The sequence below is a fragment of the Dermacentor silvarum genome, chromosome 7, assembly GCF_013339745.2.
Source record: "Dermacentor silvarum isolate Dsil-2018 chromosome 7, BIME_Dsil_1.4, whole genome shotgun sequence".
Classification (NCBI taxonomy): Eukaryota; Metazoa; Arthropoda; class Arachnida; order Ixodida; family Ixodidae; genus Dermacentor; species Dermacentor silvarum.
The window spans coordinates 93,609,156-93,753,334 of NC_051160.1; the positions used below are offsets into that span (position 1 = coordinate 93,609,156).

The window sequence follows — 144,179 nt, forward strand, 5'->3', positions numbered from 1 at the left end:
TGCGGCCGTCCGGGAGGTAGTTACGACGGTACAAGAGCCCGTCACGAATGGAGAAGTGGTGTGCTTGGCGACGTATTGCGCGATTGGTAGTGGGCGGCGATGGGGTGGATAAGAAACTCAGCATGGACACAATCCATGGGTCTTTCTGCTGCTCCAGAAGAATGTCTGTGGCAGCAAGGGAAGACTCGTACAATGATGCCTTCGGAGAGCTAACCTCATCTGTTAGTGGCGAACGAGACAAGGCATCCGCATCCGAGTGTTTTCGGCCAGAACGGTACAGCACTCGAATGTCATACTCCTGCAGTCGAAGCGCCCATCGAGCCAGACGACCGGATGGTTCTTTTAAGGACGACAGCCAGCACAGCGAATGGTGATCAGTTATCACGTCAAATGGGCGGCCATAGAGATACGGACGGAATTTGGTTATGGCCCAAATTATAGCGAGGCATTCTTTTTCTGTTACAGAATAGTTCGATTCTGCTTTAGTGAGTGCACGACTGGCGAAGGCGACGACGTACTCATCGAAGCCAGCCTTTCTCTGAGCGAGAACGGCACCAAGGCCGACGCCACTGGCATCCGTGTGGATTTCAGTAGGAGCGCTTGGGTCGAAATGGCGCAGGATTGGAGGAGACGTCAAGAGACGACGCAGCTTTGTGAATGCGGCATCGCAATCCGGTGACCAGGTCGAAAGGTTGTGGCCACCACGAAGAAGCTGCGTTAAAGGTGCTATGATGCTGGCGAAATTGTGGATGAAACGGCGGAAGTATGACGCTAACCCAATGAAGCTGCGCAGTTCTTTCAAGGTCTGTGGTCGTGGAAACTGGGCAACAGCTTGTAGTTTGGCCGGATCAGGGAGTACACCTTCTTTCGACACGACATGGCCGAGGATTACCAGCTGCCGGGCGGCGAAGCGACACTTCTTCAGGTTAAGCTGGAGGCCAGCATCGGCGATGCATTTGAGGACGCGTTCAAGTCGAAGTAAGTGGGAAGGAAAGTCCGGTGAAAAGATAACGATGTCGTCCAGATAACACAGGCATATCTGCCATTTGAGGCCGCGCAATATGTTGTCCATCATTCTTTCAAATGTGGCAGGCGCGTTACACAGGCCAAATGGCATCACGGTGAATTCAAATAAACCATCAGGTGTGATGAAGGCCGTCTTTGGACGGTCTGACTCAGCCACTGGTACTTGCCAGTACCCGATCGTAAGTCTAAAGATGAGAAGAATTCGGCGCCTTGTAGGCAGTCTAGTGCGTCGTCAATACGGGGTAGTGGATAAACGTCCTTGCGGGTGATCTTATTGAGGCGCCGGTAGTCCACGCAAAAGCGAATTGTGCCATCTTTCTTTTTGACCAGCACTACAGGAGAAGCCCAGGGACCGTGCGAAGGTTGTATGACACCGCGCTGGAGCATGTCTCCAACATGCTCAGCGATGACGCTACGCTCAGTGGCGGATACACGATACGGCCTGTGGCGTAAGGGCGCATGGTAGCCGGTGTCGATGTGATGGACAACAGTGGAAGCACGGCCTAAGCGAGATTGTTGTAGGTCGAATGACGTGCGAAAGCGGTCAAGGAGATTGACGATCTGAGCGTGCTGACCGGGAGTGAGGTTGGGATCAATACACCTGGAAAATGTAGGGTCACACGGCGGCACCGAAGGAGAAACTTGAAGGGCCATAGCGTCAACCTGAGGAGAAGCCGGGTCGTCAGGCACATCATAAAGGAAGCTTGGTTCGATTTCGTCAGCATAACCAAGACACTCATCGTGGAGCAGGCTAGCAGGGCAAGGAAACAGGTTTGAGACATAAAGTGCGCTGGAACCTTGTCGAATGGCAAGAAGGGCAAAAGGAAGCAAGAAGGGATGACGGCGAGCAACAAGCTTAGACGGCGTGAAGAGAACTGTGGAGTCGGGAAACCCGACGCAGGAAACGGGTACAAGTGCGGCAGAGTATGGAGGAATCTCGGTGTCGGCGGTGACGAACACACGACCGGAAGCGTCGTCAGTATCTTCAAAAGCGTGGTTGCCGAATGGCGACAGAGCGAGTTCCGCACGGGCACAATCAATAACGGCATGATGAGATGACAGAAAGTCCCATCCTAAAATCATGGCATGGGAGCAGCGAGGCAGAATAACGAACTCAACACGGTATAAAGTTCCACTTATAAGAACACGCACGGTACACATCCCTAAGGGTTCAATCGGCGCAGCGCTTGCGGTGCGTAATGAAACGGCAGAATATGGCGTCGCGACTTTTCTTAGTTGAATACGGAGCTGGTTCGAAATCACTGATATTGCTGCTCCCGTGTCGACAAGCGCATGAACGGCAATGTCTTCTGCATAAACTTCAAGGACGTTCGCAGGAAATAAATTAGGGCTTGTGGAGTTCGTTGAGATCGCTGTTCTTGCCTCCGGAACCGCGTTCCTTAGTTTTCCTCTCGGATAGCTTCAGGGCGACGGACAAGCGGCGACAGAGAACGCCGACGGGGTGACGGAGACCGACGGGTATGGAAGGTGCGGGAGGAAGGAGGTGAGTCTTCGAAGTGCTGAGTGGCAGGAGCGGAACGGAACGGAGAGTCGAAGCCGCTGCTTTGCGCCCTCGGAGAATCCGATGGATACCATCCGCGCCGGCGGCAGAACCGTGCTACATGCCCAGGCAGGCCGCACGAATAACAGATAGGGCGGTTGTCGTGGGTGCGCCAGGGATTGACAGCAGTGGGCTGAGACTGGTGGAGATATTGGCGAGGTGCGCGCACAGGCTGCTGTGGCGGCCAGTAGCTGCTTGTAGGGGCATATGTTGCAGCGAAATGCGGAGGTGAGGGAAAGGCGCTGGTAGGTCGCGATTGAATAGCTGCAGACGGGGGCCTTGGATTCGCGACAACGGCAGCGTACGTAAGTGGAACAGGTGTAGGAGGCGGTTGATGAGCAAGTGGGACGGCGTTAGCGACTTGTTCCTGTATCACCTGACAGAGATCGGGAGACAAGGGCGACTCTGACGCCTGACTGGCTGGCAGAAGAGAGAGTTGGCGTGCCACTTCTTCGCGTACAAATTGCTTGATTTGGTCGAAGATCTCTGAACTGCAAGTAGCACTGACACCGTCACTCAGAGCTGAAAGCGCAACCTCCGGAGCGAGAGCTGGGCGGGTAGAAAGCCGTTGTTTACGTAGCTCTTCATAGCTCTGGCAAAGCGTCAGGAGGTCGTTGACCGTCTGAGGATTCTTCGCCAAGAGCATTTGGAAGGCGTCATCTTCTATGCCTTTCAAGATGTTCTTGATCCTGTCATTTTCGGTCATATCTGGGTTGATACGCCGGCAAATATCAACTACATCTTCAATGTAGCTGGTAAAGGTTTCGCCCTTTCGTTGGGCACGACAGCGAAGCTGTTGTTCAGCTCGAAGTTTGCGCACAGCAGGGCGACCAAAGACCTCTTGAAGTGTCGTTCGGAAAGCTGTCCAGGTGGTAAAGTCAGCCTCATGGTTCCGGAACCAAAGATGGGCGACGCCGGAAAGGTAGAATGGGGCGTAACTTAGCTTGTCAGCTTCAGTCCATTTGTTGTGGGCACTCACTCGGTTGTACAGTGACAGCCAGTCCTCTACATCATGATCGTCAGTGCCATTGAATATGGGAGGATCCCGTTGGCGTGGCGCGCCAGGACAGATGACCGGAGGCGGTGCCTGGGGTGGATTGGGAGGACTAGTCTCCTCAGACATGGGCGCTGTGACAGGGATCGTCCGGCTTCGGAGTTCCAGTTTTGCAAAAGGCCCAGCACCTTCCACCAAATGTCGCGAAGCACTTTGGAAGTAAGCGTTCGCGACTAGCACGATAGAGAAGCGAGAGGTAACACAGCCGATCGAGCACCGAATCAAGGTTTATCTTCCTCGTCGTCGTTCTCCCTCTTATAGGCCCAGCCCCACTGCTCCTTATTTTACAGTACAATATATATAATTCCTCGTGGCTACTCCACTGTACTGGAAACAATACGCACTAGGTTGGCTTCAAGTAACGCTGTTCCGCTTTTTTTAAAATCGTGCTGCGTGACAGCTGGGACACCCTATTTCAAAAAGCAGCGTCTTCCAGTAACTTCCAGTGTGAAACCAGCGCGTTTTTTGACACTGGATGGCACTGGGGACGCTGGCGCACGCTGGGATTCACTGGGAGTCACTGCGACACTGGTGATATCGCTGGAAAAGAGCTGGGTCACACTGGACGAGACGCTGGTTTCACTGCTATGACACTGGGGCGCACTGGTGTGCGCTGTACACGCGCTGGTTGACGCTGGAGTTCGCTGGCTCGCACTGGACGCTGCGCTGGTTTCGTTTGTGCCGCACTGCCGGAGTATAGGCGCTGTTGAATATAAATGCTCGATAAACTTTATGGGCATGTCCTGTCAATAAAGCAGACACCTGTCCTAAATAGCTCTATAACTTGGGGTAATAAATGTCGGTTTGGTTTCGGCGGTGTTGCAGCTTGGAATAAAGGTGTGTCACCTGCCCATGCATACATGCGACACTGAAAATCACTTCCGCTTTGTGCATTTCCCTTTTGACTTTGCGGATAGCATGTATTCGTGAACGAAATTACGCAAACGCAGATAACGCCTCGTTTTCCAGTAGTTTGTACCCAAGCGATGACCGCCAGTTGTCGCAGTGTTGTGCAGTCGACACAAAACCCAGTAGCCGTTCAGACGCGTTCGAACGGACCTCAGGAAGCGTGCCGATTATTGATATTATCGCACCCACAACAAAGCTGAGGCAATTCGTGCGCTTACACTTTCTATAGTGTACTAAATATAATAGTTAAAAGGTTCTGATGATCAAATACAAACATTTTCGCATTCATCAGGTAACCGCTTCGAGATCGTTCACTTCCACCGATGGTTAGGCGTACCGTACCCGCTGAGTCCGTCTACACTCTATCGGCCCGTCTGGGCTGAGGAATCAACAAGTCTAACGAGGTTACATCACTCTGTAGTTCAGATTATCCATCGGTGTTTTTGAACAGACCATTCTTTCGTGTCTACAGTGTCAGCACAACAAGCGATGAGCGCCGATATGACGCGTTATAAACTTACCTGTATGTGCTGTCGCCGAAGGCTGCCAGCCGCATTAACCGACCGCTTCTCTGACGGAGATATGTGACTACACATGCGGGTTGATCGAAATGCATTGTCGAGCTATGGAAATGTTGCATTACCCTTGCGCGAAGAGCAAGAAACGGCTGTCAAAATCGGCAGTAACTGCCCGTACAGCCTCCTGGGTTGGCGGTTCATTTAAGGCATTTTTCGGAGTTAATATAGCAATCGCATAATCAAACAAGTGTTGCAGCAATTCCAGGCATACTATGCAATACGGACAACTTTTTCATTCGGATAGAGGCGTAAGTTTTAGCTGCCGGACGATAGCGCATCTACCTTGTCTGTGCAAGAAGTCTGTGCAGAATTCGGAGGCAACGGAATTCGGAGGCAACGGAAGCAGATTGGCTTGTCGTCCGGAGTTCTCCACTCTGTAGGGTTGCAGTATCTGGGCGGGGATACATATAGCTGCGAGGCGCAGCTGTCGGCACCGGTCTGACGTCAGGTCGGGAGACAGGGCAGCAGGAAAACCGAGGTTTGCAAATTCTTGCCGCACAACTGCCTGAATGAGGGACATCGCTGGGGCTGGTTGGTCAACAGTGGAGTCAAGTAAGCGTAGATCTAACTGGGCTGGACTTGCAGACTCGAACTCGCGGTGAACAATAGGTGTGACGGTCTCATTGGAGGGGGGTGAAGCGGTAAGGGCGACGGAGACTCACGTCGCAGCCGTGTTAGGGAGCCGGGAGAACTGTGGAATGAAGCGGGGGCTTTTGGAAAGCTCAAAGCGGCGGCATTCCTTCACAATGACGTCGATGATGGACACATTGTTGAAGATCAACAAGCTGAACGCGTCGTCCGCGATCCCTTTGAGAACGTGGCCTACTTTGTCAACCCCGGCCATGTTCTCGTCGACTTTCCGGCAAAGAGTGAGCACGTCTTGTATTTACGAGACATACGATTCAGCGGAAGACTGTACGCGGGTAGCAAGCTCTTTTCTAGCAGCCAGCTGCCCACCGGTCGTGTTTCCACAGCGGTTGCGAAGCTTCTCCTTGAAAGCATCCTAGCTAGAGATCTCTTGCTCGTGTGTCCGGAACCAGACACGAGGTGTTCCGCCCAAGTAGAATAGCACATTCGCTAGCATTATGGTATGGTACGTCCCAGTAGTTGTTTGGCTAACACGCTCATACATGCCGAGCCACTCCTCAACGTCGACATTGTCTTGGCCGGAAAATATTCCAGGACAGTGGAGAGTGGCAACGGTGACGTATGTTGTTGTTGGCGTCGCAGGAGTAGAAGCAGGCGAGGTGGCGAGGTGTCGTCACCGGGGGCCATGGTGGAAAGCTTTACGGCGAGGCCGCTGCGCAGCTCCGTGGCGAGGACGGGGAACGGCACTCTCCAACAAAATGTTACGCGAACGAAGGATTAAGCACTGGAGACTATTTGCAATGTATGTTCACAAAAGGCAACTTCAGCGCTGACCAGTTGTTGTTGTTGTAGCCTATCACGCATGTGGCTCCTACCCACGGTGGGGGATTGGAGAAGAAATGGGTGGAATATTCCAAATTAATACGGAGGATAAATTTCCAAATATCTGTGGAATTAGTATTGAACAGCGTAGAATTATGTGGTAAAGTAAATCAGCAAAGTCATATCGAATGAGAGTTTTAAAATACAAAAAAAGGTAGAATTGAGCAGGGTATTCGTTTGGATTCTGTAAGAAACGTTTGGACAGCGAAGCAAGCATCCCTGTGGCTGAATCCCAAAGCGGATGCCCCGAATGAAAGAATATTAGGTTGTGTTAAGTCCAGGCCAAGCCTTCGAAAAGGTATTTCCAACAATCGTTTTCTAGCTGCAGTAAAGCGGCGACAAGATAGAAGAAAGAGATGTATCGTCTCTTCCTCGTTACAAAACGAGCAGAGGGGGGAGGGAACCAAACCCGACCTGTGTAAGTAGAAATTTAGGGAGGGAATACGGTAACGTAATTTGGTGAGAGCATCTCACCATGGTGAGAGCATCCCCATGACCTCAAGCATCTTTGTGTTACAGGATTCGCTACGCCAGGGAAATGTCAGGTGCTTATAATCTGGAGGAGCAGTCAGAGCTGGGTTTGATAAGGATTTTCTAATTGATCACATCCGAAATCTAGCCGCCGTGATGTGTGCTCTCACTGGTAGAATAGGAAGAACAGGGCCGGAAAGTGAGGTCTTTGCCAGTGAATCGGCAGTTTCATTAAAAAACAAACCTTTATGACCAGGTACCCAAATCAAATGAACACATTGCACATGAGCAGGAAATAGCAAGTGAAAGAGTTTTAGCATGGGTGAATCATTAGTGGCGGTATGTGAAGAGCACACAGAAAGCGAGTCAGTAAGAATAGCAGCTGTTGTAGTCATTTGGTCTAATTTCCGTAAAGCTAGGATTACTGCTAAAAACTCGGCCAGAAAAATAGGCACAAAGTCGGGCAATCTTAAAGAAAAATGCCAGTCGAGTGCAGGACAAAATATCCCAATGCCAGTCTTTTCCTCGCTCTGTAATGCATTTGTTGCAATGATAATATTTGTTCCTAGGGGCATTAGGTGTTTTGTAACATGGCGTTTAAGATGCCGTAAGGTAGTAGTTTCGCGTGGTTTGGGAAAATGTCATTGAACCTGATCTCCAGGTGATTTGAATGCGTATTGTTAGGAAGCACATCGCGAATTTGCACATTTAGTGGTTCAAGTAATTTTTGCACAAATATAATCTGTGGTGTATGAAACCTGGGCCACTGAACGGGAAAAACAATTGTGGATCGGAAATGAAAATTATTTGAGGACAGCTTAATGGTGATTCAAATAGTCCTAAGAAAGTCTGAGCGGTCAGAAGGTGAAATCGGCATAAAATGCGTGAGATTCTCGTTTCCAGATATAATACGGCATTTGCAACGTAGGCCGAAGCACAGACGTAGCGCCTCTCGCTCTAATAAAACTAGCTGTCGAAGCTTGTATGATGGAACACCTGAGAATAAAATACAGCGAAATTCTATAACAGGACGAACGTACATTTTATATACCTTCGCATACCGGTTCTTCGATTGCTCAACTTGCGCAAAATGCCCATTGTACGAGCTCCTTTTGTTGCAAGATATTCAATATGCGGCCACCAGTTACGATTTCCGTTATAAATTACACCAAGGTACTTCTGTGACTGTACTTGTGGGATATCTTCAAGATGATAGTTAAGCGATATGTATACTGGGTATTTCACTGGAAAAACAAGGATAGCACACTTATTAGCATTCAGGTTTAAGTGTAAGCTATTCAGCTAGCCTTCCAGTTTTCTTAGGCATGACTGCAAAATTTCGTAAAGGGAGTACATGTCACTAGCCATACCAAAAAAAAAAAAAATCAATGTCGTCAGCATAAACGTTGGTACTGACACCTGGGTGAATGGGGATTCTGCTCAGTAAAATATTAAATAATATTGTTGAATGTACCGATCCCTAAGGCAGACCTCTTGTTTGCTTGTGTTTACCAGATGAATTGCCGCTCCGAAAACAAAAGAATTCTCTGTCTTTCAAAAATTCATGCACTCATTCTACAATATATCCTGGAAAGCCATGGCCCTTAACCCAATTTGTTAAAATTGTATGTTCAATGCTGTCACAGGCTTTACATATATCTTAGGTAACTAAAGCCGCATATTGTTGTTTTTTTCTGTCTGGCGATGTTAATGCGACTTTCAAGGTCTACATGTGCGTCTCATATTGAATCGCCAGATCTAAATGCAATTTGACAATGACTCAATAATTGATTTTTGTCAATAAACTTTATATGCCCATGAAGCATTCTTTCAATGATTTTTGCCATGTTTGATGTCAACGCAATTGGTCGGATGTTGTCGATAGTATACCCTGCCCCTTGCTTTTTAAGTAATGGAATAATTTTGGCGATCTTCCATTCATGTGGAATCCCTGCATTGCTAATAGAGTAGTTTAGCAACTTCAGAAGCTCACGTGGGGCTTCTTGGAAGAACATTTTTAACATTGCATTTGTTATTCCGTCCGGGCCTGGCGCTGTAGTTGGTAACCGTAACATGACATGTACTACTTCCGAATAGGATATCTCTTTGTAGTCCGAGAATGTAGGAGTGAAAACAGAAGTTTGAAGGCGCGTTGTGAATCGGCTCTCCAATCCTTTAGTCAATTGGTCTAAGGACTCCTACATTTACTGTGCGGTATAGACGATTGAGTCTACATTAACGCTCAGTGGGAGTCTGTTTCTAGAACGAAGCAAATAAAGTAAAGCACGTTTGTTTTTGGATTCAGATACATAATCAAGATGTTTTTTTTTTTCGTACTCATCTCTTGCGTGTTTCACACTACGTTTGAAGGTTGCCGAAATAAATCGATAATCTTTCCAATTTTGTGGGCTCTGATTATGTTGAAGTTTTCTTTTCCAAGCAGCTTTTCTTGTGCGATAAACTCGTGTGCACTCATTGCTCCACCAGGGACTAGATGATGTACGCTTAGCGGTCTGAATTACAAATTCAGACCTTTGTCGGAACATCTGTAACGCTGAAAAAATTTTCAAGCCAATTTCTTCGCCATTAGTATTAGTTAATGACGCAATGGAAGGGTGCAAGCAGTCTTTAATTTTTTTTGCAATTCACAAATATTCTGTCATGTCGTTCAATTGATGTTAATGGGCATGAAGTATACCGGGAGATTATGACTGTTTGTACAGAAATCAATCGTAGTCCAAGATGTCACGGTAATACTTGTGATAGAAAACGTCAAATCTAACACTGAGCGAGATTGGCCAAGGACAAATGTGGGTGGTCTCATATTCAGGCTTGAAAGATTTTTATCTATGGTCCAGTCGCATAGACGCGTCCCACATGCATCTGTTCTGTAACGCCATGATACGTGATGCGAGTTTAAGTCACCAGTAAGGATGGCTTGATTTTTGCAGCTAGTAAGCGCACTATCCAATTGGTATGTACTATGTACGTCCGTAGGGAAATAAGTATTTATAATCGAAAAAGTACGGTAGCCTGGTATACCAAGGTACACTGCCCAAATTTCACACTCCGGAGACAATATAACTTGAAAGCTATTTTCGCCTTATGGCAGAATTTAGATGACAACAAAATCATTAAACCACCTAGTGAAAGGCGATCTAATCAAAAAGATCAAAAATCAGGAATTTTTCTCAGGATTAAGCCAGGTTTCTTGTAAAATTATGACGTCAGGGTTAAGATGTGTTGTTAAGCAATTTAAGCCTGTTGAAGCAGAAATCAAGGAAAGACAGTTCCACTGTAGCACTTTTAAAGAAGCTATGGTGAGGATCTAATTGCTATAATGATTTAGCGACTACCGTCGCAATGTACTTTCGTGTATGCCAGAATGAGAAATAGGATTACCCTTTGTGTTTTTGGTGTATGGACAAGACGCTGTTACTGGAGAACCAGTTCGCTTATGCGGCCTGATATCATGACCTGTTTCCATGTCATCCTGTGAGTCTGACTGACGCGAAGAACAAGGATCGGATCGAACAAACGTTGGGTCCGATCTGGTATTCGGCGCTAGGACTGAACTGGCTACCTGTTCTGCAGCACAAGCAAGCGATTTGGTATTTGGTGTTGCGGCTGTTTGCAACAGCTCTGTCATCTGAGCAGTAAACACTTGGGAAATCCATTCTGTAACAGTTTTAACAATAGGTTGCATAGCCTTTGTCATTGGTTTTTCTGCTGCTGACCCAATGAGTTTAGACAAGTTGTCTTAATTTAAAGTCGATTGCCTCGCAGTGACACCAGCGTATCCATAGGCTCTTTGATTGACGACTGCAATAGCCTCTTGCCACGAACATCGTCGCCTTTAATTATTTCGAGTACCTGTATTTCATTAGCTTTGGCCGAGCAGTTTCCATAGTCAGCCGCATGGTTTACTCCACACAGGCCGCACGTTTCGGTTACAGCTGTGCACACATTAGGGGAATGATCCTCACCACAGACGCGACAGCGTGCATTTGATTTGCAGCCTCTTGCACTATGGCCAAAACACCAACCGTTCCGACACTCAAGTGGACGGGACGCGAGGGGTTCCACTCTAAAAATAAGTGGCCACACTTTTAGTTCAGATGGGCAGGACATGCCAGCAAACGTAGCAATAACCGATTCAGCTTTTCAGCAGAGAGAACTTTTTCCCCGTTTACGAGTAGGTTGCATCGGTGTACGGCTATGACACCCGTATCAGACAGTTTCTCTAAAGTCTCAGTTGGGCTCAATCGAGAGTCTACGCCCTGTACAATGCCTTTAGTGCATGCTAGATGGGGTGGAATAAATGCACTCATTGGGCCAGATGCAAAAATCTTACACTTTAGGAGGTCTGCCACACAGGTCGGATCTGATGACCTACAAACTATCCCACCTCTTCGAAATTGTCGGACATCGCTTATCATTTGGAAATGACGCGTCATGGCTTGGAGTTCGGCCTGGACAGCCTGTGGGTTGCTCAGCCGCATGAATCCACCGCTCGAGGGCACCAGCGCGACAGGGATGCTGCTAACACCGATGCGGAAGAAAGATTCCAAGGGCAAATCATCCGGAGGAAAGGAGGCTGACCAAGGGCTGGGCCCTTGCCCAGGAGAGTTATTAGACATCAGCGCTGCTTCCGTCACTATATAAGTCCTGTAAAATGAAGATGAATAAGATAAGTAGGTCAAATCCACCCAAAACTCAGCCAAACCACCGCGCAGCTAGCTTGCCAGGAGACAGGAGCGTTGCGTTATTAATTATGTCACACTGCCAGCGTGGGAAGGTTCGGCCAGTTCAGCCGACAGCTCGAGAGCAAGTTGCAGTTCATCTTCTTCGTCGGGGCGCCCGCACGCGTCGTCCACAAGAAACACGCAATATGCACGTATCACTATTAAATGCCTTCGCAAATTTTGCAGATACAAAGCATTACACTTTTAGCGTGACAGAGCTGGGGTACTCGCCAAGGAATAGCTACGTAATAATAATAAACTGGAAATTGAACGCGCATCCACACATGCTTACTAGTACCCTCTAGTACCTAACGCTCGGTACATAAGTGACATTCTGCTTAAGTCCTATAACAAGCAGAACATCGCGGTGAGTACAATCATTCCACATGCGTATTTGAGCACAACTCGGGCGCGTCGCAAGCTAGTGGTAAAAACCCAACCCTGTGACACGCAGCGATGTGCCAATGAGTATTTAAGGCGCAAATTTAAGATCGAGACACGTGTAATGTAGTACATCATGTCATCATCAACATCGTCATTATCCGCCTATATTTATGTCCACTGCAGGACGAAGGCCTCTCCCTGCGATCTCCAATTGCCCCTGTCTTGCGCTAGCGTATTCCAACTTGCGCCTGCGAATTTCCTAACCTCATCATCCCACCTGACTTTCTGCCGTCCTCGACTGCGCTTCCCTTCTCTTGGTATCCATTCTCTAACCCTAATGGCCCACCGGTTATCCATCCTACGCATTACATGGCCTGCCCAGCTCCATTTATTCCGCTTAATGTCAACTAGAATATCGTCTACCCCCGTTTGTTCTCTGATCCACACCGCTCTCTTCCTGCCTCTTAACGTTACTCCTAAGATTTTTCGTTCCATCGCTCTTTCTGCGGTCCTTAACTTGTTCTCGAACTTCTTTGTTAACCTCCAAGTTTCTGCCCCATATGTTAGCACCGGTAGAATGCAATGACTGTACACTTTTCTTTTCAACGACAGTGGTAAGCTCCCAGTCAGGATTTGGCAATGCCTGCCGTATGCACTCCAACCCAATTTTATTCTTCTGTAAATTTCTTTCTCATGATCAGGGTCCCCTGTGAGTAATTGACCTAGATAAACATATTCTTTTACAGACTCTAGAGGCTGACTGGCGATCCTGAAATCTTGTTCCCTTGCCAGGCTATTGAACATTATCTTTGTCTTCTGCATATTCATATTCAACCCAATTCTTGCACTTTCTCGATGAAGGTCCTGAATCATTTGTTGTAATTCCTCTCCATTGTTGCTCAATAGGACAATGTCATCTGCAAACCGAAGGTTGCTGAGATATTCGCCGTCGATCCTCACTCCTAATCCTTCCCAGTCTAAGAGCTTGAATACTTCTTCTAAGCACGCAGTGAATAGCATTGGAGAGATTGTGTCTCCTTGCCTGACCCCTTTCTTGATAGGTATCTTTCTACTTTTCTTGTGGAGAACCAAGGTAGCTGTGGAATCCTTGTAGATATTTGCCAAGATATTCACGTATGCCTCCTCTACTCTTTGATTACGCAATGCCTCTATGACTGCTGGTATCTCTACTGAATCGAATGCTTTTTCATAATCTATGAAAGCCATATAGAGAGGTTGATTGTACTCCGCAGATTTCTCGATTACCTGATTGATGGCATGGATATGGTCCATCGTAGAATCATGTACACACATGATCAAGTAATCATGTAATCAAGTGTGTACACATCATGTACACACTTGCAATTTAACAATATCACGCGAGCGTCGACCGCACAGCGTGCCACTGGTCTTGTAGCGGTGCGCGGCACTCCTGAAGTGAGCAGCGCAGCAGAATACATTCGAACTAGAATTCGCCTTGTAAGAGCGCACATAAAGTTGCCAGTCCTGCCGTCCCTAGCCGCTACAAGGCCGCTGACACATCGTGTGGTGTACGCTCGCGTGATATCGCTAAAAAATTCCAGTGGTTTAGGTGCACCTTCCTAGTGGGTCCCAACTGCAGAAAATGCACACTATAAAGGCGGCGTATTTACAGGTGAAATGTTATGCCCGGCACCTTCTTAAGCCGATTTGTAGGGTCAAAAGCAACGCACGATTTCACTATCCCATACTGAGTGGCCGCGATGTTGGAGAAGAACATGCCACAACCATTAAATACCATTACAACAGTAGCGCGGCAGCACACGCCGTGCTCTGCTACGACGACCAACCACGGCGGTGACCGGCTTCGCTTTCGGTGAGCCACCTCGACTCCAGAAGTTTTAGTATATAACTTACCTCCTTGTTTAGCCATCTCTCCTACTCTACCACCGTGGTTATAACGTCACGCGCGTCAGAGGTACCGGCGCGGTGGCACTTGTGTCGGCGTAGTTTGGTGTCGCATGAAAACAATTATGTATGGTTACATAATGTACGCACCACATGTATGCAGCCTAAACAGCTTCTGGTATTGAGTCCCCATTGGAATGTTGCGGCCATACATCTTTTTAATACTTACCGTATATGCCATATTGCTCGTCTATACTTGCACAGCCACCTGACGAGGTGGCCAAAATTATGGCACTGCTGCATTATTTAGCTGTATACAAATTATCGGTGCACTTCTGAAGAACGCTCAATGCTACTATCGTGTACAAGCTACGAAACCAGTCTCCATGACGATTGGTATAACCAGCAGTGGGCCACGTTTGGCAGTGACATAGTTACCAAACTCAGTTCAATTCAGAGTAGTGGTAGCGCTGTCACGATATCTCAATGTCGGGCTGATGTGCATGTCAGTTTTTTTTTCCACATCGCATTGTGTTTGGACCAACGCTCGCAAGATACTGTATACGAGGTGAGCACAAAACTACCGCTGCAACACCGGTCTGTGCACCGTAAGAACGGCAGCCTTAATGTAGGCTTCACCACGGCATACAGACAGACAGACAGACAGACAGACAGACAGACAGACAGACAGACAGACAGACAGACAGACAGACAGACAGACAGACAGACAGACAGACAGACAGACAGACAGACAGACAGACAGACAGACAGACAGACAGACAGACAGACAGACAGACAGACACAGAACTTTAATGAAGGTCCTGAGAAGCTCCATTGCCCCCTCTTAGGGAGGCGACGAACTTGCGGGCCGCACCCACGTCGGGACGGGGAGACCAAGCTCCAGCGCCGCATCGTGGGCTCTCTGGACAGCCCAAAATTGGCGTCACTGGTCGGAGCTCCGAAGAGCAGAGATCCACTCCTCTGCAGTGCATCGATGCGGGCCCCTCTGTAACGAGGTGCAACCCCAGAGCATGTGGTCTAAAGTATTACGTTGTCCGAAGCTAGGGCAGTCTGGACTAAAGCAGTCTGGGTTGATGTAGTGAAATAAATTCAGGTTGAGATATGATCCCGTCTGAAGCATGCGCAGTGTGACAGCTTGAGGTCTGGTTAGTGTGCCGTGTGGGGGAGGGTATAATCTACTACCAAGGTAGTAGTGTTTGGCAACTTCGTTGAAGGTGGAGAGAGTCACGGGACTCGAGGAGCCTAGTATCGACGGAGCCTCGACTAACAGTGGCGTCAGCGCGGAGGGTTAGTTCGCGCGCTTGGGCGTGTGCGATGTCATTGAGGTTGGGGAGGGAGTCGAGTTGGGGTTCGAGATGTGCCGGGAACCACGTGATTGTATGTGGCTGGATGACTTTGCCTTTGAGAATTCGATGAGCTTCCTCGGCGATGGTACCAGTGGCAAATGCCCGAACCGCCACCCTCGAGTCAGTAAATATTTCAGCTCTCTCATCGCCGAGCACATGTTCAGGATGAATATGCAGTCTCCCCAGAACAGCTTGGGGCGCGGTGGAAAGCCGCGCTGATCAGCTCAGATCTGCAAGTTCAACTATGGGCCATCCAGCGAGCTCGAGAGGCGGCCGGGAGACAGGGTCTCTCTACCGCCACTGGCGCGGCCTAGGCCCAGGCCTCAATCCGCTGGTCTAAATAAAGTTGTTTCACTCACTCTCATCGTCGAGAAGTGCCAGAGCGAACGCAGCCTGCTCTGCCCTAGCCGGGGTGCTGTCTCTGGTGGAGGCCGCACAAGTGACGTGTCCGTCGTGATTAACTACCGTTGCGACGAAGTCCGATGTGTGCTCGTACTCGGCCCCGTCAACGAAAGTGACCGTGTGAGGCAAGGCTTTTATCCTCCGGAGCAAGGCCACAGCCCTAGCTTTGCGCCTGCTCGCATTGTGGTGTGGATGCACGTTTTTGGGAAAAGGAGCAACCATAATGTTGTCCCGTAGGTAATCTGACATTTCACATGTACGTTCCATCGCTACAGTGGAGCCGATTCCTAAGACCGCGAAAATATTCCTCCCCGCAGTGTTGCTACAGAGTCGTGATACTTGAGCCGTTTCCTGAGCCTCGATGATTTCGTTGAGTGGATTATGTACACGTAGTTGAAGAAGGCTGTCCGTTCTGGCGTTTATTGGTACTCCTATCACTTTTTTTGATGCTTTTACGGATGAGCGTGTCCAGCTTGTGCCTTTCAGAAGCGTACCACTTGTGCATTGCAGCCACGTAAATTATGTGACTCATTAAGAATGCGTGGAATAGCCATAGGAGATTGTCCTCCTTTAGACCGCTCACCAGGGCATCGGACATTTCTTTCACATTAAACGAACGACTGTTGCGTTGTAACTTAGGTCTCGCTTTGACCGATTTCTTTAACTGCATACCACTGACCGCACTCCGCCACATTGGAATATAAAAATCAGATTGCATTATTTTGTTATTCCATGTATCGCGCTCTTATTTGGTGCGCTGTGTGCAAAGGCTATTGTGCCACATCTCCATGCGTCTCTGGTTACTATGCCGATCTCTCTATGGACGCTGCTTTTCAAAAGCGATTTGTTCAGCTACATGTGTAGTGAATAAGACACTAATGAAAGCACTGAAATATCCCTAGATTTAGGTGTGATTAGATGGTCCAGTATGATATGATCATAGGGAGTGAAAACCCGTGGCAATAACGGAGGTAGATCGCTGCAAGAACTACAATGTCGACTGGTAAGGACGTGTTCTTGGGCTAGTTGGGCTAGCGCCTTGTGTCTGTCTCGTTACTCGTCGTTTGGTCCTGTGTTATTCTGGCGCTGTCTATTACTTGATGATACTTGATGATACAATGTCGAATTTATTTCATAATTTGTTAAGCACTGCATATGAGAAGCTGCCAGGCGTGGTTCATTGTACTTTTTTGTTGTTATGACTAATTTTTTGATATCGCCATGTGTTATAATCCTTAATTGATCAAACAATTTATTGCTGGTCGAGAAGCTGGCAATACAGTCCCTTCGAACATTTCTAACTTCATCCATTTAAAGCGTATGAACCCTGCAATGTATTTCACACGATAACTTGCAACGCCCACTGCTTTCTCTAGATCATGGTCACATTCTCGTCACCCTCTGTACGAAATAGCCTAATGTAAAATAACCATATTCCTTAAGATTCAGGACAAAGTTTGTCGAGCTTACGCATGTGACACTGCACAAGTTTACACTTTATTAAAATTACTGAAATAAAACTTAGCTACACCAGAAAAAGAACGAACCAACTTGTGCCATGGAAGAAGTCTTGAGTACGCCTCTCGTAATGACCATCAGCAACGTGTACCGTGTCCTGGAAAAAGGTCAAGCGCTTCGGAAGACGTCACAATTTGTGAAGTCTTTCACACGTCTAATATTTCCTGAGATTTCTTTATTATGACCCTTCATTCATTGCTCCACCATTGCCATTTTGCAGTGAATAGAGGACAAATAATCCTCCCATACTATTTCGTATTGAACTTCTGGTATACTCTGGCCCTCTCTGAAAAACAGGGTATGACACTTTGTGACAGTTATGAAAGTCATTACCTGTGACACATGCCCATTTCTAGAACTGAAGGACAAATGCAGGCTAAGAAAATGTGAAGCATTCTACACTTTATTGCATCAATGTGCAAATATGTATCGAAACAACCTAATGGAACAAATGAATGATTGTCTGTTGACATTTCTTTAGTTCAATATATCCCGCAGCCGAACTGGAGTTACATCGGAATGCTCTAGAATCGTCTGACATTCCGGTTTATACAGTTGATCCGACTTCGGAGCAACACTCTTGAAGTAATTTTGACAGCCTTTGTCGGGCCCGATGTCAACAGAGGAATTTACCACGCGCAGGTCAAACCAGAAGGCTGCAACAAAAAGAAAATAAACGGTCTAAGAAGGGGTGCAGACGATAGTTCTTACTGTGTGCAAGCATAAGTTAGAAAGAAACAAATCACGGACTAAGTATTTTCATCGGCTGTCGCAAATGTTTCTTTTTCTAGATACGGTTAGATATTGTTACCTAGTATTTTACCCCAAGTATTATTGTGCTCATCTTGGAGGTATAATACAAAACAGACGCGACACTTACAATGGTCTCTTAAATGTGCTCCAACTTTGGCAGCCACATTGCTGTCTATATAATTATACGGCAATGTAGCGGGCGTCGTACAATTTGTAGAAACTCCTCTAGAAATTCTTCAGTCGTCTATTGGTATATAAAACAACCACTGCTGTCAGAGCGTTTCTCCCAAAATTAACCAGACAGACGAGTGCATGTGCGGTTCACCATCACATGGCAATCCATGGTTATTACTATTCAAAATTTGTGCATTCATGTCAACAGTGACGTAGTGCGCTACGTACAGCCAGTAGCTGTACCAAGCTAAGAAAGCTGCAGGCGCGCGGTCACGCGTGATTCAGATGAATCATGAACGTGGTAGTGCTTCTAAGGCGAATATTAGTTCATCCCTACTTTAGACGTTGTAGCATATATATACAGGGTGTTTTTTTTTAGCTGCACCAAATTTTTAAAATTAGAAAAATATATATCTTGTTCACGTTATCTTTACCATTCTAGTGCACCGATTGGCGGCCTCTAGATACAGAGCAATTTCCGCACTTACGTGCGTAATTAGCAAAGTTACGCTAATTAACTTTCTAATTATCAACAATAGGTGACTACAGCAAATGAGTACTTTGGAGCCCGTCCTCGACGCTACCTATCCTAACGATCAAATTTTCAATAGCGGAGTTCATGTGAGAGCTAAGCGACCAATTAATTCCCCCTGGCAGGCTCCTTGAAACCGAAACTGGCCGCAAAAAGAGCGTCGTTGTCGTCGATATCGCCACCCCTCTGACTTTCGTCACGTCTCCGAGGTAGGCGCCGGTCCGGCCCGCGAGCAGCTTGCGTTATCGCCTTGCTATCTGCGGAGTTCGCCGTCGACGCTACAGACTGATATGACGTAATATGACGCCGTGCCTGTAGTATCTAAAAGCCCAAGAAGCGGGGTTCGCGCTACAGCGCAACGTGGCGCCCGACGGAATGACGAAGTAAATTTGGCGGCCCGCTGGCATTGAAACGCCGCAAACAGCAAGGAGATAACGCAAGCTGCTCGTTGAGCCGGACCAGCGGTGACGTCGGAGACGTGACGAAAGGCTGAGGGGCGGCGACATCGACGACACAGACGCTCTTTTTGCGGCCAGTTTCAGTTTCAAGCTGCCTGCCAAGGGGAACTAATTGTTTGCGTAGCTCCCACATGAACTCCGCTATTCAAAATTTGATCGTTGGGCTAGGTAGTGTCGAGGACGAGCCCCAAAGTACTCATTTGCTATAACCATCTATTGTTGATAATTATAAAGTTAATTAGCGTAACTTTGCTAATTACGCACGTATGTGCGGAAATTGCTCTGTATCTAGAGGCCGCCGATACGTACACTCGAATGGTAAACATAATGTGACCAAAATCTACATTTCTCTAAGTTTAAAAATTTGGTGCAGCTAAAAAAAACACCCTGTATATATGAATATATATATATATATATATATATATATATATATATATATATATATATATATATATATATATATATATTCATAATATAAGAAGCCAACAAACAATGACACCAAGGACAACATAGAGGAAATTACTTGTACTTACTGATTGAAATAAAAAATTATAAATAAATGCAAATGAAAATGGATGAAAAAACAACTGGCCGCAGGTGGGGAACGAACCCACGTCTTCGCATTACACGTGAGAGGCTCTCACCATTGAGCTCCCGCGGAGCCGTTTTCCCATCCACTTTCTGGGGTATTTATCTTTTACAACTAGAACTAACCCTGGGAGTGTTAGCCAGTGCCACCACTCACAAACCATAGGACGGATGTGGAACATGCATTTTGCCGGAGGTGTCACGAGCACGTGATCTTTTTGGGTGATGGCAACTGGTCAATAAACCCACATATGCTACCTGAAGGCATCAATGTTGCCGGATTCGAGCCCTCGTTATGTAATGAACGAGAAGAAAGGGAACCGAGGGGCCCAATTTTTATTAATCATATTATAAGAAGCCAACAAACAATGACACCAAGGACAACATAGGGGAAATTACTTGTACTTACTAATCGAAATAAAGAAATGATAAATTAATGGAAATGAAAATAAAAAAATTATGGGGGGGAAGTAATTTCCCGATTAAAACAATCAGAACCATGATTATAAATTATGCGTAGGTGCTTGATTCCTAATCAGTTAAGCCGAGCCAGTGTGACATGGGTGTGGGGCTCGACTACATGAGTAAGTTTCAGAGTGCCAACTGCCACAACAATTATTTAGTCTTCACTGGCACAAATGTGGAAAACTCGAAGAGGTCATCACCCTTTCAGCAGCGTGTCGAGCAGGTAAAAGTAAGCAACCAGAACCCCGGACAATGTTTCTGACGAGCGCGATATGTATGTCGGCCGGTGATGTATACACGACTCCTATGTTGTAGCGTAATCGCTGTAATGAACATGTGTTCTAGAATGTACAGCACTGTTTGCGTGGTGCATGTAATCTAATTAGACAAGGCTTTCTCGCTCTAGAATTGGTGATTGTATTAGAGAGAGATACGTTAAATAAAGGAGCCTCTTACGTCAAGCAATAAAAAACTTTGGAACAGTTGTTGGCCGGTGAAAAAAAACCTCCCTGATGACACCTACAATTAACCCATGGCCATCAGTCCCCAGCGGCTGCAGAGCACCTGACCAAGGCGGCGGTCAGACCTCTTTACAGTTCCATTTATGGAACTTTTCAGTTCCATATATCACTGGCCCTGTCAATAGACGCACGCGGAGCAGCCGTAGGGGCGAGGGAGAGAGTGAGCATCAGCAGCTGAGGCGGAGGGACGCACAGAGGCAGCGCTGCCGGCCTAGCCTCCCTAGCCTCCCAGCAGGACCCAACTCTCGTCTGGCGCTGCTTCCAGCAGGCTTGCTGCGCTAGACTTGCAGCCGGACCCAAGTCTCCTCAGGGGGGAACGCGGCATAAAAGAAGGTCGACTGACGCAAGAGAGATAGCGGGGACTCAACCGGCCGAGAGAGAGAAGGGGCCGTGTGCTCAAAAAGACGCCGACGCTTGAGCCAATGGTGATGAGGATAGTTTTTTTCTTCACACTGACACGATCCTCGGGGACGCCGTCTTTAACAGCTTCGCTCTAAAAAAATAAGGGCAGCTTCACTCTAAGTGGTGCGCAGACTGGGCAAACAGCGAAGACGGTGGCCCTTCCCTGGCTGTGACTTTGCATTCTTTGCTTAACTTGGTTTGACTTGGAAGGTTCTTAGCTTTGTCTTAGCTTTCCGTTGCTTAACTTAGTTTGGCTTGGCTGGTTCTTAGCCAAACTTAGCCGTATGGGAGTATCGGGACGTTACTCGGGGTCGGCGCGCAGTCTTCTAAAGGCCACTTTATAGACCGACGTAGCGTTGACGCGCGAGCGCGCTCGGCACGGAGACGCCACGCCAGCAAAAGATCAGCACTCGATAGGCGTGGCCGACGTACCCGGCTGCAGCCGGCGTCGAGATGCGACATGCTGTGTTTCGCGCCGGCCTCGTCATCCAGAATGGACCGCATCCGCGTCTGATGCGAGGCGTTGCTAAGCAACGCGCGGTGGCGTCATCGCCAGGCGCAGTTATTTGTTCGCATTACGCGGCCTAACCAAAAGCTTAAACAGCTCCGCGTTTAAAAAAAGAAGAGAAAGAAAGAAAGTGTGTGTTAGAGGTTAAAGACAACGATTTACGCCAATAGCGATTGAATCAAGTGTGTAGGAAAGGCTTTCTGTAAAGAGTGTGCGATTTTAGTTTACGAGGCTAACAGTTACGCTAAAGGGACAGACGCAGCACAAGAAGCAGTTCCAGCTGAAATCGTAAACAGGGTCAGTATACGCGGTGTCGTTTCTTGTCTGCTAGCACGGACAGCCTCTCGCCGCAGTACCCGTGAGGAAGGTAAGCCGGCTCCAGTTGATGCCGTGGCGCAGTACTTGATGCCGTGGTGTGGTACCTAGTGAGCTTTGTTATTGTAGCCAGGAGAAAGGGTGGGGAAGGAACGGGGATAACGTGTCGAATAGGTGAAGTCATTGTTCAAAGCACCCGCGCGAGCACACTGCAAGAACGGATTCTTCCAACTAGCCTTCCCGTGGAAAAGAATATCAGATAAATAAACAAATAAATAAACAAATAAATAAATAGAAATGAAGCAGGAATAAAAATAGAGAAAGAAAGTAGAAGCGAAAAAGAAAAAAAATTGTCAGCGAAATAAAATCAATAACAACATTTAAAGAACTAGGTAAGTAGTAAGTCTGCATAGTAAGATCACCGTAAGCATTTATTTGTCTTTGCATGCTGGCCGGATGCACTGTGCTCAGTGAAAGCTGCATGCAGAGCGTGGCGTGAATGCACAAACAAATTATAGCTGCAAAAGTTGTATGGTACGGTAGTTGGTCGTTGAAAAAAAAGATAAGTCATAAGAGGGAGCTGCATTCGCCTTCTAATGATCTTAATGCATTAATGATTAATGCTTAATGCCGGGGCGTTCATATATCCCAGTGCCATTTGGTTAATTTTTTGGATGAATTAAAATTCGCGTTGTTCTTGTTCTCTCGTAGTGCGAAAACAGCTTTCCAGTAATGTAACTTTTATACTATCAAAGCCGTGACATTTTGGTGCAGTATGCAAGGTAGCGAAGGTTCCATAGAAGCCCATACGTCTTGCAATGGCGGCTTGTGGAGGCACGGCTACGCCATCTACATATCGCGGGGCCCACTTCTCGCCGAACAAAAGATCTACATTTTCCATTGGAGGCTTGTTCCGCCTAGTAGTCTACTGCGCCAGCTCACATCACATCTCTATAACATTGCGTGTACTGAGCACACAACAATACATATAAAGCGTAGTAAATGAACATTCGCCAAAACATCGCATCGCAATCTAACATGAATACACCCATCTCTATTTACAGACCTCATTCTATAACGGCACGCTTTACTCTGGTGAGCCGTGAGTGTTTTGCATGAATTCAGAGCAATGGGTTCACACAGATTTTGAACGAAGTAGCACATTCGTGTATCCTTAGTACCAACACATACCTGTTATTTCGGTGTCAAGATAAAGTAAAGATTACAATGAAATGATTCACAAAAACCACACTATAATCTTCACTAACACAGTACGCGTGCCACCAGTAGATTTTCTATGGTTCTGAGGTCATAGCTGAGACACAATATTTAGTGAGAAGGCAGTTCAAAAATAAGTTTAGTGAACAAATATTACAAGGATAACACTATATATATATAGCCTTACTTTTTTTGGCTACCCATTAGAGACTTTTGACGAGATTGTAGTGTTAAATACGGTAATACAATCTCGACATATCTCAGCACGCATCGCCACGAGCAAACTTCAGAAAACCTGCGCAGTTTCGTATTCATAATTCTTCGTGAATGGAGAAAACAGCCTACGACTTCACATTTTCCTATTCTAATGGAATTGTCTGTACTTTTTCAAACGTTTTGGAGACGTATTGGACGCATAATTTTCAACAACTAGTGTTTTGCCCCACGAGATGTAGTCGCACTTCAATCGCGCGACCATAATTGATGTCGCTGCTCTTTGGCTTGGAACCGTATTTCAGCCTCGCCTTCCCGACCATGTTAATTGACCTTGTAGTTAGCTTAGAAAGGGCAACGCCGAGAAATAACTGCTTATGTGCACGATAACTGCTGAGCCGAATCCTTAATGGGGCGTCCGTCTGTTCTTCGCCTTTGACGTTGCATGATACACATTCCAAGAGATAGACGACACTCGATGAATAACAGCTGAGTTCACCTTTAATGAGGTGGTTGAACTTGGAACAGCTTGCTCTCTGCCGAAGATTTCTGCATGTGTTTCCACGCCTTCCATCTCCTTTTCCCGCAAGGACGACATCCGATGCGCGGTGTTCTTTGTGTTTTTGCGTGCATGATGTTCTGTCATGCTTTTGGTCGCCTATACACCACGCGTGGAGAAGTGACAATTGTCGACCGTCGCTCACTTCGTTCAATTACATTAAAATGGCTTTTTAGTATTTTCCTAACTTTTGGAATGTTGCTTGGGAAAGTTATTACCATGTTTTTCTTCCTCTTCTGATTGAAGCATTTGTGTTCTTGTAACAGTTGGTGACGGTTGAGATGTGCCTCTTGCGTGACTGTGTCATGAATGATAGAAGACGGCTAGTGCTCCCTTACAGGTACGTCACTCATGCGCGTAGTGCTTTTGCGGAAGTCGTCCGCGCGGGAGCAGATTCTTTTGAACCTGTGTGCTTGTGAACAAGGAACACTGATTTTACAGTGACGCAAGGTTGACATTTCCGCGGGATTCGTGTATACGCTAGTAACCAGCTTGCCGTCCTTTATTCGAATGTGCACATTGAGGAATTTTGTTTCCGCATGAGCATATGGGTGCGTTAATAGAATGTTCAGATGTGCTTGGTGGAAAGCATCCATGAGTTTGCTAACGTCGTTTTCGGACCCTGTACAAATAATGAAGATGTCATGTAGGTACTGCTTCTAGAGAAATGGTCTGATATCATCTTGGGATACAAAACTGGACGCGATATGGTGCGTGCAAGTGTTAGCGTAGTTTGGTTTCATTCTTGTGGCCATTGCGATGTCTCTTAATTGAAAGAATTGCCGACAGTTACACCCAAACCTCTTTAATTCTAGAACAAGCCTTGTTAAAATTTCGATTACTTTTCGGGTTGGATATTATGTATGGTTATGGATGTGCCATGATTCTACAAGGGCGCATATGCCATGATCATTTGTGATCTACGTGTAAATTGAACTAACATCCAATGTGATGAAAAATGCCCCATCTGGGAGCTTTATGTTAGCGGTTTCCAAAAGAAAGTGATTTCTGTCGTGCAAGTAGGATTGGTGTGTAAGCGGTATGTTTCCTATTGGCGAGTCAACGTAACTGGATATTAGTTCGATAAGTGTTCCCGTGTGAAATATGATAGGCCGGCCAGTGTTGTGCTCCTCGCGTATTTTGGGAATCATGTAGAAACATACCGGCATCGGTTGAACTGCAGCGAGCAAGCTACGGACCTTAAGGTAAATCACGCGCTCCTGAGTGAATTCTTGCAAGGCCGCCATGATTATTTCTTTCTGTTGTGTGGTAAGGTTCGAATAAAGGCACTTGTAAAATTTTTTAGTTTTTTAGTTGTCGGTACCCTTACTCAATGTAGTTCAATTTGCTTAAAACTGGACCATCCTATCTACAACCTCCAACCATGGGCAGTGCTGGGCATTGACGAAGATGCCAATGTACCCCTAATCGCAAATGGAGATAGTAATCTAGTAGACGACGCTAGGAGAGCTTCCCTGAGGAAAAGGATCCTTCACTTTTCACGCTTTCCTGCCAACGCATACGCCATGAGTACCTTATCGTTTTTTTTTTTTTGAAAACGTTTCTCACACTTTCTAAAAACAGTGGCTACAGATTTGTCCGCACCTCATATATCCAAACATACGGATAGACGTAGCAGGAACGCAGCAAAACTATTACATTTTCTAGACCCTCCCATATCCTCGCCCTCAATGCATCCGTTTTCATAAAGATAAATATGCTTCCAGCTATCACTGCGAGAAAAAGCGAGTGTCCATACCGTGAAGTTTTGCAGGCGCAATTCCACGTTTATGTAATTGGATGCAGTAAATGGATAACGAGTCTACGCAAGATCGCCACATGATAAACAGTTTTGTAACCTGTTTTACGAATTTGTACGAGTAGTACCTTGTGCGTGAGTAGCACCTCTGAAATTTCTTTCTATCCTTTACGGATATATTTCTTTCTCGATCATGGTTAACAAACCCTCGCCACACGGTCTGAACAGCAAAGCATTCCCGTCTTCAAAGCATACGTGGCATACATACTTGGAAGGCCCAGTGTTAGTGTCACATTCATCACGGCGCAGGTGTAGTTGTCGTTGGCGTAGATTATGAGCTCATAACCCTCTTTAAGGCCGCCTGTGTATGGGAAAGGACGCAAACAGAAACAATCAAATTTTATATAAGAATACAGCTGAAAATGCCCTAGCAATGCTTCCCGGTTTTATCCCCGTTTTGACAAGCATGACTAATTATGTACCGAGCAGCCACAGTGCCATATCTATCTCAGCAACATCCAAATGCTCTAGAAAACAATATTAGTATCACGTCACCGTAATTATGCACTGTGCGCTTGTCAAGTAAACCAATCAACAGTGAATGTTCCTTGACCATTAGCCAGAATATACTGGCGAGAAACCTGTTGCTCAGAAATCACCGAGAAATCTTTAATTCCCATTCCCCATCCCTATACAGAGTTATACAGAGCTAGCCAGCGGTTATGTGCGCGCCGGCAAAAAACTAAACTTTTTTAATAAAGAGCCTATCTCTCTCGCAGAGAACATATCCTATTGCGCAGTCACCGCTTCAGACAAAAGCCAGCAGCTCGCTCGCTGGAGTCTAGAAAAACTTTCGACTGTGCGGTGTAGAACTTCTTTCTGTGGAACTTGCATCTGCTATATAAAGTGGCCAAAATGAACATACGGAACCAAGTGCTAACCCCCGTATGCTATGTTAAAGTAAATAACCTATGGTAACACAGTGCATAATTCAGTATATAGATATGCATCCTTATCATCTACTATTGCAGATACTTACCACTTGCGAATTTTCGCATCGCTGTTTTGTTCAACTGTCACACTGTTTTTCTGAACGTTGGCGGAACTAATTGCGCACACTAGATTCGATTGAACAGTACGCTTGAACCAAAATGTCTTATTCAGCAAAGGAGTACGCTGAATTCCGAAACAGCGTCTAACCCAATAAGATATTGCGCTAAAAAGAAATGCAGGTAGCACATACTTTTTAAAGCACCCTTGTTGATAGGTGGGAATTTTCGCACACATTTGCGACGCAAGTGCAGAGTTATTTTGTCAATACGTGTATAAAACAACAGCTTTGTCAGCTAAAAATTCACCAATATTTCCAATTACAGAGAGCTTTCAACATAAAAAATTAGGAGAGATATTTGATACTGTACCTGCACAAAACCGAAAGAAAAGCAGCACAAAAAAAACGTACAAGCCTAACGTCGTATTATACCGCGTGTTTCAGCGAACACTTTCAAACTAAAAAAATTGCCTGTGGCAGATAGCACAACTCTAGTCAATGAGTTAGTCTCGAAGAGGCGCTCATTACTTGCACAAAAATTGAAATGTGTAATTGACTAATTGAACAACACTAATTATGTTTCTAACCAATTATATCATGGCAAAGACTGCGGCTACAATATCATACTTATCCTGCGTCACTGACATGAGTGAAATAACTGGAGTGAGTTCACTGAACTCACGCCAGTGGACAACACTCGCGCCGATGACCGAATTGCGTGAGGTAGCGAGTATAAGGGACGATATGCTTATGGTACAAACCACAAAATAACTTTATCGTTCTCATCATCATCATCATCATCTTCATCAGCCATCCTATATCATCCCACCTAGATTGATGCCGCCCTCGACGGCGCTTCCCTTCTCTTGGTATCCATTATGTAATTCTAATGGTCCACCGGTGATCCATCCTACGCATTACATGGCCTGCCCAGCTCCATGTTTTCCGCTCAATGTCAATTATAATATCGGCTATCCCCGTTTGTTCTCTGATCCACACCGCTATCTTCCTGTCTCTTAATGTTAGGCGTAACATTTTTCGTTCCATCGCTCTTTGTGCGGTCCTTCAATTCTTTTCGAGCTTCTTTGTTAACCTTCAAGTATCTTCCCCTTATGTTAGCACCGTTACAATGCAATGATTGTACACTTTTCTTTTCAGTGAAAGTGGTAATCTCCCAGTTAGGATTTGGCAATGCCTGCCGTATGCACTCCAACCGAATTTTATTCTTCTGGAAATTTCTTTCTCATGATCAGGGTCTCCCCTGAGTAATTGACCTAGATAAACGTATTCCTTTACAGACTCTAGAGGCTGACTGGTGATCCTAGATTCTTGTTATCTTGCCAGGCTATTTAACGTTATCTTTGTGTTCTGCAGGGAAATCTTCAACTCCACTATTACACTTTCTCAGTTAAGGTCCTGAATCAATTGCTGTAATTCGTCCACATTGTTGCTGAATAGGATACTGTCATCTGCAAACGGAACGTTGCTGAGATATTCGCCGTTGATCCTCACTCCTAAGCCTTCCCAGTCTAAGAGCTTGAATACATCTTCTAAGCATGCAGTGAATAGCATTGGAGAGATTGTGTCTCCTTGCCTTACTCCTTTCTTGATAGGTAACTTCCTACTTTCCTTGTGGAGAACCAAGGTTGCTGTGGAATCCTTGTAGATATTTGCCAAGGTATTCACATATGTCTCCTGTACTCCTTGATTACGCAATACCTCTATGACTGCTGGTATCTCTACTGAATGAAATGCTTTTTCATAATCTATGAAAGCCATATAGGGATGTTGATTGTACTCCGCAGATTTCCCTATTACCTGATTGATGACATGGATATGATCCATCGTAGAATATCCCTTCCTGAAGCCAGCGTGTTCTCTTGGTTGGCTGAAGTCAACTGTTGCCCTGATTCTATTCAAAAGTGTCTTCGTGAATATTTATACAATGCTGATACCAAGCTAATGGTCTACATACTTCAATTCTTTAACGACTCCCTTCTTATCGATGAGTCTAATGTTGGCGTCCTTCCAGCTTTCTGGTAGTCGTGAGGGATTGCGTATAAAGGGCCGCAAGCTTTTGGAGCAAGAGATATTCTCCATATTTTATTAAATCGACAGTTATTACATCTTCTCCAGCATCTTTTCACCTGGTCATGTATTTCAAAGCCTTTCTAACTTAATCGCTAGTTATAGAAAGAGCATCTGTATCCTCTTCGTCACTATACTTCGAATGAAAGTAGCTTGGCTGCTCTGGGGACTGTACAGGTCAGTATCGAATTCTTGCGCTGCTTTTACTATGTCATCGAAAATGCTGATGATATTACCCTGCTTACCTTTCAGTGCATACATTTTGCCTTGTCCTATGCCAAGTTTTCTTCTCACTGATTTCATGCTGCGTCCATAATTTACTGCTTCCTCAATCTTTTCCACGTTATAATTTCGGATATCCCTTACTTTCTTCTTGTTGATCAGTTTCGACAGTTCAGTGAATTCTGTCTTATCTCTCGAGTTTGACACTTTCATGTGTTGCCGTTTCTTTATTAGGTGCTTGGTTACTTGCGAGAGCTTACCTACTGGTTGCCTTGGTGCCTCACCTCCCACTTCAATTGCTGCTTCTGAGATCAGCCTAGTTACCGTTTCATTTATTACTTCTATGTTGTTTTCATCTTCCGGTTCTAAAGCTGCATATTTATTTACGAGCCCCAGCCTGAATTGGTCTGCTTTTACCCTTACTGCGTCGAGGTTGGCCTGTTTCTTCTTGACTAATTTTATTCTTTCTGTCTTCAATTTGGGAAAAATCCTAGACTTCACTAACCTATGGTCACTGCACTTTACCCTACGTAACACATAATGAAATTAGAGTGTATTTATGTTACTCTTCTAATCTTATTTCCCTGTGGCAGCCCTATTGCCATCTCCTCTAAGATAACGCAAAGCAAGGCTCACGCTGAAGAAATAGACGCGCCCAGGAAGACGTGGCAGAAGCCGTTGAACTGTCTATCCTGGGAGCCCATACTAGAGCACTGCACGGGCTCGGGCTTACCCGAAAGCCCGGGCCGGGTAGGGCAGTTTTGTCATGGGCTCCGGTCGGGCTCGGGCACGGCATGTGCTTTTTGACCCAAGCCCGGGCCGGGCTTGGGTATTTTGACGCGGACCCGGGCTGGGCTCGGACTTTCTGGTGGTGTGCATGTAACGTGCAGCGAGTTACCCTCGCGCGTCTCGACCCTGAAAAACCTGTTGCCCCGGCGCAGCTGGAAGCTAGCTGTGCTACTCCTGTGTACTTCCTTTTTCTTCTTCCTTCGTATTTTGCGCTGTTTGAACAAAATTTAAAATTCCAAAAAGACCGAAGTCTCCTCAAACCAAAAATTACCACTGTATTCCTTACCTAAATCAATGCAAATAATGCTTTCAGCGCGGTGCAAGCGCGTTCACGACTTGCTTATTCTTCAAAGGCGAATTGGTAAAACGATGACTGGTAAGATAAGATAATTCGTCACGCGGCTGAAATATGTCACTGCGTCCATCCATGATTGCACGCAAGTTCTCAACCGGCCGCCTAGAGGCTAGCAGCAGCGCATTACGCTGCACCATGGAGGAACCGGAAGCTTTCTTTCTCCATTTACTACATCCATGCGCTGCGCTCACGACCGGTCGTGGCTGCGCGTCGGCTATTGACCCTTTTCGCGGAGCAGGTTGTTTTAGAAAAACGAGATGGCGGTCACGGTGGCGCGCCATACGCCTCCTCAGCGACCGCGCACTAATACGAAACCATTACCGCTTCTACCTTGCTTCTGTGCGATCAGCTGTCGGACATGCAACTGAGTTTTCGCTAACGCACTATGCTACGCTCATGCTAGATTGAATCATGTGGATTGAAGACGTGTGCAGTAGTCGGTTTCAAAAATAGTGACTGGCATGTTAAGGAATGGAATGAATCTGTGTGGCCAAGTTCGCGAACCGCTCCTGCAACTTTCCTAACGCGTTACCGGCACTTCCGAGATGTACGGCTTTCCCCGAGGGTACAGAAATTTGCTCATCCGCCAGCCATGTATCGCTAACGTACAAAGAAAGGGCTTCATCCCCAGAACGTCGGCAAGAGTGAGTACCACTAGTTAAACAATGACAAAGGGAGTAGCACCGCTTCCTGTCGCAGTATGTTTCGCGCACGTTATCTGTACACATCTGTCCCAAATGGTAAGAAAACTTACGCCCACTCTATCGCCGACGTATCAAGAATAAGTGAATGGGCGCACAGTTGAATATAAGCGCACTGTATACGCACAATAAATTATGGACTACAGCGATAGCGCACAAATTAATGGTCGAAGCTGAATGTTTCGTGACGCTCCACAAGAGTAAGCGAGTTTCTAGCTGTAATATATATATTTTATACAAGGTATTACACTGTACAAAAGAGCTACGTTTCAAGCCTTGTGCGCAGGAAGAAGAAATCTATCGGAACTGAGCCCACCCGTGAGCGATTAGGCAGAAAATAGTCAGATAGTGGCCGCACCAAGGAACTTCACTGAGTCAGAACTCACAAGCCACTGCTTCAAAATATTTGCCGAATAAAGAACAAATAGCAAAGCACACTAATCCTGACTGATTTCATGAGCGGAATGTTTGGATAGCTTAGAATACATATTTAGCCGCGCTTTTAGAACAAGCACCATATACGCTGCTTGCGCCGTTTGGACATAGCTTAATCAGCTCTGAAAGCGCTTTTGCATGTTCCCTGATGCTGTGATCAAAGCTTCGTGTCGTCCACCGAGTCACCGTCTACGATATCTCCGAAAACAAAGGTTTTATAAGTCGCGCCGGCGTCATACACTTCAATTGTAAACAAGGAGGCAACGGAGGCAGCTGGGGGAAGCAATGGACGCGTCACCACGTGATCAAACATGGCAGCGCCCACGGGATAGCCGCGAAAAGGGTCAATAGTGTACTAGAATACTGTTGAGTGGGACGAACGGCTGGGGCGGCGCATGCTTTGCAGTGAGGCGCCCGACGTGGAAAAATACTTGGTGGCGCTGCGAAAGAAGTGGATTGGCCGCATCAAGGTCGCGCCGTTGGAAACTGCTGGCGATACTGCTCGGCAGGGTCATTCGTACTACTTCACGCGCTGGTATTTGCGTTCAGACCACTGGAATGGTGTCCATAATTGTATATGACATGTGTTTATGCCTTAAGAATAAATTCCTTTCATTCTCTTCTTTATTTTATTTTTTTGATGCCGCTCGGTGATCTTTATCGGTCTCCGGCAGGGTTCGGGCCGGTTTCGAGCCGGGCTCGGGCCGGGCTCGGGCCTAAGGTAAAGGGGTGGCGGGCCGGGCGGGTAACGTAGATTATTTCCGGGCCCCGGGCCGACCCGGGTCTCCTCATAAATTTTTTGGTCGGGCTCGGGCGGGCCGCCCAACGTAAAAACGGGCCCGGGCCAGGCCCGGGCTGAAAAAATCGGCCCGTGCAGTGCTCTAGCCTATACCCAGCTACAGAACATTGTAACAGGGACGCACCCTGCGACGATCACTTTCGGTGATAATATGACCTCAGCCACCAGCCGCACGCTCATAGGCTCATTGATCCAACGTGGTTGAGCTGATTGGCTGGTTGAACATACGTCATGCGAAGGCGATAGTATCGCCGAAAGCGATCGTCCTATAATACGTCTCCTGCTCGTCTGCCCAATGGCAACCTCACCCGTCGGCAGCGTGGGGCTCCTGCCTGACGACCCTTTGCTGTGCTGCATGCTCAAACTACCGCTGTTTTCAGAGTTCTGACCGATACGTCCGACAACCTAGTCTTTAAAGCCGGAGGCAGGATTTTACCTCAGTGGCACTACGTCGTACTAAAATCGGTAACACCACCGTAGCTGATAATTCCTCCTGATAAGTTCTGTGATGTTCTGTGTCCTGGTATCAATACTTATGACAAGTTCCTAGCCTTCTTGCCAGCCCTGCTTGTACTGACAATGCCACTTCCCAAGCTCGCTGACCTGAAGCTAAGACGCTACGCAATCTCTCGCCCCCTCCCCCCCCCTCTCCTAAAAATAGAATCGCTCAAGCTTGGCCACTCCGGGAAAACACTACTACAGCATCTCCACGACAGTTTTCGGCACATGCTTAATCAAAAGTCACTCCTGACTTCACGTGTCCTACAGGTGGAGCTGTAATCCGCTTTCCTTCGTAGCTGCTTTCGATGTGTAATCATGGCCTGTGTTGAAGTCAGAACAGCGGCTACTGCCAGTTCTATATAAAACACGATGACATTGCAGGCGCGCAGAACATTTCCAACAGTGTCCTTGGTCTCTCATAGCCTGCCACTCCATGCGACATTTCTCGTACCTTAATCCATGTACATCTAATTTCGCTTGTGTTAAGAACATTCTTTCCCTACACAGCGTCTCCACTCCGTGAAACGAAGACATCCTAAGCTAAACATTGCCTGTTCTGTAATAGGCTACTTGCTGTGTTTATCTAAATCGAGAAGGGGGCTAACAGATGTAGTAGCTCATCATAATCATCATCATCATGTATAAAAGTTTCAAACAGGGATAAGGGGCCTCAGAAAGGCTGGCATCCTTTCTGAGTGAGGCACCATATCCATGTTTAAAGCTCTTTACATCTCTCGTTATAGGCACTCTTGATAGCTCAGCAATTGACGCGCCACTTTTTAACACGAAAGTGTTTTATGCCGGGGTCCACCAAGACTTCACTGACGTATTTCCGTCACGGAAATACGTCAGTGAAGTGAAGAAACATTTTCCGTCACGGAAAATGTTTCTATGACGTATTTCCGTCACGGAAATACGTCATAGAACATAATACAAAGAAAGAAACCAGAAGAAAAAGTTCCACAAACATGCAAAATTTGGAAATCGAACCCACGACCTCTCGGTCCGCGACGATAGATCGCCGAGCGTTTAACCCATTGCGCCACAAACGCATTTGCAGAGAGCTACACAGACGCGCCTTATATATCTAACACTCCTCCGTGTACCCGCGCTCTTGCTCGGGGCGGTGCCGCCGCCTACGAGCAGAAAAGAGAAGTACTGCATTATGACACTAACGCGCACCGACAGTGAACGCTTCGGTGGTCTCAGCACTAAGACGCCTCGATGCCAGCATTCGAAGGGACGCTGGCATCAAGAATAAGCTCCCTGTATCAAGAAGCACTACCAACGCCACCTAGGTGGCGTTCACCGTACTCAGCACAGCGGAGCGTGGCCTCCGAAATTAGCTCTGAAAATGTTTCTGAAGTTGATCGCGGAGGCTGCAATTACGACGCGCTGTACTTTTTTTTAACGGCGAGTCTGTTTAAGCTATCCGTAAAACCGTGCTGATCGACCGAAAAAACATCACTGAGTGATGAGTCACCTGGGTTGCCTAGCAACAACCTCGCGGAGCGGCGTGTGCTTCGCCTCCTTTCCGTGCCGTGCACATGTTGCCTTGACATGGGACGTTAAGGAGAGGGAAGGAGAGCATGCGCGCGGTACGCGCTATGCTCGGGGAAGAGAAAGAGAAAATGAGAGCGAGAGAGAGAGAAAAAAAAACCGCCCTAGCACTTTGTACAGATGGTTAACCAGCGAAGCTGAAACGGGCGACCCCGGTGTTTAGCAGTTGATTAATCTAGAGCACTGCACGGGCCGATTTCTGCGGCCCGGGCCAGGCCCGGGCCCGTTTTTACATTGGGCGGCCCGCCCGAGCCCGATCAAAACTTTTATGGCAAGACCCGGGCCCGGCCCGGGCCCGGAAATAATCTACGGTACCCGCCCGGCCCGGCCCGCCACCCCTTTACCTTAAGCCCGAGCTCGGCCCGAGCCCGACTCGAAACCGGCCCCAACCCGCCCCGAGATCGAAAAATACATGTTTTTCAGAGTTGATAAGCCCGAGAATAACTCGCAGAAAGCCCGAGCCCGGCCCGGGCCCGCGTCAAAAAAACCCGAGCCGGGCCCGGGTCAAAAAGCACACGCCGTGCCCGAGCCCGGCCCGAGCCCGTGAAAAAACTCCTCTACCCGGCCCGGCCCGGCCCACGGGCCGGGCCGGGCCCGGGCTTTCGGGTAAGCCCGAGCCCGTGCAGTGCTCTAGATTAATCCCGACGCTGTATTGAAGCGTTTCGCAATTATTGCTTACATGTTTGAGTTTCTAGTGGAACGCAAGCGCCAATGGCGGGCGGATGCTGCTAATCACGACGCCGAGCTAACTCGAGATATCGAACGCATGCGACAACGGCGAGCCGAGGAGGTGGCGTTGCGGGCAGAGCAGCGTCAATGTGGCAATGGCGGGAACGCGTTCGCCGGGGCCAACGCCGGCTTTCGGCGGGAGTTTCTCGAGCGGCACTTTGGCTTCGGCTGCGACGAAACGTCCACCTTGAAATCGCGAAGCGGAACGCAAGCGCCAATGGCGGGCGAATGCTGATAACCTTGACGTCGGGCTAACTCGAGATACCGAACACATGCGACCACGGCGAGTCGAGAAGGAGGCGTTGAGGGCAAAGCAGCGTCAACGTGGCAAGGGCGGGAACGCGTTCGCTAACAACGTCACTAACGGTGCTTGGGTACGACGTAGAGAACGATGTAACTGACGGCGCAGCCAATGGAGACGTTTAGCGATACATAGGACGAACTATTTTTCGTTTTGCCTAGCCATTCACAGCGTTCTCTGTAATTGGCCGCATATCTGCTTGCTTCGCTTCCCACCCCTCATGCTCTTCCCCTCCCCTCTGACTCCTCCCATGATGGATGCATAGACAGACAGACAAAGAACTTTATTAAATAGGTCCTGAGAAACCCTGCCCTAGGGCAGAGCTGCGGGCCACTCCCACGTGGGGACGCATAGGCCGAGCATAACCGCCGCATCGTGGGCTCTCTGGACAGCCCAAGTTTGTCGTGACAGTTCTGAGCTCTGAATGGCAGAGCTCCATTCTTCTTCCGTGATGCGATTGGGCCCCTGTAATGAGGGGCATCGCCAGAGCATGTGTTCTAGATTGCTAAAAGCCGCACAGTCGGGGAAAGTAGAGCTAAAAGCCTCTGGAGTGATCGAATGAAAAAGGGCCAGGTTGGGATAGGACTTAGTCTGAAGCATGCGTAAAGTAGACGACAGAGGTCTAGCCAGTTTTCTATGAGGTGGAGGATAAGTCCTCCTACCCAGGTGATAGTGCTTAGTGATTTCGTTGAAAGTAATAAGAGTGTCCCGAAACTCGAGAACCCCGGCCTCTGAGCTCGCCCCTGCTCCCGCGCGGTGGGTTAGTGCGCGCGCTTGGGAGTGGGCGAGGTCATTGAGATTGGGCAAGGAGTCAAGCTGGGGGCTGCGGTGCGCCGGAAACCACGTGATGGTGTGCGTAGAGATTATCTTGTTCTTGAGAATCTTGTGAGCCTCCTCAGCAATGGACCCTGAAGCGAAAGCCCTGACTGCCGATCTCGAATCAGTGAAGATTTGTGTTTTGCTGCTGTCTAGGAGTGCCATAGCAATTGCGACCTGCTCCGCTCTGGATGGAGTTGAGCACGTCAGGGAAGCTGCATTCACTATCTGTCCGTTTTGACCAACGATGGCAGTGGCGAAATTAGACGACTGTCCCTATTGGGCTGCGTCTACAAAACATGCCGAGTGGGGATCGTCTTTGATACTCTTGAGGAGAGCGAGGGCTCTTGCCCTGCGTCTGCCTACGTTGTGTTGAGGATCAACATTACGGGGAAACGGTGCGACTCGTATATTATTCGTTTGATCTTCTGAGATTTGATATTTCCGTTCTTCAATGAGTATAGGGTTGATCCCAAGAACCACCAGGATCTTCTTTCCAGCCGGGGTGCAGGATAGACGGGCCAGTTGGGCCGACTCCTGGGCCTCAATTATCTCGTCTAAAGTGTTATGCACTCCTAGTTGCATAACGAGGTCCGTGCTCGCCCGTAACGGAATGCCTAGTACTCCTTTGATACTCTTTCTGATGAGCGTGTAAGTTTTTTTCTTTTCGGAGTTATACCAATTGTGCATGGCTGCCACATAAACTATGTGGCAGCCACTCATGAGGAAGGCGTGGAATATTCTGAGGAGGTTTTCTTCATGAAGGCATCCACGCCTATTCGACACTCTGTTGATGAGCCTGATCATGTTCTCGGTTTTGGCTGTGAGCTTGTTGAGCGTCGTATTGTTACTGCCATTGGATTCGATGAACATGCCCAGGACCCGAATGGTGTCTACTCTGGGGATGGTACAGCCGCTTTTAGAGTAGAGTTTTATGTCTATTTCAGACAACGGTTTCCAGCCTCCACGTTTGGGACCTCTCCTGACTGGCCTGTAGAGGAGGAGCTCAGACTTGCTCGGGAACCATCTAAGCCCCGTACTTTCCAGGTACATCTCTGTTTTATCTACAGCCTCCTGTAAGCCTAATTAAACATCTCCTTCGCTTCCTCCGGTGCACCAGATTGTTATGTCATCGGCGTAGAGCGTGTGATTGATCCCTTCTATGTTGGACAATAAGGTTAGGAAATTCGCAGGCGCAAGTTGGAATACGCTAGCGCAAGACAGGGGTAATTGGAGATCGCAGGGAGAGGCCTTCGTCCTTCAGTGGACATAAATATAGGCTGCTGCTGCTGCTGCTGATGATGATGATGATGATGATGATGTTGGACAGCCTTTCCGATAGTTTCTTCATGGCAATGTTAAAAAGTAGCGGTGAGACTACCGCTCCTTCTGGCGTGCCTCTGGGGCCCAAACTGAAATTGTCAGACTGGAGGTCACCAATTTTGAGCGTGGCCTTGCGATCCCTGAGGAATGAGCTTATGTATCTGTGGAAGGCTTCTCCCAAATTGAGCTTTGAGATGGAGTTCAGAATGTGCGTATGGGAGACATTGTCAAACGCCTTCTCCAGGTCTAGGCCTAAGATGCCTCATATCTCTTGTGGTATTGTCAATGATTTGACACTTGATAAGCTTCATCACGTCCTGCGGTGAAAAAGCCGGACGAAAGCCGATCATGTTGTAGGGAAACAATCCTTGTTGCTCGATGTGCTTGGAGATGCGGTTGTTTATGACATGTTCCGCCACCTTTTCCCCGCAGGACGTAAGCGAAATGGGCCTGAGGTTTGTGAGACTCGGGGGTCTTCCAGGCTTTGGGATGAGGATGACCGAGGCCATTTTCCAGGACTGCGGGACAACCCCTCGTTCCCATGTTCCATTTATCTCTTCTGTCAACCGTTCTATGGAACCGTCGTCCAGGTTTCTGAGTGTCCGGTTGGGGCTATGTATAGATGGATGCATAGAGGTTCTGCTGAATTCAATTCAAATTTCCCGCGCTTGCCTTGCTCTCGCGCCATCTGTTGGGACAGCTTATTACTATTGGCTTCAAACCGGCTACAGAGCCGCGGCTTGAGTCTCTTGGACACCATTTCTAACGCATTGATGTTTCATTTACTCACTTAAAAAGCAATCCAATATGTACTCTTAATTAAATGAACGCTGCGGAACACGGTTATGTACAGGGTCGTGAACTCTTAGTACGAACACAGCGCCGCGTGGCCGCGCTCCGCGGAGCGCCAGCGCACATGGCGCGGCCGCGCATCGAAGCTAAGCGGCGCAGTCACACAGGGGCTTGGAGGCGGGGCTTCTTGTCGTCTGTTAAGCGCGCGAGCGAGCCGTGTTTGAGCCGCCTGTTGTCTGCTAAAGCACCGCGCGCTCGCGCACTTTAGCAGTGGGGCTTCGTGTCGTCTGTTAAAGCGCGCGAGCGAGCCGTGTTTGAGCCGCCTGTTGTCTGCTAAAGCACCGCGCGCTCGCGCACTTTAGCAGACGACACGAAGCCCCACCTCCAAGCCCCTGCTCGCCTGCTCCGCTTAGCTTCGATGCGCGGCCGCGCCGTGTGCGCTGGCGCTCCGCGGAGCGTGGCCACGCGGCGCCGTGTACGTACTAAGAGTGGACGACCCTGTATATATATTTTGCCTCAAATAGGCCTGAGGTTTCCTTTGCGCGATATAATGTTGACGTGTATGATTCCTTGCCACCAGTGCTAGTAGCTTGGTTGGTTTCGGCCGAGCGGTTGAATCGATTTTGGCCGGATGGTTGAATCGAGTGACAAACCGACAGACTAAGTTTTTCGCGTTCAGGTAGCCCAAGAAAGACTATCGTGTTTAGAAATTGTAGCAGCAACAGCGAGGCAACGCGCAGAGGTGCTGCCGACGCCATCCGCGTTTGCCCGTTTCCCCGCATTAGCGCCGAAACGCGCGTGGTGTCCGTGACTGCAGCAGGCGCCTGTGGCAGCGGCTTAGCAGGTTTCGGCCAGCCACACCCCGGCAAGTGTGGGGATGCAGTTTGTCCGTGACGTCACCGGGGAGAATAAGCTCGGAGCCGCCGCGACGGCGGCAGCGCTCTCGTTGACTCTGTGGCGAGTACATGTACCCTTAGAATGGAACGACCAAAGATCCGGACACCCGAAGAAGAAGCCGCTCATGTTGAAGCGCGTCGCGCGGCCAAGCAATAGTCTGCGCGTCGGCGGCGAGCCGATTCGGAATACTGTGCCTAGCAGCACTTAGAATTTCATAGCAACACTTAGCCAAGCCTAGTAAAACTTGGAAGAAAAGCTAGGTCGATCACCAGCTCCGCTGTTTACTCCAGCCTTGAACACTAGTGCAAGCTGCCCACGTTTTCCTTTTTTTTTTTCTGCAGTTACCTTCCGTGCTCACTCTCTCTGTTATTGTGACGTTGCTTGCAGATGGGCATGTTTGTCCCCAGTGGCGGAGTTACTTGGAACCCCTATTCTCATCAGCTCTAAAACAATGTAGCGTGATGCCCACGCTGTAGAAATAGGCCTTCTAGAAAATGAGAGGCTGCAACACTTGCAATGTATTCTGCTTGTTCTCAAAGGTCGTGCCTCACAGCTGAAACTTCGAATAAATGAAAGCGATACAACCGATCTGGCCATCTAAACCATAACCACCCTTAATCTATCAATTTTCACCGTGGTAAATGCCTTCAAAATGCAAGCATACATATTCCTTTATTTACTCGCCACCGCAGACACAAGAGAATTAAAAAAAGAGTGGTTTAATAATAAGTGAAATAAATATAGTATATCAGACATGAAAAGATATGTGGTTAAAACGCAGTTTATACGTATTTACAAACTCTGAACAGCCTGCATTGCACTTCTAAGGTCATGTAGTAATGCTCTTGCGTTAGTTCCAAAAAAGAATTTTTAACGTCTGTTTACTATTTTAAAACTATTTGGCTATTTTTGATTCACGGTCACTATTTATAATTCACGGTCACGGTAAATAGCCGATTCAAATCGCGTAGCATAAATATTGTGCCCACGTCATCAAAGCCTTTTCAATATAGCCATTCGTCGTTTATGAAGGCGGAAAGCCTTATATGCGTCATCGTTCAGTCGACCTTCCAAGCCCTTGAGCGAAAACCGTGTCGTCGAAGTGAAATTGTACACGATGACGACTAGGTGTAGTAATTCACTTAAATAATACACCAACCCCACATCGTGTCTTTCTTATATACGAACGCTCATGCACCAATTTTGATGGTGTGCGGGTCACCGTCGCCATCGTGTTTAATTACGATACAGTTATTCAGGGACTCCAACCCACGACATCCCGTGAGAGTCGTACCCTCGAGCGTATGTGGGTGTGAAACCCACCACATTTGGCATTAAGGCAGGGTTTATTGAAGCACAGTTAAATAATATAGAGTCATTTAAGCATTACAACCCACGACCTTTGGGGGTGTTGAACCCACCACCTTTCGCGTTAATTAGGGCGAGGTTAGTTAAGCCACAGTTAACTAAGGTAGCGTCAATAAGGGCACTCGTACCCGCGAACTTTGGTCGGTACAAACAAGTAATAAAAAGTAACACTGCATTCGAATGACAATGTCAAATAATTTAAAGTTATTTGAATGAATGAATGAATGTATCTTGAGCGCCCAGGATTTCGCCTTCACCCTCTTTGGCGTGACTGTCAATTTTTTAGAGTACGCTTTGCGTTTTCCCTGAACCTTTTCTGTTTATTTACGCCGTGGGCTGAGCGATGGTGTTGGATAGCTTATCACGTATAGCTTTGGTGTTGCTGCCGCCGTCTTGACCAAATGTTGCTTACCTCATCACAAGGAAAGTATAATCCCCAATTTCCACAGCTTCCATTCGATATGATTTCAGATCAACAAAATACTGGATAATACTTATTTTTTTGTCAGCCAAGGTGGCTGAGTGTTTAGCTAGCAGACTTTATCACCGTTACACTCAGCAAAAGTTGTCATTTCTAATTACTTATGCGTGCATATGAGCTTACTAGAAGAGCGAACTGCTTCCGAAGAAACGCTGAATGGATTTATGCAATGTTCTAGGCACAGAAATGTGAATAGAAGCAGAGTGCCCACCTGGTGCGCCGAATAAAATTGCATAGGGCTCCGATGCTTCTTCAGAAAAAAATGTGCCTTCCACCGGATATCCTGACCTATGGAGAAAGTAACAGTAAGTGATTTCGTTTCCAAGTATATTGTTGGTTGCATCTTACTTGTTTCCATGAAAATACATTGTTCTATTGAAGTTGATCGCTTCTTCTGTCATATTGACCATACGATCCACTTTGCAGGTAATATTAGCATGGATTGTAGAATTGTAGGTCCAAATTGGTTCTTCCGTGCCAAGAAACTGCAAAAGAAAAAAAATATCAGGATGCGCTCTTTAAATTTTGTGGTTATACGTCCCAAAACCACGATATCAATATGAGGCACGACGTAGTGAGGGACTGCGGATTAATTTTGACCACACAGCGTTCTTTAACACGCACCTAATGTACGCTACACCGGCTTTTTTTTTTTGTATTTCACCCCTATCGAAATATGGCAGCCGCACCCGGGATTTTATTCCGCGCCCTCTGGCTTAGTAGTGCAAGGCCGTAACCACTACGCAACCATGGCAGGTGAGGTGCGACGCTCTGAAAACCATAAGAATAGTCCATATTATCGACAAGGAAATAACACATATTCTGTCTCGGAATATAGGTTTACAAATAAATATTCGCACGTGAGTGGATGAAGTGTGATAGGAGTTAAGGCAGAAGACAACGACGTTTTGCCGCCGCGTGAGGCTTGTCTTGAATTATAAGAATTAGAACCCGTAACTTTCATCTGGTAACAGTTTTGGTAGCAGTCCCAGGTGCGGGGTAATTCAGATTACATGGACCCGGAGCAACTCTATGCTTCGCCGCAGTCGGTCCCTCGCCGGATTAGCACTTTCGTTTGCTGTCATCTCCGACGAAGGAGACGCTCAGGGACCGATTCCAGATGGTACGTGGCGATACTACAGAGAACCTTGTGTTTTCGGTGGCAAAGCAGGTGAACATGTGGACGAGTGGCTTCAGCATTACCAACGAGTAAGCAAGTCCAACGACTGAGGCACTGCCCGCCAACTCTCAAACGTCTTCACGCTCACTGACACCGCACTGACATGGTTTAAGTATCACGAAATAATATTAACGCCATGGGAACGTTTTGTCCATAAGTTAAAGAAATGCTTTAGTGATTCATTCACGAAAACGAAACGCGCAGTGCTCACCTCGTCTCAGAGCGCCATTTGAAGTCTTTCCGTTATCACGAAAATACTTCAAATTGTCACTTAATGTGATAGTGATAGGCACTGGATTCCAGCTGCTTAACCAATGACACGAGTGGAACTATCAGAAGGTACAACGGTAGAAAGAGAGGAAAGAACTTTTATTCAATGAGAAAAATAGAATGGAGGAGCTCTAGTCGAGAACCCCACTGGCCTTAGCCGCCCGTCCCACTTGGTCGATCAGCAATTGCTGGTCGGCCAGCTCAGAGCTGGACAGTCGCGCCTCCCACTGCTCCAACGTATGTTGTGATGCCAAATGTGTGTCTTTCTGGTGTAGGGGGTGTGTTTTCACCAGACCCAGGTAATGTGAAAAACGAAAGAGACATAATTTAGTGAGCATCTACCGTTACATGACTTCCGCCACACTAGGGAAGTCATGTAACGGTATATTCTCAATAAAATATGCCTCTTTCGTTTTTCCATGAATTATTTAAACATCCTCACACTCCATCAGACCGAAAAAAGAATGGAATGAAACCTCTAAGTGATGACTACGATATACATTCATTGCTTAGGCTCGCTTCCTGCTTTAATCACTGCGCTTTAGGCGTCATCGTGAAGTAATTTCGGAAACTCCGTGTGTTTCGCAACGCTGCCGCAACACTGTTTTGGAATTGTTATAGTTGGCGTGCTTAGATGTAGCTTTTTCCGCATAAATTGCGTTAAGGCAAAGAAAAGGCATACTCTGATCGGTATGTCCACATCTCAATTTGGCCGCCAGGCATGATACGTTTTTAAAAGTGATGTCACACACAATGATTGCGATAAACGATCACAAAACTCACCAAATACTACCATGACTTGATCCATAGAACTTCTGAGGTACAAGGTAAATCATACTGGAAATCATGCTGGAATCCAACAGGAACCCGAACCGCACCCGAACAGCGAATATTTTTTTAGCAGCGTGAGGTACTAACGCCCCTTTACCACAATATAACAATAAGTTTACAACATCAAAAGGAAACCGTTTCAGGAGCGCGGAGTTAAGAAATCAGCGTAGACATTTGGGCTTGTTGGTGCAACATGCTTGCAGATTGTCTTCTTATAGCGCAAACAAAAAACACACGGACGTAAAAGAAGAACGGACACACACACGCGCGGTAACTTCCAACAGTTAGCACCTGTGTTGTTGGAAGTTAGCGCCTGTGTTTGTCTCCGTTCTTCTATGTCCGTGCGTTTTTGTGTTTTTGCGCTATAAGAAGACAATCTGCAAGCATGTTAAGAAATCTTTTAGGCTAAGCAAAGCGACTCTCCTCCCTCAGGATGAGAAATCCCAGTAGCACCCTGTTGCGACTCGCAAGACTATTTGCTCTGATGGAGAAAAGTGCTGCGAGTGTGCTGAAAACTAAAGACACCAAACCCGAGGATTTTGCTGTTCTGCTCTCTGTTATGGTACGTGAGCTTTTTAGGCACCGAGGGACCTCAATAGCATCGGTGTTTTTGTTGCAACTTCGTTTGGTGAAACTGATGAAACTGAAAAATTTACCGTAAAAGAAGGAAATAGTAGGTCTTCTTATGCCAATTACAAAAAAGATACTTGAGGTAGGCTGTCTGTTGGACTCTGCCGCAATGGGGTCGTTCGCTTTCTGCAACATCTTTTGCGTGCTGCTGAGGGAGCGGGACACTTTATGAAAGGGCATTTGATTCAGTAGAGATACAGGCAGTCATAGAGGCATTGCGTAATCGATGAGTACAGGAGCGTGAATATCTTGGCTAATATCTACAAGGATTGCACAGCAACCTCGGTTCTCCACAAGAAAAGTAGAAAGATAGCTATCAAGAAAGGGGTCAGTCAAGGAGACACAATCTATCCAATGCTATTCACTGCATGCTTAGAAGTATTCAAGTTCTTAGAATGGGAAGGCTTAGGGGTGAAGGTCAACAGCGAATATCTGAGCAACCTTCGGTTTGCAGATGACATTGTCCTATTCAGCAACAACGGGGTCGAATTACAGCAAATGATTGAGGACCTTAACCGAGAAATTGTAGGAGTGTGGTTGAAGATAAATATGCCCAAGACAAAGATGATGTTAAAAACCCTGGCAAGGGAACAAGAATTCAGGATCGCCAGTCAGCCTCTAGAGTCTGTAAAGGAGTACGTTTATCTAGGTCAATTACTCACACGGGATCCTGATCATGAGAAAGAAATTTACAGAAGAATAAATTTGGGTTGGAGTGCATACGGCAGTCATTGCCAAATCCTGACTGGGGGCTTACCACTGCCGTTAAAAAGAACAGTGTACAATTATTGCACTCTACCGGTGCTAACATATGGGGCAGAAACTTCGAGGTTAACAAAGAAGCTCTTGAACAAGTTAAAGACCGCACAAAGAGCGATAGAACGAAAAATGTTAGGCCTAACGTTAAGAGACAGGAAGAGAGCGGTGTGGATCAGAGAGCAAACGGGGATAGCCGATATTCTAGTTGACATTAAGCGGAAAAAATGAAGCTGCGTAAGGGCCATCTAATGCTTAGGATGAATAACCGGTGGAGCATTAGAGCTGCAGAATGGATACCAAGAGAAGGGAAGTGCAGTCCGGGACGGAAAAAATCTAGGTGGGGTGATGAAGTTAGGAAATTTGCAGGTGTGAGTTGGAATCACCTAGCACGAGAAAGGGGTAATTGGAGATCGCAAGGAGAGTCCTTCGTCCTGCAGTGGACATAAATATAGGGTGATGATGATGAGGGAGCGTGGCACTACAGTACAGAAATGACCTCATCAAACACACAAGTAACCTTTATTCACAGGTTACAAAGCTTACATTCCTAACCTATATATATATATATATATATATATATATATATATATATAATGAGCTAGTGGGGATCCTACAATTCAGTCTTGCAATCGAGCTCGCTCCCTATTCAGTCATCGTCATCATTATCATCAACCAAAATCATCCCCTATCATCATTATTATCCTCAAACTTGAGGTTGGGAGGCCTATGCATTTCCTTCGTTCTTATCTCGTGCACCATCCAGGTGCGACACCTGAAACGTCGCTCGCGGCGCTGCTGCTCATGCGAGCGTTGTGAAACGCCTGTTAAACTGCCAAGACGTTGTTCCTGCTTCGAATAAGCGGTCGCCTCGCATGCTGCGTCGAGCTAATATGTCACCCACGCGTATTATAACATCGTTGGAGGCGCTCGAGCGCTACGCAAAAAACTTTCTGTTGGTTTTGTGCTGCGCCCATGTGTCAAAACCACCAATTTTGGAACGAATAGCAATATTCGTATGTCTTTTTTCTGTTTTCACGCTGGTCGGTGGTTAGCAGTAGCCGAATTTTACCGCCAATGCAACAAAGCTAATGAAAATGGCGCGTGGTCTGCTGCAACAATTTGCGGGACGCCTTCGTGACCGAACACGCGTGCTATCACGGGAGAGCCTTCGGTCGTCCGAAGGTGTACATGCAGTGATGGAGCGCCCCGGAAGAACAGCGCTCCTCTTGTCCCGCCAAACTCTCCCTCTGTGGCGGATGTGGGAGAGGGCTTCTGTAGCACGAGCAAAGGACAGCGGTCACCTTGCACGCCGGCGCTCGCTCCTCTGAAAACTACAGTTCATATAACGAATCGACATATATGAATATAATTATAAAATTCCCCTACCGGTACACGGGCGGCACGCGAGGCTTGTCGTACTCTAGAAATTGGGTGTCGCCTTCCCTGGTCTCGGGGTTCGCTGCCCTTCGTTAAGACGGGCTTTTAACGTGGGATCCGCTGCCTGCCGCTGTAACCGAGTCTGGGTTTGGGCTGCCTTGAACGCAGGATGCGCACGGCGAGCGCGAGCCTGCTCCTGGCGACGCTGACCGCGTTTCTCGTCGAAAGCAGCCTGTTCCGCCGCCGACCCAACAACGCGAAGCCTTCCCATCAGTTTGCCGAGCGTGCACTGAAAAAGAGACCCGACTCAAACCACGCGATGCTATTTCCTTCCCTGCCCTTCCTCCGCCGCGCACCTGATTGGGTGCGCTCATCACGTGTTACGGGTGTGCGCGTCACGTGTTTCACCAACGGTCTATTCTTGGCCTTTCCCGCCGTTTTCCTTCACTTGCGCGAGACGGGTTTTTCGGGGTCACACCTACAACGGCACCGACAATTGTGAGGCAATACAAGCTTCACTTGAAAACTGCGCCAAGGATGCAGACAGGGAAAAGAAACAACAGGACGTGCGCTGACTCCAAAATGCAGTGTATTTGAGAAAGGCGGAACACAAACCTTTGAGAAACGCCACCTGGCGGATAGATCACATAAACGGTACATCAAAACAAATTCACTGAATTTCCCCGATGAACTGCTCAATTATTACTAAGCGCGCGAAATGCATTCCGGTCTTTCCAGAAACATGCACTTACTTGTAGTAGAAGCGCTGAGTATCGCACCACTTCTGAAATACCCTCATTTAGAGTGAGTGAGTTTACTTTAGCGTTCCGCTGGGATTTGTAGCGCCTTAATGAAGGAGTGCTTTTGAGGGAAAAATCAAATATATTGCGGCTGTAAATTCTGCCTTTATTGGGGTACGTACAGATCCTGACGCTGGTATAGATCAGATAGTGTCTAATTTAATGCGATATTACACTCATCGGCTTAAATGCCGCAAGTGTGGTTTGTGTGCGGATTTTAACAATGAAGACCCTTTTTTTAGTTTATTTGTTAAACTGCGCAAATAGAAAGCACTTACTAATGCGCTTTATCTGGCAGTTAGTCAGCAACCATTAACATTTCGATTCAAAATCATGATAGTTGGTGAGTGGAGATAATTGTATCTGTAACAATCACTGTATTCAGCAGGATAGTATTGGGCACGAAGGTGACTACTAGAAACAATGGAGCAGCGGTCGTTTTTGCGTCCGAAGTAGAATGACTGAATCACGAGAGACCGTTTCGGCCTAACAGCGCTTGCATGGCTCACGGTGAGCCATCTTTTCGCACAATTTACCAGGAATAACCTTATATTTGTTTCCCAGAAATTTGTCCCTTTTCGTCGGTTATCACTGAAGCATCGACAACAAAAAAGTTGCATCTGGAGGCTCAACCCACAGGTGAGGTATGGATTGATCCCGAGACTCTATCTTGTTTAGGGAAGTGTTTCTGCACTTGGCGTAGAAAGGCATGGTGCTGTGGTGATTATAGCTGGCAGAAGATTTTAACTGTCATCCTGAACGTGTAAAGCTACAGATCCGTAGTCGTGGTGTTGTACGTTAACATTTTGTGCAATATCTCCATTCCCTACGCGTGGGCTATTGTGTATTGGCTGGAGTTTGCTGATTTGAAAAGGTAGACATGTTGCCATGTTCTCTTTAACGGCACGTCGAATAAGGAATGCTTACGGTGGCATAGTACCAGTACCACATCAAATTAGCGCGTTTCTGTGTGTAGCGCACAAATATGACCACTATGAACTCGTAATAGCTTCGTGCTTTATTGTTTCATTTCCTGACGTTCGCTGTAATAAAAGCAATATAAACATCACGTTTTGTCCTCTGTATCATTCAATGCTGAGACACACCACTATCCACTAGTTATCTTCAAGAAACGGATGAGACACTCTTGCTGAAGGACACCTGAACATTGCACGGTGTCGGTATGATCAAACATTTTACGAATATATTTTAGGACAAATCACGTTGCGGCTTAGGGAGAAATAGAAAGGTGGTAGATGTTTGCATCCCAGAGCTAAGCAGGTATGAAGCAGCGTATGAAATAATAAATAATAAATATGATGCCTTGACTGGACCGACGGAGTAGCAGATGTGTGCTGATGTGGTCATTGATACACCATACCAGCAAAGATCTCTTAAGCATCGTGGGAAGGTTTACCTTAAGTGTTTCAGACAGCTAAGCGCTGAACATTTAACCAAAGCGTTGTGATACCGAGCACACTACTTGCCACGCATGACATTTGCGTGAGTCATTGCCGTAGAGCAGAAAGCTAGACAAGGTGCATTAGATGGGTTGAATACTAGTTAGCGTGAAAAATGATGGCAACACGGAAAGAACGACACAGGATGAGCGCTGTACTCGTAGTACCACAGCCCGCGTGTTTTGACATTTTCATGTTTCCGTTGCTTTGCATAATGATTTTAACTATATATTCTGCATATCGCGCATTTTAATGCATTTCTGTCAAAGGGCATGTCCTGTGATTTTGGCACACATATGTTTGCTGTAAAGCTAAGCCACCGGGTTTAACGAGTGCTACGGTTTCGGTAAAGCTCGCGCGTCTGTCCATTTCCGCACAGCATAGTTGCCTTCCAGGCACCATAAACATCAATGTTGTACAAAATAGCCTCAACTACAGCTGATGTTTGCTGATGTCGTGATACCCACTCACCTAAGTTGGCGATAAAGAGATTCATTGAATAGCGGTACAAACTCAGTGTCCCCAGAGTCACGTAGCCAGCGGCACATACCGAGTGGTACATAACCAGTGGTCTTGCGCCACTTATCTTAGACTACAAGATGTTCGGGAGCTGCCAAAGAAAATGGTCGTACACACGACAGACTGGGTTGACTCAGAAAAGAAGGTAAAGTAACCGCTCTAAGCGACTTAAATTGTGTGCCACACGATGAAAAACGTAGCGCGCCCGGTGCCGCAGAAGCAGACACTTTGCAAGTGATCCAACTTAACTGGTCACTCGAGTGCTGGCGGGATACAGCACCCATTGTATAACCCTCACACTCAATAACAACACGTTGGCCCTGTGGTGTTGAGAAATGTGCAAACAACTCGCAGGTTGACCAGCTTCTATTTCTTACCTTTTTAATGTTGTAGGGAACGTCAGGCTTCCTTACGACAATATCAGAAATCGCAGCATCGAGCAGCCCAGTTAAAAGCAGAACTACCGGAAAGGCAAGATGCGCCATAGTGTTCTTTTAAAACTCTACTCAATGAATGCGAGTAATTTCGGTCCTAAATTTAATGTTCCTGAAAACCGAACGCTAATGCGAGCCTTTTATACACCTCGTTATGAATCAGCATGGCTGGCGTGCGCAGTGGAGTTTTGTTTCTTTTTTTCTTCCCTGACATTTACTTCTAGTGACGCAGTTAATCCGTGCTTTCTTATTTCTTAACCATACAAAAAATTAATTCTTAACCATACAAAAAAAATGTGGCTAGAGTGAACGTCGTCATTCGAATGACGTGGCCGCCTCTCGGCGGGAACATTTTTTGCCCCGTATACTTATATATCCTGTAATAGCTGTATTTTGCTCACTACTTTTGGGTACTTTAGGATTACTGAATTTGCGCATACATATTACGCAGATCACGAAGACACCAATGCACCAATATAATGGAATACAGGGCCAGAATTCACGAAACATTCTTACGCTTGAATTGTTCGTAAGAAAGAATTTCAGCCAATTTGGCTGCAAGACATATTATTATTTATTGCTGCCGGCCAATCTCAAAAAACACTTACGAAAGAAAAGCTTTCTGAATGTGCCGCATCTTTGTTGCGGATGATCGCGCATCTTTGTTTTCCTCCCAATGCTCTACAAAAGCTATATTTGCTTTCTCTTGAAAATTCACAATCTGGCAAGAGCGCAACTTTGTTTAGGAATATTTAGTTCAACACAGAAGGTACGTCAAGAAGAAGAAACTCTTTATTTCGGCATACGACAGTATAATGTGGTTGACGGTATCACTGACGACGGCTCTTTGGATTGGTGCTGTCCTCAAGTTTCTCGTTTGTGGCCTAAAATGGAGGTGTTTCGCCGAAGCCGAAAGGGCCCTTGCGGCCAATTTGATTAGCCTCGAGAATTTCAACAAGAAACCGTGGAAATAGTTCCTCTGTGCGTGCAAACGTCCGGCCTGCCTAGTGAGCCTTATCCGCCTTCTTGGAAAGAGCCTATCAAGTGAGCCGGAGGTGAAAAAATGGAAGTGCTTGCTAACGCAATTGATGCTAACCAAAATGCTGTTTTATACATCGAAGCACAAAAGTAACTGTAACGGCCATGTATATTTATTTTTTGACAGATTCCTTTCCTTTCTTTTAGTGACGCCAATACATGTCTCGAGAGGGGCGCAAGAGTCCAGCGGCTTAATGGAACATATAGTATAGTGGAAGCGAGCACATGCTTGTTCATCAAAATTATTTAATCCATCACGTTTTAATACCTGTATATTCTTTACAAGCCTCGCGTAGTTGTTGCAAGCGATTTGCCATGGTAGGCAAAAACTTGGGAAGGCAGCTAAAGAAGCAGTTGCAAAATTACCCAGTCGCATCATTCGAATGTCACCACGCATGACTAGGTCGGTTCATCCGGAGCTGCTTATGGGGGACAGTCAAATTGCTTATTTAGCCTTTTCCAAGAATGCTCATGACTCCATCGTTTTGATGGGAAACAAATGTGTTGCTTTAACTCATCTAAAGGGTATTGTAGACACATATATTCTATTGAGGTGCAATCACTTTGTTAGGTGGCAGAAAATGGTAGTGCTAGCTTACGATAGGAAACAATGCAGCTGTCTCGTCTCATTTCTGCGACAGCCCAAAATGATGTCTACTGACCTTCATCTCCACGCTTATGTGCTAACGTCATTTTCAATTATTCACGCCGAGGCGCTTTGGTTTGTTGAATCTTACTCTTTCATGTATTGCCAATTGAAAACACGTGTGTTTTTTGTGTAAAGGTCCAGCACGAGCAGAGAATTTTTCTAGCCTTCGTTTTTTACGCGAGGTCAGCAGTGCGTCGCGAGAGCCTTCCGTGCACCTTAAGCACAAGGTGTGCAGAGCGCATGTTTGTTCCTTGTAATAAAAGAATCCCCGCCCAAGCACTTTGTACAGATCAACCAGCGAAGCTGAAACGCGCGGCCCCGGTGTTTATCGCTGGAATAATCCCAACAGTACATTCAAGTGTTTCTCAATAATTGGCTACGTCATTGTGTTGCTTAATGAGGTTACAGAAATGTTGGGCTGCGACGGAGAAAACGACGTCACTGACGCTATGCCCGCAGTCCGCCGTTGTCGCATTGCCGATTCCGATTCTTCAAAATTAAACTGCTTCAAAATTAAATTGGTCCTTCACATAAGACAATGAATGGCTCATACGCCCTAAAGCAGTGGCTCTTACCCCGGTAAATGCGGCCTCCCCATTACGACGACAGAAGAGAAGTGAAATTCTACGCTGGAATGATGAGCGCCGCGGCGTCACTGTGGAAGAATACGACGACGACGACAAACGCGGGAGCAGTGGCACGAACGCCACTGCTCCCGCGTTCACAACGAACGAGACGTGGAACAAGACGACGGCGCTCGAGCCATTGCTGATGATGACAGTCTCTGCGTACATGTGACGGCCTAACCAATCGGCAAACCATATACAACTTCAGTGTACAAATGAACCACCACATATTACCTGTGTAAGTAGTCTGCCCTTAAGTACTTCAACACACAGACATGTTCACTTAAAACAGCAGGATCATAACCGGTTTTATAGTCGAGGCGTTACACTTAGCTTCTTGCAAAAACATTGGTGTTAAACATAACGCGTTCATTATTGTGCAAAAAAGATATTCAAATCAGCGAAAGGCTTTCGCGCCTACAAATAAAAATCACGCCTTTCTGCGCCCGCGTGCCGCGATGGTGGTGTTTTCGAACAAGCTGTTTGACAAACCGTTCGCTGTACCTCTACCGCACAACCCTGTACATTGCACAAATCCTCGCTTTGCGGTCTTGGTAGAGTGGCTGTCGTGCGGCAGGGACTAATGATACAAATATGACAAACATGCTAGAGCGTGCATGCCTTTCCCTGGAAAAGCGATAGAATGCACGCAGAAGCGTAAAATTTAGCTCAAGGATTTTTATTATTTTCACAACCAACGTGTGACTTACCAGCTCTTAAGAAACTAGCATACAATAAAGGAAAAGAAGAAAATATGCAGAGGGCAAAGCGTTAAAGAGTAAGATTCAACGAATCAACGTTCTTCGGCGTGAATAATTTAAATTGACGTTAGCGCGTGAGCGTGGTGATGGTAAAGGTCAGGAGACGTCAGCTGGGCCTTCCGCATAAATGAGACGAGACAGCTGCGCTTGATGCGAAAGAAATCAAGATTGTTATTCTTTTTTTCCTTTTGTGCACTCCCATGAGTTTCGATAGCTCCCACCCCGCGAAAAGATTTCTTCGCATCAGTGGAAGCAACTTTCAAGTGTGCAAAGATGTTCTACAGGTTTCCGAACGATTTGTCTATGGTTTGAAAAACAGGAGCGCCTCTTTCCGTCAATTACAGAATAAACTTACATGAGCTTAGCCAGGTTCCAGAAGGATCTAGGAGCGCGTGCACCGAGAAAAACGAAATCTCCTCGGTTGACTGTCGTTTCTTGTTTCTTGCGTTTTATTGATCTCTCAATTCTTTCAGATAATCTCTGTTTCATCTTTCCCACCAAAAGTACGTTATGCTTTGTTCACTTCTCCGCATTTTTTCTATGCTCACTTTATTTTCACCTACGGTACTGTCTTTCAGCCTACGCTTTGCACGTATTAGCCGGTGCAATAGGCCGAGGCTCATTCAGTTAGCTGTATACATAGGTGAACGGCCTATTTTTAACGAATGCTTCAACTGAAGTTGTTGCTGTTTCGTCATTGCTGATTTTATGCTTCGTACAATTTTACAAAAGCTTGCCCACCAAGGCGCTTGTTCTTTGATGTACTTCCATTTGATTTCATCTCCATAGCTTGCTTTTTTGGAGACTTCTTCCTTTACATCTTTAACCATACGATTAATGTCTTTATTGGCCTTCTTGAACGTCCTTGCTATGCCACTTTATATGATGCAACGTAGGCCTCATCCCGCTGTAAATCTTCGAAATGCAAGTAAGAATGCGTCTGTTGGCTTCTTAACAATATTGAGATATACAGCTCATGTGGTAGCACATAGAAATATTGCAGCACACTGTTTTGTAGTGTCTTTCATTGCGTCTTTTATAAGCATCGGGCCCGCGAAACCTCCTCCAATCACTTCTAATGGTTGTCGCTCGTTGACTTCGTCAGCAGGAAGTGCGGCAGTTTCTTGGCCAAAGGGTCTGGCGTCAACTCAATGGCATTTTGGACATCCATGAATTACTGTGTTCGTGAGATGCCTTCGTTGTATTATCCAGTACTTATTTTGAAGCAGTGATAATATGAATCTAATTCCTCCATGCTTTGTGAGTTGATGAACATGGCGTACCAGCATCTTTGTACCAGCCGTCCACTTTGGCAGCACAATAGGATGTCTTTCGTTGTATGGTAATCCGCTTTGAAGTAGGCGACCTTTGTTTTTTGTCAGACCTGGCCCGTCTTCAAATGCTTCCGTGCAACGAAGAAACGTCCTTGTTGTCTTCATGGGAATTATCTGGCTCTGTACGATATCTTCTGGTATGTGTCGTTGTTCTAGATTTATTGGTGTCTCTGCATTCTTGAGTTCCTCAACACTTAGGTATCCGACTCTTTTTACGTATATTTCGGATATACTTGTGAACCCATACTTTGATTCTCATTAATCGTATCTACGTGCCATACTTTTCTGCGCCAATCACTGCCGCAATTGACGTGCATGTTTTAGTCGCATAACATTCACTATTCCCGCTTTATTCTGCTTCGGCTTGCTCTGTAGTTGTTGTTTTTTTATAACAAACCGTTTTGGACCGTGTCACGGTTCTGAGTTTATCAAATGCTCGGCGCTTACAACGGTAGTCATCAAATCAGGTGGGTTTTCTTCACTTTCAACGTATTTAGACTCTGACCGTTCAGCCTTTCTGTTATTTCTTTCGCTCTATTTTCGACAAAGATGTCTTTCTATTTCTTTCTACGTAACCGACTTATAACAATGGTAGAGTCTGTCAAATGTCGTGTGTCGTTTAGTTTCCTCACAAATCCACTTCTGATATATTCAGAGAGGCGTGCAGGTAGCATTGCAGCAGTTAGCTCGAGTCTTCGGAACAACATTTCTTTAATTGGAGCTATTCGTCCTTTTGCGATGGTTATTTCAGCCTATTCTTGGTTTTCGTAGGCATTTATCAAGTAGGCTGTCGTGCCATAAGTACACGGGCTTGCATCGGAAAACAAATGAAGATCCATATGATGAGGCTGGCTTCAATGAATAATATCAAGCCATCTAGGTACGCTGAAGTCTAATTAGTCGTAGCTCTTGAGCCCAGTTCCTCCACGATGGCGTTTCAACTTCTGGCAGTGAGTCGTCCGAAGATGTTCGCTTCCTCCGCATGTGTTGTATTTCTCGCTTAGCTGTCACTGTGAATAGTGTGAAGACGCCCAGCCGATCGGATGTTCTTCCTGCTAGCTGTAACATTTGCCTCTTCGTAATTGGACATCTCGTATCGATGTAATAATTTTTACGTCAAAAGGTGGGAAGTAGAATCTATCTTCCTTCAAATTGCATCTGATTTCAAGAACCCTTATCTGCGTTTAGGTTTTCATGCCTGTGCTTTTCTCTTGTATGCTTATAGTTCCCTGTAATCGAGGCTCATTTGTCTTGAACTCTCCCAGTGTCATTGACGCCTCTTGAAAAATGTCTTGTGAAGTTTTTCGGCTTCTTCTGGTGAATGGGCTTGCGATATCACGTAGACAACGTAAATGGTATTCTTAAGCTGTTTAATCGCTTCCAGAAAGCTATCTTCCGACTTAATTAGGTGGTTTTGCACTGTTGCTGCGCCTAAAGAATGTACCCAGAGCTGTGTCAAATGTTACCGCTGACATTCTCAGGCAAGGTCTTCTATATTCTATATCGCATGTGTTTCTACGAAATATAAGCTACAACGTAAGCATTCGCCTTGCAGCCTTTTTGGCGGCACCCACCGTGGTGGCTTAGTAGCTCTGGCATTGCGCTACGAATAAATACGTTGCTGGATGAAGACGCCGCTGCTGCTGGCGCATTTTGATGAGGGTGACATCCAAATACTCCCGTGTAGCGTGTGCTGGGAGTACAGGAGGAGGAATAAACTTTATTTAGAGAAATGAGCAGATGCTGAAATCGTCCGAGGTAGTAAAAAAAACAAGTGCTCAAATTTGATCTGGAGTCCCGCAGCATGTTATGCCTCGGGATCAGATTATGGCTTTGGCCCATAAAAGCCCAAAATGAAATTATATACTTATTTATTTTTTCCCAGATTCCTTCTTTCAGTGAGGCCAATTCATGGCTCGAGTTTGGCGCTCGAATGGACTAGCTTATTGGAACACACGGTATAGCGGAAGTGAGCACATGGTCGTTCATCGAATTACAATATTATGTCACGTTATAATACCTATATGTGCATTAGCTGCTTCACGTAGTTGTTGCAAGTGTCTTAGCATGGTAGGCAGAACGTGGCGTGGCAGCTAAAAGAGCCACTTGCAAAATTACCGAGTTAGAACAGTCTTCCGATTCGAATGTAACCACGCATGACTAGGTCGCCTTTTCTGCAGGTGCTTATTTAGGGGTAGTTAAATTGCATATTTTGCCTTTTTATGAATGTCCGTGACTCCGTCGCTTTGGTGGACACCAATTGTGCTGCTTGAATTCATATAAATGGTCTTGTAGAATCGGAGACCATTGCCACCCTTCCCGACAGGTTGATTCTAGTGAGGTGCAATCAGCTTTGCTAGCTGGCAGAAAACGGTAGTGCTAGCGTATGACAGAAAGCAATTGAATAGTCTGTCTGCCACTTAAAACCACGAGTTTGTTTCGACCAGGTTGACCACACGCAAGGTATTTTTCTAGGCTTAATTCTTTACGCGAGCCCGGCAGTGCATCGCGAGAGCCGCTCAAATAAACGGCCTTGATGAAACACGAGGTCTATGGTAATCAGCGCATGTTTGCTCCTTGTAATAAAAAAATATAAACCACAATCATATTAACTGTGTAAATACAGTCTGCCACTAAATACCTCAGTGCACAGACTTGTTAACTTTAGACAGGGTGATAATAAACGGTTTTATAGTTGACGCGTTACACTTAGGTTCTTGCAAAGACATTGGTTTTAAACATAACGCTTTTGTTCAATTCGCAAAAGAGGTATTCAAATGAGCGAAATGTTTTCGCACGTGAAAATAAACAGGACGCCTCTCTGCGCCTGCGTGCTGCAATGGTGGCGCTTTCAGACGAGCTCATTGAGAAACTGTTCGCTGTACCTCTACTGCACCGCCGTGCGCAGCTCGTCGTATTTGCGGTCTTGATGCAGCGGCTGTCGTGCGGCAGTGACTAATGGTAGAAATATGACTCGCATGCATGCGCGTGCGTACATGGCCCCCGAAAAGCGGTAGAATCCACGTAGTAGCATAACATTTAACTCAAGGGTTTCATTGCTTTCACAGCCAACTTTCGACTTGCCAGCTCTTAAAAAAGAAGAAAACAATAAAGGAAAAGAAGATGTAGAGGGCAATGCCTTAGCGAGTAAGATTCAATGAACCAATGCACGTCGGTGTGATTCATTGAAAAGGACGTTAGCGCTTACGCGTCATAAAGGTCAGTAGACGTCTTCTGGGACCTCATTGCTATGTCATACTAGCGCAGTTATGATGATACACATCACACACCCATTTTCGAAGAGAAATCACGGCGAAATTCGTGACATGCAGAGCTCATGGCATTCCTCGCTCGACTCAAACTAGAGAAAAACATAAATATTTTGCGGTGGCTGTTGATAGGCGTTGTAACGCTGCGCACTCCTGTATACGATATGCATGTCTCGTACACATACGACATTCTCGACTGTTCTCACGCTTCGCTTCATCTGTTGTCGTTTTGTACGTGTAGAGCCTGCACATAATGACGAACGTCGAAAATATGTGCTGTCTTCATATATACGATGTGCACGCGATATGCGATCCGATATGACATGTGCAAGAGCACTCGACCGTCGCACATTAGTCACCTGGCGTAGTTTCTGCAGGCGTCTTTGTCTGTCCACGCAAACTTGGGTAGGGCAGACAAAGAACCGACTAATTAGAGCAGTTTCCCAACGCTAGCTCCGGCACAGTAAATTCACAATATTTATACCGCTGCTTGTACAGGACAGCCTAAGAAATCGTCAGTTATATTAGTTTTCGCGATCGCGTTGATTTGGTGCAAAACAGTGAAACCATGTAACCTTTTCAAGAGCATTATTGCAAAATAGGACATTTTTCCTTTGGACTCATGGCGTTCAATGAGATGTGCCTACCTCTCCACGCTGACATAGAATCAGGTGGTGCAACAAGATGACAGACAATATTAACACACCAATTCAACCATGTCCGTTTGTTTTCTACTCGTCTCAGCCTAGCCTTTTACCAGCTTCCTTCTTCACGCGAGGAAAGCACCTGTCCTGCCCACTTTCAGTCCACAAAATTTACATTGCTCAGTAAAAAATAAAAAAATTATACAACGCTCGTGCCGCAAGTATGATTCCAAGGAACCTCATTATATGGCGCGCTACATTTTACTCAAGTTTCCACTCACCTAAACACAGTTTTGTGAATGAATGTATGCTCTTCGTAATCACGTAATAATTTATTCTCGCAACAAGACATGAAGGAACGCAGGTCCAACGCCGATTTTCGAAGCTTGTGAAGCAAATCTCTCGTAAAGCCGTTGATGAAATGCTTTAAATTTGCCCGTTTTATTCGTGCTTGATTGGCATAAGGGGAACGGGCGCGCGCTCTTGTAATATCACGCACCCGTGCTGCCCAATGAAAAAATGGTGATATTGGCCTGTATTCCCTAACGTCATTCAATTTCTTTGAAGTATACCACCTTCTCCTAGGCCAATCCCTAGTTGTGCCTATGTACCTCAGGGTTTAAATCATCATCATCAATAGCACGCATTGGTGATCTCAAAGAGCTAATTTGTGTTGTCACCATAGAAGTGTACCTGCGATCGAGGCCTAATAATTAGAACGTCAGGGGCATGTGCTGGGGATTGGGGACGTAACTTTGTTTAAGTATGAAATATGCAGTAAGAGAGCAGTAGTATTGAACCAGCGCCCATGGTCAGCACAGCCAAGGAGGATTCGCAAAGGAACTTGATTAGATTCTTCTCGGGTATTTTTGAAGCACAGATGGCTGTTAATATAAGACGACATGGTATTGACACGTATACATGTTTATCTTTCGCCGATGGCCGCTTTCCACCGGCTAACAAATGTTAAACGTTATCGCTCGGCGCAGGACGCGCCTGTATCGGAAGTTTCTAGAACGTTATCGATGCTTCTTTCCGTTGCCTGTTTTCACCGACGCTTCTGTTATCTGATTGTATGAGCGACGCGAATTGTCTAGAACTTTCTGGAAGACACGCGCGTACCAGGGATTATTCTGGAACCTTCGATGACTGAGGTATAAAAGCCGACGCATTTTGCCGCTGATCAGATTTCGACGACCGCCGACTGTGTTCGCCGCTTTCGTTGTGCTTCGAGTGTAGCTTGCTTTTGTGGGCACAGGTTCGCCCAATAAACAACCAGTTTCGTCATACACAGTTTTACTATTGTTTACTTCAGCGTCACTACTACGTGGCAATAGCGTCATTACAACGATGTAATAATACTCAAGTAGAAGTGGGCATACTGCAGGTTATCAAAAAAGTTGACAGTCACTTTAGCATACGCTACAAAAGCAGGCCATATTGCTGGCAACTTGGGTCACGGGGTAGTCCATGGTGTAATGGGTAGAGGGAGAATCAGTTGCTGTTCTGAGGAAATCCACTTCCAAAGAAACCTCCGCACCAACATTAGTTACAACATATGTGACACTGGTATTTGTGCTGCTCTTCAGTCAACCTCTTTCGTACCATCTTCAGTGAGTGTGAGTGAAACAACTTTATTTAGACCAGCGGATTGAAGCCTGGGCCTAGGCCGCCCCAGGGGCGGTAGAGAGACCCTGTCTCCCGGCCGCCTCTAGAGCTCGCTGGATGGCCCATAGTTGATCTTGCAGATCTTAGCTCATCAGCGCGGCTTTCCACCGTGCCCCAAGCTGTCCTGGGGAGACTGCATATTCATCCTGAACATGTGCGCAAACCCATAGAATGTGTTCTAGGGTGGCGTGTTCTGTCCTACATAATTTGCAAAAGTCATCTGGGTATAGTTCGGGGTAGATGTGATGTATAGGTGCACCGGGTTGGGGAAGGTTCTAGTTTGAAGTCGCCTCCAGTCAACCGCTTGAAATCTGTCTAATTTGGAGCTAGGAGGTGGGAATATGCACCTAGACTTTTAGTGGAAGCGGGTGACGTCGCAGAATCTGAACATTATGTCCTTCTCCTTCCAGGTCTCCCTTCCCGTTCCTTCGGAGGAAGCTTCTTCGCGAGCGCGGTAAATGAGACCTCGCGCGACGCGGTGGGCTTTCGCGTTAAGGTGGGGAGCGAGGGACTCACAGGAGGTGTGGACTGGGAACCAAATGATGTATCTGTCTTCGAATTCCTCTGATGATATGAACTGTGTTTTCCCGTGGAGTATGCTAGCGGCCTCAGGCGATATTCTTCCTCGCGCATAGTTTCTGATGGCTGACTGCGAGTCGCTGATGACGTATCTATATTTGGGGGAAATTAAGGCCTGAGCGATAGCTACTTCTTCTGCAATTTCACCATCTTGTGTCAATATCTTTTTCACTCTTGATATATGTGCAGTTCTTCAATTAACCTATTTGGTGCCAGTTTCGGTAACAGGGTATGTACCACTGGGTATGTGTAGCCCTTCAATGAGCTACTTTGACGCGAACTTGATTTCCTGGGATTGTGCCGCACTTCAACGACAAAGGAAATCCTTTAAAATTACGACGTTGTTTGACGGAAACAATGCCGTGCCCTACGCATTCAAACAATCTTGTCTGAACGCGTGCTTCGCAGAGGCATGGCTAATGACCCATGGTGTCACAGCGAAGCGCAAGAGAGGAACCCGGCATCATACATGAGTAATACGTGACTTGTTTCAGTGGTGGCGATATGGCCTGTAGCTATATTCCTTCAATGCTGATCGCATAAACTTGGAAATTCATCGTGGGATAGGTTTCGCCGCAATTTTCGCAGACAATGCACAGTTGATGCTGCTGAGGTCTTGAACGACGTGCGTACGACGTGCGTACTCCTACAAGGCTTCATGCATTTTGGTTGCTTTGGCTATCGGCGTATCTCTACAAAAAGAAAATAGAGGGGCGTCCGGTCCGGTAATTTAGCTTGCCATGACATGGGGCAATGGCATGCCTTTCAATTCACTGCTGCACGGAAAGTAAGTTTATCCAGGCACCAGCTTGTCTACCGCAGTAAGATGGCGCGCGCTTGTGATGAAACCAAAGTTTCCACATATGGTGAAAGGTGAGAGAGAAAAAGAAGTTTATGAAAAAATACATATGTACATTTATTAAAAGGCCACCCCACTGGTGAAATGAGAGATCACCTTAAAAATTATGCAGTGATTTCCTCGGTACGCAGAGAAACAGTGTTCTGTGCAAGACTGCAACACCCATACGGCCGCATTTATCTGTGCCACTTTCGGTGGCAGAAATATATTCTCCATTCGAAGCGTCAATTGAGTAGAATTGCGGGACATGTACTTCACGAAGTATTCTCTTTACGCCCAGAGGGTGCCACTCCCCATGAACGTCGGCATTTTGAAGTCAGAGAAGCGCCGAGCAATATTACTTTTGAAGACAGCCTCAAGAACCTAAATCAAAATATATGGGTCACTTAAGTGCATAAATATATGTAGCATAAAAGCACGGAGAAGGCATCAAAGAAAAGGTCAAGAAAGTTAGCAACCGAGTCCTGGGCACGAAAAACTGTAACTTGACAAACAGGAGTCATCAGAAAGAAAGTAAAATTAAAAGACACGTTAAATTGGATGCAAAGAAAGAACGAAAAAAGGCCATCGAGATTCACACATTGCAAGAAAGGAGCAAGGAGGGAAAATCTGTAGTATCAAATGTCACATGATACACGGTCACAACGATAGTTTAGACCTGACTTTTTGCCTAGGACCAAAACACACCGCAGGAGATTTTCGCAACAGGATAAGGCATTTGTATGCTGAAGCAAACATCCGGAGCTGGCTCAGCAGATCTTACAGGAAAACCAAAAAAAGGGGCCAAAGCTTGCCACCGTCAAAACGACTTATGAGGCGTGTACTGCAGCGCGGATTGCTCTTTGACGCTTCCCTAAGAATCAATGCCATTAAGCGCTGCCACCGTGAAGTATGTGCGTGGCTTCCGAAATGCGCGTGGTGCGCCGATGCCTACGAACGCTGATAAACGCGTCATGTGGTAACCAGGTTCCTCTCTCGCGCTTCTTTTGGAGACGCGCTGCACCATCCAGCGACAGAGCCGAGATTTCCGCGCGTGCCCTCCTAGACAGGATGCGTATCCCGTGCCTCCCCCGCCCACCGCAAACTCAGTGTCACATATTCACTAACGGAAGTTGCCGAGAGGTTCACTGATGAGCGGCACATACCCATTTCATTCATGGCGCGTCTCGCTAAAGCTTAGGCGTGAAAGGCGTTCATTGAAAGCAGCACATACACAGTGTATTTGTGGCACTGCATGGTAATTCGTCGGGTTGCTTTCTTTGAAGAACCCTTGGACAATGGTTCAATTACGATCAGCATCGCATAAATTTGAGGAAACTCTTTAGTCAGTGTAGAACGGCAAATTCTCAGTGACACATACCTAGCTACTCCAGTTGGCGTCAAAGACATTCAATGAAGAGCGGGACACACCAACTGGCACATACCCAGTGATCCAAGTTGGCATGATAGAGATTCATTGAATATATGGGGATGCATGACTCTCACGCGTTCCCTGATGTTTTACCCGTGGGCTCTGTTATCCTGAAATCCACCTTCTCCACGTTACTTTGCGCCGGCGTATGTCATTCGCTGTAGATGCAGAGTGGTATGAGAGATGGCGCGAGGGTTGCGCTGCTAACGTCACCTAACAGCGGGGTTGGGCGTAAAAGGGAGCAGGCTGTTCATCTTCGGTGTGGGGTCAGCGAGCAGCGCGGATCTCTCGTGCTTGCGCCGATACGCTTCACGGAACAGTCCCGAGAAGGCTTTGGAGCGGGGCACCGTGATGGACGAACACGATCGTTCGAACGTGCCACCGTTCGCGTGACCGTGCACGCGAACGACTAGTGGTTGATGTTCACAATGGGGGCGAATATATTCGCTCGCTATCTGGTCGCGGTGAGTCAGACTTACTCGATTTGTCGAGCACCCATCGGAATGCCCTATGGGTAGTAATTCGGCTCGCAGGCATAAGCGTATTATAGGCGCAATAAATGCACTACTGATTGTCTACACTTCTGTCTTGTCGTTTCTTTGTCCCAACAGCACGGGGGTGAGCCCACATTTGGCTGCCCAGCGTGGACCACTTGGGGCACTGGACGATAATTTTGACAGCTCGAGCCCACATCTGACGGCCCAACGTGGAACTCTAGGGGAACTGTACGATAATTTTGACAGTTTTACTCGGTTCGAGACAACCTTTGTTTGAACCGAAGTGTAGGCCTAGCGTGGATTGTGATCGCTAGCGTCGGCGCCATGCATTCTTCAGCATGCCGAAGGTTGCTGTAGCGTGTTTGAACTTATCAACATGCTAAGCCTTATCGCAAGTGTTCTAGAAGAACATTCGTTCCTACGAGAACCTGGTGTGCATCCTGGAAGAGCGAGGCCTAGCGCCTAATGGGTGGTCCGAATTTCTTATGTAAATAGCTTCTATCTCTTTGACTCTGGAAGTCGCCGCTCTGAGAGACGGATGGCCGCGAGCCCCGAGAGCCGCTACGGGCTGTCTGGTATTGCGGCCACGCACCGGGCGCTCCCACACCGTCTGCGACCGTGGGTACCATCAACTCGGATGCTGTGTGCACTGAGCGGGGTAGGACCACCTCACACAGCTGACGTGTCTTCGCGGCGGCCTGTTTTGCGCCCAATATGGGTGTTTATATTACATGCCGGTTGTTGCCAGCGTAGCAACTAATTAGGCCTTAGGCGTTTCGGAGTTGCCTGTCGCACGTGGAAGGACCAAAATTGGTGGACCATGGCGTTGAGGTGGATTCCTTTGTCAATCTTTCATGTTGCCTTCTACTAACGCTGAATAAACACTCCATACTGTATTCATGGAGTTTTATACAAGCGGTCTCTTTTTTCCATGTTGTGTAATTTTTTGTACATGACAAGATTATGTAATACTGTAATACACGCTTCCTTTATCTTTTATGTAATGACATCTGGGCCCTTAAGGACGAATAAATTAATTGAGTATATAACAGACAATATACAGATAGACAGACAGACAACGAACTTTATTTGATCCGGTGCCCTAGTGCCAGGACCCGCTAACGGATGGTCGTTGTAACCGCTGGCCGCGCCCACGTAGAGGAAAGAACGCCGTGACGCTCCGTGCTTTCCTGGGCCCTCTGGATAGCCTGGGCTTGGCTTTCTGAGTAGCGTGCTTCTGATGGCCTCCTCCCATTCGGCTTCGCTGTAGAGTAGGATCGTTTTTGTTTCATTTAAAAGTTTGCATCACAGCAGAGATATGCAAACTTCTAGAATGCGTTGATGCAAATAATACCTGAATATCTCAAGCATACAAGGTATTCCCTATTTGTCGCCACGCCCTTTAGAAGGGTATGCCAATGAATATTTATCATCGCATGAACTTCCTACGACATATACGCCAGAATGTAAACATACACCTTGCAGCCTTTTTGCCGACATCCACGGTGGTGGCTTAGTTGCTCTGGCGTAGCGCTGCTAATAACAAGGTCTCGGGTTCAAATGCCGGTACTGGCGGCTCAGGATATATAGGAAATCAGCGCCCAGTTTGTGCATTGTAATAAAAACAAAATAAAGCACAGACATATTACCGTGTAAATACAGTCTGCCAGTAAGTACCTCAACGTACAGACTTGTTAACTTAGACAGGGTGATAATAAACGGTTTAATATTTAAGACGTCACACTTAGGTTTTTGCAAGGACATTGGTTTTAAACATAGCGCTTTTGTTAAATTCGCAAAAGAGGTATTCAAATGAGCAAAATATTTTCGCGCATAAAAATATAAACAGGACACCTCTCTGCGCCCGCGTGCTGCGATGGTGGCGCTTTCAGACGAGCTCATTGAGAAACTGTTTGCTGTACCTCGACCGCACCGCCCTGCGCAGCTCGTTGGATTTGCGGTCTTGATGAAGCGGCTGTCGTGCGGCAGTGACTAATGATAGAAATATGACTCGCATGCACGCGCGTGCGTACATGGCCCCCGAAGAGCGGTAGAATCCACGCAGAAGCATAACATTTAACTCACGGGTTTTATTGCTTTCACAGCCAACTATCGACTTGCCAGCTCTTAAGAAAGAAGCACACATTAAAGGGAAAGAAGCTGTAGAGGGCAATGCCTTAAAGTGTAAGATTCAATGAACCAATGCTCGTCGGCGCGATTAATTGAAAATGACGTTAGCGCTTAAGCGTCGTAAACGTCTTGAACGTCTCTTGGGACCTTTGCAATGCCATACTAGCGCAGCTGTAGTGACACACAGCACACAGTCATATTCGAAGATAAATCAAGGCAAAATTCGTGACATGAAGAGCTCATGACATTCATTGCTCGACTCAAACTAGAGAAAAGCATAAATATGCTGCGTGTCTGTACATAGACGTTGTGATGTTGCGCACTCCTTTATACGATACGCATGTCTCGTACACATACGACATTCTCGGACTGGTCTCACTCTTCGCTTCATCTGTTGTATTTTGTACATGTAGGGTGTACACACAATGACGAACGTCGCAAATATGTGCTGTCTTTTTATGCGATGTACCAGCGATATGCGATCCGATACGACATGTGAAAGAGCACTCGGCCGTCGCACATTAGTCACCTGCCGTAGTTTCTGCAGGCCGTCTATCTCTGTCCTGGCAAACTTGGGTAGGGCAGCCAAAGTACCGAATACTTGGAAATGTTACCCGACGCTAGTTCCGGCACAGGAATATCAGAATATTTATACCGCTGCTCGTACAGGGCAGCCTAACAAATTGTCACCATTTAATTAATTTTTGGTCCCGTTGATTTTGTTCAAAACAGTGAAACCGTGTAACCTTGTCAAGAGCATTATTGCAAAATAGAACCTGTTTTCCTTTGGACTCATGGCGTTCAATGAGATGTGACTACCGCTTCTCGCTGACATAGAATCAGGTGGTGCAACAACATGACAGGTAATAGTAACACACCAATTCAACCATGTCCGTTTGTTTTTACTCGTTTCAGCCTAGCCTTTTACCAGCTTCCTTCTTCACGCGAGCAAAGTACCTGTCCTGCCCACTTTCAGACCACGAAATTTACATTGCTCAGTAAAAAATAAAACATTATACAACCCTCGCGCCGAAAGTATGATTCTAAGGAACCTCATTATATGGCGCGCTACATTTTACTCAAGTTTCCACTCATACTACACACAGTTTCTGTGAATGAATTTATGCTCATGGTAATCACGTAATAATTTATTCTCGGAACAATACATGAAGGAACGCAGGTCCAACACAGATTTTGGAATCTTGTGAAGCAAAGCTCTCGTAAAGCGGTTGATGAAATGTTTTAGATTTGCGCATTTTATTCATGCTTGATTGGCGTAAAGGGAACTGGCGCCCGCGCATGTGATACCACGCAACAAAGAATTAGGCCTAAGGCGTTTCGGAGCTGCCTGTCGCACGTGGAAGGACAAAACTTGTTGGAACGTGGCGTTGAGGTGCACTGCCTTTGTCAGTCTTTTATGTTGCCTTCTTCTCATGCTGAATAAACACTCTATACTGTATTTATGGAGTTTTATACAAGCGGTCTTCTTTTTTCATGTTGTGGAATTTTTTGTATATGACAAGATTGTGTAATACACGCATCGACTATCTTTTATGTAATGACATCTGGGCCCTTAAGGACGAATAAATTAAATGAGTATATAACAGACAATATACACAACGAACAACGACAATATACACAACGACAACGAACTTTATTTGATTCGGAGCGCTACTGCCAGGACCCCGTAACGGATGGTCGTTGTAGCCGCTGGCCGCGCCCACGTAGAGGACAGAACGCCGTGACGCTCCGCCCTTTCCTAGGCCCTCTGGATAGCCTGGGCTTGCTTTCGGAGTAGCGTGCTTCTGATGGCCTCCTCCGATTCAGCTTCGCTGCAGAGTAGATCGTTTTTGCTTCTTTTAAAAAGATTGCATCAAGCAGAGACATGCAAACTTCTAGAATGCGGTTGATGAAAATAATACCTGAATATCTCAAGCATACAAGGTATTCCCTATTTTTCGCCACCTCCTTTAGAAGGGTATGCCAACGAATATTTGTCATCGCATGGACTTCTACGAAATATACGCCCAAATGTAAACATACACCTCGCAGCCTTTTTGCCGACACCCACGGTTGTGGCTTAGTTGCTCTGGCTTAGTTGCTCTGCTAAAAGTTAAGTCTCGGGTTCCAATCCAGATTACGGTGGCTCACGTTATATGGAAATCAGCTCCAGTTTGTTCTTTGTAATAAAAACAAAATAAAGCACACACATATTACCTTTGTAAATAAAATCTGCCAGTAAGTACCTCAACGTACAGACTTGTTAACTTAAGACAGGGTGATAATAAATGGTTGTATAATTGACGCGTTACACTTAGGTTCTTGCAAATACATTGGTTTTAAACATAACGCTTTTGTTAAATTCAACAGGTATTTGAAGGTATTCAAATGAGCAAAATATTTTCGCACGTGAAAATAAACAGGACGCCTCTCTGCGCCTGCGTGCTGCAATGGTGGCGCTTTCAGACGAGCTCATTGAGAAACTGTTCGCTGTACCTCTGCCGCGCCGGCGTGCGCAGCTTGTTGCATTTGCGGTGTTGATGAAGTGGCTGTCGTGCGGCAGTGACTAATGATAGAAATATGACTCACATGCATGCGCGTGCGTACATGGCCCCTGAAGAGCGGTAGAATCCACGCAGAAGCATAACATTTAACTCAAGGGTTTTAGTACATTCAGAGCCAACTATCGACTTGCCAGCTCTCAAGAAAGACGCACACATTAAAGGGAAAGAAGATGTAGAGGGCAATGCCTTAAAGAGTGACATTCAATGAATCAATGCACGCCGGCGCGATTCATTGAAAATCACGTTAGCGCTTAAACGTCGTAAACGTCTTAAACGTGTCTAGGGACCTCATTGCAATGCCATAGTTGCACAGTTATGGTGATATACAGCACACAGCCATATTCGAATAGAAATCACGGCGATATTCGTGACATGAAGAGCTCATGGCATTCATCGGTCGACTCAAAGTAGAGAAAGGCATAAAAATGTTGTCGCAGTTTCACCTGAAAGGCGAAGCATCAATTGCGATAGCAAACTTGAAGAGAGCTATACGGAGTAATGATAGCAGCTTTATCAGCTGTATAAACTTGGACATGCAGCAGCACCGGCAACACGCAGAACTGTTGTCGACGCCGTCGGCGTTTTGCCCGCGTTCGCTGAAAATGCGTGCGGCGTTCGCGACTGTTGCCGGAGCCTCTGATATAAATAGCACTTGGTGCCGCAGCTAAACGTCGCCTCCCTCCCCCCCCCCTCCCCCACGGCCTGTCGCGCGTCGGAAGAAGGCACGTTTGCTCTACATATATGGTGATTGTAGAGGAGGAAAGAGACGCCTACTTCTGCAGCCCTTAAGGGAGCACAGCGCAGAACGCGCGTTTGTTCTCCGCCGTGCGTTCACTCCCCGTGAAAGCGCGCGTCCCTCGCGCCCTTTCACTCGCACATACAGCGTTCGGGCTCAAGGCTGCGAAGATAGCGCCAACCTTTCCCTCTCAGACCTATCGCGACGATTTCATCTCCATTGAAGTCATACGGAACCTCACGGCGACGGCGACGGCGACGCCGACGGCAGAAATCTGCTTTTGAGTGTCCATATAATTGCTATCGCAATGATATGTTGCGGTGGCTGTACATAGGCGTTGTAATGTTGCGCACTCCTTTATACGATATGCATGTCTCGTACACATACGACATGCTCGACTGGTCTCACGCTTCGCTTCATCTGTTCTCGTTTTGTACGTGTAGGGCCTGCACATAATGACGAATGTCACAAATATGTGCTATCTTCATATGCGATGTGCAAGCGATATGCGATCCGATATGACATGTGCAAGAGCACTCGACCGTCGCACATTAGTCACCTGCCGTAGTTTCTGCAGGCGTCTTTGCCTGTCCTGGCCACTGACTCCGCCCGCGGAGCCACTATTATGCTGGCGGCACCTGGCAGCCGAGAAATGAATCTGCACCGACAATAACAGTTGCTGTTTGACTTAAAGGCCGACAAAAACAACGTTACGGCGTGCACACTGAAGCGGACGTCGAACGCCCGCGGCGTCTGCTTGGCGTCTGCTTCGAGCGGGAGGCATGGGCGTCGCCGAAGAGAACGCGCACGAGCAGCCCGCCGTGCTTCTGCTCTTTTTATTGCGATAGCAATTATATGGATTCTCAAACCGGATTTCTGCCATCGGCGTCGCCATCGCCGTCGCCGTGATGTTCCGTATGATGTCAACGGCGATGAAATCGTCGCCGCACGCCGGACGCTGTATGTGCGAGTGAAAGGTGGCGAGGGACGCGCGCTGTCACGGGGAGCGAACGCACGGCGAAAAGCAAACGCGCGTTCTCCGTCATTCTCCCTGAAGGAATGCAGAATCAAGCGTCTCTTTCCTTCTTTACAATTACCATATGTATATATATATATATATATATATATATATGTATATATATAGAGAGAGAGCAAGCAAACGTGACTTATTCCGTCGCGCGAAAGGCCGTGGGGGGACGGGAGGAAGGCGATGTTTAGCTTTGGCACCAAATGCGTATTTATATAAAACGTTGCGAGGCGAGAGGGCGGTAAAGACTTCCGACGATGCTCGACGAGTTTCCCGTTCTGATCTCGTCGAAAACCTCCGAGCCGCCCCCAGAGGCCCTGGCAACAATCACTAACGCCACGCGGGTTCGGTGCGAACGCGGCCAAAACGGCGACGGCATTGACACCAGTTCTGCGCGTTGCTGGTGCTGCTGCATGTCCAAGCCTAACAGCGTCAAAACAAAACAACCGATCTCAATAATAACGACAAGAGAGCGCCGATACTTAGTCTTCAGCTAGCGATGAGGTGAAGCGATGACTGATTGTACTATTTATTTTTTGCTGTCACAGCAGAGAGCAAGTTGCAAGAGCGAATTCAGATCGAAGCGGGCAGATTGATTGCTGCCATGATGTTGTGCAATCGCTGTCCCCAGCGGATGTCGTCGCGCTGACTTCCGGGCGACAAGCGATATTTTCTGGCTGGCCAGAAACTGGCGACACGACCAGCGACAGCGACGGATAGCCCTCCGCGACGGCAAAACCTGTCGCTCGTCGCCGTCGCCTGTCGCTGTCGCTCGAAAATCGCGTGCATGCGGTTGGGCCTTCAAGGTTTGGGGGATGGTGGGGTTGCGGGACTCTCATGCATCCACTGATGTTGTTTTCCCCGCAATGTCTTCTGTCTCCTGCAATCCAGCTTCTCCGCATGGCTTTACACCGGCCTCGTCGTCGGTGTGGTTGCATAGTCGTACGAGAGATTGCGCGAATGTTGTGATGCTAACGCCACCTATCGGTGCGGTTGGGCGTGAAAAGGAGCAGGCTGTTCCACTTTGGTGTGGAGTCGGCAAGCAGCGCGAATCTCTCGCACGTTTGATCGGCTTCGCGCGACCTTCCAGAAGGCTTTGGAGTGGGACACCGGGATGGACGAACACGATCATTCAAATGCGCCACCACTCGCGTGACCGTACGCGCGACGACTTGTTCGTGTCCAGCATGGGGGGCGAACATATTCGCTCGCTACCCGGTCGCGGTGAGTCGGACTTACTCGATTTGTCGTGCGCCCATCGGAACCCATTCGACCATGGACTACCCAGTGACCTAGGTAACCGGGAAAACTGTTCAATACGTGCATACATGCATACATAACCCCCAGAAAGTGCGTTAAGTGGGAATGTTAACGAGTGCTCTTAAGAATGCAAATGCATTAAAGGTATACGCCAAGTAAGGTCCGCTGGAAGCGTCCACTCTCCATACTCCATACTCTCCATACTCATGAAAAGTGGTCAACAGTCAAAATAAGCAATAGTCGCAGATAGTTAAGATTTAGTGGTGGTGGTTTCAAGATCTTTATATTGAAAATCAAGGCAGGGTCTCATGGTGGCCCCTGTCGGGGGCTTCTCCCTCGGCCCAATCAACGATTTTCAGTTCCTCGAGCTCGTCGGCAGCCCTAAGTAAGGCCTCCCAGGTAAGTTTGGAGGGGGCTGGCAAGAACATTTTTGTGGAAGGAGAACCCCTGCATCCCCAGAGGATGTGGTCTTGTGTTGCCAATTCGTTCAGTTGCAATTTTTAAGGATTGTACAGCAACCTTGGTTGTCCACAAGAAAAGTTGAAAGATACCTATTAAGAAAGGGGTCAGGCAAGGAGACACAATTTCTCCAATGCTATTCACTGCATGCTTAGAAGTATTCAAGCTTTTAGACTGGGAAGGCTTAGGAGTGAGAATCAACGGCGAATATCTCAGCAACCTTCCGTTTGCAGATGACATCATATGCGCCGACTACGGGGAGTCTCCGGGGCTCGAGCCTTCTCCGGAGTTTCCCGGGGGGGCAGACCCCCCTGCTCCTAAAATGGAATTTACCAGAGTCCTCCTACCCTAACCGTTTATGGTTCCTTTTGAGTTGCCTCTACATATTCCCTTAAAATGTTATTGTGGCTATAAAGCTAACTGCGTCAGTGTTGACGCAGACGTGCACGGCTTTTATTCATAAGTTTGCTTTATTTCTGAAAATCCTGGCAATAGGAAAACAAGAGCATTATAAGCACCAACGGCGGCTCCCTCATCCGTATTTTTTCACCCTTCACCATGTTATTTTAATTTCCAGTGTGAACACCATGCACAGACACAGTATATTTCAATGTGTACATAGCACAAAATTTATGATAGTTTAAAAGAGAAAGAGGTAGCCAACTAACAATAATTTCTAATGATATGGATATCCATATCATTGGAAAAAATTGTTGGATTATAAGTAATTGCTAGACATATAGGCCTATATGTCTAGAGAATCAAGATGTTGCTTTATGTTCAACTCGCTACAAATTGCTTTGGGCACTTTTTTGACACTGAAAAAGACCTGCAGACTTCAGTGAGCCCTTCGGCAGAGTCTTTTATCAACGGTGTGTGAAATGCACGTGAATCATATGTGTCTCAGCGTTGCTTCTCTTTCCAGTAGGTAACGCTAGCGACTCATAAAAAAACTTATAATAATTTACAACATTTATTGAGGATGGAAACATCGCAAGGTGCATGCAGAGGCACTAAATATATACTTAAACCAAAGTGAGGCCAAGCTGGATTTACTCGAAATAAAAATCAATAGCAGTCATGCACACCAGAGCCTCTACTAGGACTAGAGAAAAAAAAAGAGGCAGCAGCTTTGCCGGAAAGGCGAAGCAGTATTAATGATACAGAAGCATAAGAGAATTACACGAAAAAGATTCTTCCCGTATAAATCCGTGTGAGTGCCGCACCCCCAACTTGAAAGCAAATATGTTTTTAAAAATCCAACCTAGAAGCAATCGAGTTCAGGGCGATTGCGATCGCGCTCTACTGCGAATTTGCCCGTGCAGCGTATTTTCGTGCGTCACTACTATAAAAAAAAGTCGGTTATAACTTAAGAAGACAGGAGAAGCGCCCCGCCCTGACCACTGAAGCGCAGCAGCCGATTTCCACCGCGACTAAAGAAATAGTCCAGCTGACGCGACTCGTCCCAGCTCGAAGCGCGGGCTGTTATGTCCTCCGTCGGCGGGGTCACCGGCCGTCTGGCTCATGACGTCAGTCTAGAGCGCACGCCCATTGGTGGATGCTCGTGTGCATCCGCCTTTGAGGAACACATGCCGCTGCCTTAAAAAGTTGTACACGGCTATAGATGGCGAGAGGAGGCGATCGCGGATGTTTACGGCGGATTTCATACTCGTAGTGGGCCCGGTCCCTTGTAAGGCTCGTCAAAATTGCGGCAAAAAGTGTGGCCCTCACACGATTCTGTACGTTGGGTATAATAATTGTACCATTTACTCACTAATTATAATAATAAAGATCGTGCAATGCACGGACCATGTAAACCTGTGAATATCCCGCTGGATGACCGCGAGCAGTCGCTATCACAACGCTGGCATTATGACGAACGCCGGCAGCGGGGGCGAATGGTTCGTACAGCCATGCGATTCACCGCGACTCCGAAAATTAGATTCATCATCTTCTGCATATTTTTATGTACACAAAAGGACGGCTTCTGTCAGCGATCTCCAGTTACCCCTGTCTCCTAACTTGGGCTATGCGACCTGCAACATTTGGGGCGCGGAAAAATATCCCAAGAAGGAAGACAACGCGCATGAAGTTAGCAGTTATCCCTGCTCGCCCTTGATCATTGCACCCCCTCCCCCCCCGCTCCCCTCCCCCCCCCCCCAATGATTACCAACAATTCGATACGGCACGCGGGTCGCGTAAGCGTCAACCCCACATAGTCCAATTTGCAGCTGCGGCAGGGCTAGATGAGAAGACGTGTGGTCTCCTCTCCATTCGCGCATTTGATCACGTGACCTCCAACTAACCCGAATATTGAGCGCGTGGGAAGATAATATCTATCAAATGTTACGGCTCAGCGTGACGGGCTTTTTCTCGCACCCGTAGTGTATGGATCTCTCACTCATATGACTTTTGGATTTTATACGGAATAACACTAGGCGCGCGGGGAGACAGTGCACGCGAAGGGACCAGCCAACTCGGATGGCCCAAGCTTGGACTCGGCGCAGATTAACTCCAAAATGAAGCGCATTACCTACATATGTATAGCAGGGGCAGGAAAAGTAGGAGTTGAGGACCCGTGTGTTCTAGCCGCTAGGTGAAAGAAGACTCCACGCCGTAATCAAGAAGGTTCCTCAGCTCACGTGTTTCCATACACTAGAACACATCACTTACCAATGCCCGCAGCGTCCGGCAGACGGTGTCTTGCCGCTACTTGACGATACACTTAGCAATTGGTCGTGGGAGGCGCGACTCTCCGAACTGGACTTGGGAAGCCAATTGGCGACCCTCGACCAGGCCCGGCGCGCCACAATAGCCAGTGGGGCCCTGGATGATGGGCTCAACCCACAGTGACCAAGCACGATCTTAATTTAAATAAAGTTGTTTCTCTCTCTCTCTCTCTCCATGAGCGAGTGACATGTACCGCGAGAGGTTCTATGAAGTACTTGACACAGTAATGTCTTCGTTAAACAACAAGTATCCACCTCATATATGGCAGCATAAGTCCCACATTGAGCAGCTTGCCATTGGGAAGGAAGACGAAGCATATATAACATACTTCATACGGTGATGACCTTGAACCAGGACGCCTGATTTTGCACAAAGATATGCTGATTCACATTTTAAGCCAGCAAAGGTCGGCATCCTTGCAGACATTTGGGGACGTCGTGCACATGTTTACGGGGGGGACAAGGGCTAGCACCTGCGAAAACTTTTTCTGGAAATGGCCAAGCTAAAAAATTGAGTTGGCCATACCGGTCTCGTCGACCACATCCGAGAGATCCTTCTCTTGCCTTCGGCGACTTAAAATGTACTTGCGGTCGACTACTGGACAAGCCCGTTTGAACCATCTGGAAATTTTGCACGCGAACAAAGAACTCTCCCGTACAATCAATTTGAACAAAATTGCCGACGACTTCATTTCCAGATCAAATGCCCAAACGAATACTTTTTCAATGATGGTGAAATCGTCGCATCAGACAATGAACTGATGTCTTTAATTGGAGAGAGAAAAGCACCAACTTACAAGTCAAAGCAAACCACCTGGCATAGAAAACAACGCAAAATGTTATAGAAAGGAACGAAAATGGGGTCCATAACCACGCAAGCAGAGTGAGGCCATTTGGGTAACAAAAGACGCGTAGTTTCGCTATTTGTAAAACTCCCTAGTCTATCTGTGCATTTTCCTTATTATTTTTATTCGTCGTATGCTGCATTTGCCTCTCAATAACACAATCCACGTTGTTCCTAAATTTGCTATCGAGTCCTCTCGTGCTTCTGAGATATCGCTGTCTTATTTATTTATTTGTTAAAATGTTTATTTATTTGGGCACCCCATAGTTTTTACTCTATAATCCTTTGTTCTGCCTCCGGAAAATAAACGAAACCAGTGGCATAAGGCATGCTTTGACATGTAATGAAACTATGGCGTTAATCACATTATACTTATGCGAATACTGCTAGTCACGAGTTGTGTTCAGAAATTGTTATATATCGTTTATAGTTTATATATGTTATGTCTTATCTTCTCAATACCTGACCTTTCGTCAGGAAAGGATTTCTAGATTGTATATTTTGTATTAATTTTTTTACAAGGCGTTACATTGCTTTTTCATAGATGTGTACTTGAGCGACTTAATACGCACAAAACACATGTATGTCCCTAACGTGTTTAATTGAATCCGCTTGTCGCATGGCCCAACCAAAAGACGCTAGTCGCTTCGTTGAGCTCGTCGTTCAAGCTCTTCACTTCAGTTACCAATCTTTCGAGGCCACACGAAGTTTCCAGTGTAATTGTTAGTATATATATATATATATATATATATATATATATATATTGTACTGGAGGTTATATGTGCCGCCACAGTGAAGTGTGAAAGAGAGGAAGTCGACGAACTAGTACTGCGCGCTCGATCGGTTTCCAGCTGAGACTGCTGCGTCTTCCTGTACTTCGGCCAAACGCCCTGTGGACTTACAGGAACAGCCCGCATTTGTTGGAGGTGCTGGGTTCCCGCCTTCCCCGAACTGGAGCTCCGAAGCCGTACGTTGTCATCTGCAGCCACAATGACCGACGATGCCGGCCCCTCGCAATCCGCTCCCCCCCCCCCCCCCCCCGACTGTCATGTGTTCTGGTGCGGTACGTCAGCGCGACCCTGCCATCTTCAGCGGCACCGATGATCACGACGCGGAGAACTGGCTTGCAGAGTGTGAAAGCGTTAGCGCGCATAACAAGTGGGATGACCACAGCAAGCTGACCAGCGTCATTTTTTATCGGACTGAGGCGGCAAACCTGTGGTTCAGAAACCATGAAGCCGAGTTTACAACCTGGTCAGCTTTCGCCGTGACCCTCACTTCGTTCTTCGACCGTCCCGCTGTGCGCAGACTCCGTGCTGAACACCGTTTGCGTGGTTGAGCTCAACAAAGCGGTGAAACCTTCACGAGCTACATTGAGGACGTCATCGACCTCTGCAAGCGCGTGAATGTGTCCATGACCGAAGCCGATAAGATAAGGCATATTATGAAGGGCATAGACAACGATGCCTTCCATATGCTCGTGGAGAAGAACCCTACGACAGTTGCACAAGTAATTGAGCTGTGTGAAAGCTTCGACGAGCTGCGCAATAGCGCCTTTCCACCCGTCGCACCGGTGTGTTGCTGAGCCTGCTTCCACACTAGAACCTTCGCTGTCTCGTGTGATCCAGGCACATATTTCTGAGGTGCTCCCACCTCCCTCTCCACCGCAGCCTGTGACTGCACCTCTGACTTACGCTGCCGCTCTCAACCGACCTCGTCCGCGACCGATGCCTACTACCTCCAGACCCGCCGCTAGTTTCTACACGTTGCCACTTCCGGTACGCCCGGTTCACGTGCCCTTATCGCCTTCCGGACCTTCTCTTAACACTTGGCGTACTCCGGACAAACGCCCTATCTGTTTCGCATGCGGTATTCCGGGACATGTTTCGCGTTTCTGTCGCCGCCGTGGACTTTATTTTTGTCGGGACGCGCCGAACCTCGGCTACCTTCACCAAGAACCTTCGCATCTTTCTATCCGTGATCCCTCGGACTCGTATTCTCGTCGCGCCACCTTCAACTCTCGTCGGTCTCCTTCCCCTCGCCGCCGTTCCCTTTCACCCATGCTTCGCCGTTCCAGCTCTGGTCAGGAGGAAAACTGACAGCCACAGTTCCCGAGGCAAGAACTGGGCCATCGTCAAAATTTTCAAGGCCTCATCTTTCACCTCCTAACGAAATCTCAGTATTTGTCGTAAGCGTCGCGACAACAGCTCTTGTCGATACCAGGGCTGCCGCTTCTGTCCTAATTGCAGACCTCTGCTGCAAACTCAAGAAAGGGACGATTCCTGTACCCGATATTTCCCTACGCACGGCAAGCTCGATCGCAGAAAATCAAGCCTTCGGCCGCATATACCGCTCGTGTTATGATTCAGGATGAACTGTGTTTTGTAGAATTCGTCGTTCTAAGCCATGCTTCGCATGACGTTATTTTGGGTTGGGACTTTCTTTCCGAACATCATGCTGTTGTCGACTGCACTCGCGCGCAACTGGCTTTGTCGCCGTTCCGTGAACTACTGTCGACCTCCCGAACCGTTCTCTTAAAGTGGTCGTCACCGCTGACGTCACTATCTCTTCTTTTTCTGCCGCGTTGGTGCCCGTCACTTGTGACTCTGCCCCCACCACGACTGCTCTGTTAACACCATCTGAAGATTGTGCGCGTCGACGGAAACTTCTACTCCCGTTTGCAGTCGTCACACTCACCGATGGTTCCGCTGCCATTTACACGTGCAATCCATTTCCTTGCCCTGCAACCCTCTTACACGGTGAATGTGTGGGGCGTCTCGACACTCTTCACGTCATTAGTCCATTTGACCTACCTTCCGATAGGTCGCCACTACCTATGGGTGCCGTCACTTCTGCTACCGCACCAGCCTCGCGTTCCCTGACGCATCCGCTCCTATAGTGCCCGCTATTCCCCCGGAATGCTTGTTTGACTTCTGGTCCCAGCTACTTCCGCCGGCCAATCCACTATGTTTTTGTCAAACTACCATGGTCCCTACCGCGTACTGCAGCAAGCATCAGCCGTGAACTATGTCATCGAGCCGCTCGTGCCTTCTTCTAAACGCTGTTGCCGAGGGCGCGAAATAGTTCATGTAGCACGGCTTAAACCATGTTACGACCCGCCGATGCTGTCTTTTCCCTAGGTCGCCAGGATGGCTTCTTTATCTGCGAGGGGTCATTGTACTGGAGGTTATCGGTGCCGGCACGGTGAAGTGTGAAAGAGGAAGTCGACGAAAGAGTAGTGCGAGCTCGATCGGTGTCCAGCTGAGACTGCTCCGTCTTCCTGAACTTCGGTCAGACGCCCTGTGGACTTACAAGAACAGCCCGTGACATCATATATATATATATATATATATATATATATATATATATATGCATACATGGGTGGTGTTCAGAAAGCTGGCCAGGCCCCAGAAGAACGAAAACTTTCCGCCTATGGATGACAGTGTCCCATTCAGCAACAGTGGGCACAAATTACAGCTCATGATTGAGGACCTTAACCGAGAAAGTGCAAGAGTGGGGTTCAAGATTATTATGCAGAAGACAAAGATAATGTTCTGTAGCCTGGCAAGGGAAGAAGAATTCAGGATCACCAGTCAGCCTCTAGAGTCTGTAAAGGAGTACGTATATCTAGGTCGCTTACTCACCGGGGACCCTAATCACTAGAAAGAAATTTACAGAAGAATAAAATTAGATTAGAGTGCATACGGCGGGAATTGCCAAATCCTGACTGGGAGCTTACCACTGGCGTTGAAAAGAAAAGTATACAATCATCGCATTCCACCGGTGCAAACATAGGGGGCAGAAATTTGGAGATTAGAAAATAAGCTCGAGAACAAGTTGAAGACCACACAAAGGGCGATGGAAGGAAAAATGTTAGGCCTAACGTTAAGAGATAGGAAGATAGCAGTGTGGATCAGAGAACAAACGGGGATAGGCGATGTTCTAGTTGACATTAAGCGGAAAAAATTAAGCTGGGCAGGCCATGTAATGCGCAGGATGGATAACCGGTGGACCATTAGAGTTACAGAATGGATATCAAGAGAAGGGAAGCGTAGTCGAGGACTGCAAAAAACTAGGTGGGGTGATGAAGTTAGGAAATTTGCAGGCGCATGTTGGAATCAGCTAGCGCAAGACAGGGGTAATTGGAGATCACAGGAAAAGACCTTCGTCCTGCAGTGGACATAAATATTGGCTGATGGTGATGATGTTGACCTTCAACGACATGCTGGCCGAGCAGCGTAAAGATCCCTGGTTCTCTCTACTGCTGGATTTCCTGTCTCACCGCTCACCTGAATCTCCCTCACGCAACCTTCGTCGTAAAGCGCTACACCTTGCCATCCGCGACGACCTTTCGTATCGACGGAATTATGTGATCGACGGCTGTCGACGGCTCCTTGTTATTCCCCGTCATCTGCGCAGCTTTTCACGATGACCCCCAAAGCGGCCACGCTGGCGTCTTCAAAGCATACTCGCATCTTCGTCTTTGATACTACTGGCGAGCCACGTACAGATTAATTCGCTAGTACGCCCTTATTGCACTACGTCTCAACGCCGCAAGACCATTCCTCAGAGTTGCGCAGGTCCCCTGCAACCTTTACCCGGTCCTGCCAGACAATTAAGCTGTGTTGGCATTTGACTCAGTGGCTAAGGCGTTGCGCTGCTGAATACGAGATCGCGGGATCGAATCCCGGCCGCACTGGCCGCATTTCGATTAAGGCGAAAATGCAAGAACGCCCGTGTTATTGCTTTGTAGTGCACGTTAAAGACCCCAGGTGGTCATAATCAATTCGCAGCCCTCCACTATGGCGTGCCTCTTTATCACAACTGGTTTTGGCACGTAAAACCCCAGAAAGAAGAAGGTCCTTACGGCCCCCTTCCAAGCACTTCTGAAGGTAACCGGTGGATCATTGTTGCCGTAGACAACCTCACACGGTAAGACGAAACATCAGCACTGCCGGCTTCCACTTCGAAATAAGTCGCATGCTTCCTTCTTTGCCACCTAAATCTGCGACACGGTGCACCACGTGAATAACTAAGTGACCGTGGCCGCGTCTTTCTCTCCAATGCCATCGAGGCCCTGCTGAAGGAGAGTAACATCGCTCACCCCAACGCTTCCGCCTACAATCCACAAACTAACGGCATGACGGATCGTTTCAATGGTACGTTCGTCGACATGCTTGCGATGTAGTATGTGCCCTGCGATCACTCCAATTGGGATCGGGTTCTTCGTTTTGGCTTTTGCGCCTATAACTCTGCCCCGCAAACTACCACCGGCGTCTCTCGTTCCTTTCTTCTCTATAAACGAGAACCTTCCTGCTTCATGGAGACCATTCTCACCTACCGTTCTGAGGCTTCTCGAAGTGAAATCTGTTTCAGAAGCGGCTGCTTATGCTGAAGAATGATGCCAACTAGCTCGCTCGTTCACCACCCAAGATGAGTGGCGCCAAACATCTCACCATGACGCATCCGCACCTAGTGTCCGTAATTGCCCCGGAACGCTTGTTTGCCTTCGGGTCCCTCCCACTCGTCCACGCCGCTCGTCCCGGTCAATCCACTACGTTTCTGTCAAACTACCACGGTGCCTACCACATACTCCAGCCCACATCACCCGTAAACTAAGTCATCGAGCCGCTCGAGCTGTCTTCCGGTCACCGTTGCCAAGGGCGCGAAATATTGTTCATGTAGCATGGCTTAAACCATTCTACAACCCTCCGATGCTGTCTGTTCTCTAGGTCACCAGGATGTCTCCTGTCTGTGCGAGGAATGATTACACTGGATAATATCGGCGCCGGCACGGAGAAGTGTGGAAGAGGATGACGACAAACTAGCCGTGCGCGCTTGATCGCTGTCCAGCTGCGACTGCCCCGCCTTGCTGTTCTTCTGTGAGACGCCCTCCGAACTTTACTTAGATTACCATGCCATGGCATTATACTTATATATATATATAGAAGAAACCGCATTTTTGAAATAGCGCGCGAACCGACGAGGGAGCGCGCTGCGGCTGCATGAGCGCATGCAGCGGCAGGTTTAGACAACAAACTGCCATTTGTCGCGTTTCACTCTGACACCGGCAAAAAATATCGCCGAGAGCCAGAGGGGCTATACTAGTACAGGCGCAACGAAATTAGGAAGGTCCACGAAGCTTCAACAAAGTCACTCCCTCACCAGAACAGGAATTGGCCTCCCTGGTGCAGTATTCGGCCGCTACCTCCCTCATGCCTGCTATATATATATATATATATATATATATATATAATGCAACGTGATTTATTCACGTGTAGACGTCAATGAATGTGAGAAACGTCAGGCGAACGTCAAGAAGCGGCGAGGCGACCAGCAGTCCAAAATCCGGGCAAGCGCAAACTCGGGGCGCGTGGTTAGCACCAACACTGTGGCTTGCTTGCTGACTGCTTTGTCGTCGTCTTGTCTTCTTCATTACATTGGCCCCCGGGAAGTAGCGTAGCCATCCTGGCGACTTAAGGCGTTGACAGTATAGAGGGGTCATAATAGGGCTTGAGGCGACTCACGTGAACGATTTCTCGACCACGACAGCGTAAGTCTTGAGACGGTGTCAAAGGCTCAACGTCATAATTGACTGGAGATGTCCGAGCGAGGATGCGGTAGGGCCCATGATATCGGGCCAATAATTTAGACGAAAGGCCAGGCGTACTCGGAGGAATCCAAAGCCAAACCAGGGCACCGGTCGCGAAAGTAGTGAGAGATCGGTCGGTGTCGTGCCTGAGCTTCTGGTGACCTTGGTCCTCGGTTGTCAATGAACGGGCCAATTGACGACAATCTTCGGCGTACTTGGCGACATCAGAAATTGCAGTGTACTCAGATGAGTCAGGTGTGTAGGGAAGCATAGTGTCCAGCGTGCATGATGGTTCACGGCCGTACAAGAGGAAGAACGGCGAGAATCCTGTAGTCGCGTGCGTAGCTGTGTTGTACGCATATGTGATGAATGGAAGGACGGTGTCCCAATTTGTCTGGTCTGAAGCCGTGTACATCGTCAGCATATCCCCCAGAGTGCGATTAAATCGCTCAGTGAGGCCATTAGTTTGCGGATGATATGCACTGGTCATGCGATGAACGATGTTACACTGAACGAGCAAGGCTTCAATAGCATCAGACAGGAAAACACGTCCCCTGTCGCTTAAAAGCTCACGGGGAGCACCGTGGCGCAGTACGAAGTTGCGTAAGATGAAAAACGCAACGTCTCTTGCCGTGGCTGTAGGCAATACTGCAGTCTCGGCGTAACGCGTGAGGTGGTCCACGCCGACAATTATCCACCTATTCCCAGAGGTGGTCGAGGGAAGCGGGCCGTATAAGTCGATACCGACGCGGTCGAATGGACGGGCCGGGCAAGGGAGAGGCTGAAGTGTACCGGCCGGGCGCTGAGCTGGAGTCTTGCGCCGCTGACAGGCAGTGCAAGCACGTCCACCAAATGCAACGTGATTTATTCACGTGTAGACGTCAATGAATGCGAGAAACGTCAGGCGAACGTCAAGAAGCGGCGAGGCGACCAGCATTCCAAAATCCGGGCAAGCGCAAACTCGGGGCGCGTGGTTAGCACCAACACTGTGGCTTGCTTGCTGACTGCTTCGTCGTCGTCTTGTCTTCTTCATTACAATATATATATACGAGCTGGGGAACCGTGGCACCCCGCAGGGCTCGGTCCTCTCCCCGCTACTGTTCAACATAGCCATGCATAGGCTTTCCGCTCGCCTCGCCGAGATTCAGAACGTGGGACACGCCATTTACGCGGATGACATTTCGATCTGGGTGCCTGGAGGATCAATGGCCACAATTGAACACTCATTACAGAACGCGCTAGAAACCATCGAGGGATGCCTCTCCGACACGGGGCTCGATCTCTATTCTGCCTTGCTCCTGCCTTGCTGGACTATCGTCCAGCTCGTTTAGTATACGTTTAGTATACTAAACGAGGCAGGCATTCGGCCCAGGAACGACCCGGAGGATAATGTCTGTCTATCTAAAAACGTTAGTTCCATAATCAAGGTAGACCCGATTCCGCGCAACATTCACCCAGTACACAATCAGGGTAGAAGACGTGCGAGAGCTCAGGCAATCCTCAAACAGATCACTGGACAGGGACTACACGCTCTATTCGTAGACGCCGCTAGATACGACAGTGAAGACGCGTTCGCCCTATCGGTAGTGGATGCGAAAGGCAATCTGGTGAATGCGGCCTCTGTGCGCACCAATTCTGCTCACGAGGCGGAGGAGGCGGCTATCGCCCTGGCCATACACAGCGCACATTCTCCCCTCTTCGTCTTCTCGGACTCCCGTACAGCCGTTAGGTCCTTTTCGGCGGCGCGCGTATCGAAACGGGCGAATAGAATTGCGATCAACAAGCTCACTAATTTCAGTCAAATTGGTACGGACGCATATTTCCACATTTCATGGTTCCCGGCCCACCTGGGAGACTCAATCCAACCGCACGGCTGCAACCCCAACGAAAGGGCTCACCGGCTGGCGCGCGATTTCACGACCCGCGCAGCCGTCAACGGCCCTCCTCGTAACGAGGCTAGCATCCAGAAAGACCCATTGTGCACCTTTCACGAGATCGTCTCACACTACCGCTTGGAAAGAAGGTGGTTCTCTCCTCCTCACCCAAAACTAAATAAACCACAAACTAGCACGCTCAGAATGTTACAAACCCGCACGTACCCCACTCCGCGGTCGCTCAGCAGGATAGACCCGCACTTCCCGCAGACGTGGCCCAAATGCGGAGCCGACTCATGCTCTTTCGATCACATGCTCTGGCTGTGCCCAGCCATAGAAAACTCTATGCTTGCCACAAAGGAACAGTGGGACGAGTTCCTATGAAGCGACCACCACCACATCCAACTCCAGGCAGTCCAGAGGGCCCGCGACATCGCAACGGGATTTCGCCTCCCGGTGCCATCGTGGGCGGAGCCACCGACTTGACCTGAGGGAGCCTTCGGCTCCACCTGGCCAGTTTCTCAGGACCAATAAAAATTCTTGTCACTGTCATGCATGTTCTGGAAGTGATTTTGATTCATCATGTTTTTCGCGCTCGCCACAGGCACAGTCCGACAGGAGTCTGCGTTTGTGCTTTATCACTTTTGGTTAACGGTGCAGACCTGGTTCTGCGTAGTTTGGCTTTCTGAAAATTGCGCCGGTCGACATGATCGCAACGCGAGCAGCACCATAGGATCAACAATGCAGCTGCCGTACAGCTCACTATAGCAGCGTGAGCAGGCAGGTGCCGAGCAATGGCGGACATGTTCGCTGAACCAACCAGAAATTACACACATGAAAATTATGTAGTTTACTTATTAGTGCATACTGCAGCCATTTTATACGGTTACACAGGGAGTGGGGACCATATATTAGTATACAGGCAAGTTACCATGAACAATAGAAGAAAAAAAATACAAGCAGGCCACATATTCGAAAAGTACTCTTTTACGGCAACTAATACCTAATTTATTGGCGAGGATCGATTAGTTCAAGATAATGAATGGCGGTGTTGTATTGCGCATGGAAAAGAGGTACTTGAACTTGTTATGAGCAAAAAGCGGTATCTAAACATGGTAATTAAGAGTAGAATTTTCTTTGGCATGTGCAATATGATTATAGTCACAAAAGCCAGAGACAGCGTTGAATTGCACATACTTTAGAGATTCACTGTGATAGCGCAGCAGGAGTGGTCCGAGGTTCAGTGACTGCGACTCGAATTATGGCAGAGGAAACGAACAGATTTTCTTGGCATGATTCATGTAAACTTATTTCGCACTGTTTGCAGATCATGAGTGAAGGTACCAAACCACGAACTTGTATCCAAGAATGGGGCCAAATAAATTTCGCACTGTTTGTAAAGGTACCAAACCAGGGAGGTGCATCGAAGAACGGGGCCAATTAATTTGTAATGCAGGAACGTGGGACTGTTAAAAGTGCGTCGCAAGTAATCTAGTTTTTAAATAGTTTTGTTGTTTACATGTTCAATTTGGTTAAACATAGAATGACTTTTTGGCCCAATAACCCCAAATACTTACATTGAAACACTCATGTTGATTTAATGAGATTGAAAGAAAACTAAGAAATGAGTGAGTAACGTGTGTGAATAAATGACACAACTGTTTTACTGTAACTAATAATAATAGTAGAGTAGCAGAACCGGATGATGTGACCTCACATGCGAACTGCAGTGACTCCTTTTAATAAAAATACCAAATGAATCAGGCCTACCTAATAATACTAATCTTAATTTTTGTGCTGAGGTCAGGTGCTCTCAACACTCTCAAACACTCCAAAACTCAAGTATGAGCACATTTGCTTCACTAAACATGGTAAGTAACAATATAATGAGAGAAATTATTATAAATTTCCACTAAATCATAGTAGTGCTGTGCATACATGTGGTGGCTTTATGCCTGATGTTATGATGCAGAGCATGAGATTACAGTACTCGAGCTCGGTAATAGGGGCGCATTTTGACACGGGTAGAATAGAAATTGACTTCTGAATATTGTTTATGTGCAGATCAAGAACATTAAGCTTTATAATGCTTTCTCTTAGGCCAGTTATCGTTAGGGATGGTACATTTATGTCGTGTTCAAGCCGAGATCAAATTATTGCAAAATATATTGCTGAAGTTTATGGTGTAGCCAATTTTCAAGCTACAACCTTGATTGTATTTTTATTCTGCTTTTAGGCTTCATCACATTCCGTTTTGTGGACAGTAATAAGGTTGAAGCAGCCTCGTCACGAGTCCAGGTCATTTATAAGGAGATTTTTATACACCTTGATTGCATCAAATAATTTATTAATTTTCGGCATTAACAGCCATAATTTGAAAGACTATTTCTCTTGTTATTTCCAACACAGACGGTATAATAAGTTCAGAAAAATTAAACATTTGTTTAATCGGTACAAGCAAATAATATTATGTTTATCAAATGTGCAGAAGTGAAATGGTCCCAAGAGAAGGTGACATGTTGGGCCAGTAATGTCAGTGAAGTAATTTACTATTAAATTATAGCTGAAAGCCATACCCGCCTAAATATGGTGCACTGTTGCCTTGTTTTGTGAGTTGCACTTATTTTCTTTGGTAGTGCAGCTTTTTACAGCATCTTTTTTGCGCAATTAAAATTTTTTTGTGAGGAATTCAGCCAAAAATAGAGGTTGCAGTGGTATTTTAGTGTGCAAGCCTTTGATAACCTTACACACTGATTCATTCTAGAATCCATCTCGGACCTAAACTTAGGGAAATGCTTTCACGCGTACGTCAGCTATTTTATAAGGGGCCGCAAAGCCACTGATAAAATCGGTCACTTAAGATCCGAAGAGTTCAAGTTAGGGGCTAAGGGCACTCCGCAGGGCGCGGTAGTCTCACCCCTCATTTTCAACATAACAATGAAAGCCCTCTCGGAAACGCTGGCTAGGGTACGAACCACGCGCTCTATGCGGACGACATCACCGTATGGTGCGGTGGTGGGGGTCCCACGGGGCCGTGGAGCGTGCCCTACAGGACGCCCTGGATGTTACCGAAGAGTACTTAAAAGGGACGGGACTCTGTCTGTCACCGTCAAAGTCAGAACTACTGTTTTATAGAGTAGATAGCAGGGGCAAGAGACACTCTACTCCTCTCGACCATATTCCCATTAACCTACATGCGAAATCTGGTCAGATGATCCCCAAAATCGAATCGGTCAGGATTCTAGGTCTGATACAAAATGCAAAGGGAAGCAACAATCAAACTATTGCCCGCGTCAAGGCAAAGACGGAGAACATGCTCCGATTAATCACAAGAGTCTCGAACCGCAGAGGCGGCCTCAGTGAGAGTAATCTCCTTAGGCTGTATCATGCGTTCCTAATGAGCCACATAAACTACGTAGCATCGGCGCTCAACGGGTCCCGCTCGGAGGAGGCCAAAATTGATGCGCTGATGCGAAACAACATCAAACGCATACTGGGAATTTCCACTAGCACTAGCACAGAGAAGCTCCTACAATTAGGGGTTCACAGCACCCTCACGGAGGTAATCGAAGCACAAAGAACGGCGCAAAACGTCCACCTCTCATCTTCGAAGGCAGACAGAAGCATATTAAAGTGTGCAGGTCTGGCCCGCTTGACCATCGGCGAGAATGCCACCATGCTCTTTCACGCCGTTAGGGAGACCTTTCAGGTAAGCCGTTTCCCAAGGAATGTACACCCACAATATAATGTGGTTAGACGCAAGGTACGATCCCGCTCTCTCAGTGACTTTACGCATAAAAGCCTAAATTAACTACCTATGTAGATGCTGCCCAGTATGCGCACACAGATTCATTTATAGCTGTTGTATTTGATCCTCACGGCAAAATCCTTAATGCAGCTTCGGTAAGACACACCACGGTAGCGGCGGCTGAACAGGCTGTAATCGCGCTAGCTATGAAGGACCCCTCGCGGCCTTACATCTACACAGTCATACGAGCCTTTCTACCTAGCCTAATCTCGAAAGAGGCGGCGGGTATAATCAAGCAAGAACCGCCTCATGCTTTTCACACTATCGCATGATTCCCGGCACACATGGGAAACAATGTACATCCCAGCAAACCCAACCCGAATGAGCTAGTTCATGACTAAGCGCGAGGTCTAACATTCCGCGATGGTCCTGATATGCTAGACAGTCCGGATTGTGAGCATAACTCTGAACCATTACTCTCTTTTCATGAAATAGTCAAACACTATCAGCTTGGGCGCAGGCAATTCCCGATTCCACACCCACAGCTAACTAGACCTCAATGTACCACATTGAAAATGTTACAAACGGGGTCTTTCCCGTCGAGAGGAAGGTTTAGCCGCTTTGCTACGGACATCGACCCACACTGCCCTGAGTGCAATGAAGAGTATTTCTCGTTAGCACACATGCTCTGGCAATGTTCTACGTTACAAAACGCCTCTTTTAATAAACAAGAGGACTGGGAGGAAGCCCTTAAAAGCAGCAATCCCCAGGACCAGCTAAGGGCTGTTTAAAGAGCCCGCGAACGGGCGGAGGACCATGGTCTTCCGGCCCCAACGCGCGAGCGGCCCGTATAACTGCGACTTAATAGTTCCTTAGGAGCGTAATAAAGTTCGTTGACTGACTGACTGATTCCAACATACAATTTTAATAGCCACTACTATTACATTAGGTACGCAGGCGCCCTAAGTTTATCAGAATAACAGCGAAGTGTTCCTTTATAACTTACTATGCAGGCATATACCTGCTTGCAAGGAGGAAGGCGCGCGAGATTAAGGACACAGAATATGTGCCCTCTACAGATGCGGAAATAGTCAGAGGGAAACGTCGCTGCCAAAACGACCATCTAAATGAAACTCCACAACGCCAAAATTACAGGTAAGTGCTGATTCATATTAATACTGTTGTATGAAATTGCCAGCGTGCGCACATGTAACCTAAATATTAATTTCACAATGTAAAATCAGGGTATTGAATCACATAGACATTTGAAAAAAAAATTTAGCTCTGGATCTGTATGATTTAACACGGTAATAACTTATGGAATGAAATGGTGTTTTTTTTTCCAGCCAAGTAAATTCAGCGACAGCGCATGCTTGAAATTCTGTGCCGCTCAAAGCAGTTTCATTCTTTGCCAAGTATGTCACTACCAGTATGTCAAGACTCCGCATTAGGTGGTTCATTTACCTCTTGCAATTTTTTCCCTAAATTATTATCGCACACTGATGGGCAGTTATAAATCTTGAAACGTTTGTGACACCATTGTAGTTCTTTAAAATTCTATAGAAGCCTGTTTAATTGTACAAGCTTTATTAACAAGATGATGCTATTTCTTTACAAGTGCATGGAAATGTTATTGCGGGCAGGGTTCCAAACAGGCAATTTATAGGCGCGTAGCATTTTAATGTTACTGTAACTGCTTGAAATAACTTTGCTGCAAATAGTTGCGATTCCTCAAGGTTGCACACGTCTGCTGTCATTTTTAAGGCATATGCGCAAGCATTCACCATTTATGTATTAGCTATATCATGTGTGTAGTGGCTGTAGCTTTCAATTTACCATAGCAAGTAAAACTGGGGTGGTATAACAATGCTATCTCATTGCAGCTGGGCCTTTGCTGTTCTGCAATCACCTAATTGCACGAGGAATTGCAGCAGGAATTAGGTAATGCTTCCCTGCAAAGGCCGAGCTGCAGTGACATAGCATTGTTACACCACCCCAACTTTATTTGCTATGGTAAATTGAAAGTTCTAGTCACTACACAGAATACATAGCTAATTCATAAATGGTGAAGGCTTGAGCATATACCTGCAACACCAGTCCATCTATAAACATATTCACGTCTTGGCAACGTCAAGAAAGACACTTCATATTTCAGACTGAGCAAATATTTAGCGATTCCTTAAAATATGACAGCCGGCGAGTGCAATAACTTGAATGGATCCGTGCAATAACTATAATACTCGATTTATTTGATTCTCTGACAAATGTCTCATCGAAGAACCTATCAGGCATGGTTTATTGTTGTAATTTCTGCTATTAGGGCTCGTTTTCGCATATCACCTTGTGTTATAATCCCTAATTCATCAAACAATTCATTCTTTGTCTAAAATCTGGCGATACAGTAGCTTTGGATATTTCTAACTTCAACCATTTAAATCGTATCATCCCTGTAATTTATTTCAGACCAATATTTTCATCACCCTCTGTATGAAATAGACTATAGTAAGATAACCAAATTCACTATTTAGGAAGAAGACGAAGTGCCTCTCAGGCAGAACGCTGAGTCTTCGAGCTCAACTTTTTTTGTGAATTTTCTTGGACTTCACCGGTGAACTACTGTTTCCTGCTTAGTTGGGATAGAGATGGACTCTCACGCGCGTCCACCGGACTCGGTAGGGCCCGCGGCGGCTGCCTCCAGGAAGCGCTACGACACCGAGAGCGACACTGACAGCGACGACACCAGCAAGGCGTTCTGCATCCTGGCAAATTAAAGGTAAGCGCTTCGGCTGTTCAGATTCCATCACACAATTTGCGACCTCTTTCACAGCTCTTATAGTCCTGAGATTTGTCAAATATGATGGTTCTTTCATTGCTCCGCCATTGCCGTTTCGCAGCGAATAAAAGACAAATAATGTCCCATACTATTCTGTATTCATCTTTTAGGATCCGCTGGTCTTCTCTGTAAAAAAGCGTATGTCACTAGGTGACGGCTATGAAAGTCGTTACGTGAGACACGTGGCCATTGATTGAACTGAAGTAAGAACAAATGCAGGCCAAGAACAAGAACAAAAATGGGAAGCATTCTACACTTTATTTTATAAATGTGCAAATATGTGCCGAAAAAACCTATTGGAAGAAATGAATGACTGTCTATTGCCATTTCTTTAGTTCAATATATTCGACAGCTTAACTGGAGTTACATCGGAGTGCTGTAGAATCTCCTGACATTTCGAAGTATACAGTTGATCCGACTTTGGAGCAACAAGCTTGTAGTAATTTTTGCAGCCTTCATCGGGCCCAAGGGTGACAGAGGAATTTCTCACGCGCAGGTCGAACCAGAAGCCTGCAACAAAGAGGAAATAAAAAGTTTGAGGTCTACAGACGTTAGTTCTTACTATCTGCAAGTATAAGTTAATCAGAAAAGCAATCAAGGACTAAGTATAATAAATGGCAATGGCATAATTTATCTATTTGTAGTTATGGGCAAATTTTCTTGCCTATCATTGCTTTTTCCCATATATGATTGTGCTCAGCTCAGAGCATAATACAAAACAGACGCGGCAGTTACAGGCCTAATTTTGACATAGGCTCCCATATTGGCAGCCGTATTGTTACCTATACAATGATACAGCAAAGTGGCTGGCATCGTAAAATTTGTAGAAACTTCTCAAGAAATTTTCAGTGGTCTATTCCTATATTGGTATGGGTACATTGATATATTGGTATTAGTCTATTTGGTAAACTGGTGCTGTCACAGCTTCTCCCCCCAATGTAACCAGGCACAGGAGTGCTCGTCCGACTCATCAGCACATGGCAGTTCGTGATGATTATTACTCAAAATAAGTGACGTAGAGCAACATGTACAGCAAGTAGCTGTGCCAAGCTAGGAAAGCTGAAGTCGCGCCCGTCCCGCGCGATCTTGCACAAAGCCATGTGTTAAGGGGGGGGGGGGGAGGAGACATTGAATGGTTATGTAAAACCTGCGATGATAGGAGTCATGAACATGGTTGTGTGTTTAATGCGAATAGCATTCTATGCCTACTTCAGCCGTTGGAGCATATCTAGCTATCTGTCCATCTATCTATCTATCGCTCTATCTATCTATCTGTCGATCTTTCTACTTATCTATCAAGCTATGTTTTTATCTATCTAGCCTCTTACACCGACCCAGTGGCCGAAGTTATCTACTTGCTTCGGCCACTAGGTCGGTGCACCTGGCCGAGGTGCCGTCATAGTCGTGCCGTTGATGTCATTCCAGCTTCGTGATACCTTGCTCTCCTCATCCAATGGTTGACATGCTTTCCACCTCGACCCAGTGGCCCAAGTTGTCCAATAGCTTGGTCTACTAGGTATAGACAGCCTCGTGATCGCGACTACTTTGGTCATTGCATTGCCGTCATTCAGACTTTTGTCAATCGACACTCGTCATGGTGTCATCGTAACGTCATCGTTGTCATTCAGCCGTCATGCATGCGTTGATACAGCGCCATAGTGATGGCGTCATGGTCGTTCTGTCGTCATCATTTCAGCTTCATGATGTGACTCTCGTCATGCTGGCAAGGCCACACCTTCTACTCTGACCCCGCAGTCCAGCTTGTCTAATAGCTTGGATCACTAGGTAGGTATGCGGGGTCGTGATGCCGTCATGGTCCTTGCATCGTCATCACTACGTCTTTGTCATCTGACTCTCGTCATGCCGTCTTTAACACGCGCATGCCGTCCAGCAGTCGTTGTCATACAGTTGTCGTGACGCTGTCGTTTCATAACTGTTATTACTTCAGTGACGTAATGTCGTTGTTATCATGTCGTAGTCGTCATACCACCTTCATCGTTTCATTTACGTCAATATTTCTTCTTCATCTTAATTAAATCGGCATTATGCCGCCTTTGTGGTACCGTTAACGTGAGACAGTCGCTATTGGGCCTCTATGGTTAGAACATCGTCGTAATGCCGTCGTGGTCGCTCCATTCTGTTGGATTGCGGAAGGACGAAGGAGAGGTGTAGGATTGTCAAGCGGGTCCAGAGGAGTAAGTCCGAGCGTCAGAACGAGTCAGTGGGCACGCTGACGGAAGGCCGAGATTGGCAAACTCCGGCCTGACTACAGCTGGCTGCGGACATCGGATACCAGTCACCCATCGCAGCCATCGGACACCGATGGCTGCAATGGGTCACTGGCATGGGTTATGAACAAGGGGGGGAGGGGGGGTTGAATGGGTGCAGGACAGGCAGCCTCAATCTCGTGACGAACAATGCGCCTAATGTGGTCATAGATGAGGGGCTGGCGAACAGCATAACACGATGAAGCTGCAGCCATATTGGGCACATCGGTTAATCGCTGGGTTTTACGGCGGCTCTTAACGTGTTCCACCCGCCGGCACTATTTGATGATTAAGTCGACAGTATCAACGTTAGCGCACACGAGCAGGTTAAAAGCATCGTCAGCCATACCTTTTGGCACATGAGAAACGCTCTCGTACTCAGGCATATGTGCTCGTCAACCCTGCGGCAAAGAGCGAGAACGTCCTGAATGCAAGAGACCTTTGACTCGGAGGATGTCTGTGCACCAGTGGCAAGTTCATTACGCGCTGCAAGCTATACCGACCAGTGGTGTCACCGAAAAGATCGTGGAGCTTCTCTTTGAATGAGTCCCAGCTTCTAATGTCAGCCTCGTGCCTCTCGAACGGCACCCGCGGTGGGCCATCGAGGTAAAAATGCACGTTTGCGAGCATAAAGGTCGGGTTCCACCTGTAGCAGGCGCTGATCCGTTCGTAAAGGTTGAGCCATTTGTCAAGGTCAACCCCGTCCTGGCCGGAAAACAGGCCAGGATCTCGAGCAGGAGGTAGAACAATGTAGGTGGGAGCCACGGGAGGGGCAGGCGGTGAAGACGATGTGCTTGCACCGACTGACATAGTCGTGAGCGTGATGAGGCGGCCTTTGTGGAGCTCCGTGATGGGTTCAGTGAACCACATGACCACAAAGATGTTACGTTAAACAACACAAGGGGGGATTATTTACACTGTATTTACACTGAGAGACACTAGCCAAGATGGTGGTCAGCCTCCCAGCACCAGAAAGACCTGTCTTCTTTGTCGTCATCTCCAGGAAGAATGTCCCTCTCTGTTGTGGTAACTTCGTAACAATATGTTAGCGTAGTTTGGTGCCATTTTTGTGCCATTGCGGCGCCACTCATTTGGAGGTAGTGCTGGCCTTTAAATTCGAACCTATTTAATTCTAGAACAAGCTTATTTAAAATTTCTATTACTTGTTGACCTGGATATGATGTATGGTTATGTTTGCTACATAATTCTACAAGGCTTCTGTGCCATTATCATGTGTAATATTCGTGCAAATTGAATCAGCCTTCAATGTGACAAGAATGGCCCCATTTGGGAGCTTTACGTTAGCGATTTCCAGAAGATAGTGATTTCTGTCGTGCAAGTTGGGTTGGCATGTAAGCGGTATGTTTGTTATTAGGCACTCAACGTAACTGGATATTGGTTCGGTCAGTGTTCCTGTGTGGTTCCACCTTATCTCGCTAATGTTCTCGCGTTCTAGTGTTCCTGTGTGGTTCCACCTTATCTAAACGCGCGACACCTTCTAGGTGGTGCCTAAAGGACCTTCACACTGTTCTGATGTCTGTGTTCGACGAACCTTGTCTTTCTTAGAAGATAACGACCTATGCCTTATGAAAGCTGATAAGGAAGGAGGGTTTGCTGTCGCCGAGAAGAGCGCTTTTAACGAGAAAGAGTTGCAGGCTGTGCTAAAAAAACTTTGTTCCTATTAAGAAAAGTGAAGTTAGGGTGAAAACAAAGTGTATAGACTTTTGTAAATAACTGGAACTGATGTCGCTTGCCAAAAGCATAGAGATTAGTAGAGGCAGGTGCCTATCGGTATTTTTAAGCCTAAGACCCAGAAGCCAGATTCAGCATTCAGGACCATTATCAGTGAATCTGGTTGGTGGCAGAAGAATGTAAGTCAATTCCTGCAAAGGAATTTAAAGTTTCTAGCAGCGAACGACCCTTTTCGAACAAAGAATACGGATGACGTGGTGCAGTTTTTGCTTGAGAATCAGGATCTAGGTTATCTTTTCTCTGTTGATGTTGAATATTTATTTTATTTAGTGCAACAGCGTGAACTTCTCACTTCTGTACATGCTTGTATTGAGAACACTGGTACGATCTCGTTCCAGAATGACGCTGGATTTTTAGTGGGTAACTTTTTAAGTCTTTTGGTATATTCATTTCAAGTTACTTTTATTGTTTTTAATGACCAACCTTATTTACAACGGAATGGTATTTGTATTTGGTCTTGTGTTGTTCCCGTCCTTGTTGATATTTTTCGGTCTAGTGTGGACCGTTCTTTAGACTATGCTTTTATTGAGCGGAAAGTTTTAAAAGTTTTTAGATACGATGCCGATTTTTGGTATTTATATCGCTTGACTTCTCCTACAAAGATACGATCAATAAGGTTTTAGATGATTTTAAGGAACATGGACAAGGTCTTGTTTTTACCCACGAGAGCGCACAAAACAATGTGTTGCAGTTCTTGGAACTAAAGCTTGAGTTCTGTGACTGCCATATGTGTTGGGCGTATCAACCACGTGCGATAAAGGAACTTTTGTGCTTTAACTCGGTGCACTCGAGGATATTTTTATAAAAAGAGGCATTGCGTCGTCTTGCATGGAATCGGCTCTTAAAAGTTCGTGTGTGCACAAGATGCAAGAAAGCTTTGATAATCAGAGAAGCCGGCTTCTGACAGCTTGGTTCCCTATGTCGCTTTTGACTGCCGTGGATGAAGCTCGGATTCAGTGAAGAAAACCACAAATAGGTTAGCCGCCGAACGTGAAAGGCGAAGGCCTGCGGCGGTCCCTTGTGTGCATAAGCTGAACCATTAACTCAAGAAAGTTGCTTGCAGGTATGGTGTTCTTTGCAGTTTTCTGCGCCGAACAAGCTTTCTAAGCTATGCTAGCGCATCTGCGGGGAGAGCAGAGGAGGATGCCAAATTCGGCATGGTGCTTCCTACGTGTCGTGCGCTGTCGGCGTGGTTTATGCCATTCCACTTTCATATGGTAAGACGTACGTTGGCCAGACAGGGCGCTGCGTCAATGAGCGACTTAGGGAACATGCGCAAAAAGTAAACAAAAAGGTAGATAGAGGCGCGCACCTTGTTGCACATTAAGGGCCCATTCACACTTGCGACCAGGCGAGGTCGCGTGACCAAGTTAGTTCCAAAGCGACCAGTCGCAAGTTGTCGCAAATAGTCGCTTTTCTCGACAGGCGACCGTTTAGGGCCAGAGGCTCACTGCTCGATTTTTCAGTCACGCGACCGCAGTCGCAGAGCAGCTGAACCAATCGGATGCGAAGGAACAGGGCGTCCGTATACGCTGACGCTTATTTTACGCGGCGATGACATTGCAAGCAGGCGTGAACGGCATATCGCGAGACATTTCGGTTTAGCGACTCGTCGGTCGCATTTGTAAGTGTGAACATCGTTCGTCTTGAGTAGCTTTCTGGTCGCCATTCCCAATCGGTCGCGAGACGTCGTCTAGTCGCAAGTGTGAATGGGTCCTTAAACTCTTGCATCAATTGTTAGGCGTGAGTAGATCGGACATCGATTTGTGGCAAAAGCAAGAATCAGCATGCGCGTGCTTGAGTTAGAGGCCTACCACATGAAAAGACAAGGCGATAATTGCATCAGTGATACATCTTTGTCCCTGCACCCATCTGAATTTGATTTATACGTTTGCGCATGTGATAACTTTGGCAGATATCTGTAATGTATTCGGTGCGCCTGCGCGGTTCTGTGGCCTAGAGTTTATATATGCATCGACGACGAAAGAAGTTGTTAGTCAGCCCCAGTGTGTGTCGTATCTTCCTTTTGTGGTCCGTCTAAGGTGTTTGCGCTGTATGTTTAAGTTCAGAATTATCTACCAAGTAGGCCCAAATGAAGTTTTACTGAAACTTCTGTGTGAATTCTTGCACAGCCACCACGGTTATGTTTCTGTGTTGTGTGGTACGGTCCGAATTGAGTCGAGTGTAAAATTCTTTGTTTTTTAATTGTCGGTTCCCTTACTAAATGTAGTTCAATTTCCTTAAGTCTGGACAATCCTATCCACATATTCCAACCATGGGCAGTGCTAGGCATTGACGAAGTGTTCAATGTACCCCTAATCGCAAGTAGAGATATTATTCTAGTAGACGACGCTAGGAAAGCTTCCCTGAGGAAAAGGATCCTTCACTTTTCACGCTTTCCTGCCAACACATGTGCCATGACTACCCCATGTTTTTTTTTAGAAAACGTTCCCCACACTTTCTAAAATCATTGGCTATAGACTTGTTCACACCTCATATGTCCAAATATACGTATAGACGTAGCAGGTTCGCAGCAAAACTACTAGGTTTTCTAGACAATCTCATAACCTTGCTCTCAATGCATTCGTTTTCATAAAGATGAATATGCTTCCATCTATCAGTGGGAGAAAATGCGAGTACCCCTGCCGTGAAGTGTTGCAGGCACAGTTCCACTCTTATGTAATTGGATGCAGTAAATTGATAACCAGACTGCGTAAGATCGCCACATGATAAACAGTCTAGTAACCTGTTTTACCAATCTTTAGTAGTAGTACTTTTTGCACGAGTAGCACCTCCTCAATCTGTTTCAATCCTCCTACGGGAACATTTCTTTCTCGCCCGTGGTCAACTAACCCTCACTGCACGGTCTAGTCTTCATGTCATCAAAGCATGCGCAGTATACATACTTGGGAAGCCCAGTGTTAGCGTCACATTAATCACGGCGCAGCTGTAATTTTGGCTGGCATAGATTATTAGCTCATAACCCTCTTCAAGGCCACCTGTTTATGGGAAAGGAAGAAAAACAGAAACAATCAAATTTTTACAAAAATACAGCCTCAAGTGCGCTAGCAATGCTTCTGTTTTTTATCCCCGTTTTCACAAGTATGACTAATTCAATACCCAGCAGCCACAACGCCATCTCTATCTCAGCAACATTCTAATACTCTTGAAATCTATGTTAGTATCACGTCCCCGTATTTATGCGCTGTAGGCTTGTCAAATTAACCAGTCGCAGTGAATGTTCCTCGCCCTTTCGTCAGAATAGACTGGCGAGAAACCTGTTGCTCTGAAATCACCGAGGAATATTTAGTTCCCATTCCCCATCCCTATGCAGAGTAGCATGCCAGTGGTTATATAGGCGCCGGCCAAAATATCTATTTGTCTAATAAAAAGGCTCTGTATCTCTCACACAGAGAAAATATGCTATTGCGCCGTCACCACTTCAGACAAAAGTCAGCAGCTCACTCGCTACCGAGATAACGCTAGCTCAATCGCTACCGAGCATACCACTCGGGCATTTTGGCATCGCTGATTTGTTCAACTGACGCACTGTTTTTATGCACGCTGGCGGAACTAATTGTGCACACTAAATTCGATTGCACAGAACGCTACAACCAAAATAAATATTCAACAAAGGGGTACGCTCAAATTCGAAACAGCGTCTTACCTAATAGAATCTTGAGCTTAAAATAAACGCAACTTGCACATACTTCCTAAAGCACCCATGTTGAAAGGTGGAACATTTTTACACATCTTCACGACGCAAGTGCAGAGTTAGTTTGTCAATACGCAACGAAAAGCAACCGCTTTGTCAGCTAAATATACGCCAATATTTCCACTTACAGAGAGCTTTAAACATAGAAAAGTTTGGAGAGATATTTCATACTGTACACACAGCCGAAATAAAAGCAGCGCAACCAAAAAAAGATCCATGCAATGTCAGAGCGCAGAATAAGAATTCAGTTATATATGCCTAAAGTCTTTCTTTACCGGGTGTTTTAGCGAACACATTGAAATTTTTCTTTAAATATCAGTGGCAGGTAGGGAAATTATAGTTCATGAGCTGGTCTGCAACAGGCGGTCATTATTTGCACAAAAAATTGAAATGTATAATTGACTAATTAACAAAAACTTACAAATTATGTCCCGAATCAATTGTCTTATGGCAAAGACTGCGGCTGCAATATCATGGTGATCCTACGTCACTGACAAAAGTAAACTCACGCCAGTGCACAACACTCGCGCTGATAACTTAATTGCGTCAGGTAGCGAGTGTAAGCGACCATACGCTGACCATCGCCTAACGTGACCATCGCCTAACGAAAGCCAGTTTATTCTCTTACTGTAAACTAGAATATTGGCTGTCCCCGTTTGCCATCTGATCCACACCGCTTCTTCTTGTCTCTTAACGTTAAGCTGAACAATTTTGGTTGTGTCACTTTGCGCGGTCCTTAACTTGTTCTGCAGCTTCCTTGTTAACCTCCAAGTTTCGTCTCCATATCTTAGCACTGCTAGAATGCGATGATCGTACCCTTTTCTTTTGAACGAGAGTGGTAAGCTTGTAGTGAGTATTTTGTAATGTCTACCCTATTGTGATGACAGGTTCTTCCATTAATTATTCAGACGGTTTTCTAAGGTGGATCCTCCGAGAACCCAATTGAGAACAAAGCCGTGGAGAACGCACACAATCGTTTAATAAAACTAAAACGAAAATCACCCCATCAAATAAACACTGAATAAAAAACACACAATAAGAAACACATTTGGAGCTAGACCGCTAATGATAGCAGGAAAGTTCGGGCAGGCCGCGAGTGTGAGTTGAGTCAAAGGCGTCAATCTTCGTCAAAGGTGGCCTCGTCATCTTGCGCCGGTAAGTTTTAAAAAGGTTAGTAGAGTGACATCACGTGCGGTCGTAGTCGGGGGCGGCTGGCTGTACAGGGAGAGACTGAAACGAAAATTAGCGTTGTCGTTTGACGTCCCTTGGCGTGGTTTCTAATACTATGGGACAATAGCGGGAGAATGGGAAGACGGCAGAAACGAAAAAAAAAAAAACATTGAGATAGAAGAACAGTGACATATGAGGGTTTTGTGGGAGCGAGTTGATAGGGAGTCTTCACAGGTGTCGTAGGCGGCGTACTTTTCTGGTTTAGAAGAGCCGGTTAGCCGGTCAGTGTGCGAATAACAAAAAACGACATGAGTTAAAAGAATGACTCAAGTAGCGTAGAAGCAATGCATCGGGAAATTTTGAATCTGGTAAGATGGCGACACGGACTCAGGGGCCAATGCATACGGTAGTTGTAAGGTAACAGCTTGGTGTTTCTTTCAGCTTGATTTTTTTAAGCCTCAGTTGTTCGGCGTAGGCGTCGTCGCGGCGGTATGCAGAAGTGGCGCAACCCTGTGTGGTCGAGGTGCCGAAAAAGGCATCCTGGCACTTGGGACTTGGGAATGTGTCGGTGTGCTATTTTAAAAAAAAAAAGAAAAGAAAAATAGAGGAAAGAAGAAAGAACGAAAAACAAATAGCAGGGTGACAGCAGAAAAAACGGGAGGGGGCATGTCTACATAGGAAAAGGGCTCGTATGGTTGATATATCTCGTATAATGCCGATGGCGTTCCTGAACACAGGGATCACTGCGGTTAGTAAATCATCATTATACATAACAGCCTTGCCCTTCGGGATAGCCTTCTTTCCGTGTAACGCAGTAGTGCCCAAAAGATAGGGCATAAAAAATGCAACAGCTATTCGTGAGCGCGGGATTTCTGTAAGACGGGTGCGTGCGTCGTAGACCACAGGAATGAAGAAGGCAATAAATATGGTTTTCATTATCGTCTTTTTCTAAATAAACAATAAAAAACATTGGCGCCACTATAAGACTTGTATGACAATGCCGCATGCTTGTACCATGCGCTTTTATAGAACAAGAAGATGTGTAACCGAGCATCTACTACTGCTTCGGACGCCAGGAGAAACTCCGGCCACGCTGACCTAAATCCCTTCAGTATGCCTCACAGATCCGTTTCGCACGTATAGGAGAAACCACGTCATGCTGAATAGAGCGCGTGAGCGCGAACGTGACCAGCAGAAACTGCTGCCGAGCATGCACAAGGCATAATGCACGAAGCGATCGGCCTAGTTGAAATACCCGATGTGGTTGTAATTGTCGGAACATAGAAGTATGCGGAAACTTCGCTGGAGCTGTCTAAGTATGCGTAAACATACCCTGAAATTTCAGTTGGCCCAAACTCAAAGTTTATATGGCACACCCCCAAATTTCGAGTTGGCCCACACCCAAATTTATGTGGGCCCACCCCTACTATAAACTTTCCCGTGCATTTTCCATGGAGCCCTGTGTGCCCTTATGGATACACCTAAATCTTATCATATGGGTATTCTGGTATATATATTTTGGTTCTTTTTATTTTAATTCTACCTTATCACTTACAAACGTAGCAATCACCTACACTTATACTATGCAAACAATAAAATGTGCTAACTTTGCAAATTACGCATTTTTGTGCAAGTACGATCCATTACACTTTTCGTGTGGCAGATTTACCTGGTGTATTCACCAAAGAATGCTTACGCAATAATTAATGGTCCAGCAATGACTTGGGGGTAACACTGTATGATTGGGACAGTCAAAACTGGTGATGACATGGAAGAGTTGCTAGAACTGATGTAGTCGGAAGTGTCATCCTGAGGCAGTGGTAGCGAGTTCGAGCAAACGGCGACTTATACGTAACTCCGGGAAGAAGATCGGCCGACTGAACATTTTATCTTAAAAAACATGCGTACCACCACACGAGAAGACGAAGATGAAAGGCGACGATGATTATGTACACATGAAAGCAATGGAGTGTCAATAAACTTGGCGATCACGACAATAATAGTATACTTATCATTGTTTCTATCATGTTCTTTTATGCATCGCCTTTGGACTTTACGTGACACGGTAACATAGTATATTGAATACACAGTGTATTCATCTATTTCTGATAATCATATTTCCCTATGGCGGTCCTATTGCCCTCTGTTCTAAGACAACGCAAAGCAAGGCCCGCCCTGGAGAAATAGGGGGTACCCAGGAAAGCGCGCCAGAAGCCGCTGCACTGTCTTACTTTGCTGGGAGCCCCTGCACTGCTGCAGAACATCGGAACAAAACGAGAAAGTATAAGCAACCTAAGGGCGTATTTTGGGACTATCACTTTCGGTGATACCATGGCCTCGGCCATCAGGCACATGCTGATTGGCTGGTTGAGCACTACGTCACGCGCGGGCAATAGTATCACCGAAAGTGATCGTCCCAGAATACGTTCCTGCTAGTTTCCGCAATGGTGACCTCGCTCGTCGGTAGCATAGGGCTCCTCCATGAAGACATCGAGTGGACCTACATCCTCAAACGGCCGATGTTTTCACAGTTCTGACCGGGAAGCCCGACAGCCTAGCCCTTAAAGCTGGAGGCAGGATTTTACCTCAGTGGCATCACGTCGTACAAAAGTATGTAGCACGACGGTAGCTAAGACTGCCTCTTGATATGCTCTGTGATGTTCTGTCTCCTTATATGATGTCTTATGATGAGCTCTTGGCCTTCTTGCTGTCCCTGCTTGTACTTGCAGTGCCGCTTCTGAAGCTGGCTGCCCTGAAGCTTGGACGTTACGCTACTCCTCGCCCCAGGCTCCGGAAAGTCTAATCGCTGAAGCTTGATCACACTGGGAACACACTGCAACACCTGCACAACGATTTTCTGCACATGCTTAATGAAGGGTGCACTCCTGATTTTATGTGTCGTAAACCTGGAGTTGCGCGACACTTTCCTTTGCAGCTGCTTTCTATGCGTAATCATGGCCTATGTAAAGGTCATAACAGCGCCTACTGCCAGTTATATATCAAACACTACGCCATTGTAGGCACATAGAGCATTTCCAGCTTTATCCTTTGTCTCTCATAACCTAATACTCCATGCTAGATTTCGCTTACCTTCAGCCATGCACCTGTAATTTCGCTGGTGTTAAGAACCTTCCATCGACAATGCGTCATACCCAGCGTCGTCAACGGTGTCCTGGCATCCACTCCGCGAAATAAAGACCACCTAAGCTATTATTTGCCTACACTCTATAATAGACTACTAGCTGAGTTTATACAAAATCAAGAAGGTGGCCGAGAGATGAAGTTTCCCACTGTGGTATGAAACTTCCAAATAAGGATAAGGTGCTTCAGAAAGGCTGTCAGCTTTTCTGAGGCACCTTATCTCTGTTTGACCCATCTATACAGCTGTACTTATAGGCACTCTTCTTACCTCAGCAATCCTTACGCAGATTTATTTCTGCATTTTTAGTTTCCCGCACTCACTCCACCTTTTATTTTGTTTGACATTTATCGCGGATCGAAATGTTTGTGCAGAGCGGCAGAGTTTTTGACAGTCCTGTTCTGATCAGCTCTAAAACAACGTAATGCGACGCCATAGCTGTTGAACTAAGTCTTCTAGAAAATGAACGGCTGCAACACTGACAATATCTTCTTCGTTTCCTCAAAGGCCATGCGTCACTGCTGAAACTTCGAATAAATAGAAAGGGTACCACCTATCTGACCACCTAGCCCATAGCCATACTTAATTTCTCAATTGCAGCAAGCGCTCTAGAAAATGCCTTCAAAATGCAACTGTATTCAATAATTTCTTTACATGCCACCACACAAGAAAGAAAATTCAAACAGGAGTTGTTTAATAATAAGCGCAATAGTGTTCCACATAACATATACAGAAACAAATGTTAAAGAGCAATTGATACATAGTTACACACACTGAACAGTCTAATTGGCCGTGCACTACTAAGTTCATCAGGCAAATGCTCTCACGTTAGTTCGAAAAAAGAAATTTCAAGGTCTATTGACTATTTGAAAACTGTTTTACTATTTCTAATTCACGTTCACAAGTCGCAGCTTACCGGCCACGCTAGCTTATTGGCTAAGGCCTTGCGCTGCCGAGTTCGAGGCGGCGGGTTCGCTCCCCAGAGTGAAGGCCGGATTTCAAATATGCAAAATGTTAAAATACACGTGTGCTTAGATTCAGGTACACGATAAGAACTCCAAGTGGTCGAAATTCGTTCAGAGTCTCTTACTACGCGGCGCCTCATAATGATATCATGGTCTTTGCATGTAAAACACCAGGATTTCCATCGCAGCTCGACTATTTACATCGCAGGCAGTATTTACGTAAATATTTTCCTTTCGCCAGCATTTCAGGTACGCATTGTTCATGACGGCAATTGGCATGGAACCAAACGAAGGCGCCGTGACGGTCAAGAGAAGACGTCAAGTGCGTAGCATAAATACTGTACCCGCATGTTCATCGTCTTTCAGAATAGTCATTAGTCTTTTATTCGAGTACGCAGTGTGTTTTCTTGCGATAGCAATTATATGGACACTTCAACCGGATTTCTGCCGTCGCCGTCGCCGTCGCCGTTGCCGTGAGGTTCCCTATAGATAAAATCTTCGCCGCGCGCCGTATGCCCCAGCGGAAGCGTGCGGGGACGCGCGGGGACTTCTCTGCCAACAACCGCGCTCGTCGCTCGTCCGCACCGTCTCTTATCTCTCCCACGCGCAAGCAAGGAAGCGGGAAGCCAGCGCCGGAGGGAGCGGGGGGGGGGGGGGGGGGCACTTCTACTCTGCCAACAACCGCGCTCGTCGCTCGACCGCACGGTCTCTTATCTCCACACGGCTCTGACCTTTATGCACTGTGCATTCGCCGCTCAGTTTCTGTTGAAGCGATAGACCGCACGTACCTTCGCCCGCTGCAGCGTAAGGGCTTGCTGCCAGCGTTTTGACAGTCGCTGTCTGCAGTCATTCAGTGTGATCTATTCATGTTTGTTTGTGCGCGCTCACACCACGCTTGTTCATTCAGTTAGTAATAATCGGGTCACATTTTCCAACGCACGCTACACATGTAATGCTGCCCGGATAGGCAGTGCAGCGCTACAGGTGTGTCCCTTCGCACGCGCGCTGCCCACGGGAAGCGCTTCTCATCAACACCACCGTTTCACACGCGCCTTCTCGTGGTCATCGAGTCTCTCTTCATGTCGGTCTACTTACGCCGCAGCACACCTGCTTACATAATCAGCTCATGTTTACTACAATTCATATTGCTACCAAAGCCGCTCAGCTTACTTCGTATGACATTGGTGTGTTGCTATCGCATTCATTGCTTCCCCCTTAGGGCGAAACTGTGACATTTTTCCCATAGCTTTACCGTTGATTTACACCTCGGGCTGAGCGATTGTGTTGGATATCTTATCACGTATAACATTGGTGCTGTTGCTGCCTTGTTCGCCAAATGTGGCTTACCTCTTCACATACAAAAAAATAATCCCGAATTTCTGCAGCTTCCATTCGGTATGACTTCATATAAAAATACTAGTTTATACTTATTTTTTTGTGTGAGACAAGGTGAGTATAGTATAGGTCGCAATATTTACAGCTAAGACCACTACAATAAGCAAAAGTTGTCATTTGTAGTTATACGTGCATATGAGTTTCTTTCCTAGAACAGCGAGCTGCTTCTCAAGAAAAGTTGAAGTGATTTATGGAATGTTCTACACACGAAAATATCACTAGAAGCAATGTGCCTACCTGGTTGACCGAATAATATCGAATTCGGTTCCTGGCTGTGTTCAGGAAAAAACCTGCCTTCCACCGGATATCCTGACCTATGGACAAAGTAAGAGTAAGTCATTCTTGTTTCGAAGTACTATAATATGTTGCTTGCATCTTACTTGTTTCCATGGTAATAATATGTTCTATTGAAGTAAATCGCTTCTTCTGTCATATTGACCATACAATCCACCTTGCAGGTAATATTAGCATGAATTGTAGAATTGTAGGTCCAAATTGGTTCATTCGTGCCCAGAAACTGGAAAAGAAGATAATATCAGACTGCACTCTTTAAATTCTGTGGTTCGACGTGCCCAAACAACGATATGATTATGAGGCACGACGTAGTGAGGGATAAATTTTTACCACTTGGGGTTCTTTAAACGTGCACCCAATACAGGCTACACGGGCGTTCTTGCATTTCACGCCCATCGAAATGCGGCCGGGATTCGTTCCCTCGCCCTCGGGCTTAGCAGCACAGCGTCATAACCACTGCGCCACAACAACAGGTGAGGTGCTGCACTCTAACAAGTACAAGAATAGTTCACACTATCGGCCAGAAAATTACACTGACATTCCGTCTCCTAATAGGTTATTACATATAAATGTTCGCACAAGAGTAGAAGTGTGATAGGAGTTAACGAGGTAGAAGAGAGAGACGTTTTGCACCTGCTTGAGTCTTTATAATAAGCGCAATAAGTGCATAATAAGCATAATAAATGAAGCCCGCTTCTGTATTGTGGTAAGAGTTATGGTGTAGGTGTGGGGTAGTGAAGGTAACGACGGACCAGGAATCACCTATTCTTCGCTGCAGTCGATGCCTCGCCTGAGTACCACTTGCGTTTGCTGTCATCTCCGACGAAGGAGAGGCTCATGGACCGATGCCTGCCGCGCCGGGACTGATGCTTGCTGGTACATGGCACCGCTACCGAGAACCTCGTGTTTTCAGCAGGAAAGCAGGTGATGATGTGGACACGTGTGTAATTACCATTCGCATTACCAACGAGTAAGCAAGTGCAGCGACTGAGACACTACGAGCCAACTATCAAACGTCTTCGCATTCACTGACACCGCACTGATGTTTCAATATCACGAATAAATTTTAACGACAAGTGAACATTTCGTCGATGGGCTAAAGAAATGCTTTTGTGATACGGCCGCGAAAACGAAACGCGCAGAGTATGCCCGGGTCAGAGGTGAGGTGAGATTTGCTAAGAGGTGAGATTTGCACTACCTGCATCGACGAGGTTTTGAATGTCAAATTGTGTAAATATAAAGCGCTCAGCAACGTGCCATACCTGGCAGTGCTATGACTGTTACCCAGCAACCATTAACATTTTGCTTCGAATTCATGATACTTTTTGAGTAAAAAAAATTAGGGGGTTTTACGTGCCAAAGCCACGATTATGTCCTTGGCGTATAAACGCATAGTACTGTGGCAATTACAGCCGGTAGAAGATTTTAACTGTCATCCTGAACGCGTTAAGCTACAGATTCGTAGTCGTGGTGTCGTACGGTAACATTTTTGAAAGAGTTCCATGCACTACGCGCAGGCCATTGCGTATTGGATGGAGTCTGCCGATTTTAAAAAGGTAAAGCTGCTGCCATGCATTGTGTTCCTTTTAAAGACACATCTAATAAGGAATGCCTACGCTGGTGTAGTACCAGTACCAGCTCAAAATAGGGCCTTTCTACGCGTAGTGTGCAAACATGACCACTGTTCACCCATCACAGTTTCGCGATATATTGTTTCGTTTCTTGACGTCCGCGATACTAAAAGCGCCCTCTGCATCACGCTTCGCCCTCTGTATCACTCAAGGCCTTTAAAGCGAAACCTTCACTGGCCCACTCGAGCGAGTGTTTTACCGCGCCTCGATGTTTGACCTTGAAGTGAAGAAAATGATGCCACGTGACTCGCCGCAGCTGCGCCGCTCTCTCTGCCGCCTCGCAGTTGCTCAGAATAGCCGGGCTAGTGCTTCATTCGTTATGCGATGAAAGCAGGGAGCGAGGACGCTGGTCCATCTGTGCCGAACATGGAGGAAGGAAAAAAACTAGGAGGGAGCGTCACGTGACAATCTTGAAGACTAGTCATAAAAAATGTAGAGGAGTAGGATGATGGGAAGTAGGCCCTCACGCGATAGGCAAGCGGTAGTTTTTACTCGGCTCCCTTCGGTGGCTTCGGTCTCGTCTGCTGCGGGGGTTTCGGAATATGGGCACAAAGTCGGCGTGGCAAACGCGCGCCGAGGTTAGTGGAGGAATTCCAGTGTGTGAAGCAGTTGAGTCTCGCCGTTTAATTAGCAGAGAGGCGCCAAGGCTGTTGCGAACGAAGGCGTCGGTTAACCAGCATTGCGCCCAACAACCCGGGAGTACCACCACAAGGACGACTGGTTGCGTTTCAAGGTTTCAGGGAAACTAGGAAACCTTTCGGCCTGCAAAATCGTGTGAAATCAACCAAGCCGTCCTTCCGACAATTCGTTGCGTTTGGGGACGTCTCCTGGGAACCAATGATGCCTTTCGCCATCGCAAAAATGTACAGGCGACTAAGCGAACGTACAGGCCGGGTCCGAAGCGACTGTTTTCCCACGGGAAAAAATTCGTCCTGTCTTGTGCCCAAGGATGGACTGGCAAGCCGGAGACTCGGAACATATTTAGGGCCATGACGGCCCGTAGTTAAGCTAGCGCAGTCGACACTGTTGCCACAAGAGTGTATGCTTCAACAATGAAGCACTTTGTTCTGCGTACGTGATTTGTGTCATGTTGGTTGCTCATGCACCTGTTACAGTGCGTGATATTTTGCAGCCACAGCCAGCCGAAGACACGCCTGAAAAGGCCTTTTTGAGGCATGAAGTATGGCGTTACTCACAATTAACAAACTGTGACCAAGAAAAAGATGAAGGCTCTACAGCAATTCCATCACCGCCTTTGGCGAAAGGTGGCTCATCTCCAAGATGTCACAGAAGATTTATCTGACATTCGCATTCTAGGAAATGAGGATGTCGCCACTTTGCAGAGTCTTGGTCGGGCAAAAAAAGACTTGCGCGTGCGTCAACTGCCATGTAAGTCTGGTGCAGCAGTGTCACCCGCTAACTTGCCAAAGCTCAGGGCATTTGCACTGAATTTGAATTTTTATTCCCCTAGAGCATACCAATATGTACGAGCTGTTGTGAACACATGCCTCCCGCAACCAAAGACACTGTGTAAAAGGTATCAATCCATTGATGGGGCTGCCCGCTTTTGAACAGAGACAATGACTGCACTGGCTATGAAAGCAAAGCACTGCCACTCCACATTATGCAATCTTGTTGTGGGTGAGATCGCCATTCGGAGATATGTGGAGCGGCATGGAAAAAGGTTCCATGGATATGTTGACATGGGCATTGATGTCAATGATGACAGCTTTCCATTTGCCAAAGATGCATTTGTTTTATAGCTTGTTGCAATCAATGGCAAATGGGATCTGCCGATTGGCCACTTTCTAGTGGATGGCCTTGGTGGCGAGCATAGGCGCAATCCGCCTTTTGCATGTCCCGAGTGCGCATGCGCTGTACCCTAGCGGCGAGCGCCGAAAACGTTTTGTACGGCGTCGGTGGTACGTGCAGCGGACGACGCACGCCTATGCAGCATAGTCGTGAGGACGCGAACTCTTTATTGTCAGCGCTGTGCCGGTCGACGACGCGGTATCTGCGATGTGTTTCGGTAGAAACTTCAGCTGTTCACAGCGATATTCGGTTAACGTCCAGTACATCCCAATATATGCCGACACGACACTGATGTCGGTCAGAAGCGGACGGCGCCAACGCTCGGCCGGCTGTAGTTGTCATACTCTGCCAGTGGGAGACCTACACTGTCATACAAATATGACGAAGAAGCGACCGACGACAGCGAGTGATCGTATTGTGATAAGCGTTCGTGCCGACGACGCCGACAAAATCAGTGTTCTGATTGCCGTGCGAGCGGCCGCCGAGTAAGAACATCGCTGCGACAACGTGAATATCGCCGCAAATGCGCTCGTGTATGTATATATTGATGCTCAAATTGAGTCGAAACGTGCTTCTGACACTGATATGCACGATGTCTAGCCCTTTACAGCCCTCCACATCAAGTTTGAGGCGGTGTCGATCTCGTTCAGGCAGCTTCATTAGGCCTAACACAGCCTACGAGTTCGTCCGTTACCGGCGGACCTGAAATATAGGATAAGCAAGTACGACAAAGAAAACTGCTTATATAGTTCGGTCCTGACATTACCGACTTGAAGTGAACCACTCTTAGTATGTACGATGCACACACAGAGAGTGGGAAGCGGTGACACGGCGCAGTGCTAATACCGCGCTACAGGCACCGTTCTTGAACGAAGGCTGTCGGTCGCAGTCGCCGGCGCTTCCATGAACGAAGTGTAACCAAGCAGAGTGGTAGATCTGCCTGTATTTTTATGCTGCCCGACTTAGTAGTGATCGAAAACACAGTTTGCCTGTTAGGCTAAACAGGCAACGAGTGATGGCCCTTTCGATACTGCATTGTTCATGCCTTCTCGTCTCAGTGTGATCGCTTGTGAGTTGTGCATGATAAGTATTCATATATGCTTTGAACATTCCCTCAATTTGTCGTGTGAGTGGTGCACTGTTTCTACTGTACTTGAAGCGAATAGCGAGCGGTGTCCTTTCGCGTGCCGATGTAAACAAATGCGCCGTTCTTGCGTTGCATAAATAGTCTGAGCGTAGTGTCGCCCCTTCAAAGCGCTATGGCCACTGTAGTCAAGACTCAGCTATAAAAGCAGTTTTTATCATCCCATTTACGTATGTTCAGTGCAGGTCAAACAATGGCAAATGCATGAACTCGGCTGCTATATAGGATACGGCTCGCTCCGCTGAGCGGAATCGATCCCAGTTTAAACTTGGTGTGGGCGGCTGGCGAGTGTTCAATTTCGTGCATTTCAACTTCTGAAGCATGTTTTGACTCATATTTGGTACGAATAAATATAAATAACAGGAATACAAGCGTAGGCGTTGTGCCAATCGCGTTACGGTGCGATGTATTCGTTCAGAGGCACATCGCACGGTGACTGGTTTTGTCGACGTAGCTGCACGAAATCCTGTCATCATATTCCGACGACTTGCGGTTGTAACTCGCACCAGAGTCATTGCCGGCCTAGGCATCCTGTCCAACAAGCGGTCACTCACACAAAACAAAAATTACAACGACTGACAAATGCCCAAACCCATTTCAGCCCGCTTCTTGCAGCGTGCCTCTGTGTCCCGCGGGGCCCCGACGCCGTACATATTGTTTCTCGCGGAGACCGCAAAGCTGGCGCCACAGCGCAATGCAAAGGGCAGATTTAGTGCTGCAAGCTGCTAGCTTCGCTCACGAAAAAGGTGCACACATTGTGAGTTTGACCTGCGATTGCGCTGCAGCGAATTTGTCATAGCTGCGCAGCCTTGGCTGCAAGATGGACCTGACTGAGCTGGGTGCTTCTTTTCCGCATCCAGGGACAAAAAAAGCCTCTCTTTGCCATGTTGATTCCCTGTCACATGTTGAAGCTACTCCGGCACACCCTCTTTGATAAAAAGGCTATTGTGGTATAAAAAACAGTTCATGTTGTGGAAACACATTGATGAGCTGCATGAAATAAATAAATAAATAAATAAATAAATAAATAAATAAATAAATAAATAAATAAATAAATAAATAAATAAATAAATAAATGAAATCCAGTACAAAGAGGGGCTACATTTGGCAAACAAACTTACACAGGCACATACTAATTGGAAATACCAGCCCATGAAAGTCTGATTGTTGGCTCAAACGTTTAGTAAATCGGTAGCAGATGCTCTTAATCATTGCAGAGCTCGAAAAATTATAAAAGTTTGAGATTCCTTGCCAACAGAAGAGTTTATCGGAAAACTCAACAACACATTTGACATTTTAAATTCAAGACATCCAAGGCAAGAAGAATAGAAAACACCGCTGTATCTTGAAAATGTGGCTCCTGTCACTGCATATGTCAAAGAACTGAAGGCCTACTTTTGCTCACTTAGGGAGTCTGCAGCTGGTAAACTAATGACAGGGACCAACCAAAAAACGGGCTTCATTGGCTTTGTGGTGTGCTTAGACAACCGTCTATACAACCACTTGCTTACAGAAAATGGCCTATTGGCATATCTTCTGACTTCTAAGCTCAGTCAGGACCAACTTGAGTTATTTTTTTTTTGCTGCAATAAGATCATTTGGGGGCTGCAATGACAACCCAACAGCAATGCAGTTTGCAGCAGCATTGAAGCGTCTGATAGCTCGCAATGAGGTCAATGACATTGATGGCAGAAATTGCTTTCTATTAGAACACATCGAAATTCTCTTTGTACGTTCCTCTGAAAAACCATCCTCCATCGATGTAATTAACTTCACTGCCCCTCGGAGAAGCCCTGCAGCCAGTGAACCACTCGCGGAAGCAAGCTTACAAGATTATGGCTCCTTTGCCGACCCAGGCAGGGAGTCTGAGCTTGGGTGTCGGCGACTCGCAGTACAGGAAAAACTGCTACACAAGTTTTCTTCTAGGTGAATTATGTTCATGATGACCCACACAATTATTTCCTCTATCCATAAACTTCGGCTGTCCCACCAGGTTCTATGTTAAGGCATTTGTTTTTTGAGTGATGTTGTAAAGCACATATATCGTTCAAGAGCGTTGTATGCAGACGTCAAACTTTTATAGAGGGAAACTGTGATACCTTATTGTAAATTGCGCAAGTACATGTTTGTTGTCTTGCTCAATGCTGCAGCTTGAATCACCTGCATGCGAATTCTGCTTAAACAATTGTTCTGCTCCGAACCAAGCTAAATAGTATGGACAATCACGGTAGGTTAACTGACCTACCTTTCACTAGAGCAAACTGCGTGATGACATGAATATGCCGTGAATGCTCTGAATGCATTATGCGTGACCTAAGTATACTTTTGAGGATGACAATGTATTTTTGAAAGTTGGATCCTGTATGTCTTTTACCTGACCTTTATGGAAATTTGCCTCTGTCACATGGAATACCGTTGACTTTACTATTTCCAAAATAATTTAATGTGTTCACTTTGTTCACTTGCTTTGTAATAGCCTTTTATGATGCCAGATTCACTGTAAACACGAACATTAGGTGTATACCACTCAATGAGTGTTTTAAATACAGTGAAATATGCATTTATTTGAGGTTCACAGTGTAATAGAGCCGCCACCTATTAATTTTGCTGTGTGTTGGCACAGCTTGGAGAGTGCTAATATTTTTCTATGTTGTGATACAACATAAGCTTTTTTATATATTGTATTTGCAGCAAAATGCATTGTATGTTAAAGTTGACATACTTAGTTTGTTGGTATGACCTCACATCAATTCTTTCTAACTTTCACTTTGAGAACTACCACTCTTTTTTTAGATTTCTGCATATGTATTGCTTATTTTTCTGACAAGCACAATCACCGAAGCCTCTCACTATTTATGAGTAGAGCGCAGACATAAATATAATGCAACTATAGCACTGTAGTGAAGGCGTTGCATACAAGGCATTGTAAGCAAAACTTCAAGAATAGATAATCAAGGATAATCAAGATTCAAGGATAGATAATCCCACTGACCAGTTTTATTAAAGGTATTCCATAGTACGTGTGACATAGTTTACTTTGAATAACATTATTATACAAATGTCTTGTGGCATACAATTATGCTAATACTGATACCAAAGAGCAGTGACACAATATGTTTTCATACTTGCTTATTATAATTTTCTTTTGTGTATATCTTTGCAATTGTACTTCATTTTAATTATAAATGTGGCTTCCTTCTGTATTTGTGTGAAATCTTCAGGCTTCTACAGGTGCAATAAACATTGAATAACGATTGAAACAATTACTGTGGTCATAAAGATGTGCTTTCCATAATACAAGTACACCAGCAACACAATGAATCCACAACTGCAAATGAAGGCTGACATTTTCTCCCTGCCGCTAAGTATTCAGTATTCGTGCCGTTTCCCACTAGTATAGGAAGAATGGTCCCTCTGGCAGTGTTTGAATATAGGACATAATTGTGCTGTGGTGGTATACTCGCATTCGAAAGCAGCAGAATGAACTCTAGATATTGCACAAATCCGTCCATTTGCTTTGTCATATAACGAAAATGGATCCCCGAGGCGCGTCTCAACAGCGTCGTCGCACCGCACAATCTTAGAAAATAGCGCACGTAAATCTCAATAAACGGCGACGACTTCACCGTTTAGAATGCAGGCTCATGTCATTTATTTCTTTCAAAATAAAAGACGCACACCAGAACCTTTTTTTAGGAGAAAATGCGACAAAAAAGTGTCCCTGAAACATCTCGTTTCTTCATAGGTGCTAGACAGCAGGACAAAAATAAGCAAGATAATACGCACCGCACGTGAAAGTGAACAACTACTGATTTGACGAAACTTAATAAGGAGTACGTGGGAAAAAAATAGACCACACTCGGGCGTTGTGGACGGGCTTCGAGCTGCGAGCGCTGGCAACTCCACTAACCGCGGTGGTAAGCGCAAGCGACGCTTTGAAAATTTTCTGTCTTCATGAGTCAGGCGCCTCAGTCTTGCTCCACGTTTCAAGGCGTCGCATTTCAAGCAATGAATGACGTGTGCAGTAGCAGAAAACCACCACCCTTATACGGGCCTCCAAGCCTGTGCCGGCAGGCGCCAATAAAAGTTACCACGTACGAAACAATCACGAATGCTCCGGCAACCTTGTGGGCTTATTCCAACTCAAAAGGCACTGCGCACAGGGCTCCCGAGAGAGGGAGGGGCGGGTCCAGACGAGGTTGCCTTGCCGAGGCTAGCGGAATCGCGTGACGCTCCCTCCTAGTATGTTTATTCCTCTATGGTGTCGAAGTTGTCTGCGCGGTCCCAGTGGCGGAAGCGACAAGCGGCGTGAGACCATCCTGCAGATATCGTTCGGCTTGCTAATGAGTTAAAGCGGAAACGCGAGTACAAGCGGGCAAAACGGCAGGCTGAAACGAGTGAAGACCAGTGAACTTCAGCGAGCTAAGCGTGGGGAAAATGATGCAGCAAGAGATTTAGAGGCGGCGATGGACGCCTCGCCTTCGGCTTCGACGACAGCTTCGGAAACTGACGAAACGACGGAGCTTTCGCTTGCGTAACCGGGCCTAGCCGAGCTAAGCCGCAGCCATTTTAACGCAATAGCGTTAAGGCCCCGTGTCACAGAAAATCCGGCGTTGGCGTCGGCATTGCCACCCGCGGCCGAGAAAATCATCCCCAACCACGCAGGCCCTCCACATATATTTTACCACTAAAGTTGGTCACAGTTTGTGTTGCATTCTTACAAAGCTATTCCTCGGAATTTTGAGAGTGACAGCCCACGAACAATTGTCATGAAACAAAACACCAACAGCGCATGCCTTTTATGCTAAATCTTCTCAGGCTGAAATAATAAAGGTGCAAACAATAAAAGAAGGCTGGCCCACGAAAGAGGCCGCGTTTCTACCAGAAAGCGTGCCTTCGTGCATAGCGTTCACCACCAGCATTTCCAGGCAACACTTTGGTTATATAAGCTGCAGTTGCCGGGAAGTGTGAGAAACAGTCAAGGATCTTTGGATCTCTTGAAGGCGAAGCTTAAGCGTCCTCCAAATTTTTTATTGCGATAGCAATTATATGGACACACCAAAGCGGATTTCTGCCGTCGGCGTCGCCGTCGCAGTCGCCGTGAGATTCCGTTTGACGTCAATGGCGATGAATTCATCGCTGCGCTCCGGACGCTGTATGTGCGAGTGAAAGGGTGCGAGGGACGCGCGTTCACAGGGAGCGAACGCACGGCGGAGAACAAACGCGCGTTCTGCGCCGTGCTCCCTGAAGGGATGATGATAAGTGGTTCTTGAGGGAAAGGGAAATGTTGAAGCTGAAGGGCTGCAGAATTAAGCGTCTCTTTCCTCCTTTCCATATATAGAGAGCAAACGCGACTTTTTCCTTCGCGCAAAAGGCTGTGGGGGGACGGGAGGGAGAGAGGGAGGGGAGGCGACGTTTAGCTGCGGCACCAAATGCGTATTTATAAAAAACGCCGCGCGCGCTCAGTGCGAACACGGGCAAAACGCCGACGGCGTCGACAACAGTTCTGCGCGTTGCTGGTGCTGCTGCATGTCCAAGTTTATACAGCTGATAAAAACTACTATCCTTACTACGTATAGCTCTCTACCAATTTGCTATCGCAATTGATGCTTCGCCTTTCGGGTGAAACTGCGACAATCTTTTGGGGGAAATACCACCATCGCCGGCTTTCCCACCACTGTCCACAGCTTTTCTTCAAGAAACGTACGAGACACTCTTGTTGAAGGCTACATGAACACGCTGTGTAGGTCTGAACAAATATTTCACCAATATATTTTCGGACTAATCACTTTGCGGCTCACAGTTAAATAGGAAGGCGGCAGATGCTTACATCCCAACGCTAAGCAGGTATGAAGCCGCGTATCAAATAAGAAATAGGCAAATATGGTGCCCGGACATTACCGACGGAGCAGCTGATGTGTGCTGATGGTCAGTGCAACACCATACCAGCAATGATCTTCTATGCATCGTAGGAAGGATTACCATGGGCGTTTAAGCCAGCTAAGCACTGAAGACTTACCCAAAATGTTGTGATGCCAAGCACACTACTTGCCACGCATGACATTTGCGGGAATCATTCTTCTAGGGTAGAAAGCTAGGCTATAGGTGCATTAGATGCGATGAATACGTGATATTAGCGTGAGAAATGTTGGCGAAACGTAAATAATGACACAGAACGAGGTCTGCAGAAGTACCACAGCTAGCGTCTTCTGACATTTTCGTGTTCTGAATTTCGCCGGTGATACTAAATATATTCATCCTTTTCGCATCTGAATGTATCTCTGTCAAAGGCCATGTCGCATGATTTTGGAATGTATATGTTTGTTTTAAAGGCAAGCCACCGGGTTATAACGAGTGCTCAGGTTTCGGTAAAGCTCCCGCGTCTCTATTCCCGCCGGGCATAGCTGTCAGTGTAGGCTGTATACAGAGCAATTTAGGGTAAAACGGCCGAAAAGAACACAAGGTTTTCTGATATAGCATACAGAACAATCAAATCCTACTAAATTAATTTCACCGTAAAAAAATTGAAGCATCCTCAACTCTACTTGTCGATGCGTAGGTATTTGCTGATGTTGTGATACCCACTCATCTTAGTCGGCATCAAAGAGACTCATTGAAGAGCGGTACAATACCAGTGGCCCCAGAGTCACGTAGCCGGCGGCACATGCGAAATACTACATAAGCACTGGTCTTAGCGGCACAGATTTTATTCTGCATGATGTTCGTGAGCCGCCAAATAATATGGCCACATACACAACAAAAACTGGGTTAACTCAGAGAAGAAGGTAAAAAGATTTTGCTAAGCGACTGAAATTGTGCGCCACACGCTGGAAAACGTAGCGTGCCCGGCACCGCAGAACCAGACGCTCCACACTTCATCCAACTTAACTGGTCACTCCGGTGCTTGCGGCAGACAGCGCCTTGGTATAGCCCTCACAACCAATAACAACACATTGGCGCTGGGGTGTTGAGAAATGTACAAACTCCTACGTTAACCAATTTCAATTGCTTACCGTTTTAATGTTGTACCGATCGTCAGGCTTCCTTACGACAATATCAGACATCGCAGCATCGAGCAGCCCAGTTAAAAGCAGAACTACCGGCAAGACAAGATGTGCCATAGCGTTCCTTTAAAACTCTACTTACTGCATACGAGTAATTTCAGTCCTTCCTGAATCTTCCTGAACACCCAATGTTAAAGTTTGCCTTTTATACACCTCGGCGTGTATCAGCGTGGCTGACATGAGTAGTGGAGTTTTGTTTCTTTTTTCTTCCCGGACCTCTAGTGACGCAGTTATTCTTTGCTTTCGCCATACGTCATTTCTCGTTGGTTAGATTCCTAATCATAACCACGGACGGGCTCGACTGGCGCACGCGCTCGCTACTTACGGCCTTCTCACCCGTCGGGGAAACAATGGGAGAGTTTCTCAGCACGTTTCGCAACCCGTCGGCGGTAGGGGCGCTGCGGCCCTGACCCTTCCTCCCCTGCTCCGCGTGCATGGCTTGCCTTCGCGCTCGCACGATCGTTTTCCCGCGCATTTTATTCGGTGCTCTGTCAGTGTTATTCAGTATGCAGTAATTTGTGGGCTCCTGAAGGCGGTCGTACAGCCTTTAGTACGCGCGGCCACAGCCAAGACTTGGCACCGTTCATTACACATCGGTGTATAACAGCTGTGTGATGGTGTATTGCTGTGTTCCGTATTGCAAGTCCCGTTCACAGAAAACACCCGATGTTTCTTTTCACCAGTTCCCAAGCACTGAGTTTCTAGCCTGAGTTTCTAGCGCTTTTGGACAAGATAGTATTATTTTTTCCGACAAATCCTCCGAACACCTGCCACACAGGAAGAGCAGTCCAGCCATATTTACAAAGTGCACCTACTTGAGCTGCCCTAAAGGTGTTGCGACAGCCATGCGATACGATCCGCAAATTTAATTCCCGAGAAGTTTCTGAGAATACTCCTTGTAAATCACTCAAACCAACTGACTGCCGAAAACGACAAGCCTTCGGCCTATGTACACAAGCCGCCAAGGAAACACTTTAGATCGGAATTGTGAATAAGACACAATTGTGAGGTACTGTGACCGCAAGAGTTTTCGACTGAAAGTATGGCAACCATACTTCCCGAACTCATTCACGAGCGACTTGTGTAATCTCGATGACCGGGGCTTGGCAAAAAATGTCAATATCGATAAGTTAAAACGAACTGTAATATATTTTCAAATAACCATCCAATGTTTGCCAATGTATTGCTAACAATATAGTGAAAATATGTAAACAAGAAGCACGATTTGTAAGGTCTCGTTATCATAGCAGCCTGCCGATAAACACTGCCATCAATTGCGAAGGCCATTTTGTTCACCGTTACGAGATTTCGTTTACCCGTGTAGACTGGGAACGCAAGACCACAATGACGTTCGGTATGAATGTAATTTACTGTAAGTGACATTACATGTGCCGTGAGACAGGGCAATAAGTGCATACGAGCAATAACTATTGATCTTCATTCCTCAAAAGGCATATGCGTTTGATGGCGGAAAGCTGTTCTCCCGGCGCATGGATCTCCATGTTCCCCAGTGAACTTAAAGAAGCTCGATGTATTAAAAAAGGGTAGCTTCTCGATGGCAGAGTCCAGCTGGGATGCAAAGGCGTAGAGTGGAGTCTAAGTTGTGCAGCAGGTTGCTTTGAATTCTTCCTGCGTTCCACAGGGAGAACTCCCCAGCGTAGGGTAGCAAACCGGATCCTCCCATCTGGTTAACATCCCTGCCTTTCCCCTTTCTTCTGTCTCTCTCCCTCTATCGATGTATTAATACGGTTACACTGCATGCATTTATAAGAAGACCAGATGAACCATTTACGCGTCCTCTACAATTAGGCGACTTGTTCTTGAATGCACGGTGAGGTAAGAAGCGCGCCCGACCCCATCTTCCAGCGTTGCGCGCGCTGCACAGATTGGCTGGGAACAGCTAAGCAGGATTAGGAGGGCAGGGTGAGGTTGCAGCGCCCCCCACCAAGCAGCGGCCATAGGCAAAACCTAACCCCGATGCGAAGGCCGTAAGAAGCGAGCGCGCGCGCCAGTTGAGCCCGGCCATGTCACGGCAAAGATATCTGGTTAGTGTGAACGTGGCCTTTCGAATGGCGTGGCTGCCACGGGGTGGGCACTTTTTTTCCTGGCACTGTATACCGACATTTGCTGTAATAGCTGTATTTTCCACCTCTTATTTTGGGTACTTTAGGATTACTGCATCTGCTCATGCATATTACGAAAGCCACGAGCAAAACAAAGCAGCAAGATCATTGAATACAGATAATAGCGCATCCCTCTTTTCCTCCCAATGCTTAACAAAAGCTATTATTGCTTTCTCTTCAAAGGTCACACTGTGCATCAAGGTCACTGCGTCTCGGAATACTGAGTTCTAAACCGAAGGTATAAGCAGAAGAAACTCTTAATTTCGGCATACTGCACCACAATGTGTTTGACGTTACCGGCTGAAGTTTCTCGTTTGTAGTGTAGAATAGAGGTTCTTCCTCGAAGCCGAAAGGGCCCTTGCGGCTGATTAGCTTATTTAGATCTCTCTAAAGGATTTCAGCGACGAATCTGCTGAAATCGTTCCGCTTTGGGCGAAAATATCCGTCCTGCCTATTGAGTCGCATCAGCATTTTTTAAAGGCAAATAGCCCTTCAAGGGAGCCGGAGTTCAAGAAAGGGAAGTGCGTGCGTAGCAGGCCTCTTAGACTTGCGCGCGCTTGTTCGCGAAGTTGCTTCACCGCTATAGGTTCGGTACTTGAGTGTTTTCGACCTTCATAGGCACCTCCGCACTGTGACTCGTGTTGTAGCAAATCATATGGTATCCCACAATGCATAGGCAGTCTAAGTATTGCGAATTCATTTGTTTCGAAGCTGCGGTCGGGAAACTGTTCTAAGTAATTAAGACATCGTTTCATTGGCTGCCCTACCCAAATTTTCCAGGACCGAGAAAGATGCGTGCTGAAACTACGGTAGGTAACTAATCTGGGACGTTCGAGTGCTCTTGCACATGTCATATCGAATCGCATATCGTTTGCGCGTCGCATAAAATACACGCATATTTGCAACATTCAACATAATGGGCAGGCGTTACGCGTACCCCATGACAGCAGATGAAGCTAAGCGTGTAACCAGTCAAGAATGTCCTATTTTTGTCTACGAATCAGGCATATAGTATAAAGGAATGCGCAACATTACAACGCCTATGTACAGCAACCGCCACAAATTTATCTTTTTCTTTATTTTGAGTCGAGCGATTAATGCCATGAGCTCTTCACGTGATGAATTTTGCCATGCCATCTCTTCCTATATGGCTGTGTGCTGTGTATCATTAAAGCTGCGCTAGCATGGCCTTGCTATGAGGCCACAATTGACGTGTGCTGACCTTTGGCCGTATTCTGAAACGTTGTACGTCAACGACTGTTCACCTTTCGACTTCAGGCGCGCGCTGATTGGCTGGTTCAGCAAAATTGAAAGACGTGGGGCTCAAAGAGCCAATCAGCTCATCAAATGTTGCTGAAACAGCTAATCAGCACGCGCCTGAAGGCGAAAGGCGAACTATCGCCGAAGCGGAACGTTTCAGAATACGGCCCCTTTATTATGACCACGCTTATGTGCTAACGTCATTCTGAATGACGCACGCCGAGGGGCTTTGGTACATGAATCTTGATCTTTACTTTCTTGCGCTTTACGTATTTTCCGTCTTTCCCTTTATAGTAAACTATTTTCTTAAGAGCTCGTAAGTCGCAAGTTGGTGGTGGAATGAATAAAGTTCTTGAGGTGACTTTTATCCTTCTGCGTGCATTCTATCGATTTTCCGGACCTTGTACAGAAGCACGCATGCATGGGCGCCATGTTTCTATCTTTCCTCACTGTTACGTCACAGTCGCTTCATCAACACCGCAATTGCGACGAGCTTTGCACAGCCAACAGTTTCTCAATGAGCTCGTTTAAAGCGACACCATCGCAGCACGCGGGCGCACAGATTCAGCCTTCTTATTTTTAAGCACGAAAGCGCTTCGCTAATTTGCTTAACTTATTTGCGAATTTAATGAATGCGTATGTGTAACGCCGGTGTTCTTGTAACACCTTAGGTTGAACGCCTCAAGTATAAAACCGCATATTATCATGCTGCCTTAAATTAACATGTCTTTGTGTTGATGTATTTAAGGGCAGACAGTCTTTACACAGGTGATGTGTCGTGTTTTTTTTATTATTAAAAGGAACAAACATGCGCTGATTTTCTTAAACCTTGTGTTTCATCAAGACGCTTGATTAGAGCGGCTCTCGCGAAACACTGCCGACCTCACGTAATGAATGAAGCCTAGAAAATTGCTCTTCCTGTGCTCAAACTGGTCGAAAAAGAAACACGTGGTTTCACTTCGCAGGCAGACTATTCCATTGTTGTCGGTCGTACATCCATGCTACCAGTTTTCTGCCAGCTAGCAAAGGTGATTGCGCCTCGTTGGAATTCATCTGTCTCGGGAAGGGTGGCTTTGGTCTCCGATTCTACAATACCTTTTAGATGAGTTCATGAAACGCAATTGTTTTCAACCAAAATGGCTGAGTCATGAGCATTCATGGAAAAGGCTGAATATAAAATTTAGCGGTCCCACATAAGCAGCTACAGATGAAGCGACCTAGTGATGCATAGTGATGTTCGAATCAGGTGACTGTTCTAACTCAGTAATGTTGCAAGTGCTTGCTTAGCAACCTTCCCAAGTTTTGTCTACTATGGTAAGGGACTTTACCAACTACGCGAGGCAGCTCATGTGTGATGTGGTCTTGATTCGACAGACGATAGTCAATAGACAACGCATAATAGACACATTCGACAGTATATGTAGACGCTGCAGATAATTCACGACTACAAACAGTGTCTGAATGTAGTAGTATTTCGACGAGACATGCTTAATAAATAAACAAATGGGCAACACCACAATACATATGTAGAACACGCGCAGTATATGTTTCTTGCTTTAATTAAAGTCGTGATGCGCTCAAAAACAACTCAAAATGCTAGGTCTGCCTAATTGTCCATCTCCAATGTCTAGAGTCTTTTTTCTGGGGTTTTACGTGCGAAAACCAGTTCAGATTATGAGGAATGCCGCAGTGGAGGGCTTCGGATTGATTTTGACCACCTGGCGTTCTTTAACATGCACGTTTGGGCGATGGCACGTCTCCGTCTGGAATTTCTTCATATTTCACGTCGCTTACACGCCTTAGTACAGTGTATGCTCCGAAGTACTTGCTCGGGAGTTTCTCGCTGAAGCCTCACCATCTAATGGTGGTCCCAACCCAAACTTGGTCACCAGGCTCATAGATAAGTTGTCGATGGTGAAGATTGTACCTTATTGCATCTGTACACTGCTGCTGTTTTATGTGCACACGGGCCAGTTGACATGGCATCCTCGGCGCGCTGAATGTACTCCTCGACGACAGGAGCTAAATGGTCAAGCTGATAAATGTCTTCATACGGAATCATGGCGTCTATATAGCTTCAACATCTCGACCATAAACGAGGCGGAACGGCGTGCATCGTGTAGTTTCCAGCGTGGCAGTGTTGTACCCAAATGTTACGTACGGCAGGATTTCGTGCTGCACATCCATGTACATAGAGATCATGTCTGACAGCGTTTTGTTTAGCATTTCTCTCAAGCCGTTGGTCAGAGGGTGGTATGCAGTGGCCTTTCGGTGACTCGTGTCACTCAACTTGACGATGCCCAGAAGCTTCGCAGTAAATGCCGTCCCTCGGTCAGTGATGATGAATGACGGTGCGCCATGCCGAAGCACAATGTGATGCATAAAAAACTGGGCAACCTCAGATGATATCCCGCGTGGTAGTGCCTTCGTCTCAGCGTAACGCGTGAAGTACTCAGTTGCGACAATGGTCCACTTATTGCTGGAGGAAGGCGAGCGAAATGGTCAAAGAAGGACCATTCCAACTTGATCAAACGGCTTATGCGGAGGGTCCATGGGTTGTAGAAGGCCTGCTGGGTTGAAAGGTGGTGACTTGCAGCGCTGGCATTCACAGCATCCTTTCACGTAGAGTTTGATGCAAGCAGCCAGTCTAGGCCAGTAGTATAGTTGTCGTACCCTATCCAGAGTCCTTGAGTAGCCCAAGTGTCCAGATGTAGGCTCGTCGTGACAGGCTAATAAAATGTCATCGCGAAGAGCTTGAGGCCCTACCTGAAGATATGGTTTGTCGCCGGCACCTGTGTTTCTTTTGTGGAAGATGCCCTCGCGTACGCAAGATGACGACAACCGTCGCGAAATAGGGCGAGAAATGGACGCGATGCTGCCTTCTAAGTGATCGATGATGGGCCTTAACTGAGCGTTCGATCGCTGTTTAGCCAGCAAATCCGGCCCGCTGAGGGTCCCAGGAAGGCGCTGTCGTTTTCCTCGTTTGGAGTCTGAGATTCAACAGGTGCTCGTTGTAGCATGTCAGCATCTTCGCGTTTTGTGCCGACTTGTATACGATGGTGATGCTAAATTACTGGAGTCGCAGACTCCAACGTGCCAATCGTCCAGGATGGTCTCCGAGGTTGGCCAACCAGCACAAAGCGTGATGAAAATGGCTGCCCGTAGAGATACAGCCTAAACTTTGTAGTAGCCCCAATGACTGCGAGGCACTCCTTCGCTGTGGTTGAATAATTAGATTCGGCGCGTGACAGAGTGCGGTTTGCGTAGCCTATAACTCGTTCAGTCCTGCTTTGCTTTCCCACCGAGATAGCTCCGAGACCGATATTGCTGGCGTCAGTGCGTACTTCTGTGTCAGCGTCCCCACCGAAATGACCGAGCACGGGAGGAGAAGACAATCGTCGTTTTAGCTCGGCGGTCTGTCTGTTGGTCATCAGCGCAGAGGAATTACACATCGTCACGCGTAAGGCAATATAGCGGCTCTGCAATCTTCGAAACATTTTTAATGAAGCGTCGATAATATGTACACAAGCCCACAGATCTTCGCACACTTTTCTTGTCGGTTGGAGCTGGAAAAGCAGCTATGGTAGCAGTCTTCTCGGAATAGGGTCATTGACCTACGGCGCTCACGACATGACCGAGGAACTTCACTTCCTCGTAGCCCAAATGGCATTTGTCTGGATAGAGTGTAAGGTCAGACGATCCAATAGCTTCAAGTCAATTCTGAAGGCGACGAATGTGCTCGCCAAAAGTTTCCGAAAAGACAACGGCATCATCGAGATTAGACGAAGCAGCTTTACCATTTGAGGTCAGCGAGAATGGTATCCATCATTCGCTGGAATGGGGCTGGAGCGGAACAGAGGCCGAAAGACAGTAAGATGGTAAAGGCCATCCGGAGTTACAAGAGCAGTTTTCTCGCGGTCCCACTGATATACTTCAATTTGCCAGTAGCCACTTTTGAGATCAACAGAGGAGTAATATTTCGCGCGCCTCAGCCTGTCCAGGAAATCGTCGACACGAGGCAACCGGTACGTTTCTTTCTTTGTGATGTTATTAGGCTTCCAGTAGTCAACACAAAACCGAAGCGTGCTATCTTTCTTTCACATCGTAAGCTGTAATGGGCTCATTCCAATAGCCGTTTTGGTACGGTGGTTAGATGGGGAGGTGGGAGTATCGGGCGCCTCTGAGTGTAGCAAGCGATCATGCAAGCAGCGGAGGCGCTGCTGTCGATGCTTATATCGCTCCCGCGGTATGCGCGCAGAGCGGTGCGCGGAGTCTCGCACTTTGCGGCTGTTACCGTACGTACACCTTCGCCTGCGTTTTCCTTGTTTTATTTATGTCGAATAGCATGCTACGACTTTATGCTTTTACATAAAATGAGTTGTGAAGTATTCATCGCTCGACCTGATTGCGCTACGAGGCGACGTTCAGTAAAATGTGCAAAGGAACAGATCTTCGAATGCTCTAGCACTATGATAGTTAACTTCAGTCTGAAGTTCCAGTAACTAACAAGGCCCCCGGCCCATACCCGGATAACTAGAGCACAGGAATAAACTGAGGTAGGACATTGTTCAATGCTGGACGTATTTTTTCTTTGTATCTGACCATCACCCTCTATTTATGCCGTGTGAAAAAAAATGCGTTAGAAGGTACCATGATTGTCGAGGACAAGCCAGCGTGCATTTCCCACACTTTCAGGTGAAAAACAAAGTATCCAGGGAACGTGGCAGTAAAACGCAGGGATTTTATTTCAGGACCAGACACATGCTGTCAATCCCAGTCAGTAAGAGAAAAAAGGTGATACTATAGCTATGAATAAACAATAAACACACAGCGAGTATATACCATGAAAAGGCAGCAGAATAGTCTCAGAGCTAACAAGAGAAAAAGTTGTGAAAGCAGTCAGTGATAAAAGCACAACGAAATACAGTCAATGATAAGTGCGCAGAGAAATAATGTGCATAGAGAAAATGTCACAGTACAGTCCTCACGTAACACGCCTTAGCTTGAGGTGCAGCATTTTCTGCCTCTTCCCCATCCTTGATTTGTTCTCTGCTTAAACTATAAAATGAAGCCTTCTGAGAGCATAGAATTTTATGACTGTATTCGTTACCTCCTTGTTGAGTTTGCCACAGCCAACAATGTTCAGCCTGTTTCTAGCCTAGCACGAGATCAAGTCTGTCATGCTGCAGGCTTTAGCCTGCTAAAACTAAAGCAATGCGTGAAAGAGTCCTCCAGCTTTACAATAAGTTCCTGAAGTTCTGAAGACAGGTACACCAGCCCGCCTTTGTCCACCTCCTGCGTCAAGCAGGTTCCACTGGAAGTTCTGAGCTAGCTGACAGAAGAAATGCCGAGCAGTCATCACGCTTCGTTTTTTTTCAACATCTTTCGAGCAACGTAGCCCGTGACTTAGTAAGTGACCCGAAAGTCGCTCTTTAAGACAGTTGCATCATGATCACTTAATAAGCCGCACGATTCAAGTATCTCATTCTCTTCATTGAGGCACCCAACATCCATAAGCTGGCCCTGTTTTCTCTAAATTTGTTTTGGCCTTTCACTGCTTTTAGAGAGCAAGCTTCTTATCAGTGAATGCGAAACATTGCCATTTGCTGGAGGTTTTGCTAAACTACAAAATGACAGAGAATTTACTGACAGCAAGAAGTGAGACGGACAAGGGTGATCGTTCCTCCCAGACATCTGCCTCAACATGCCAAACAAGTTCTCTAATGGATACTGACTCAGACGTGCAGTTAATAAGTACTTGTAGTCGAGCTTTGTTTTGACATAATCAAGGAGGGACAATGTGTTGGCCAGCGTCACACGAAGGCCTTCTGCAGTGCCAGGTGTGAGGAAGCCTAGCTTACCAACTTGTGCCTCCCAAGCATCTAGACATGCAGAACACCCTTCACCTCAGTGTGACTTTTTGGCCCGATGCGCATGGCACGACGACTACACCTTGGTGTCATAGCTGAAATGAGTTTTGACATTCGTCGTACAAATAATCCTGTTGCTGAACAAAAGCCAGGACCGCATATTTCAATGTCATCAGAGTAGGCATACAGCCCTCCGAGCACCTCGTCACTAAAAAGTGAAAAGGCGAAGTTCACTTTCATTTTTCCGAATTCGTTCTGTTCAATTACTGCCCTAGTCACATGAGGCCTTACGGAATCCAGACTGTCACTCTTCCATGCTTATTTTATGACATCCATTCGGACATATCCTTCCGTTATATGAAGACCTGTGGATATAACAGAGTTACGCACACAGTTAACCAGGTGAGAAAAGTCTGACATAAAGTGCAAACTTCTATTGCCATCTGCAAGGTGCTATATCTCGCAGACCGTTTTGTCACCTGTTTCTCTGACACCAAACGACCACTACATGCTGCGGTTCCAGGACGCAGCATCTCTGGTCACAAAGTCCACGAACAGGTCGGACTTTTCTGCAGCCAACGTGGCGTCAACGATTATTTTAGAAAGGACGTCCACCTTTACAAGACTGTGGGACCCGAAGACGCCAGGAATCTCTTGAAAGTTGCTTGAAAATGGCTGGAACCGTACTAAAGACCATGGTCGCAGGTCGGCATGCTCTGATCCGGCGCGGTGTAGGAACCCAGGTCCACGAAGCGTTCAATAAGCTTCTTACTTTCAGGCACTTCGACAGCTTCATCTCTTCAATCAAGGTGCCTCCGTGCCTCTCAAACTCGTCTATATCTTTGGTCGTTTCTGGGATGGCCGCAAAAACATTCTCATTGAGACGGAAAGTCTCCTCGCAGGGTACGAACAGCTGCTGAAGAAGCAAAGCGTAGAGCTACGTGCGCGGCTACAACCAGGCATCATCGGGCTCAGCAGACTTGTGCAAAGAGCATTACAAGCTGCAGCTCGCCGTTGACGCCGGGGGGATAGTTCAGATTGTTCACCTCGTCAAATAGAGGCCAGGAGACTTTGTCCCGAAGACCCTGGTGTGCGTGGTGCCAAAATTGGAGCTACTCTTGAGCCGCTCCGCAAGCTTACGCTGTGACTGTGCTGGGTGTGCCGCGCAGGCCTGTGACTTTTCTGACAGGAACGACTCGCGATCACCAGTGACTGCAGGAAGGCTGTATCACGCCCTCTTGCATCATTTCCTTCAGGTGCGTTTGAGTCGCATATCGTTCGGTTGGGAAAACACGATAAGGCTGTTGCCGTATAGGGTGCACGTCGTCATAGGTGATGATACGGTCTTTCGTAAGCAATGTTTGACGTATCTTTGACCACCGTATAAAGCAAGAGTGAAACTCGAGCAACATCTCGCGCAGGGGTCGTGCAGAGGTCGGCGTACGTGATAACAGTATCGGAAAAAAGGTGCCGGTGTTCGTAGCTGAAGATTGTGACAAGAATCTCACAATGGCCGCCATGGAGGTCAATAAGCGTTCTTGCTACGAAAACACCTCGAGATGCAGGAGAAAGGGATTGCGTTCTGCGACTTCTTCACCGTGTAAGAGTCCATCACATGCCACGTGAACCTCGACATTTGCACGTGGTGGTAACGTGACAGCCTCGTCGATGACACGAAGGTGGATGGTGTTGATCGTCGCTGCGGCGCTCTTTGTCGAGAAAGTGACGAGGCGTTGTCGAATGTCGGTGATAGCTCCGTGCTTCCTGGGAAAGTCCAGGTCGATGATTAGGGCTCGAGAACACTTAGGGAGAATGCTCAAGCTGGCAACAAACGCAGAGCCGCGAATCTGTATTCGTGCCGTGCACATGTCTAGTGGCGTGCCGATGTGCCCGCCAGCTGTACGAACTGGCGTTCGATTTCAAGGTGTCGTCACTTCCTACAGAAAGGTGGCCAGTTTTTCGCTGACTATTCAATAATACGCTCCAGTGTCCACTAAAGCAGTCACTTCACGACCGTCGAGCAGCACAGGAATGTCCAAGGAAATTCTTCCGGAATCAGCCGGTACTGTATTCGTCGAAGTATCGTCGGTCTGCGTACGCGTCATTAGGGGTCCTTGAGCACGTACAGACTGAGCGGCCTCGCTCCCGAAGGCCGATATGGTTCGTTCACCAGGCGCTGGATGGGCGATCGACCCTACACCACGTTCGAATACTTACGGCGAGTCGGAGAGAATCACCGCGGCGATGGGGAGCGTGACTGGTGTAGAGCTGATGAAGATCCGCGCTACTGGGCAACGTATTCTTCAATTTCAGAACGACGCTGGCCGAACCTAGGTCACGGCGAGTTTGCTGAGAATCCGCGCAGTCCGAGCTCTCGATATGAGCACTGTCGGTATACCTGTCCAGCTTCGCCACAGTGAAAGCAAGAGACTGCGATCAGGTGGCCGCCACACGTCTGATTTCCTTGGGGCCTGTCGGTGGTCGGTGTAATGAGGCCACTTGGACGGGCTGCAGCGTGGCTGGGGACGCAGTGACAAGGGGCGAGGTAGCTGGGACAGGTTTCCTCAATGCTTACGAATACGACATACGGGGGCTGTCATTTCTTAGGAGTTGAGCTTCTGTGTTGAAAGGTGGTTATCTGAGCGCATGCCAGACTTCGTCACTGACAACGCTTGAAAAAGAGCTGTGCGTTGGTTGTGAGGGTACGGGTACCGACAGCTTCTGGAGTTCTTCGCCGATTACGGAACGAATAAACTTTTGAAAGAAAGTGACGTCGCCGCAGAGAGCTCCGAACAAGTCCGTCGGTGAGGCAGCGTTCACTTGGCATTCGTATGATGGTACCCGCTGCCGAAGAGTCTGTTCAATGGTGACGGCCTCGGAAAGAAATTTTGACACAGTCTTAGGAGGACTGCACACAAAAACACCAAACAGCTGCTCTTTCGCTACGTGCCTGAGGTACCGCACCTTCTCCTCTTCCGACATGCTGGGGTCGGCTCGCGAAACAGACACCTCATGTCCTCGACGTACTTTGCGACACATTCGTTTTGGATTTGTATACGGGACTGGAGATCAGGCCCAGCTCGCTCTCGGCGATCAGGGCTCGCATACGTCTCAAGAATCCGGCGTTTGAATTATTCCCATGAAGTTAGGGCATCTGCACAGTTCTCATACCAAACACGCACGCCATCGGCAAGGCTGAAATAAACGTTTTTCAGTTTGTCTGCGTTGTCCCACTTGTGGAATGCGGCAACACTTTCATAGTGCACCAGTGAATCTTCAACAGCCTCATGTATGGCGCCCTGGAAGGGATTCGGCGTTCGTGGATTTAGTTGCGTACAATGAATCGGCCTTGTGCCTTCCATACCGGCTGGGGTGCCCGGAGCTGCCATTTTCTTTGGGAGGAGTCCAAACTCAGGGACTTGGCCACAGATCCTTCTGCTGGCGCGCTATACAGCCGTAAACACCGGTACGGAGCTGGAGCTCCTGCCGCTCGGAGAGATATGGTGCATAGATTAGATTACCCCGCAACTCCACCAGTTTGTCATGTGCTAAGGCAGGAGCAAACAACCATACAACAGCCAAACACGAAAAATGTCAACCACGAAGATACGGTTCTCAAGCTGGCGCGGGATCTTTGACTTGGTCGTCGTCTTCGCCATTTGCGCTGGGCACGCAATGCTGAATGTTTGATGGATCAAAACATCAGGTGGCAATATAACAAATGGCAAGCATTTCTTGGCAAACATTTGCTACTTTGACCGTATCTATCTATCTAGCCGCCAACGACTTTGTGCTCTAATGGTCATTTCGTTAACATGGTATGTACCAAAATTGACATACTATAACAAGAGTATATGATGAACATAAATGATATGTCATAACATGAATATCATGACATGTGTGTCATGTAGGTTATGACAATGACCAAGCGAAAAGGTTTACCACTCAAAAACCACTCAAATCGGTCCGGACGTGGGTACTAAGTGAAGGAAACACTACAGGATACTGGTAGAAGTAATAGTCATGAGCATGACTCGGCAAAAATGACAATGGCTCAGCGAAAAAAGATTAACACTGAAAAACCACAGGAATGGGTGCGGACGTGGGCACTAAGTGAAGGGAACACTAAAGGACGATGGTAGAAATTATAGTCATTAGCATGACTCAGCAAAAATGACAATGACTCAGTTAATAAATTATCACACTCAAAATCCAATGAAATGGGTTCGGAAGTGTGTACTAAGTAAAGGAAACACTACAGGAGGTTGGTAGAAGTCATAGTCATGAGCATGACTCAGCAAAAATGACAATGACTCAGCGAAAAAAGTATACCACTCAGAAAACACTGAAATGCGTTCGGACGAGGGTACTAAGGGAAGCAAACACTAAAGGATGCTGCTAGAAATCATGCTCTTGAGCATGACTCAACATAAATGAGAATGACTCCGCGAAAAAGATTAACACTCAAAAACCACTGAAATGGGTTCGGACGTGGGTACTATGCGAAGGAAACACTGAAGGTTGATGGTCGAAGTCATGGTCATGAGCATGACTAAGGTTTTCACATTAGGTCTCTTAGGTGTATCTAAAGGGACTCCTAGGACTCATGACATGCTTGTCATGTAGGTCATGAAAGGGCCGCCTACGCATTCGTGCTCTCATGGTCGTTTTGTTAACTTGGTAGGCCATCCGCCCTCTGCTTCGCATAACATCGATTCCCACAGGGTATGGGATCTGCCGGCTTTTTTTATCATGCCAGCGCAAGCTCTGTGAAATGATCATGGAATCATGTAGTGTTGATGATAATTTCCACGCTATGACACATAGCCACATCCAGGCGTTAATTGGCCAAAAAGCAGGCGGTACATTTAAGATAAATTAGATATAAATAAGGAATAATGAGGAATACAAGGCAATATCAAGTTTGCCACATTGCGTAGCACGGGCGCCTAATGTTACATATCTGCGTTGGGCCTGCACAACTTCATATGCGTCAAATCGGCACGAAAACTGCCTTTTTGGTGGATATAGCTGTCGCCCAATAAGATTTCGCGTCACTCTTCACGCCGCGGAAACGTACTTTTAGGGTCATTGTTTTAAAGACAGCGAAGAAAACTGGTTCGTGACGGTCACAGGAATGTTGATGTCACTTAGTGGTGGTTTAGTGGTGCCAACATTTGAAATAGGTCTTGTAAAGGAATTAGTATTCGTGTTTCTCCTATCAACAATACAGTTTTATGGAATTCATAGTTTTCATCTGCGTTCTTCATAAGTTAGACTCCTAGACTGTACGGAGGACATAGGCTGTGACTCAGCGAAAAAGATTAACACTCAAAAACCACTGAAATCGGTTCGAACGTGGGCGTCATGAAAACTGCTTAAACAATTTTGTGATGTCATTTGAGCCCTGTGATTTTTTTTTTCGAATACTGTTAGCCCTTCAGGGCTGTTACAGGGTGGGAAGGGTACATTCAATCAATACAGCACAGTTCCAGCTCTTTTTCAAAAGTTTCTAATGAACAAGTATTATCAAATACGCGTCGGTCAAGGTTATTCCATTCTATAATTGTTTTAGGCAGAAACGAATATTTATAGACGTCAACTCTCGGCACGCACATAACTGCAAATGTATAGTTAGTACGTGATGACCGTCTACCGGGTGGCCGCAAGTATAAGCCGGAATCCAAATTGAATGCATTGTGATAAAGCTGGTAAAGATACTTGAGCCTAGCAATTTTTCTGCGAACAGCCAAAGTTTGTAGCTCTGCCCGTGCAAGAAGTTCTGTTATGGACTGCGTTCTTCGGTAACACGAAAATACAAACCTCACTGCCATTCTCTGAATACGATCAAGCTTGTCGATGGGATATGTCTGATTTGGATGTCAAATTATAATTGCGTATTCCAGAGTTGGCCTTACAATTGATTTATATGCTTTTAGTTTGACATCCGGTTGTGCATATTTTAGTTTTCGCCGTAGGAATCTGAGTGTTTGTTGGGCTGTTGCACATGTATTTTTTACATGGCCACTTCAGTTCATCTCATGAGAAATCGTAATTCCTAAATATTTTAATTTACTGGAACGTTTTATTTCTATGTTGGTAATTATGTACGGGAACACAAATGGCGTCGTCGTCTCTGACACTGTCACAGAAGTGGACTTTTCATAATTGATTAGCATGTTCCACTTTACACACGAGTCATTCAACAGGATCTGGTCTTGAAGGCTTTTTATGCGATAAAATAACACAATATCATCCACACACAATCGCACTTCGACGAGAGTATGCATGTCCTTCGCGATATCATTGATATTTAATAAAAACAATATAGGACCCAGAACGGACCCTTGTGGAACCCCGGACGAAACTGATGCTGTCGAAGAGCATTATTCATCTATTACTACAAGCTGTTCTCTGTTAGTTACATAAGCCTCGATCCAATTGATAACTTGTTCAAGAATACCAAACTCATGCAATTTGTGTAAAAGTTTCACATGACACACTCTGTCGAAGGCGTTGGACAGATGCACTGTAATAACATCAATTTGTTCTCTCGAGTTTAAGGCTGTAGCAAAAGCCTGAGTAATTTTGAAAAGGTGTGTTGTTGTCGAGAGACGGTACGGAAGCCATGATGCTTGCCATAAAAAAGTTGATGATTTTCAATTTATTCTACAATATATTTAAATATTATATGCTCTAATATTTTACATGCAGAACATGTGATAGATATAGGACTATCATTAGAAATGTCCAATATATCACCAGATTTAAAGACGGACACCACTCTTGCTAGCAGCCAGTCACTCGGTACAGTGCTCTGACGTAACGATGCTATGAATATCTTCTCCCAAAACTAGGAAACCCATTCACAGTAACGCTTTAAAAACTCATAAGGTATCTTATCCGGACCAGGAGACTTCTTAGGATCCAGCTTTAAGAGTAATGAAATTACACTTTCTCGCGATATGACAAAGCGATCACATTGCTGCCAGACTGACGCTTTCATTAAGGGTTCACCTGCTTTTGAACTAAATACCGACACAAAGAAACTAATAAATGCTTCAGCGATTGATTTCGGTTCACAGCATAAAGCACCGTTAATTAGTACTCCGTTTATTATTAGATTAGAGCCGGAGAGATGCCTCTAAATCTTTTGCGGAGCGCTCCTCATACTGTGTCAGTGTTGTAGAAAGGAAATGCGTTTTGGCCTCCTTGAGCTCTTTTCGCACTTGCGCACTGAGAGTATCAACTACGCTGTCAAGTTTGGGTTAGTGTTTACGAGCACGATGGAGACATCGTTTTAAATGGATAATATTTCGAGTAATGCACAGATTCTCTTTTCGAGACCGCTCTTTTTTTGAGCGGTACAAATTTCTTCAAACAATTCCTCAATGTTCAGACGAAATATTGCCACAGGTTTTCAAAACTATCATTTGGAAACGCGCATGGTGTTCCTAGATATAAATTGTTCCTCGATCCCTGATGCTTCTGCGAGTGTTAAGCTGGAACCTACGCTGGTAAAATATGTTGCTTTCCTCACATCAGTTTGTCGATATACTGATGAGTACTGCCACAATAGGTTCAAAGACGTGTGAAAAGTTCAACAAATTGAAAGTGGTTCTGCAATGTACGCAGGAGCAACAGTGTGCAAGTTGGCTTCATAAGTAAGCTTTAACATGTGGTACAAATGCTGTACTGTTTCCGGCTAGACATTACACAACACCACCGTCTATTTGTAGCATTTGTGTTGGGAGAGTTGTCGCTGGGTGAACTCGCCCATGTGCCTCAAGGATGGGGTCTAAGCGAAAATGCTTCACGGCGAACTAGAGAAGGACGTAATAAAGACACACGAAAACAGGACCAGAGCAAGATTGTCGGTTTGTAGGTAGTTTGCTCGATTTCTATTCGCATTGCCGTCGAGAGTCTTCTTGATATGAGTTCTAGGCAAATTTTTTTTCCAGCGACGTTCTTTCGGAGGCGGGAGCAACATATAGGCAGCTTGGTTACAAAGCGACGACGAAGCTCAGTGGACGCACCGTCATGCTCGTTACATTTACGTGGTAGCGAACAAGAACAGTGTTCTAGGTTCCGCGGCGGCCGCCATAAGCATCGTGTGCATGCTGACGCGCGTTCCCGCCGAGCGGCTCTGTTAAATAAGTGCTCTTTGGTGCTAAATAAGTCACTCATCGGGGTTTGAGTTGATACCCAAGACGACATCGCACCTGCGTCGTTAACGATCGAATGCTGACATTTACTTCGACTTGTCCGCGAGAATTTGACTTCTGAGACACTCTCAAAACACAAAGGCAAGAAACGACCAAAGGTTATAGTTAGTCATGTGTAAGAAACGGCCATTGGTCCTCCAACTTGCCCTTTAGTTTTTATTAAAAATAACAACCCCTAATATTTTAGAAATATTTCGGTCGCCTTAAAATTCGAATGTTCTAGAAGAACGCAAAGTTTGGATTAAATTCGCTGGCGCTTGAATAATTTGGCTGGCGTTGAGGCTAAAAACAGTGGTTTCCGGAATAAATTGATTGGCGGTTGTATTAAAATCACTGGCAGTTCGACTAATTTGAATGGAGTTAGGAATAGATGAAGCGGGCAAATCTGAAAAAACCACCCCCTCTATTATTGGCTCAGAAGGCAGTAAAGGCACGTTTGTGCTTTTTGCGAACGTCCAGCTTGTGCGAGCGCCTTTGACTCCCTAGTGCTGTCAGTGCACGTCTCTCACCTCTCTATCTCTCTCCCTTCTTCCTATTGCCCTTCTCCCAGCTTAGGGTAGCCAAACGGACTCTTCACGGGTTAACACTCCCGCCTACTTTTTATTGCGATAGCAATTATATGGACACTCCAAAGCAGATTTCTGCCGTCGCCGTCGCCGTCACCGTGAGGTTCCGTATGACGTCAATGGAGATGAAATCGTCGCTGCGCGCCGCCGAACGCTGTATGTGCGAGTGAAAGGGCGCGAGGGACGCGCGCTTTCACGGGGAGTGAACGCACGGCGGAGAACAAACGCGCGTTCTGTGCCGTGCTCCCTTAAGGGCTGCAGAAGTAGGCATCTCTTTCCTCCTTTACAATCACCATATATGTAGAGCAAACGCGCCTTCTTCTGACGCACGAAAGGCCGTGGGGGGGGGGGGGGGGGGGGGGGGGCAGGGAAGGGAGGCGACGTTTAGCTGCGGCACCAAGTGCCTATTTATATCAGAGGCTCCGGCAACAGTCACCAACGCCGCACGCATTTTGAGCGAACGCGGACAAAACGCCGACGGTGTCGACAACAGTTCTGCGTGTTGCCGGTGCTGCTGCATGTCCAAGTTTATACAGCTGATAAAGCTAATATCATTACTCCGTATAGCTCTCTACAAATTTGCTATCGCAATTGATGCTTCGCCTTTCAGGGGAAACTGCGACAACTTTTTTTATCTGTCTGTTTAATTACGGATAGCATTATTTGCCTACTTCAGTTGTTTTGAGCCTATCTATATATCTATCTGTCTATCCATCTATCGATATATCTCTCTAACCTCTTCCGCCAAAGCAGGAGCTCAAGTTGTCCACCTGCTTAGGCCAGTAGTTATGTTCTATGTCTGTCGTCATTCCATATTCGTCATACCTTACTCTCTTCATGCCGTCATTGTTGCGCCTTATCCCCGAACCAGTGGCCCTAGTTGTCTCAAAGCTTGGGCTAAAAGGTATAGGCTAGTGATCGTGATGACGTCGTGGTAGTCGCATCGCCATCATTCCAGCTTTGCCATCCGACACTCCTCCTGCCGCCGTCATCACGTCATCCTCGTCATTCAATCGTTTTCACACCGCCACAGTGATGCCATCGTGGTAGTTAAATGGTCGTCATTACAGCTTCGAGATCTGACTGTCGTAATGCTGTCGTCATCACGCCTTCTACTCCGGCTCAATAGGTGCCATGAAAGGCGAGGAATAATGTCGTATTTTCCAATGTTGCTTCTGACAAGTTTACAAGACTTCATTGTTTTTCACCATATCAACGGGATTGCGTGTATTCATATAAATGCTGACTATTTGGCAGGCTGTCCTGCACCAGTAGCAGTATCATAATCAGCAGCCTAAATGTATGCCCACTGCAGGACGAAGGCCTCTCCCTGTGATCTCCAATCACCCATGTCTTGTGCTAGCTGATTCCAACTTGCGCCTGCAAATTTCCTAACTTCATCACCCCACCTAGCTTTGTGCCATCCTCGACTCCGCTTCCCTTCTCTTGGTGTCGATTTTGTAACTGTAATGGTCCACCGGCTATCCACCCTACGCACTAGGCGGCCTGCCCAGCTCTACTTCTCCCCCTTAATGTCAACTAGAATATCGGCTATCCCCGTTTGTTCTCTGATCCACGCCGCTCTCTTCCTGTCTCTTAACGTTAGGCCTAACATTTTTCGTTCCATCGCTCTTTGTGTGGTCCTTAACTTGTACTCGAGCTTCTTTGTTAACCTCCAAGTTTCTGCCCCATATGTAGCGGTATGAGTATTGCGAATGCATTTGTTACGAAGCTATGGTCGGGCAACGCTTCTAATTAAGACATTGTTTCATTGGCTGCCCTGCCCATGTTTTCCAGGACAGAGAAAGATGCGTGCAGAAACTACCGCACGTAACTAATCAGTGACGTTCGAGTGCTCTTGCACATGTCATATCGCATCGCAGATCGCTTGAGCACCGCATAAAAAGACAGTGCCTATTTGCAACGTTCGACATTATGTGCAGACGCTACGCGTACCCCGTGACATCAGATGAAGCTAAGCGTGGGACCAGTCGAGAATGTCCTATTTCTGTCTACGAATCATGTATATCGTATAAAGTAACGCGCAACATTACAATGCCTATGTACAGCAACCGCAACAAATATTTCTTCTATATTTTGAGTCGAGCGATGAATACCATAAGCTCTTCATGTCATGAATTTCACCATGCTGTCTCTTTCTATGTGGCTGTGTGCTGTGTATAACTACAGCTGCGCTAGCATGGCCTTGCTATGAGGCCACAATTGACGTGTACTGACGTGTACCATGCTTATGCGCTAACGTCATTCCGAATGCCGCACGCCGAAGGGCATTGGTTCATTGAATCCTAATATTTTCCTTCGCGACCTTTACATATTTATCTTCATCTTTTTCTTTATTTTGAGTCGAGCGATGAATACCATAAGCTCTTCATGTCATGAATTTCGCCAGGCTGTCTCTTCTTATACGGCAGTATGGTGTGTATCACTACAGCTGCGCTAGCGTGGTGTTGATATGAGGCCACGATTGACCTGTGCTGATCTTTATTATGACCACTCTTATGCGCTAACGTCATTCCGAATGACGCACGCCGAAGGGCATTGGTTCATTGAATCCTAATATTTTCCTTCGCGACCTTTACATATTTATCTTCATCTTTTCCTTTATTTTGAGTCGAGCGATGAATACCATAAGCTCTTCATGTCATGAATTTCGCCAGGCTGTCTCTTCTTATACGGCAGTAGGTGTGTATCACTACAGCTGCGCTAGCGTGATGTTGATATGAGGCCACGATTGACCTGTGCTGATCTTTATTATGACCACTCTTATGCGCCAACGTCATTCCGAATGACGCACGCCGAAGGGCATTGGTTCATTGAATCCTAATATTTTCCTTCGCGACCTTTACATATTTATCTTCATCTTTTAACACGAAAGTGTTTTATGCCGGGGTCCACCAAGACTTCACTGACGTATTTTCGTCACGGAAATACGTCATAGAACATAATACAAAGAAAGAAACCAGAAGAAAAAGTTCCACAAACATGCAAAATTTGGAAATCGAACCCACGACCTCTCCGTCCGCGACGATAGATCGCCGAGCGTTTAACCCATTGCGCCACAAACGCATTTGCAGAGAGCTACACAGACGCGCCTTATATATCTAACACTCCTCCGTGTACCCGCGCTCTTGCTCGGGGCGGTGCCGCCGCCTACGAGCAGAAAAGAGAAGTATTGCATTATGACACTAACGCGCACCGACAGTGAACGCTTCGGTGGTCTCAGAACTACGACGCCTCGATGCCAGCATTCGAAGGGACGCTGGCATCAAGAAGCACTACCAACGCCACCTAGGTGGCGTTCACCGTACTCAGCACAGCGGAGCGTGGCCTCCGCAATTAGCTCTGAAAATGTTTCTGAAGTTGATCGCGGAGGCTGCAATTACGACGCGCTGTACGCGCTGATTTGACTCGGTGACGATTCAGTTACGTGCTTTGTCTTGCGCGTTGTATTAGTGTGTCAGTTACGTGCTTCGTCTTTCGCGTTGTGCTAGCGTGTGCAGCGTAGTGCAGCTTCCATATGCACGACGGTTGCTCATGGTCATCGACGTTGGTAGTCGTGATGGAGGAGACGTGCCACCAGGCGTCAGCGTGGGTGCATCAACGCCTAAGGGCGCTTTAGCCACAAAACACCAATAGACATTATATATCAATGTGCAATAAACATTACACTACTTCTGTGAAGACACGTTTCACTTTCGTGTTCTATACCGATTCCTATATAAGAGGGATCAACCACATGTTTTTTTTTTTCTTTATTTTGAGTCGAGCGATGAATACCATAAGCTCTTCATGTCATGAATTTCGCCAGGCTGTCTCTTCTTATACGGCAGTGTGGTGTGTATCACTACAGCTGCGCTAGCGTGGTGTTGATATGAGACAACGATTGACCTGTGCTGATCTTTATTATGACCACTCTTATGCGCCAACGTCATTCCGAATGACGCACGCCGAAGGGCATTGGTTCATTGAATCCTAATATTTTCCTTCGCGACCTTTACATATTTATCTTCATCTTTTTCTTTATTTTGAGTCGAGCGATGAATACCATAAGCTCTTCATGTCATGAATTTCGCCAGGCTGTCTCTTCTTATACGGCAGTATGGTGTGTATCACTACAGCTGCGCTAGCGTGATGTTGATATGAGGCCACGATTGACCTGTGCTGATCTTTATTATGACCACTCTTATGCGCCAACGTCATTCCGAATGACGCACGCCGAAGGGCATTGGTTCATTGAATCCTAATATTTTCCTTCGCGACCTTTACATATTTATCTTCATATTTTTCTTTATTTTGAGTCGAGCGATGAATACCATAAGCTCTTCATGTCATGAATTTCGCCAGGCTGTCTCTTCTTATACGGCAGTAGGTGTGTATCACTACAGCTGCGCTAGCGTGGTGTTGATATGAGGCCACGATTGACCTGTGCTGATCTTTATTATGACCACTCTTATGCGCTAACGTCATTCCGAATGACGCACGCCGAAGGGCATTGGTTCATTGAATCCTAATATTTTCCTTCGCGACCTTTACATATTTATCTTCATCTTTTTCTTTATTTTGAGTCGAGCGATGAATACCATAAGCTCTTCATGTCATGAATTTCGCCAGGCTGTCTCTTCTTATACGGCAGTATGGTGTGTATCACTACAGCTGCGCTAGCGTGGTGTTGATATGAGGCCACGATTGACCTGTGCTGATCTTTATTATGACCACTCTTATGCGCCAACGTCATTCCGAATGACGCACGCCGAAGGGCATTGGTTCATTGAATCCTAATATTTTCCTTCGCGACCTTTACATATTTATCTTCATCTTTTTCTTTATTTTGAGTCGAGCGATGAATACCATAAGCTCTTCATGTCATGAATTTCGCCAGGCTGTCTCTTCTTATACGGCAGTATGGTGTGTATCACTACAGCTGCGCTAGCGTGATGTTGATATGAGGCCACGATTGACCTGTGCTGATCTTTATTATAACCACTCTTATGCGCCAACGTCATTCCGAATGACGCACGCCGAAGGGCATTGGTTCATTGAATCCTAATATTTTCCTTCGCGACCTTTACATATTTATCTTCATATTTTTCTTTATTTTGAGTCGAGCGATGAATACCATAAGCTCTTCATGTCATGAATTTCGCCAGGCTGTCTCTTCTTATACGGCAGTATGGTGTGTATCACTACAGCTGCGCTAGCGTGGTGTTGATATGAGGCCACGATTGACCTGTGCTGATCTTTATTATGACCCCTCTTATGCGCCAACGTCATTCCGAATGACGCACGCCGAAGGGCATTGGTTCATTGAATCCTAATATTTTCCTTCGCGATCTTTACATATTTATCTTCATCTTTTTCTTTATTTTGAGTCGAGCGATGAATACCACAAGCTCTTCATGTCATGAATTTCGCCAGGCTGTCTCTTCTTATACGGCAGTATGGTGTGTATCACTACAGCTGCGCTAGCGTGGGGTTGATATGAGGCCACGATTGACCTGTGCTGATCTTTATTATGATCACTCTTATGCGCCAACGTCATTCCGAATGACGCACGCCGAAGGGCATTGGTTCATTGAATCCTAATATTTTCCTTCGCGACCTTTACATATTTATCTTCATCTTTTTCTTTATTTTGAGTCGAGCGATGAATACCATAAGCTCTTCATGTCATGAATTTCGCCAGGCTGTCTCTTCTTATACGGCAGTATGGTGTGTATCACTACAGCTGCGCTAGCGTGGTGTTGATATGAGGCCACGATTGACCTGTGCTGATCTTTATCATGACCACTCTTATGCGCCAACGTCATTCCGAATGACGCACGCCGAAGGGCTTTGGTTCATTGAATCTTTACCTTCGTGACCTTTACATATTTTCTTCTTTCCCGACTTTTCCCGACTCAAACTGAAAAAAACTATAAAGTCACTGCGGTTGCTGTACATAGGCGTTGTAATGTTGCGCGCTCTTTTAAATGATATCCTCCTAAGAACCCTTGTAGAATACACCGGACATTGCATTGAACTTTTTTCCTAAGTTAATTGGAAGTGATTACGCAAAATATTTACTCCGGGTATGAAGTACGGTGTATGTGTAACTGCAAAGAAGTGGTTTACTCATATTCTAGTTATCCACTTTCGAGAAACTTCACAATAACTTGGTGTATACCTCTGTGTCGTCTCAAACGGCCGAAAGCAACCTCAAGGTCTGTTTCGAAGTCACTGATATTGCTTGAAAATACCGTATGCAGCAGCAACAACAAATCTATTACAAGTAGTTTCATCCCCACGTCAGCGTTTAAGCATTTAAATCCACTTTTTACCAGAACAAACATGAGGAGAAGATGGAGACGGTTAGTTTTTAATGTACATGGAGACGCAGCTTTTGGCATGTAAGCGTGGTATTCTAATTGAATTGTTTTTCAAGTTCCTAAATAAAAACGAGTACACGTGTACAAAATACGCACATAGATTTCGACTTACAAGATCGGCAGTTCAATTTTCCAAGAATGACGCCAAGTAACTTCGATATTGATGCCGCGCTGTCGGGAAGCAGCGTCATCGTCGTTAAGTATGTCGTCATAAACCACAGTGAGTAACACGTAGAACGGCACGTGTACCCGATTGACACGTGGTGCTACCATTCCAGATCATTCGCAGATCAGTTTTCTGTATTCTTTCTTTTTTCGCCTCAGTGCTTCTTCAAGTTGATAGTCGGCGTTCCATCCCCACCTCAGCGCACAATACTTTTGACGAGTACGCAGTCGCGACGTTATATGCTCTGAAAGACGACTTTGTTCTTCACCTCAGGGTAGGGAAGTATTGGCGAGGTTAGGCTTTATACTGAGGCCCCAGTATTGCAGAGAGGAGATGGCACAGATAGACCGAAATGTTCGATCGCACATCGCGCTGGCCCCAATTCCCAAGAACATGCACCCCAAGTACCATCCCGGACGACGCAGAGCAAAGGCAAAGACTCTTCAGAAACGTTTCGGCATGGTACCGGGAGTGTATTACACGGATGCTAGTCGAACCAGCTTCGGCACGTTAACCGTAGTTTCTGCGTGTCAGAACAACGTTACAACGGCATCCTTCAAAACCTCATCGGCATGCTTGGCAGAGGCTGCAGCCATCGCCTTGGCCATTCAGGACGCCGAGCGCCAAACCAATTCGGCTGTCATGTTATTCGACTCACAAGCAGCTTGCCGTTTGTTTCTAAATGGGATGGCGCCCCAGTCAATACTCAAAATTTTGAGCAATCGACTAGAAGGGCACCACACTGTCATATGGTGTCCAGCACACGAGGGACTGGCAGGGAACGCGAGGGCAGACCCTATTGCTCGAGAATTAAACGTTCGAGCAACGGCAGGGCCCAGCGACGACCTTCCACCGAATTCTCATGACATCCTTTTGCAGCAAATTCAGCAACGGAGACGTTTTGGACATCCTCACTCGAATTTGAACAGCCAACAGGAGAGTGACTGGCGTCGTATTCAGACCAATACATACCCCAACCTGCACCACCTACACAGAATACACCCCACGAGGTTCAATGACGAGTGCCCATGGTGCACAGAAACACCCACACTAAAACACATCAGATGGGAGTGTCCCAAGAGGCCTCCGCACATAGACAGCCCAATAATACTGAAACATCCACCCATGAGGAATAGGCACTGGGAGGCATGGCTTGCAGACGAGGGCCGGTAGAGCCAATTGGCTCTTCTGGACTAAGCCCAGCCAACCACTCGTGCCAGTGGAGCCCTAGAATAAGGGCCACAACTAGCGTGCCTTCTTTTATTTATTTATTTTCAATAAACTTTTTACTTACTCACTCACTGGGCGTTTGCGTTGTCCACTTCTCCAGTGTCCCCGTCAATGCCTTACCTTTTTTGTATTATGATATACCACAGTCCCCTGCGAACACGTAAACTTTTGAGGAAGTGTTACCTTGTAACTATTCATCGTACATTAGATTTAATAACTGTAATTGTTCTGAGCGCTGTGGAACTCCTCAGAAAACAGATTAGACCGATTAGTCAAAATCGTTTGCAGAAACGGAATAAGTACTATTTGTTAGAAAAGCTGTAATCTCGTTGAAGACAGTGGGGTCGAGATTCGGGTGCCTGAGTTGAGTAAGGCATGACTAGATTTATGAAAGGTTTTAGGGAAAGTAAGGGTATGCAGCCTGTTAATCAAGAACCAAAAGCCCGACGCAAGCCAATAGTGAAAAAGGAAAACATCTTACGAAGACCTTGTTGCGCAGGCGCGAAAAGATGGATTCATTTTTGCACTATTTGCTATGTGCTCAAATAAAAATGTCTTCTCAAATTGAACCTGCGACGAATGTGAGAAAAATAGGACAGCAGTTGCGAGGATCATGAATTAGTCCAGACGTTTGCGCTGGTATCATTTTGGGCATTCGGAAATCGTTCAGAACGCTCCCGCATTGAAGTGAGTGCGAAAAACATCAGGGTAGAAAAATGAATGGAATATTCAAGCATGTTGATTAGAAATTGACTATTTATTCAGCTTTTCCAGGATATCAGTGTTGCTGAATTAAATAAATGCAATCAGAACCCCCTGGCAATGACGTTACAAGACCCCCAATAATGGCACGCACACCCGGCGACGTGACAACAAGGATTGGCGACAGAGTTAGGTGCTGCAAATAAAGGTGGCTCCTAATTACTTCATAGGTCAGTGAATACATTAATAACTAACCACATACAGCGCACGCGCGTTGTGTCTTCTTATCGTCCATATATTTTGCGAACCTTCATCATTTTTTTCTAGAAACCTCACCACGTTTGCTGCTCGCTAAATGATGGCGTAGTCAAATAACAATTCACCCGTTGCTTTGGCTCAGTGGCTATGACGTTCTGCTGCTGAGAACGTGGTTGCGAGTGTTACTCCCGGTTGAGGCGGCCACATTTTCCTGGAGGTAAAGTGCGCAAGCGCCTGCGTATCTGCAGTTCTGTCGTGCTCAAAAACTGAGGTGGTGAAAATTAGGCCGTAGCCCTCCTCTACGACGTACCTCATTGCCCACTGTGTGACTTGGAAAAGTTAGTTTCCACAATTCTTAAGATAACTACCTACGGGTTCATTATTCTCTGCTATTCGGATTGAAGGCAGGCGATTTACATCCGCACACATCACCTCCCGTCGTCGGCGAGTGGACGGTGTCGCAGAGGTGCACCATCCACTGCAGACGGAATTTCAGCATTGAAGCTGCACATTCCCACGGGCATATACCGTCTGACCCAAATTGCGATCAAAGAGGTTCATTGAAAAGCAGCACAGACCGAGTGGCACCTGCACAGTTCTCCAAGTCAGCGTGTAAGAGATTCATTCAATAGCAGTAGATGCCCAGTACCGCATGCGCAGTCGCCCATGTCCGCTTGAAAGAGGTTGATTGAAGAGTGGCACATAGGTGCACAGTGCCTGCTCAGGTCTCTGCCTGTCCTGCTATGGTGTCTGAACAGGTTTAGCAATTTTTTTACAAATAAAGGTGGTGTTCATTGTAGTTCAAAGGAGGCAACGACCAAAATTAAGCAACATCACTTTGAATGACGAAAGAGACTTTTTATTAGGCGAACCTGTTCCCACAAAAGCAAGTTTCACTCGAAGCACAATGGTATAGGGGCGAACAAACTCGGCGATCGTCGAAATCTGACCAGCGTCGAAACGCTTCGGTTTTTATTAATGAGTCATCGAAGGTACCAGAGTAATCTCTGGTGCCCACGTGTCTTCCAGAAAGTACTAGAAAATTCGCGTCGCTCATACAATCAGATTACGTAAGCGTCGGTCACAACAGATATGGACAGAAGCATCGATAATGTTCGAGAAAATTCCGATACGCGCAGGCGCTGCCTCCGCCGAGCGATAACGTTTAACATTTGTTAGCCGGTGAAAAGCGGTCACCGGTGAAATGTAAACAAGTACACGTGTCAATACCCTCCTCTTCTGTGGCAATCAAGGGACACCTACGGAGGCAAAGCGTCCACAAGCGAGAGCGCTTCTGAAAAGGGTCCCACGTTTTCATCGGCATTAATTTGAGCTGGGGAAGAGAAAATGTAAACGCTTTATTTAGAACTGCTACTTCAGACAAAGCACACCACTGAGTGTGGAACTTGGTTTATGTAGCGGCGTCTCCTTTCCACGTCGGGGCAAACGCGAAACCGTTTCCCGTGAGAGCTGCGTGCACACCAGTGTCTGTTCCGAAAAACCAAAGCACTGTCAAACACTGCCGGACATTTTGGCGCATTAACACGTGTGCATAAGGTCAGCCCCGTAGCTTTCACTACATTGTCACAGAAAGTTGTCCACGTGTATC

General features: G+C 46.6%; 1 protein-coding gene across 2 annotated transcripts; it reads right to left on the bottom strand.

Moving 5' to 3' along the window:
* Positions 1 to 17,753: 17,753 nt before the first annotated feature.
* LOC125946874 (uncharacterized) lies at positions 17,754 to 115,882 on the bottom strand. Of its 2 annotated transcripts, none has more exons than XM_049670995.1 (5): positions 115,734 to 115,882; positions 41,394 to 41,530; positions 41,257 to 41,333; positions 26,106 to 26,198; positions 17,754 to 18,028 (listed from the first exon to the last, which is right to left on the bottom strand). In XM_049670995.1, the coding sequence occupies exons 1-5, from the start codon at positions 115,839 to 115,841 to the stop codon at positions 17,850 to 17,852; spliced, it is 594 nt and encodes a 197-aa protein (XP_049526952.1). In that variant the 5' UTR covers positions 115,842 to 115,882; the 3' UTR covers positions 17,754 to 17,849. The 2 variants fall into 2 exon arrangements, with proteins under 2 accessions (XP_049526952.1, XP_049526951.1); XM_049670994.1 differs by lacking the exon at positions 115,734 to 115,882 and adding an exon at positions 49,249 to 49,406.
* Positions 115,883 to 144,179: the final 28,297 nt, after the last annotated feature.

Bases quoted from the DNA above. Each gene is read 5' to 3' on its own strand.
- LOC125946874 (XM_049670995.1), bottom strand. From the start codon at position 115,841: ATGGCACATCTTGTCTTGCCGGTAGTTCTGCTTTTAACTGGGCTGCTC. The intron at 41,531-115,733 runs GTAAGCAATTGA...TTTCTTTTGCAG, and splicing joins ATCGGTACAACATTAAAACG to TTTCTTGGCACGGAAGAACC. The intron at 18,029-26,105 runs GTATGTATGCCA...TTTTTGTTGCAG, and splicing joins ACTAACACTGGGCCTTCCAA to CCTTCTGGTTTGACCTGCGC.